The sequence below is a fragment of the Helianthus annuus genome, chromosome 2 (assembly GCF_002127325.2).
Source record: "Helianthus annuus cultivar XRQ/B chromosome 2, HanXRQr2.0-SUNRISE, whole genome shotgun sequence".
NCBI classification, from domain to species: domain Eukaryota; kingdom Viridiplantae; phylum Streptophyta; class Magnoliopsida; order Asterales; family Asteraceae; genus Helianthus; species Helianthus annuus.
In genome coordinates, this window is record NC_035434.2 from 173,487,318 (window position 1) to 173,620,565 (window position 133,248).

The 133,248-nt window shown below is 35.3% G+C and overlaps 10 protein-coding genes across 11 annotated transcripts; 6 read left to right on the top strand and 4 right to left on the bottom strand.

The window, feature by feature from the left end:
• Nucleotides 1–6,553: 6,553 nt before the first annotated feature.
• LOC110927308 (cyclin-dependent kinase inhibitor 4) lies at nucleotides 6,554–10,623 on the top strand. The gene is made up of 3 exons (XM_022170970.2): nucleotides 6,554–7,108; nucleotides 9,205–9,411; nucleotides 10,289–10,623. The coding sequence occupies exons 1-3, from the start codon at nucleotides 6,711–6,713 to the stop codon at nucleotides 10,368–10,370; spliced, it is 687 nt and encodes a 228-aa protein (XP_022026662.1). The 5' UTR covers nucleotides 6,554–6,710; the 3' UTR covers nucleotides 10,371–10,623.
• A 6,011-nt stretch (nucleotides 10,624–16,634) lies between these two features.
• LOC110927309 (26S proteasome non-ATPase regulatory subunit 1 homolog A) lies at nucleotides 16,635–28,531 on the top strand. The gene is made up of 13 exons (XM_022170972.2): nucleotides 16,635–16,895; nucleotides 18,691–18,754; nucleotides 18,915–19,020; nucleotides 19,181–19,292; nucleotides 19,488–19,656; nucleotides 20,051–20,511; nucleotides 21,156–21,291; nucleotides 21,852–22,097; nucleotides 23,319–23,539; nucleotides 24,439–24,697; nucleotides 25,002–25,234; nucleotides 26,406–26,916; nucleotides 27,945–28,531. The coding sequence occupies exons 1-13, from the start codon at nucleotides 16,750–16,752 to the stop codon at nucleotides 28,269–28,271; spliced, it is 2,991 nt and encodes a 996-aa protein (XP_022026664.1). The 5' UTR covers nucleotides 16,635–16,749; the 3' UTR covers nucleotides 28,272–28,531.
• Nucleotides 28,532–30,987: 2,456 nt separating this feature from the next.
• Nucleotides 30,988–34,916, top strand: LOC110927310 (probable pectinesterase 29). The gene is made up of 5 exons (XM_022170973.2): nucleotides 30,988–31,348; nucleotides 33,513–33,672; nucleotides 33,762–33,977; nucleotides 34,116–34,363; nucleotides 34,514–34,916. Exons 1-5 carry the CDS (start codon nucleotides 31,089–31,091, stop codon nucleotides 34,683–34,685), a joined length of 1,056 nt encoding a protein of 351 aa, XP_022026665.1. The 5' UTR covers nucleotides 30,988–31,088; the 3' UTR covers nucleotides 34,686–34,916.
• A 9,092-nt stretch (nucleotides 34,917–44,008) lies between these two features.
• On the top strand, nucleotides 44,009–52,397 carry LOC110927311 (protein PHR1-LIKE 2). 2 transcript variants are annotated; one of them, XM_035986032.1, is made up of 7 exons: nucleotides 44,009–44,275; nucleotides 44,369–44,590; nucleotides 47,564–47,640; nucleotides 48,231–48,285; nucleotides 49,630–49,708; nucleotides 49,810–49,879; nucleotides 51,837–52,397. In XM_035986032.1, the coding sequence occupies exons 2-7, from the start codon at nucleotides 44,392–44,394 to the stop codon at nucleotides 52,221–52,223; spliced, it is 867 nt and encodes a 288-aa protein (XP_035841925.1). In that variant the 5' UTR covers nucleotides 44,009–44,275; nucleotides 44,369–44,391; the 3' UTR covers nucleotides 52,224–52,397. The 2 variants fall into 2 exon arrangements, with proteins under 2 accessions (XP_035841925.1, XP_022026666.1); XM_022170974.2 differs by having other exon boundaries at nucleotides 44,010–44,590.
• A 510-nt stretch (nucleotides 52,398–52,907) lies between these two features.
• LOC110927312 (probable calcium-binding protein CML22) lies at nucleotides 52,908–56,469 on the top strand. Its single transcript, XM_022170976.2, has 5 exons — nucleotides 52,908–53,038; nucleotides 53,546–53,788; nucleotides 54,372–54,574; nucleotides 55,529–55,703; nucleotides 56,188–56,469. Exons 1-5 carry the CDS (start codon nucleotides 53,035–53,037, stop codon nucleotides 56,277–56,279), a joined length of 717 nt encoding a protein of 238 aa, XP_022026668.1. The 5' UTR covers nucleotides 52,908–53,034; the 3' UTR covers nucleotides 56,280–56,469.
• An 11,180-nt stretch (nucleotides 56,470–67,649) lies between these two features.
• On the bottom strand, nucleotides 67,650–69,029 carry LOC110927313 (ethylene-responsive transcription factor ERF062). The gene has a single exon (XM_022170977.2). It carries the CDS (start codon nucleotides 69,020–69,022, stop codon nucleotides 68,144–68,146), a length of 879 nt encoding a protein of 292 aa, XP_022026669.1. The 5' UTR covers nucleotides 69,023–69,029; the 3' UTR covers nucleotides 67,650–68,143.
• Nucleotides 69,030–74,537: 5,508 nt separating this feature from the next.
• On the top strand, nucleotides 74,538–75,619 carry LOC110908051. The gene is made up of 4 exons (XM_022152956.2): nucleotides 74,538–74,664; nucleotides 74,833–74,897; nucleotides 74,986–75,077; nucleotides 75,479–75,619. Exons 1-4 carry the CDS (start codon nucleotides 74,585–74,587, stop codon nucleotides 75,611–75,613), a joined length of 372 nt encoding a protein of 123 aa, XP_022008648.2. The 5' UTR covers nucleotides 74,538–74,584; the 3' UTR covers nucleotides 75,614–75,619.
• Nucleotides 75,620–89,341: 13,722 nt separating this feature from the next.
• On the bottom strand, nucleotides 89,342–93,439 carry LOC110927314 (small EDRK-rich factor 2). Its single transcript, XM_022170978.2, has 3 exons — nucleotides 93,288–93,439; nucleotides 93,028–93,130; nucleotides 89,342–89,598 (listed from the first exon to the last, which is right to left on the bottom strand). Exons 1-3 carry the CDS (start codon nucleotides 93,292–93,294, stop codon nucleotides 89,502–89,504), a joined length of 207 nt encoding a protein of 68 aa, XP_022026670.1. The 5' UTR covers nucleotides 93,295–93,439; the 3' UTR covers nucleotides 89,342–89,501.
• A 3,996-nt stretch (nucleotides 93,440–97,435) lies between these two features.
• LOC110927315 lies at nucleotides 97,436–106,151 on the bottom strand. The gene is made up of 7 exons (XM_022170979.2): nucleotides 106,073–106,151; nucleotides 103,094–103,628; nucleotides 102,705–102,854; nucleotides 101,883–101,950; nucleotides 101,042–101,078; nucleotides 100,129–100,565; nucleotides 97,436–98,166 (listed from the first exon to the last, which is right to left on the bottom strand). Exons 2-7 carry the CDS (start codon nucleotides 103,605–103,607, stop codon nucleotides 97,555–97,557), a joined length of 1,818 nt encoding a protein of 605 aa, XP_022026671.1. The 5' UTR covers nucleotides 103,608–103,628; nucleotides 106,073–106,151; the 3' UTR covers nucleotides 97,436–97,554.
• Nucleotides 106,152–116,222: 10,071 nt separating this feature from the next.
• On the bottom strand, nucleotides 116,223–121,199 carry LOC110927316. Its single transcript, XM_022170981.2, has 6 exons — nucleotides 120,629–121,199; nucleotides 119,764–119,913; nucleotides 119,039–119,094; nucleotides 118,161–118,197; nucleotides 117,627–118,063; nucleotides 116,223–116,834 (listed from the first exon to the last, which is right to left on the bottom strand). Exons 1-6 carry the CDS (start codon nucleotides 121,140–121,142, stop codon nucleotides 116,232–116,234), a joined length of 1,797 nt encoding a protein of 598 aa, XP_022026673.1. The 5' UTR covers nucleotides 121,143–121,199; the 3' UTR covers nucleotides 116,223–116,231.
• Between the last annotated feature and the right edge of the window lie 12,049 nt (nucleotides 121,200–133,248).

Sequence of the window (133,248 nt, forward strand, 5' to 3'; positions counted from 1 at the left end):
ATGAGTCGATATTGACAGTTTAAACCTATTTTCTTTTTAAAAATTCTCAAAATTATTAGTTTTTTTTTTTCATTATATTTTCTGAAATCATATTGGGCTTTAACAATATAACACACACATATAGCTTAATATTTATAAAATAAAAACTAATGATAAAATTAAGGTTTAATAGCCGGTATGCTTTACCAGCCGTTCAATGTTCTAATCAGACCGAATCACTAAACTGTCAAACCATAAAAACCAGATCGTGAACTAAGTTGTTTAAACTTTAAACTGGCCAAGCTTGTTCTAACGTGCACACTTGTCGTAGCGCGATTGAAATTAAAAAAAAAAAAAAAAAGACAAATGTGAGCAAGATCGAAGGCATGATTGGATGATTGTGGTGGGGTGCCCGATTGTTGAGGGGTCTTCGTTTGGTGGAGGGTCTCCGGTCAAAACCCCTCCCTCACTTTCATTTCACTTAAATCATTTAGGGGCTGTTTGTTTGCCACTGAATGGTTCCATTCAGAGGAAACATCTGAACCAGTCAGAGGCATAAGTGTTTGGTTCGGTAAAAAGCCCACCTCTGAATGGTTCTATTCAGATCTGATTCATTCAGATTTTATTAGTCGCTGAATGGAAGTTCTCTCAAAAATACCCTTTGCCCTAAAAAAAAGAAACCTGTACATCGACGCCTCCATCACGCCTCCATCTCCATCTCCGCCTCCTCCCTCCACCGGCCTCCTCCACCACGTCGCACCTGCTCCACCTCGTCGGCCTCCTCCACCACATCGCACCTGCTCCACCTCATCGGCCTTCTCCACCACATCGCACCTCTCATCTGCCGCTGTTGTCTACCAGGTATGTTCCGATCTTCAGCCAATGTTCCGATCTTGATTGTTTTTGTTTCATAAAAATGGGTTCTAAATTTGTGGGTTTGATTTCTTGTTTTGACTTTGCTCCCCTTATTTGAAGATATAATATATTAATGTAGTGAAAACAGACCACTAAACAAAAACAGCTATATTTCATTCATCACAAATTAGTTTAGAGGGGTAAAAATGTCATTTTACACAGTCATTCAGAGGTGCAACCAAACAGCATTTTACTGGTTCAACACTTACTAGTTCAGAGCCTCTTACCCATTCAGACCTCTTATTCATTCAACACTTATTGGTTCAGATGTTGCCAAACAGCCCCTTAATAGATTTATAATAAATCACATTTTAACTTTAAAACATTTAAACTAATTAAATCCCCTTCTACAAAACATTAAATACAAAATACATTGTTTTATATATAAGTTTCTTCCAAATTGATTATAATGTTACGTTTGATACATTTTCATACATTTACTCAATATGATTACAAACTAATGGCAGGTAGACCAGCAACAAGCTGCGCCGCTACCCCTTTCCGAATAGCAAACCCTACCCTATTAAACACAAAATTCTGCCCCTTAACATGTGCGGTGTTACTGCTTACCACCTGTTGAACCCGCTCTAGGAACCGCACCGGTCAGGGGCGAGAGCGCCAATTGTATCGAAAGCGAACTGGACGAACACGTGTTGATTCTCGATGCAAGCTTTTTCGTGTTTAGCTACTTTGCCCGCCTTTGCCTTGGTTATTGCCTGTCCCGCCACAAACCCGTGGTCCCTTAGCCCAACGAGTGGGGACACACCTGTCAAATCGACACACGCGTGTTTCCCTCCTTCCCATCCAAAAACAAGAATGTCAGCGGGCCGTAGCGTAGATCTCCCTTCTAATGGATCAGTCAAGAAGTTCACCGGAGCTTCCTTTTTTGCCGAGATCCCTGCTCGCTTAAGAACATCGTACAACACATCTCGAACTAAATCATGTCGATACTTAAAGCCCGGTAATCATGTCGATACTTATAATGTTTAAAACTAATGAAGCTAGTCAGCTAGAAAACGTGACTTTTATTCATTCTGAATCCCATGCATGCAAGTTATGAAACTCACAAAAAGGTTATTCTAAAAAGTTTTTAAGTTAAACAAATGTTATTTAAATGTTTCTAATTTTAATAAATTATTGTGAAAATATCCTGCAATTTTATGTTATTTTATTTTCTATGTTATTTCCAAGAATATTCACAACATTATTATTATTGTCATTATGAAAACTAGGTGTCCAATACATTATTTTCGTCTTCTGGTTACGAGAGCTTCAAAAGTTTTCATATAATATCTATGTTCATCGTTCATTTATGACTGCTAACATGTCTCCTATGCATAATTATATTATCCTGTGGTTCTTTTTCTTTTCCTTTAAATAATTTATAACTTATTTCTCTCTCACACTTTACGTAAATAATTACTTGTTCAATTTTCTACTATTGTATCGAATGATTTGAATTTGTTAGCTTGCCAAATAATAAACTTTTAAAAACGAACAAACATATCTTTAAAATCTCACTTGTATCAATTTTAATGATGGGTAGGTAGTACGTAGATAATGAAATGAGGCCAAATTTTTATTTGTCTCTAAAGAGATAGAGAGCGAGCGATACGCCTACAACTTTAAAGTTGATGTAATAAGAGTACAACTTTAAAGTTGATACCAAATTGTAACAAAATTTATTTAATAACTTTTTTTTTTATCAAATTGGATTTTTTTTTTCATTCCAATTATCAGGGCAAATTACATAAGGATAGCAGGTAGACGAGCAACAAACTGCGCCGCCATCCATTTCTGAATAGAAAACCCTAATCAACTAAAAACAAAGCCTCGCCTCTGAGGGGTCGAAAAGTTGTTTTGGACCACACGCTGAACTCTGGACAAGAAAACGAACTGTCTCTGGCGCCAAATAGCCAAACGTGTCAAACGCTAGGGGGACAAAGGCATGCTGATTATCCTCACAAGCTTTCGCGTGCTTTTCCACCTTATTCAACTTTGCTTTTAGTACCACTTGCCCCGCCACAAACCCATTTTCCCGGAACCCGGCTAGGGGGGATACACCTGTGGGATCGACACAAGCATGTTTCTCGCCCTCCCAGCCAAAAACTAGCACGTCAGCCGGGCATAGGGTGGATCTCCCCTCCGACGGGTTTGTAAGAAAATTAACCGGTGCCTCTTTCTTTGCCGAGATCCCTGCTCGTCTGAGAATATCCATTAACGCGTCTCGAACAAAGTCATGGCGATACTTAAACCCCGGCAACTCTCTACAGTGTAACGCATGCTCCCCGTATTTATCCAGGCATGCTTTACGACAGACTGGGTAAGTTTCATCATTCGGGAACATAGGGATCATCAAACGGTACTTAAGGATTGACCGGTACTCCACCGCTGACATACGTTGACCCAAACCTTCAATAGGAATAACAGTTAAGAAATCTTGAGCGTGAGGCCTCTGTAGGCATTCAATGACGGCTTTCTGGCGGGGGGACAAATGGAAATCTTCCCCCAAACTTTGTGCGATTCGACAACAAAGGGCATTCGCCAAAGTTTTCTGTGGCTTTTTGGGGGCGGTGTCCTTGTTAAAGAAACCGCCGAGATCAAAGTCAGGTAGAGATTCATGCAAGCATTCCAAGGCGCTGTCATAATCCGGATCAATGTTAGCAACCCCGCTGTTACGTAATATGTGGTCCTGCAACTCCCAAGATTGAGACCTGGAAGCTACAAAGGTATAGGCAGCCACATCCCGGGCCGAGAAAAGGCCCAACCCACCAAGCCGCATTGGCAATGTCGCGATCCGCCACTGTAGTTCACCAAAAAAAGGACCCCCACATACGACAATGTCTTCTATTGCCTCCCAAAGGCCTTTATCAAAACATGAAACAACATCATCCACAAAGGGGGGACTGGCAAGTTCGCAAACCAAAAAGCAACTTTGCAACCCCCATACAAGATCTAAGCGAAAGAAATTCGCTTTGAGGATCCCGCAACAAGGAAAGGTGCCCCGTAAGAGTTTCAAAATTTTAAGGCTTGTTTTGAAAAGATCATAAGAGTCAATTCCAGGTCCTTTCAAAATTTTAAGGCTTGTTTTGAAAAGATCATAAGAGTCAATTCCAGGTCCTTTTATCATTTAAAATAGAAATCATAAGTCAAATACAAGGAGCAAATTCAAATTTCTAGGTTTATTTTGAAAAGATCATAAGAGTCAATTTTAGGTTCTTTTATCATTTAAAATAGAAAGAATAACGTCAAAGACAAGGAGCAAATAACAAAAATAAATACCTTTCTTTTAAAATTAGTATTTTTATAAACTTTTTTTTAATACAACTATTGAGTTAATTGTAATGTTTTTACAAAGTAGAATACATTCATACATAATGAAATTATAATATATTTAGTGAAAAAAACACTTTAGCAATTGTAAGACAATTTTTTTAGATATTGAAATAATTGCAATACATTTTTGTAGATAATGAAATAAAAAAGATATCTATAAAATATTTTTGAAAAATTAGATAAAGATTATTGTTTCGATCCAAATTAAACAAAAAAGATGTTTCTTACCAAGAAATCATTTTTAATAATTTTTATTATTAGAATCTGAATAATATCTGATGGTAACAACTAACAATATATTTATACAACTAATAATATTTGAAAAAAAAAGAATAACAGCAATATAATTAATTATACAACTAATAATATTTGCAAAAAATAAATAATAACATATTATAAAAAAACATTAATTTGAATGGCTAGAAGGATACTTATCAATATTTATGGATGATAATATGCATTTAAGATCACCACACAAATAAATACACTTAGAAATAGTGTATGTTTTAATCTAATGAAGGTGTGTAGAGTAACTGTAAATCATATGTGATCCTAAAAAAAGTAATGTTAATGAACAAGTTATAAAGTTCATAAGAATTGATTTAATCATTTTTTTTATTCTTTCCTTTTAAATAACACAAGTGATGTTTTTTTTATTCTTTTCTTTTACATAACACAAGTGTTACATGTAGTTTTAACAATATCTTCGTATAAACATTAATGTCAAATATTAAATCACTTTTTTTTAACATTCACTTTCATAAATATTAAATCACTTACAATATCCATTTAGTTTATTGATTTTTACTAACCAACTTTGTTTGTTTTTATCTTTTGCGATATTTATTATTGTTAATGTTAATTGTTAATACGCCTTTATTAAATGTAAACAAATGTACAGGCATAGATAGGTAATAAAAAGAAAAAAACACACAAACTTTTTGCATTTATGTTCATTTTAGTATTATTATATTATTTTTAAAAGTTATAAAGAATAATTAGAAAAAAACTATTAATATGATATCTTGCCAAGCTAATTTTAATAATTATTTTTTTATATGCCAAATTATCACCAATCATTACATGCTATTTTTTTCTAAACAAATATCGTTTATGTAAATATTTTTGGTTATGATCTATATAATATTAAGGAGCAAAAAGGTTAAGAACATGTTTGATGTTTCCTTTTAAAGGGTGATTTAATACCATAACTCCAAAAGGATAAACTCTCTCACACACGAAAACCCTATAAGGTCATGTGTAGTCATAAAGCTTCTTGTGGGGCGTTATGCGAGACGTGTCGTGCCACGTCATACGAGGGCTTTATGGGGCGTTATATCATTAGAGCCCGTAGTCATAAAGCCCCTACCCATCATTACCTATTTAATAGTTTTCAATTTTAATAATTAATTATAAAAAGCCCTGTTTAAATTTGATTGGTCCAAATTTTGAAAACTTCCCCCATACCAGCGCTATATAGATCGCGCTCCCCCACTTTTTTTGCCTCATAACGCTGCCCGTAGTGGTGTGCCAGGCGTTATGAGGGCGTTATAAGAGAAAAGGGCGCCATATAAAGCCCCACTACGCATTACCTAAAAGATAACTAAAACACACACAAAAACCCTATAAAAGTTAACTATAACACATTTATTTATTTAAACAACGTCTTAAAAAACTGAAACGAATAACTAAAAAACAAATTTTTTAAAATAAAGTAAAAAAACTGATTAACTGAAAAACATTTTTTAAAATAAAGTAAAAAAAAATCTGATTTTGATAAATTTAAAAAAAAAGTGTAGATCAAAATGTGGACTTAAAAAAATATGTTTAAAGTAGAAACCTTTCTTATCCAAAACCTAAAAATAATTTTTTTTCTAAAAACTATACTTTCAGATACAAGACTGATTTGTTGTAAAAGAAAACAATAAAAGAACAATAATACGATACCATTTCTATCGATAACAAATTAACTAAATAAATATATATCATAAAAAACCTTGTCATCAAAATTTAGAAATGGGTAGCAACGCAGCTTGTTGCTCGTCTACCTGCCATTAGTTTGTAATCGTATTGAGTTTGTTTATTATTTAATGGCTAAAGTTACACAAAAACAATTAGAATTTAAAAAACCATACTCTCAAAAACAAGACTGTTTTGATGTAAAAAAAAAAAAAACATATATTATATTATTTTAAGTATAAAATAACAATAACACAATCCCATTTCCATCAATAACAATTAAATTTAAAAATAAAAACCTCAAATAAATACCCTTTTAAATAGTTAAAACCCCATATATATATATTCAACACACGACACAAGCTAAAAAAAAGTCATTTCAATTTTTCAACTTTCAAACGGCTCCTCTCTCCGCTCCAAACCACCACCACCGGAAACCAAACTCTCCGACAACTTTCCGATCATAAAACCACCGGAAAACTCACCGGAGTTCACAAACCGTCACCAACTGGACCCAAAACATGGGCAAATACATGAGGAGGAAGAATAAAACGTCAGGTAAAGTGTCGCTAATGGAAGTTCCGTCACTAAACGGCGTTCTCACTCGTGCGAAAACCCTAGCTCTTCAAAACGCCGCCGTTTCGTCCGTTGGAGCTGGCTCGTATATCCAGCTACGCAGCCGCCGGCTCGTTAAGCCGAATTTGGTGAAGAAACAGAAGGTGACGTGTGTTGATTCGGTAAACCCTAGAAAATTAGGAGTTGTTGATTCCGTGAAATTAGAGGTTGATTCGTCAAATGTGAAGGTTAATTTGGTTAATTCTGTTGAGAAATTGGGTGAAAAAGAGGACATTTGTAGAGAATTTGGTGATGAAGAAGGTTCAATTGGGGAAAATATGGTGGAGATTGAAGGAAGAGAAAGGTATTTTTTTTTATATATTTTTTTCTTTGTTTTTTTTTTTTTTTTTTTTGTGTGTGATTATGTGTTTTAATTAATTTGAATTTGAATTTGATGATTTGTTTTTTTGTTTTTTAAATAGGAAATTAGGATTTTTTTTTTAATCCTTTTTTATGCTGTGAAATTCTATGATCAGAGGCAGGTGGTGTTTACTGATTCAGTTTTTTAAATCAGATATTTTCACCAATGGAGTTTCTTTAAATCTTTAATAATCATAAAAGAATTTTTTATTAACTGCCTGTATTTTTTTTTTTTAGCTCAGTGGAAGGCATAAAATAGGGTTTGATCATAATTTTTTTTATTTGCTTGTTATGAATTTAATTTTTGCTCAGCTGAATGCATAAATCAGGGTTTCTTGATTAAAGGAGCAAAAAAAAATAAAAATTAAATCATGTTATGTTTGGTTAAATTTAAAGCTTATTAGGCCTATAACCTTAAAATATTATTCATTTTTTTGAAAACAAATTGGCAATCTTTGTAGATATGAAGTGATAAACAATTAAATATTTAAACATGCATGAAAAGTGATTTATAAAAGGGCTTTTCAGTTGTCTGTCATTCTCTGTTTGTATCCGGAGTATGCTAAGAAAGTGAAGTTTAAAAGTGTTTAAAAGTTATCTTTTTTATCTTTTTTTTTCTGTATTATTTTCCCCCATGTCTGTAAAAAGCTCTGAGTTTTCATGGTAGAAATGACTTATGGTTTCTGGGTACATCAACTCTGTTTTATATAATTATATGTTCATTGAGTGCCTCAATCATTGCTTCATTATTTAGGGTAAAAAACTATTCAATGTGAATTTAGGATTCTTGTAGGTACAAGTCTCTGACTTTGCTGATATTTGATTGTTTCTTGATTTCTGAATTTAGTGTTAAAACTTAAAAAATCATGTTCTTGCTTACTTGGTTTGCTAGTTTTATCGAAACCGAAAAGTTTCGTGTTTTTTTTTTTTTTTAATCTTTTGATTAACAGAAAGTGTTGTTAACTGTTAAGATTGGATGCAGAAACAGTATTAGTCTTGATTTATGTTTCTTTATAACCATTGAACTTTCTAATTTGTCTGTTTGCATTGTTTGCACTTTAAGCACTTATGTGAATGGTCTAACAACATTAGATTATTAGTTTTCATACATCAAGTAATTGTTCTTCTCTTTTGGTTCTATTCATCGGTTTCTTTTGGAAAAATTACAAGTTTTGTCCTTTATCTTAATACTACTTATCAAGCGGTGTCCTTTTTAACAAATTTTGACAAGTTTTGCCCTTTACAAGGAATTTTGTTGCACGTTTTGTCCTTTATGCTTAACCCAGTTAGATTTTCTTGTTAAATCTTGTCACCCAAAGGTGTTTTAGTCTTTTTACCCATTTATTTCAAGAGTCAACCCTAAAATATTTTGTTTTATTCTTGTAAATAATATTAAATAAATGGGTAAAAAGACTAATATACCCTTTGGTGACAAGATTTAACAAGAAAATCTAACTGGGTTAAGCCTGAAAGACAAAACGTGCAACAAAATTTCTTGTAAAGGGCAAAACTTGTCAAAATTCGTTAAAAAGGACACCGCCTGATAAGTGGTAATAAGATAAAGGACAAAACTTGTAATTTTTCCGTTTCTTTTTGTATATTATAAACATAATAGCGCTGGAATCGGTTTCTTTAAACATGCAGATAATTCTCTTAAATGAAATATATTTTTGGTTATAGCTTGAATATACTTGACCCCTTATATCTAGTGAATATTATTACTGTGGTGTCTGTAATGTTTACAAAAACCTCTTTGGAACTTGTTATTCTCAGAATTTTATTCCATTCTTGTGATGCTTGTTTGTCTCTAAAGGAAACAAACATTGTATCGACTATTTACGCAACGATTGTGCTACTGCTATTGTCTGCATGTGCTATCCTTGTTGTGTCATTACAAGTTAAATTAACTTTGTCTTTAACTGTTCTGAGGATCTTGTGTTAGTTTTTTCCGTCTTTTTAATTGCCCCTTTTAGCCGTTTTATTCTATGAATTCGTTAAATTTCCGAACTTTATATAATGTTGGCTGCATTGTGATAATAGGACTACACGAGAGAGCACACCATGCAGTTTGATTAGAGATCCTGATGCCATAAAGATTCCCGGTTCGTCCACAAAGTCAACGAGACCTACCGAAGCCAAATACAGAGTACAAGAAGATACGTCACCTAGGCAAATCCCGTCAACTAGTGAAATGGAAGAGTTCTTCACGGGCCCAGAAAAGCAACAGCAACAGTTATTTATTGAAAAGTACGTCTACTTGTTAATCTTAGAGGTGCCAAAATGGACTCTTTGGGTGTAGACATGTACAAAAAAAAAAAACGGCTCGAAAAAAAAGCGATCCGGTTTGTAAAAAGACCGGTTTTTGAAAAACCGGTTTCAAACCGACTTGACCCGATGGTTCGGATACCAATTTATTATCTCGATCTTTGAAACCGGTTAAAGACTGGTTCGTTTGTAAAAAAACGGTGTTTTTAATCCCAAACCGGTTGTTACCAGTTCAGGTTCACATCTCCTTAAACCGGTTTACAGTCCAAACCGGGTTTTTTGCCCAAAAAAAAACAGCTCGGTTAAAAAACCGGACCGGTTTTTAAAAAAAAAAGCGATTTGTCCACCTCTAGTTGGGCCGGGATTGGGCAACAGGTGAAAAAACGGGTTCAGGTCAAGACGGGTATTTTAGTGTGTGTTGAAATGGACCGATCGGATATGGCAGCTGGAAATACTTTTGGTCCAAATTCTTTTTATTTTTTTTATTTTTGTAAACAATCAGTGTTTTATGAATTTAAAAGCAAGATTTTGTATTTGTTGACCAAAAATACACTTTGTGCGACTTCGAACGCGTTTATTTTTTATCTTAAATTCAGCGTTTTTTGTTTTTTCAAAATATTACCAATGTACATCCGCTCCTGTCCCCTTTGGTCAGTTTTTTGTACATCCTAGGCATTAATACATGGGGTTTTTTTGTCATGTGTGGGTCACTATGTAGACTTTTTGTATCGTTCGGGTCATTATCAACTGTAAAAAAAAAAAAATTGTTCCGCTTGTAAATTGTAATATCATTAGATACGTGGTTGACCCATTCATAAGTAAACGGGTCGTCATTGATTAATTAATTTATGTTTTGTAGGTACAACTTTGATCCGGTGAACGACAAACCACTACCTGGGCGATACGAATGGGTGAAACTTGATGATGCGAAGAAGCGTTAAAGTTAATTAACCGCTCGAGATTAGCACAACTGAAGATATGGGTAGGGTTAGATTTAATTTAGATTTTAATCTTTATGTGAGGACAGTAGAGTAATTAATTCTTAAACTCCCCTATTCTTGTTTTGTTTGTAAAGAAAGAAGCGTAGCGGGTCCCGTCGAAAACCCGAGTGCAAAATGTAGATTAGAAGATCTGTAACATAAGAAAAAAAAGAGCTTCTAAGTTCTAACAGTAACAGAAGTAACAGATTATCTACTAAAAGGGAAGTAGAAGAAGAAGATGATGATAATAATAAATAATGATAAATAATAATAAATGATAATGATAATGATGGTTATCTTTATTAAAGGGGATCCAATGACTTTAGAATAATTTGTTTTGTCCTAGTGATTGTTTATATTTTGTAGTGAGTGAATTTTAAGGATTGTCCTTTATTTTTATACCTATATTCAGGCGTTGTCCTTTATGTTCAAAATTGACGAGTTTCGTCCTTTTTTGTTTTCATATTATACACGTTTTGTCCTTTAAGCCTAACGCAGTTAGTTTTTTTTTCAGTTAAATTATGTCATGTGCTTTGCACATGAGGGCATTTTTGTCAATTCAAAGGTTGCAGAAGCTTTGAGCTGTAAATCTGCCGTTGAACTTACCTTTGAATTGACAAAAGTGCTCTCATGTACAAAGCATATGACCAAATTTAACTGAAAAAACTAACTGGGTTAGGCCTAAAGGACAAAACGTGTATGATATGAAAACATAAAGGACAAAACTCGTCAAGTTTGAACATAAAGGACAACGCCTAAAAATAGGTATAAAGATAAAGGACAATGCTTGAAATTCACTCTATTTTGTACTGTTGGAAACATTGAAAGATCCCTTTTCTTCTGATAAAAAATGACCTTTTTACCAATGTTTTTATCTTGTTATGGTGGATTTATATCATTAAATTCATGTGCATACAAAAACACAGAACACAATGAATCTTGAAACACTGTTTGTGTTTGTATGTGACCTACCAGGCCTTTTTAGCAGCTTGTGAGAAATGGTTGGTAATTGTGGGGATGGTGTGGGGTGACTCTCCTGATGAGAAGAATCTTGTTTTCTCAATTATTGTGTCAGACTGTACTTTTATTTTTATTTTTATTATTATTATTATTATTATTATTATTATTATCATTATTATTATATCTATTTTCATTTTATCTTCTCAAGTTTATCCACCAAATGCATGTTTGTTTGCACATTACTTCATGTATTCAATTTTTTTGTTCCTTTTTGAGCAATAATATGGATTCAAAAGTGGTATGGTGAGATAATATGTACAAATAAAAATGTGTAAACATGTCATTTTGTGTGTTAGGGTTGAGGGTGAATTTGTATTCAAGTTGGCCGATAATACCAACTTTAAAAATTCCATCCAATAATCCCAACGTGTAAAAGTTTGGCCGCCATTGATCCTTTTCAAACATATAAGAATTTGGTCTCCTCAATAGATTCAATTACAGCTAGAGACTCCTTAATTGATTTAGGTGCACCTATGTTAGAAAATGATCAGTGGCGGCCAAACTTTTACAAGTTGGGATTATTGGAGGGAATTTTTAAAGTTGAGATTATTATCGGCCAACAAGTGAAACTTAGAATTATTAAAATCCAATATCCCTAATTTTTACTCTTTTGAGTGATAATATGAATTCAAAATACTAAGCTGAAATAAATGTGTAAACATGTCATCTTTGTGTAGGGGTAGGGGTCCTTTGTTATGTTAGGGTTGAGGGTATATTTGTTTTTAATGAATATTTACTTTTTTGAGTGGTAATATGAATTCAAAAGTAGTATGGTGAAATAAATAAGCAAACATGTCATTTTTGTGTAGGGGTCCTTTGTTATGTTAGGGTAGAGGATGAATTTGTATTCAATTTTTTTTTCTTTTTTGAGTGATAATATGAGTTCAAAAGTAGAATGGTTAAATATGTGTAAACATGTCATTTTTTTTGTGTAGGGGGTCCTTTGTTATGTTAGGGTTAAGGATGAATTTGTTTTTTTTTTTTTTTCTTTTTTGAGCAAAAGATATGGATTCCAAAGTAATATGGTGAGATAATAAGTACAACTAAATATGTAAACATGACATATTTTGTGTAGGGGTCCTTTGTTATGTTAGGGTAGGGGTCCTTTGTTAAGTTAGGGTTAAGGGTTGAGGATGAATTGTCCTATTTATTTGTCATTATTATGAATTTGAAATCCCTTTTGACATATTATAGGAAATTAATGGGTTTCTTGATTGTGTATTTCACTAATTTTAAGATGCTAGTGGGAATTTAACCATGATCTATTGCCTCCCACTATTGGTGTAATTTTGACATTACTCTCCCCATTCCAAGAAGCCGCTCATCAACTCACCATATCATGCAAAAGGGTATGATGGTCAATTTGATTGTGGTGCTTTTGCCATTTTCTTCATGTTGGTAGTCATAAACTCATAATGCCCATTTTTGTGTCTTGTTATTATTATTATTATTATTATTATTATTATTATTATTATTATTATTATTATTTTATGTATTATAAGGTTATTATTATTATTATTATTATTATTATTATTATTATTATTTTATGTATTACAAGGTTATTATTTTAGGTGTGCGAGATAAGTCCAGTGCAAGTTTGAATCTTGGATAATGGCTTAATATTATTTGGTCTAGATAAACACAAAAATTATTCTATGTAAAAAAAGTGATATTTTCAAATCATGTGTACGAACACAAACCAATAACAACATCCGATATAGTGGATTCATCATTAATTAGATTCATTTGGGTTTAAAAAAAAATTGTATCCAGGTCAATTAGAGACTACTTAAAGTAACTAATTTACTCTTATAAAATAGGCATGTGTTGAAATATATTCAGTTTCAATTCAATCAATCAAACATATAGTTTATAAACTTTTTTACTAGTCTGTTCTGTTTTTTTATATGTACGTAGACTCGTAGAGGATTAATTTGGATATTGAGTTGGGCTTAGTATGTTGGGCTAGGAATTTTTGGGCTTGGTTGTTGAACACAACACAAGAGATGCTGGTTGGAGGCTTGGGCTTAGCTTATGGGTTGCTCTGTTTATTTGGTCCCTGCTCCGAGTAGAGGTGAACAAATCAGGTTATTTTAATACCCGGTTCCGGATATGATCGGGTATTAAGAGAAACCGGGTAGGGTTCGGGTACGAGTATGAAGGAGAAAATCTATACCCTATGTACCTAGGTAGGGTATGATTGGGTTCGGGTATAAGTTATAATATTATTTAAATAAATTACGATAACATAAATTCACTCAAGTATAAATTATTTGATTTATAATATGCATTTCTAAAAAATATAAAAGTTGTAAGTAAGCATGCAAATATACTTTAAAAATTCGGGTATAACCGGGTAGTGGAACTGAGTATGGGTCCGGGTATTAATGCCCGGTTTTAAAAATAAGCTTTTTTATTATTTTACACAAAGGTAAATTCATTGATAATTAAATTTGGTTTACAATTTGTAAAGATAAATTTCTAAATATTATTTAAATAAATTACGATAACATAAATTCACTCAAGTACAAATTATTTGCTTTATAATATGTAGATTTAATTACATAGTTAGTCCTTGTGGTTTGCACAAAATAACATACTTAGGTACTAATAGTTTAAAATCACCTTCTAGAGTATTAACTTTTCATTTTGTAACGTTTGGAGGTATTAACTTCTAGGGTATTAACATAGTTAGTCCCTGTGACTTACACAAAATAACATACATAGGTACTAATAGAATGTGATTTTAAACCTACAAATAACGTTAATACCTCCAAACGTTACAAAATGAAAAGTTAATACCCTAGAATGTGATTTTAAACTATTAGTACCTAAGTATGTTACTTTGTCCAAACCACATGGACTAACTATGTAATTAACTCTAATATGTATTTCTAAAAAATATAAAAGTTTTAAGTAAGCATACAAATATACTTTAAAAATCCGGGTATTAAAAATATCGGGGTTGGGTAGGGTATAGGGTATAATCGTTGTGGGTATTTTTGGGTATAAATCATGTACGGTTTCGAGTATGGGTATTAAGCTTAAAATGTATATCCATCCATACCCTACGGGTAGGGTCGGTTTCGGTTACGTGTATAATATACACGGGTACAAAAATAATTGGTTTCGGTTTTTTTCTCAGGTCCGGTTCGGGGGAACGGTTTTTTTGTGCCCCTATAACTCCGAGTATAGTGTATGTCTTTATTTGTTTTGGGATTTGCACTTTGTCATCTCCTAAATCGTTTTAGTTTATTTTTATGGTTTGTATTTGTGTTGTATCTATCTTGATGTTGAGCAAATAAATTTGCGTTAAAAGTCTTGGTGTGATGAACAAAGGAGTACCGGTACAAAATGTGCGTTAGAAGGAAAAATACCAACATCACTGGCTCTGATGAACAAAGGAGTACCGGTACAAAATGTGTTCTGTGCATTTTGCGGAAACACGGAGGAATCGGCCGACCACCTTCTCGTACGATGCATGATTCGGTATGGCAACAAATTTTTACTTGGGTGAAAGCTCCAGTTGGATTTAGACATCAAAATATGGAGGAGTTAATGCAGAGTATAAATGGTTTGAGTAGCTCAGCAAGCAGAAGAAAATTGATCCACTCAATATATCTAGTAACACTTTGGAAGTTGTGGTCGTAATATTTCCACCTACAAATTGGTGGAAGAGATAAAGGAGACAACTTTTGACTTGGTCACACATAGAGCAAAAAGAACCGATATAAGCTGGATGGATTGGAGAATTTTTAGAATAAGGGAGTAACTTGTCGTTTGATGTAAATCTGTACCGTATTGTTACCTTTTTTCTTTCTTTCTTCTTGTTGTTCGTTCCTATGTAGCTCCTTGCTATGTTGAGGTTTTTTTTTTCGTATTAATAACATGTCTCCGTTGCCATTCAAAAAAAAAAAAAAAAGTCTTGGTGTGATATTGTGCTTTTCAAAAATCATTTACATTAAATGTATGTTACATATTCCTACATGTTATTACACTATACTATTTTTTTTTAATTTTAATTTTTGTTTTTGTTTTTGTCTTGGGCTCTCCAAAAAGGTTGACTTTGCTCTGTAATTACATTTGTTCACGTGGATATCAACTTAGTTGGTAATTTGAGGCTTTTCAATGTTTAGATCGCCAGTTCGCCTATAGCAAATGACTTTTTTTACATTCTCCACAAATTTACTGGTCATTATTATTATTAAACAACATAGTGGGTTGGTTATTAGTTTCTACTCGATTCCCACGCCAAACAATTTCTGCCTTTCGGGGGGACGGTGTGATATCGGGGAGTGGATGGGGGAGTGGGGTTGCCGTGGGGGGAATGATACCAGGTGTTTGAATGGGGAGTGGGGAGTAGGGAGTAGGAGAGAGGGTTTTTTTTCGGTGAGTATACAGTTATACACCGAAGACGAAGAAGAACAAAGGGATGAGATAGAGGAGAGAGGAGAGAGAGAGAGCCAATGAAATTTTTTATTTTTTAATTGAGTGGGTGTTTGAATCACTCCTAGTGCTTGAGTAGAAAACGAGGAGTGAAGGGAGGGAATTGACATGACTTTATATCATTGGGTAGAGAAAACTCATAAACACTAAAGTGTTTGAATCATCCCCTCCACCTTTAGTTTCAATTTTTACCTTTAATTTCGATAATTCTTTTGGCTTTAACTCCAATAGTTCCCTTTATGAATATCATAAACTTTTTGATTAGTATATTTGCTTTAATTCCAATAATTCCCTATATGAATCTCATAAACTTTTTGATTATTATATCGAGTGTCACAAACGTAGGGATAACACACAAGACGAAGCGACATCGATCGAATTCTCGCCTAGTTTTTCTTTTTTTTGAACGACAAAGAATCGTACGTTTAAACCCATTCTACTTAGGGTTGTGTCCAAGGTCGACTCCTCAACAGCCGTGAGACTGTACCCCCTGATGCGCGGGAACAGAATGGAATCCGTAAACCCTACCCCCGTCAGGTTCGAACCCATGATTAAATCCCGGATTCGTCCTTTCACCAAGACGTCCGTCAAAAATGGCCGAGAATCAATCAAATATGTGTCTCCACCTGGGAGGACACACCTCTTACCAAACAAAACTTAAGGGACAAAAATGTCAAAATCAAAAGTTAAGGGACAAAAATGTCAAAAACAAAAGTTAAAGGTGAACACACACCTTACCCCTCCCCAAAGAAACCGAACAAAAAACTCATCTTCAAAAACTCACATTCAGCAATCAAAACTCAAAACTCAAACCCTAACCCTCAATTCGAACTGAAATCGCCATTGTTTCCGTGATCTCGTTGCAATCGGAGATATGACAGCGACTACGGTGAGCTCCGCCGGTGGTCTATTGGCCATGCTTAACGAGCCGCATCCGTCTCTCAAACTTCACGCTCTCTCGAATCTTAACGCGTTTGTTGATCACTTTTGGCCGGAGATCTCCACCAGCGTCCCTATCATGTAATTGTTAATTACTGATTTTGTTGTTCTGTTGTTGGTTATGCAGTTTTGGTACTGTTGAGTTTGTTATTCAGTCGTTGGAGTGAGATTTGTTCATGATTAGGCTTCTTAGCGTGTTAGGATAGGGATAATTGTTATAATCATGTAATTGTCATTGTTGTTTTTGTTGTTCTGTTGTTGATTATGTAGTTTTGGTGATACGGAGTGTGTTATTATGCTGTTGGAGTGAGATTTGTTGGTGATCAGTTGCCTCATTGTATTAGGGATTGAATAACTGGAATTTGTGTTGTGTTAGGTGCTTGTAGGTTGTTAAAAATAGAATATGAGCTCAATTATGCACGTAGTTTCTTCGATTATTGGATGTTTTGGTACTATTGATTCTGTTATTATTGATCTTGTTATTTCGTTGTTGATTATGTTGTCCTGGTGCTATTGAGTGTGTTGTTCAGCTGTTGGAGTGAGATTTGTTGGTGATTAGTTGCCTTATTGTGTTAGGGTTAGAATAATAATTGGAATTTGTGTTGTGTTATGTCCGTGTATGTAATGTGTTAAAGTTAGAATATTAGGTTAATTCTGCAAGTAGGTTCATCGAATTTTGGAAAAGAATTCGGTTAAGAAGAGATCATGTAATTGTTATTGTTGATTTTGTTGTTCTGTTGTTGATTATGTAGTTTTGGTGATATTGAGTTTGTTATTCTGCTATTGGAGTGAGATTTGTTGGTGATTAGTTGCGTTGTTGTGTTAGGGCAGTGACAAGTGGATTTTGTGTTGTATTATGTGGTTGTAGATTGTTAAAGTTAGAATATTAGGTTAATTCATATTTTATGCAAGTAGTTTTATGACTTTATCTATTTTTGAATTTTTTTTTTAATTTTTATTTTTTATGTTAAGAAGGGATCAGGTTTGCAATTTTTTATGGATTATAGATATCAGGGCTTGGTTAGGAATAAGAGAAGAGGAGTAGTTTTATAGTCGATTGCATGTTTTTGAGGCATGAGTTTTTAGAAGGATATGGTGTTTGTGTGAGAGGACATATGTTTGGTAAACATTTAGCTTTAGAGTATTGTATGTGATGGAAGTTGGGATGTAGTTGCCAAAAACGGTCTTCTAGGGGACATTCTGGTGGTTAAGTCGCGTGCTCCACAACCAAATGGATGGGATTTCAAATCCCGCAGAGTGCATGTTGTGGTGTATTTATCTTAAAAAATATAGGAATTGCTCTTTAAAAAATAAAATGCCAAAAGGGCCTCTTTCAGGTGTATGTGTTTTGAGCTGCAGTATATAGGCAAGGCAAACAAAGGGGGTTTCAGACTATATTAAAAATGTCATTTTGATTTAGGAAAACTTCAATATGACAAAAAACTGAATTTTGAATCTACATGGAAGCTAAACGGGTAAATTGTCAATTTGGGTATGCTCTTATCAAAACAGTTTTAACTTGCTGAACATGTATTAAGAAATCATAGACACAAGATGATATTGGTTAAAAAGGAAGCTTTGAAATAATTATAGACCAAGTGGTCAAAGCTCAAAGGCCCAAAAGCGTATGACTGTGATAAGAAAAACACAATAATAAAGATAAAAATGTATAACAGGCATAGAAATTTAACAATTTAATACTATACTAGTTCATATGACATACTATCATGTTTATCTCATCTCTTTTTAACCTTCTGTTGTTTCCATTGAAATATATTAACATATCTATATTTTTGTTGAGCTTTTGTGGTTAATGAATTATGAAGTTTTCTCCAATGGATTCACTGACAATTTTGGCTTTTCTCTTTTAATCCAGAGAGAGTTTATACGAAGACGAAGAGTTTGATCAACGCCAGTTGGCTGCTTTACTTGTTTCAAAGGTACATGTTTCTAAAGAACTGATTGATTTAAAGATTACTTGCAAACTGTAGAGTTAGCAGGAGCTGATTAACAGAACTGATTAAGCGACTATGCCTGCAGGATGTGTGTTTCTCGTATGTTTATAACATGTCAAAACAGCTCATTTTTTCTTTCGTGTAGGTTTTCTATTACTTGAGTGAGCTTAACGACTCGTTATCTTATGCCCTTGGAGCTGGCAATTTATTTGATGTTTCTGAGCAATCTTATTACGTTGATACTCTTCTTGGTTAGTCATGCTTCTCAAATGAAGTTTCTATGAAATGCTCATGTTTGCGTTTGTTTATATCATAAATGCTTGTGACTTTATATCAGTGTCAGTTATCAGACTTATATTTTCTGTGTTGTGGGCTCATAAAGTCATAAACTTTTCATTCGTCTTTTGTTAGCCAAAGCTATCGATGAATATGCAACTCTGAGAACAAAGGCAGCAGAATCAAAGGAAGCGTCTGCTGATGTGGACCTTAGGCTGGAAGCAATAGTTGAGAGAATGCTTGATAAGTATGCATGCTTTTCCTTTTTCTTATGTTTCGAGGATTTATTAGTCTTTAATATAACGTAGTATTGTAGTAAGGTTATTGAACAAAAATAAACATTAGCAAAAGATAGTGGTTAACCAACTTTCGGGAAAGTATTTTTTTGAAGGTGTATAACTTTTCTCGGTTTATTCCTTCTTTTTAATATTTTTTTTTGAAGGTGTATAACCGATGGAAAGTATCAACAAGCAATAGGAATGTCAATTGAATGCCGAAGGTTGGATAAACTTAGGGAAGCGATTACAAAGAGTGATAATGTTCATGCAACTCTGTCATATTGCACGGATGTATCTCATGCTTTTGTCAATAGGAGAGAATATCGCCGTGAGGTAATATTAATTTTATTTTGTACTTCGCGTAGTATACACTCATTGCTTAACATATTCTCTTGTACATTTGAGATACGAATCAATATGACGAATGGTCCGAATGAAAGAAAACACGTTTTTTTTAAAGAGTTGGTTTAATAAATTGTAAGTTTTTCAAAACGAACAAAGTAATGTATATTTTGTATATGATCTTTTTTTATAGTTGTCTTAATCCCTTTTCATGCTTATCTATTTGTTTTTGCAAATATAAGTATTTGAATTGTTTTAAATTATTTAGTTACTAGAAGTAAGATGTATGACTAGATGACTAGATTTGTACATATCATCACAAAATGGACATATAAGCTCAGTTATCTATTAAAATGAAAAAATACAATTTTTTTTTTGTGGGTAGGTACTTCTTCTTCTTGTCAAAGTATACCAAGATCTTGCATCCCCCGACTACTTAAACATTTGCCAGTGCCTTATGTTCCTCGATCAACCTGATGGTGTTGCAAGCATACTCGAGAAACTTTTAAGATCCGAAAACAAAGATGATGCGATGATGGCATTTCAAATCGCTTTTGATTTAATTGAAAATGAGCACCAAGCTTTTCTACTGAGTGTCAGAGACCAGTTGTCAAGTCCCAAGTTGAAACCTGAAACGCCAGCTGTCACGGAGCGAAATCCCTCTGTGTCAGAGGACACTCAAATGGCTGATGAAACACAACCACTTATTGCTACAGAGGTTATAGTGCCTGAATCTGATGATCCAACTGAAGTGACATATGCTGAGAGGTTGACTAAATTGAAGGGGATATTGTCTGGTGAAACTTCGATTCAGTTGACTCTCCAGTTTTTATACAGTCATAACAAGTGAGCAACCTTTTCATTTTTGTGATGTTATCTAGACCTATTTGTTTTTCTTAGTGGTGCAAATGAGCTGAGTTACTCGCGAGCTGCTTGAGATCGGCTCGAGAAAAAGCTTGAAACGAGCCGAGTCGAGCCAAGCTTGAGCCTAAAATAAAGCTCGTTTATCAAGCCCGAGCTCGAGCTTGGCATGTGAAGCTCTCCAGGCTCATCGAGCCTTAGTGTAATATTAGTCTATTATTTGTATTATTTTTATTTATATGAGTTAATTAGAAGATAATAAACAAGCCGAGCTCGAGCTTGAGAACTACCAATGAGCCGAGCTCGAGCTTGAGAACTACCAATGAGCCGAGCTCGAGCCTGGTCGGGCTCGGCTCGGCTCGTTTGCTAAATGGGTGGGTTGGGCAACATGCCAATTGGGGATATTTTTTGGTAGGGGTTTTGTTGATCACTTGATCCTCAAACACCTTTCTGTTCAAATTTATTGAGTAAATTACAGTGTATTAGATATTATTACTAAGATCATGTTATTAGATTCCTGATCACCCATTTGAAATTGCCATCTCTTATCTTTTGGTTTCTTGTCTCTTCTGTTTTTGGTCTTTATTCCTAATTGTTGAAAGATTCTTATAATATTCTGTATTATATAGGTCGGATCTGCTTATTCTCAAGACAATAAAGCAATCAATCGAGATGAGAAACAGCGTTTGCCACAGTGCAACAATATATGCTAACGCCCTTATGCACGCTGGAACAACCGTAGACACATTTTTAAGAGAAAATCTGGTAGATATGTTTCTATTTTTCTATTTATGTTTTCTTCCATCTATAATATCAAGTTTTAGAGTAAAATGCCATTTTCCTCCTTGAGGTTTGGCCAGTTTTGCGATTTTTGTCCAAAGGTTTGTTTTTTCCGCATCTGGATCCAAAAGGTTTGAAATCTTGCCATTTTCATCCAGCTCGTTAACTCCATCCATTTTTTTTTGTTAAGTCGGGTATTTTCGTCATTTTTGTTAACCTTAAGTGCGGTTCGGTCTTTTTCAATTTATCACTTTATGTACAAGCATTTAGCATAATGTGAAAAAGACCGATTTTGGCGAATTGCCCTTAAAGTTAATAAAAAAGACGGACGTACTCCCGACTTAACGGAGAAAAATGGATGGAGTCAACGAGCCTGATGAAAATAGCAAGATTTCAAGCCTTTTGGATCCAGATGCGGAGAAACAAACCTTTGGATGAAAGTTGCAAAACTAGCCAAACCTCAGGGACGAAAATGGCATTTTACTCCAAGTTTTATTAGCAGTTCTAAGTCTTATCTTTATCTTCTACTTTGCTTATGATTATAGGATTGGTTGAGCAGAGCCACAAACTGGGCTAAATTCAGTGCAACAGCCGGGTTAGGTGTTATTCATCGAGGCCATCTTCAACAAGGAAGATCGCTCATGGCTCCTTATCTTCCTCAAAGTGGGTCCGGTGGTGGTAGTCCCTATTCTGAAGGTGGGGCCCTCTATGCTTTGGGTTTAATTCATGCAAACCACGGAGAAGGCATCAAACAGTTCTTGAGGGATAGCTTACGCAGTACCAATGTGGAGGTAATTGTCTACTAACATTTTTTATACCATAAACTTCTTCACACACATTTATATATTTGTATATTCAGGGCTCTTTGCTTTTCTGAAAAACTTTTTTAGAAAAAAAGTTATTTATATGTGATGCACAATTTCAATGTTAAGCCCTTTCGTGCATATCACAATTTGGAAAAAAATGATGCACAAAACTTACTTTACCCGATGCTCTACTATTTTTTTTCAAAAATCTCAGCGATTTTCAAGAGGCATCTAATCATGATTCACATAAAATTTCAGGATTAAATGAGGATTTAAGCAGAGTAGAAAACTGATCCACTAATTTCTAACTTCAATCCATAATTTTGAAAATGTGCTAATATGTGGAATTCTGGATCAAATTAACAAAGTTAATGAGTCGTTTTGCTTTTCATGATTATTTAGATTCTCATAGGATCCTAAGCGAGCCCACACATATGTACATATATATGTAATTATGTATGTATACACATACACATATATAAGAGTGAATTTCAAGTTTTGTCCTTTATCTTTAGGTCACTTTGCAAGTTTTGTCCTTTATGTTTAAATTTGACGAGTTTTGTCCTTTATGTTTAAAAATCAAGCACGTTTTACCCTTTATGTTTAAAAATCAAACACGTTTTGTCCTTTATGTTTAAAAAATCAAGCACGTTTTGTCCTTAAAAATCAAGCATAAAGGACAAAACGTGCTTGATTTTTAAACATAAAGGACAAAACTCGTCAAATTTAAACATAAAGGACAAAACTTGCAAAGTGGCCTAAAGATAAAGGACAAAACTTGAAATTCACTCCATATATAATTATATAGGTGTGTATTTAACATACACATACATGCACACATGCATGTAGTGTATGTGTGTGTAAAGAACCAATTCTAAGTAGAGAACTGCATAAGCATACGTACATAGTGATGGCCAGATAAGACTTGAGAGAGGGGATTATGCGGTTAATGCGGCTCTTGCAGTTCTCTACCCAAGTTTAATTTTGTTATGAAAGACTCTCTCTGTATTACTAATGTTGTAACTTTGATTCACAATTTTACGTATTTGAGCGCATTCATAAATCATAACATTGTAAATAGTGCTAAAAGATAATGGATTTGTTTGGCTCACATCTTATAAGTTTTCAGATTCTCAAATGATTCTGACTGGTATATGCTTGTGTATATATATTTGTTATGTTTATTCTGTATGTTGGTTGGTTCAGGTGGTACAGCATGGTGCTTGCTTAGGTCTTGGCTTGGCAGCTTTAGGGACCGCTGATGAAGATATATACGAAGAGATAAAAAGTGTCCTCTACACTGACAGTGCTGTTGCAGGTGAAGCTGCGGGCATTAGCATAGGCTTACTAATGGTGGGGACTGCAAGTGAGAAGGCATCAGAGATGCTGGTGTATGCTCATGAGACGCAACATGAAAAAATCATAAGGTAAGGTGTTTCGTATAACATGTCGCTTCATTAAGGAGGTGGCAACTTTGACCCATTTATTTCAAAGAGATTAATAGTTTAATTTGAGTTATGCTTTATTAATGGGTACAACAGAAATAATTAGCTAAGAAGGAAACGGGTCGAATGAGTCGAAAATCGCCTGAAGTGTAACTTATATCCATAAAACATCCAAATCTTTTATTTTTGACAAAACAGATAGATTCTTACCGAGATAAGTTAACTATTGGAGGGGCATGTATTAGCTACATCGGCCTTTGGCCTTTTTTTCCTTTCTAAACCATCGTTCCGTACACGTCTCTTTTTATGTAGTGATTATGTATAGCATTATAATGATTCTTGTTTTTAGTTCTGAAGATCACTCTATTTGATCTGAAATCAATACAAGACTTTTTGAGTTTAAGTTAAATTATGTGTTCTTTAGTTAATAATGTAGTCGGTTAGCTAATCTTCCTCTACCCTAAATATTAGGGGTGCTAAACGGGTCGTGTTTGTGGGTTGGCGGGTTCACCCCGGACCCGAAAAATTTTAAACCAACCCGAACATGACCCGAACCCAAAAATCGTGTCTACATATGAACCTGAACACAAATATTCTTGAGTTGACCTGAACACAGCCCGGTCAACCCGATTTTTTTTTTTTGTAAAATAGCATATGAAAGTTAAAGTTTTACTAAAAAACACAAATGTATATAATACAATTGCATGTTCTAATTATGGCATAGAACACGCACCCAATATAATTGATGACATAAATCATATTGTAAAAAGTAAAATATAATATAATTGGGTTAAACGGGTCAACCCACCAACCCGACCCCTTTAGTTCAACTCAATCATTGTGATTTATTATTGTTGTCGATACAAAATTTTGTTATGCAGGGGGTTAGCTTTAGGTATTGCTTTGACGGTTTATGGAAGAGAAGAAGAAGCAGACACTCTAATTGAACAGATGACTCTGGATCAAGATGCCATTATACGTTACGGGGGGATGTATGCGTTAGCATTAGCTTACAGTGGAACTGGAAATAACAAGGCAATCCGCCAATTACTCCACTTTGCTGTGTCTGATGTCAGCGATGATGTCAGGCGCACTGCTGTTTTAGCCCTTGGATTTGTCCTGTACTCTGACCCAGAACAGGTTAAAACTGTGTTCTCTAAACCTTTTTCATTAGTTTGATTGCTCTTATATGGCTTACAAGAAGGGCAAAAACGTGAAATAGTCGAATAGAAACAGACATTAGCAACCAACTGTAAATTTGTTGCAAAATATGAACTAATTTATCTAGCCTATTCGCACAGTGGCAGACATACAAAATATGCACCTCTATATATAGATTAGCATTGCACTCATATATGATATACCTTCTAGATATGAATCATATGATGGTTATATAGCTAGTCTAATGACTAATATTGACCCATTTTTGTCATGTTTACTGTAGACACCACGAACTGTGGCACTACTGGCGGAGTCGTACAACCCGCATGTGCGGTATGGTGCAGCCATGGCTGTAGGCATTTCATGCGCTGGTACTGGGCTAAGTGAAGCCATATCTTTGTTAGAACCTCTGACATCCGACGTAACCGATTTTGTTCGACAAGGCGCGTTAATCGCAATGGCCATGGTCATGATCCAAACCAGTGAAGCTAGTGACTCTCGTGTCGGGACCTTCAGGTATATATTTTTTTTCTCATCATACAAGTCCGAGTTGCAATTTTTTGGAGGCACTGAATGGGTAGGCCTGTAAATGAACCAAACGAACACGAATAGATAATCGAACAACCTTTTGTGTTCATGTTTGTTCATTAAGAAAATGGGTATGTTCGTGTTCGTTCGTTTAAAACTAAATTAACAGTTCACGAACGTAAACGGACATTAACAAATAGACTTAAACGAAAATAAATGAAGACAAATGAACCAAAACTAGTTTTTTTTATTTAAATTAGTGATTAAATACGATAAGTTCCACTGTAAAGCTTATTTTTATTACTAGAAAGCCTAACTACTAATTATTTATATTTATATAAGTATAACTACTTATGTATATATTAAAATTTAAACGAACTTCGTTTAATTAAATGGACAAAAAAAATTGTTCATGTTTGTTCGTTTATTAATTAAAGAAACGAACTTCCTGCCGAAAAAGTTCACAGTTTCATTATTACCAAAAGAATAGAACAAACATGAACTTATGTTGAAATAATCCACTAAAAGGGGGGGGGGGGTGTTCCATTAATGTTTTATACTTGGTTTTAAAAAGCGAGAGGCGCACAAAAGCGACGAGGTCTAAAATTGAGGCGCAAAGCGCAAAGTGGTGGGCTTTTCGTACCCGAGGCGCAAGATGTTTTTATAATTTGCAAAGTGGTGGGCTTTTCGTACCCGAGGCGCAAGATGTTTTTATAATTTTTTTTATATATATCCTATACATATCCCATAGGTTTTTAGCTTCCTTTAACCAAAATATAGCTATAAGTAAGGCTTTTATACCATTTTAATTACATGTACAAGTCAAAAAACCCAAGGTACAACATTTTATGCAGTAAAACACCTAAGTTACATGAGGCGCGCGCCTCAGGCCAAAAAGCCCACAAAAAAAATCAAAAAATGCACCTTTTGGTCACTTCCTGTAGTTACACAGGCGAGAAGCAAAAAAGCCCCAGGCCCTGCACCTTGTTGCGCCTAGGCGCGCTTTTTAAAACCAAGGTTTTATATTAAAATGGTTAGGTTTTGTGCATAAAGTGTACACTTTTAGCAACTTTATTTAGTTTCCTTGGTTATTTTTTTTAAACTTATTATATAACCTTCTGACACTTGTCTTTTTGTCACATGCTATAAATTTTACCAGACGACAATTGGAAAAAATAATTCTGGACAAACACGAAGATACAATGAGCAAAATGGGAGCTATTTTAGCTTCAGGAATTCTCGATGCTGGTGGAAGAAATGTTACAATTAAATTATTATCCAAAACCAAACACGACAAAATGACCGCAGTTATCGGTCTCGCTGTCTTCAGTCAGTTTTGGTACTGGTACCCACTGATATACTTCATTAGTTTATCATTCTCTCCCACCGCTTTAATCGGACTCAACTACGACTTAAAAGTACCAAAGTTTGAATTTTTATCACACGCCAAACCGTCATTGTTTGAGTACCCTCGACCAACAACCGTCCCCACCGCTGCTTCAGCTGTGAAACTCCCAACAGCTGTTTTGTCCACGTCAGCAAGAGCCAAGGCTAGAGCTACCAAAAAGGAAGCTGAAAAAGCAAATGCTGAAAAGTTGACCGGTGCTGCTGACTCATCCAGTTCCGGCAAAGGGAAAGCTTCCGGTGAAAAGGACGATGACTCGATGCAGGTATGGATATTAAAATTGAGTAAAATTAGGGGTGCTAAACGGGCCATTTTCACGGGTTGGCGGGTCGACCCGAACTGAACCGAACCGAACCCGAAAAGCATGTTATGCTACACATATGAACCCGAACACAACCTGAATATTTGCAGGTTGACCAAAACATGACCCGTCCAACCCGAATTTTTTTTATTTTTTTCCCACAAATAATATATTAAAGTTAAAATTAAAAATTACTACAAAAAAACACAAATGTATATAATAAATTTACCTTTAAGTTATAAAATCTTATGTCAATTTTTCTAATTAAGTTATAATTATGTCATAAAATACACACCTAATTTAATTTATGACATAAAACATATTATAAAAAATATAATCTAATATATATGGGTTAAACGGGTCAACCCGACCGGGTTGACCGATACTTAACCTGTTTAGCTAAACGGGCTCACGGGTTCAACCTGAAACTGACCCGAACTCATTTAGACTAAACCCAAATCCGCGATATTCGTGTTAGGTTCGTGTCGTGTTTTCAGGTCGTGTCAGAAATTCACACCCCCAAGTAAATGCCATTTTCGTCTTTGAGGTTTGGCCAGTTTTCCGACTTTCGTCCAAAGGTTTGTTTTTCCGCATATTGTCATTTTCATCCGGTTCATCAACTCCATCTATTTTTCTTTGTTAAGCGAGGGGTATTTTCGTCCTTTCGTCTTTTTCACTTTATGTAAAAAGTCCGAGAACCAATGAAAAATACCGAATTGCCCTTTAAGTTAACCAAATGGATGGAAATACCCCTGAATTAACGGAGAAAAATGGATGGAGTTAACGAGACGGATGAAAACGACAAGATTTCAAACCTTTTGAATCCAGATGCGGAAAAACAAACCTTTGGACGATAGTCACAAAACTGACCAAACCTCAGATGAAATTGGCATTTTACTCGTTAAAATTCATATCAACCGCGTTTTGCAAGTGAATCGGTCAAAATTGCACTCCTAAACAAAATGTAAAATCTTTTACTATGCATCCAACAGGTGGATGGTGCTGCTACCGAGAAGGAGAAAAAGGCTGAACCCGAACCAACATTTGAGATCTTAACAAACCCCGCAAGAGTGGTCCCCGCGCAAGAGAAATTCATCAAGTTTCTAGAAGACAGTAGATACGCACCAGTAAAACCAGCTACATCTGGTTTTGTTCTCTTGAAAGACCTTCGCCCAACCGAACCAGAGGTTTTGGCTCTAACCGATGCGCCCACATCAACCGCCACGGGTGCGACCGCCACTGCACAATCAGGATCTGCTGCCGCCATGGCTGTGGATGATGAGCCTCAACCACCCCAGCCGTTTGAATACAGCTCATGATCACTGTTCTAGTCCGTTTGGTTTAGTTTGCCGGCTATCGAGTATTGGTCCGGTCTATGCGTGGCTGATTTGATCTCAGTCGACACAGTTGCATCTGGTGAGTTAGCTGGTTACATTCATGGGGTTTATGTGGTGCGCTGGAGAACGTTGTAACCGAGTCAAGTGTAGGTATTTCCCATTGATGTTTTGTCAAGACAGATTGTGTTTGTTTAGTTACTCTTTTATCTCTTTACATTTCATGTGAAAGCTTTTTACCAACATGATCACTTTTTCGGCCGCCATTTGAGTAAATACCCATCAGGTATGCCCACTGGGTATACTCGGGCTATACCTGTCAGGTATCTATCGGGTAACTACTAATCAATTACGTTTAGCATTATCACTACAAAATTACATCAAATAACTACAATGCATGTAAAATAAAATACCTAAATGTATATAAAAAATGCTAGATGTTATCATATACATACATATTTAAAAAAAATAAAAGAAATTATATCGGATATATGATCGGGTTGGTGAAGATGTGGCGGGTAAACAAGTGTGTCACCAAATTTCAAACCCGTCGCAAAACTTGCAAAAATAAATAAATAAATAAATAAAAAATAATCTCAAACCCGATTACAATAACACAAACCAGACTTATATATTTCGGGTTTATCTATCGTGTTTGATTGTCATCCCTATGAATGCCATAGTGTCTACGAAGAGAAGCGAGGTGGAAAACCTGTCGCCCCATTTCTAGTTTATACAAGAACAGAAATTAAAAAATAATAAGCAAAATCTATTAAAAGTTCAATGTTACCTTTTGTTTTTTTAAAAAATATATTACCTTTTACATCCGTTACATGCTTTTTTTACCTTATATATTTACATCAACCGTGTTTAAAAATAATAATGAAAAAGGACTTTGAATCTAAAAAGTTAATACACTTTTGTTTTAAGCAAATGAAAAAGAACTTTGAATCTAAAAAGTTGATACGCTTTAGTTTTAACCAAAAACACACTTCAAAGAAACAACTTCCTTCAATAACCATCGGTGACCGCCTCCCTCACCACCTGCGAAAGAACTAAAGAGGAGTTACCTTACATGTTCGTCACATATTTGATAAGAATATAAGATAGGGTTAGGCAAAATGTACTTATTATTATACTTCATATATGTCCTGTGAGTAAAAGTAAAGAGATGATATGACTGATTTAACAATGTGAGGCCGAGGGATACATTTAGCAAAAAAAGAAAAAGTTTTTATCGTATTCCGTCTAGGAACTTGCTACATCACCTGTCCATTTGAACTGGTGGGTTACAAATCTCACCGACTAATTTACAGTTTCATGCTAGATATTTTGTTTATTTCAACATTCAAATAAATAGCTATAAAATTTATGTAGAAATATCCCATTGATAATGTGACAATTAATAAACATACAAATAAATGGCTATAAAGTTTTGTGTAGAAATATGAAATATCCCATTGATTATGTGACAATTTCTTCTGATTTTAATTTTAGAAACAAATCCCATTTTACCGTCGTAGATTTAGCAAATAGGCAGGTATTTAGTTTTTTTTCCATGTATATATATTGAAAACATTAATTAATATCGAGTAACTTTTTTTTCCAATCATAATATTAATAATATTATTCTTTTTGCCATGTATATCTCCATAATTTATTCCTAAATCACACATTATACAATTACAGCTTTTCTTATGGTTTATAATAAGCTATGATCAAGACGATACTATTTTTAACTATTCTTTGACTTCGTCCAATAATTATTAAATTCCAATTTTATTTTCTTAAATATATTACTTTTTATAAAATCACTAAAGTAACTTTTTTTATTTTTTCTTTATGTATCTGTTAGTTTTCATGTCGGATAAGATTTTATGTTTAAAATACTCTAGACATAGTTCTTTAATAAACATTGAGCATATAATAAAAATAATAAAAGTGAGTCAAATTTGTGTTTATAAGATATTTAAGCTATAATCGCGAATATAAAGAAGATATATAAAATAGTTTCATGTATTTGATGATTATAGAATATTATACATGACAAATAAAATATGAAAATATCATATAATTATTTATAATGATTTTTGCTATCTCGGTTTTTCCTTACCTGGTAATTGACTGAATACAGACGCTCTTTCTATATATAGTAATTATTCTTTTCTAGTAACGTAAGAGAAAGTAATAATTTTGTTGAAAATAAGCATATTTATAAAACATCCAACGAAATATCATTTTTTATTTGATTTATACTTTAAAAGGTTGAAAATAAAAAGTAATGTTAAATTTGATGCAACATAAAATGGTATTTGTTGGCTCATGTTAGTGTTAACAATACAACTTTTGTTTATTTTTTTTATTCAAGTTTATAATTATATTTACAACATACAATTTTCTCATTGACCTTCGCCAACATACCTCACTTTAACATAGATATATTGTTTAACTTTTAAATGTATCATTTATTACATCAAAATAGTGTTACTAAAACAAAAGTAAATATTCAATGTTACACTTACGTATAATATAAAAATAAAATAAAAATATAAATAAAAATAACAAACTCTCCATTTTAAGAAAAACAATTATTTAAAGAAACTTAATAAGTTTCCATTGACATCTCCTCTAAATAAAATCTTCATTAAATAATTTTAAAACAAGAATTCGTTTATTATTCACTTGACATTTATAAAAACCTTTCAATCTTCCAACCATACATACAATCCATAAACAACACCTTCTTCTCCTTGTCCAAACACATGTTCATAAACCTTTTTAACAACTAAACATTTAAATCCCATGAACATGTCAATTCTTGCAAGATTTGCACTTGTTCTAGTTTTGTTCATCTGTTTGAGAAGTTCAGAAGGTGGTGGACAAACACCACCGTCGTGGGTTAGCGGCGGAGCAGCGGCAGCCGCAGCGGCGACAAAGTATCAAACCATCACCGTTGATCAATCCGGTGGGGGGAACTACACCACTATTCAGTCTGCCATTGATGCCATTCCTTATGATAATATGCAATGGATTTGTGTTTATGTCAAGACTGGCATTTACAAGTATGCTTTTTTCTTCTCGTCTTTTTACGTGATATATGATTTGGCTTTTATATGACCAGGATGTGATATCACTAGTACAAAAGTGATCAAATGATGCGGTTAAATTGCCTATGAGATGCGGTTCTAGACCCGCATCTTTTGGTCTTAATCTTGGCAACCAACATGTTCAAAAGATGTGGTTTTTTTTTTCGATTTCCTGGTAATTTCAATAAAAATTCCCAATATACACAAATATGTATACCTAAAAATAAAATATACAAAAAAAAAAAATAAAACCAAAAACATCACGGTCTAGGTCTCTTTCTGGGATGGATTAATAAGATGGTATTCCTTACTTTATCGGAACAGCTTAACATCAAGTCATCAAATCGTGTACTTTGCCTGTATCCCCAAGACAATAAAGCTAGTTCAAGTCTTGGGCAAAATTTAAAAAAATAAAGAATAAATAGCAATAAGCATGATTTTTTTTTATTTGTGTACCTGAATGATATCCATATTAATAACAAAAAAATTGGTTCTGTGGAGCTTGGGGAATAAATTCAGTAGCCACTAGTACAGAACCAAATGTCCCTGCAACATTTTTTTCGGTTGATAAACTATAAACTAAGAAACTTTTCATATCGAAATCAGTGGCGGATCTAGAAAAAACGTCAAGGGGCAACGTTTCAAAAATTTCTTTTCTATAGGGGCAGCGAAATCGAAAAAACGTCAAATTTTTTCCGAAATTTACAGTACCACCGAAGCGTCAAGGGGTAGCGGAGGCTACCCCTTGTTATATGCTATGTCCGTCCGCCACTGATCGAAATACACTTTTTACTTTTAGGAATCTATCTACTCAATGAGATTGAGATAAATAAGAAAAGAGTAGTTAAAATTTCATAACCATTAGTGAGGGAAAATAGATAAATAAACTATTCGTTAAGGGAGATCAAGATTTAGAAAAAAAAATCATTTACATGTAAATTAATAATATACTCACCTGATTTTGGATAGTCTTTTCCAGTAATGCATTTCTGCCTAAGTTGTTACAATATTTTAGATTATAAGATTCATATATCGACTTACGGAGGGAATTGATTTTTTTTTAAATGTTTTCCAAATGTATAAGATACGGTTGCTGCGGGAGAACCGCATCTTTTTGGTGCAGTTTACTTTTTTTTTAAACATAAAATGCGGTTTATGAGATTCAACCGCATCTTTTGCTTTTGCCATCACATCTTTTGCTCATTTGTGTACTAGTGTATATTGTGTCTGTATAACATGTTAGTGGTGTCTGTATAGCGTCGTAGTGATTTTCGTGAAGCACTTTACATTCAGTTTTATATTTTGTGGTTTACCTAAATTTATTGATTTGTTTTGGTTTTTGATTTTTTTTTCAATATTTTTGTAGTGAACACGTTAAAATCCCATATGTTAAACCCATGATTATATTTTATGGTTTTCCTAAATTTGTTGATTTTTTATAATAACTTTCAATTATTTTTGTAGTGAACATTTTAAAATCCCATATGTTAAACCCATGATTATATTTTAATTGTTTGATTGGTTATTATGAGTGTGAGGTAGTTTTATATTTCTTTGTAAAGCCTATGTTTAATGTTTTGTTTATAAATGAAAAGTTAAAAAAGTTTATCTCAAAGTCTTGGTCCTACTGTTTTCTTTTGAGCTTAATCCACTCAACGGATTCTTTATCACAAATCTGACCGGTACATATCATTTTTCGCAATATTTTTGTAGTGAACATGTGAAAATCCCATATGTTAAACCTACGATTATATTTTATGGACTTACCTAAATTTGTTGATTTTTTTGTTTATAATATTTTAACATATTATTGTAGTGAACAGATTAAAATCCCATATGATAAACCCATGATATATCTAAAAGCACATGTCGTCTGAATATGAATAGTGTGACAATGGTTTTTGTTTGGTGTTAAGCACTCAATTAAAGGATTTACAAACATTTGTTTTTTTAAGATTTTTTAAATATTATTTTAGTTAAAAGATTATAATCCCATATGATAACACATGATTTATCTTTAAGGACACTCGACACGTTAGTTGTAATAGTGTGTTGTTGCGGTATTATCTTTTTACGGTTTTACATAAACTTAATGATTTATAAATTATTTTTTAATGATTTTGTTTTAATATTTGTGTAGTGAACAAGTTAAAATCCCATATGATAAACCAATGATTTATCTAAAAGGAGGTGGAAAAAGAAAAACATATGTTGTTTGGAATGGACATAACTCCATTGAAGCCGATGCCACTTTTATTTCGGAAGCTGACAATGTTGTTGTCAAGAGTATCACTTTCATCGTACGTACACAACACTTTTGTCCTACATTAATTTATGTTTTAAACATATTTATTTTAATATTAACTAATTATTATTGTTGTTTGATCAGAATTCTTACAACTACCCTTTGGCAAGCAATGGCCACAACCCCATTATGCCTGCGGTGGCGGCAAAGATCTCCGGTGACAAATCAGCTTTTTATCGTTGCGGTTTCATGGGTGTTCAAGATACTTTGTGGGATGATGCCGGTAGACATTACTTTAAGTTGTGTTCGATACGTGGTGCGGTTGATTTCATCATGGGGTCCGGTCAATCTATATACGAGGTGATTAAAGTACAAAGATTATTATTATTATTATTATTATTATTTTATGAAATTGTTTGTGTCGCTAAAAGTCCTCTGTTTTATAGTGTGTCATTATAATTTTATAACTATTTTTTTGTCTTTTTTTATTATTGTTAGAGGAGTACGATTTCGGTAATCGCAGGATTCTTAAGTCCCCAACCGGGATTTATCACCGCTCAATCGAGGGATGCTGCTAGTGACCTAAATGGTTTCGTGTTTAAGGATTGCAATGTGGTTGGAAACGGCACAACTTATTTGGGAAGACCATGGCGCGGACATGCTCGAGTTCTTTTCCATAACTCGAGATTGTCGAACATTGTTGTTCCTCAAGGATGGCTTGATGGCGACTTCATCGGCACCACAATGTATGGTTTCATTCTCTATATTATTCATAGAATTTTAAAAATTGTATGTATCATTTCGCGGGGTGAGCCCCACCCGTGACACAATTGGCCCACCTCACCATATGATCACATTTATCTTTTTTTTTTTAAATTTTGGGTTGGTTGAAACAGGAAAGATTTGGTGTTCGCCGAGGATGAATGTAGGGGCGATGGATCGGATACATCGAGAAGAGTATGGTGGAAAAGCAAGCTAAGCAAGGAGGAGATACGACGGTTAACGAGCATGTCTTACATTGATGAAGAAGGTTGGATTAAAAATCAAGCTTTCAATATGTTATCTTGAACTCCAACAACTGTTTTAATCTTGTTTTTGAGATGTTATTTTGGAAATTGTTAGGTTTGTAGTTTGGTTGTAAGGTTGAAAGGATTGTTAGATGATATCGATCATTGTCTTCGAGAATCGGATTGTTACAATGATTCTGGTTGTAAATGGTAATCACTTTGAATTGAAATACTATGATTCGATGAATTGTGAGTTGCAACTCAATTTCCGTTAATTAAAGTTTGAATGTTACTTATTATTGGCATTAGTTGATTAGTTTTATTGTTTTTTTTAATTGTAATCTCACGAATACACAACTATTTTAAGTTCTTTTAAGCTTAACCTTTCAGACTCAATATAATGTTTACGAATTTAGAGGCAAATGTTTGAAGTTGACATGTTCATATTTTCCTATCCGTATATTAAACCAACCAATATATTTTATTCATGAATTATCACAAAAGATATTTCATTTTGTAATATAAAATCTTTCTTTTGAGAAATAAAAAGTTAAGATAACAGCCGCCACTCATTATTCCACTTTATTATTATTATTATTCAACGTATACGAATTCAATGGGCGATAATAGTGGTTTTCACCTATTGGGTGAAATGGGCGGTGGTGGCCATCTATTGGTTCACATGGGCGGCAAAGAGAATAGTGTCAGGTAGCGCTGCCTGGCACTCTCCTATTAGCCCAACAAATTTACGATGTTATCCCGCTTTAAATTTATGATTTTGCCACGAGTTCATAATTATGATTTTACCCCCTACTTAAAAATAAATTTACGCTTTTGCTCCTAGTTAAAAATTTCAATTTTGCCCGCGATTCAAAATTACGATTTTGCCACGTTTAAATTTACATTTTTGCCATTAGTTTTTTTCCATTAAAATTACAATTTTGTCATCAGTTCAAAATTATGTTTTTACCCCCACTTAAAAATAAATTTGCGCTTTTGCTCCCAGCTAAAAATTCAAATTTTGTCGCGGTTCAAAATTACGACTTTGCGCCGTTTAAATTTACAGTTTTGCCATTAGTTTTTTCCCTCACAGCCAAGTTATGATTTTGTCATCAACTTAAATTTACATTTTTTCGATCATTTTTGTTTGTTTTCCTGGTTAAACTACAATTTTGCCCTTAGTGTAAAATTACAGTCATGCCGGCAGCTGCCTGGCACTCCCCCATTTGTCCATTTAATTTACGATTTTATCCCTTAAATAAAATTATGATTTGCCTTTAGTTCAAAATTATGTTTTTACCCTCACTTAAAAATAAATTTACGCTTTTGCACCCAGCTAAAAATTCAAATTTTTTTCGTCGGTTCAAATTTACGATTTTGTGTCGTTTAAATTTACAGTTTTGCCATTGGTTTTTTTCACTCTCAACCAAGTTACGATTTTGCCCTCAACTTAAATTTACATTTTCTCGATCATTTTTGTTTGTTTTCCTGGTTAAATTACAATTTCGCCCCCAGTGTAAAATTACAGTCATGCTAGCAGCTGCCTGTCACTCCCCCATTGGTCCTATGAATTTACGATTTTATCCCTGAAATAAAATTATGATTTCGCTCTCAGTTCAAAAATTACGTTTTTCTCATCGTTTTAGTTTTTTTAGCAAAACTATAAAAGTTTTTGTTTTAATTGGTTGACTCGTTTTAATCAAGGTCCTATGAATTTCGATTTTACCGCTGAAATAAAATTACGATTTCGCTGTCAGTTGAAAATTACGTTTTTCTCATCATTTTAGTTTTTTTTAGCAAAACTATAAAAGTTTTTTTGTTTTAATTGGTTGACTCGATTTAATCAAGGAGCTGCCTAACACTCGCTCATTAGTCCTGAAAAATTATAGTTTTGCCCTGAGCCCAAAATTACGGTCTTATCTTCTTTTTAATTTTTTTCCTAGCAAAATTATAGTAGTGTTTTTTAATTGATTGAGAATTATTCGGCCATCATCCCGGACGCGGGCGAGGCATCAACTAGTTATAATATACTATAAATACAGAAGACAATAAATAGTGTTTTAAATATTATAATAATATATATAGTTTTTTATACTTTTATTATTTTCTTTATTTTTTAAGTTGGATAAGCTTGTGTAAACCGATACTGGTATCGAAAATACCGGTACGGTTATCGATACATGAAGGTCATTAGCATGGTACAAAAAACCCCAAAAGTCGGTATCAAATTGATTTTGAAAATCTTTTAGTTCGAGATTTCGGTACCGCTACCCGGTACCATTTACCCATCCCTGATCACGGGTACCATACGAACAACAACGGTATCATGCAACTTTTTTTTGTTGATTTTCTTCAACTTTTAATAATTTCTTTTTTTAGTTTCAGGGGTAGGGATGAGCTCGGTGGCAACCAATTCCGAATCGGTACTGGTACTGAAAATACCAGTTATGGTACCGGTACGTGAAGGTAAAATCCGGTAGCGAACCGGTACCAGGAACGGCAAAAGTCGTACCGAATTGGTACTTAAGATCTTTCGGTTCGGAAAATTCGGTATCAGTAGCCAGTACCATTTGCTTATCTCTGATCACATGTTTAATACGAACAACATCATTACCATACAACTTTTTTGGTTGATTTTCTTTTGGTTGTCTTTTTGTGTTTTTTTTCTATATTTTTTTATTTCTGTTAGCGGTTCCGTGCGCAATACACTCGTAGTGATTTCGAAACACATGTAAATATAGACTAAACAACAAAATACGTTCGCCACAACGCGGCGATAGTAAAAAACTAGTTAACTTGTAATAAAATAGCAATCCATAAAACTCACATGCTAGTATTTCTTATTTATAGTTTACTATGTAATAATTGATTTGCACCAAGCAAACTCTCAAAACAATACTACACAATTATCTCCCTTCCAAGATGGTACTCTCATCCCGTATCATTGTTTTCGTTAAAGGGAAAGGATCAAAATAAGGTGTCTTCGTAGATGGTTTAAATTTTATAAGATGCGTGCATATTAGTATTTTAGAAATAAATTAGTTTGTTGTCAAGGGCTAACTAATGGATAATGAAAAGATAAAACCTACAAATTTATTTTAATGTGTGTTTTGAAAATGGAGTTAATATTTATATATCCCTTTCCTCTATCTTTATCTATACATACAAAAATAAAACCTACAAATTCATTTTAATGTATGTTTTGAAAAATGAGTTAATATTCATACATCCCTTTTCTCTATATCTTTCTATACATACATAGATATATATATATATATATATATATATTGAGAGAGACAGAGTGAAAAAAGAGTATGTTTCCTCCATCTCTTTCTATACATACATACATAGATATATATAGAGATAGAGTGAAAAAGAGTATGAGAATAAGATATAGAGATATGAGAATAGTAAGTCTTTATAAAAAAAATTACTATATTTGGAGAAAAATGTTTTGACTTGGTAGAGGACCACCACTAGGTATGAGAAACAGAAACATGACATATGTGATATGACATGTCCAAGGGAATGCGCCAAGGAAGAATGATAGTATACCATTGTAGTAAACTTGGTTTATGTCCGTGCTCCACGACAGGTATGCATCGTGGGAATTTCATTGGTATCGTTTGGTTCATAGGAAGTTAAAACTCAGTATAACAACCCAAAGAGAAAACCCAAATACGTTAGCGTTAGCAATCAAAAGAAAACAAAAAATAAAATAAAGTGGTAGTGTAACAAAAGTGTTATCAACACGTGCTCGGCTCAACTGGATCAAGATAATAAAAACGATTGTTTCGGGTTGGTTAAAACCTAACCGCGTCAACGCACGAACATAACCTAATCATAAGCTTTAATATTAAACATAATACATAACCACATTTCATCTGATAACATAAAAATAAATAAATAAATAAAACATGGGCCAATTGTAGAGTGTCGTATGACCTAATCATACGAAAGTACTATTCACGTTTGGAAATGTTATATAGTGGAATGGAATGGAATGGTAGGCGACTAGATAATAAAATATAAAGTTTTTGCATTTTGTATGTAGATTTATCATGTGGTATGTCTTGAAGTTTATCCTTTATGAAGTAAGTGGACAATTTGTCAAGTAATGATGGTGATATGTGTGAAAGATAACTACTACTTGCTAGTACTTTGTACGCAAGTATTTCAAAATGGTGGTATATTTTCGTTTATGCTTGGTATAGTAATTTGTTTAAGTGAAACTACGGACTCAACCGTCAGCACGCGGATCTTAATTCTCAAGAGAGAATAAGGTTACGAGCTCAACTTAAAATGAGAAACTATAAGAGGTTTTAAACGCCTTAATGAACTTTTGTTATTTCATATAGCATTCAAGTGGAACATCCTCAACCTTGGAAATTTTTTTTAGCAATTCTCCTCACGAGACATTGAGGCGTGACCCTAGGAGGATGGCTACTATACACTAGATAGAGTGAAACGTCGCACGCCGCTGCTTCTTTGTCAATAGTGGAGATAATAAACGAGGTTTTCACACAATTCTCACATATAGTGGTTGCTGATTGGAGTGTTAGGCTTTGATATGAGAGATCAATGTTAGTGCTTCATAGGAAAAAATAACATACATTAGAGGAACGTGACAAAAGTGCACAAGTCTCGTTTTGTCACCAAGGTGATCGAGTAGGTGCAAGAGATGCGAGATAGAACTCGTTCCAAGGGAGGGTTCAATTGGGTTTCTAATAATGGTCTACATTGAGCATGAAATGGACTTATAAGAATAGTGTATATATGGAATATGATGATTGTGTATGTAAGAGGACCCCTTTTAAAAAGAAGTTAAGGTAGCGTTCGTTTTACAGAATGGAATTAAATCTTGAGGGAATTGGAATTTTGATTCCACTCCTTATTTTGTTGGTTTCAACAAGAAAATAAATTGGAATTGAACAACAACATAAGGAAGAGAATCTACATTCTAATTTCATCCACATTTCATTCCATTTTACAAAACAAACACACCTAAATTACAAATCAAATTTCAATTTCTACGCGAATTCCCATTCCAATTCCATTACAATCCATGAAACGAGCACTACCTAAGTGTTTAGAAAGAAAGTATCATAGACTATTCCTTTAGCTTTAGAAAGAGAAAGAGAGACCAGTGGCACACCTCAATCGCGGATCTAGAAGTAAAGTTGAGGGGTTGTACAGGCTAATTTTTTTAGGAGTAGCCGATACATAAAGCGACAAAGAAAAAAAACAAACTTTTGCACTATAAATGTACTTCACCAAGACACTTAAGGGTAGCCTCCCCTATGTTAGTTAGATTCACCCTTGACATACCTTGTAAGTCTATGTGACATACATATACATATTATGTACATCGCTACCCCTCCTCCTATGCTAGATCTGCCCCTGACACACCTTATAAGTCTACGTGACATACATATATGTATTAGGTACATTCTCCACGACTGTAGTAGTGTTGTATTATTAACATATAGATACACATTGACTAATGTCCAAATATTCTTTGTTCAAGAACAAGTCTCCTCGTTCCCCAACACTATACAAACTTTACTATTTTAATATTTAAAAAGATGTATTTTTACAACTAATAAATAATGCCCCTTAGTCCTCCCACTTGGATTAATTTGTATGCATCTCTTTAATATATTTGTACATCAATCATCAACTCCACCCACCGTTTGAGATGGACGTTTGGACATTTACCAAAAACGGCTCTTAATTATTATTAAATAATATTTCAAATTGTCAAGGTTTTATATCAAATTATCAATACGACAACCTTATAAGTTATATAATAATCATATAAGATTAACTTAAATTGTTTTTTCACATCTCTTTGTTTTTTTTGTTCTTAGTAAAAACATTTTATATAAGTGAAATACAATCAAAGTGATTTGTTAAAGGAGCATCAATATATTATACTAATTTATAGAAAAATTGACCCCAGCCAGGGGCTCTGCCCCTTTGACTCCGCCAGAGGCTGTCGCCTCTTGAACCCTGCTTCTAAGGGCGTTGTCCCCGGACCCCCGCCAAGGGGGTGTTGCCCTCTTGGAACCCCGTCTTCGCCCGTACACTTGAATTATAATAATTCAAACAAGTGTGTACTCCCGCACCTCCTAACTTGCTTGATGTGTATTATCATTCGCTTTGATCAAAAAGTCAATCCCGATTACACTAAATATCTAACACTATTTATGAATGTTTCTACAATTCTTAAAGGGCAAATGAATGTATGAATGTTCCTGCAAATCTTAAAGGACAAACATTTTTATGAATTGAACAACATACAATATCATTCGTTACAATCTGTCAACAAACTACAAACTTGGTAATTGTATACATGTTATTTGATTAATGATTGTTTATAGTAATTCAACAACTGTTTATTTATAATTCATTTTCAATTAAACCTTAAAAAATGTATCGTGATTCATTGTTTAATAAAATTTGGTATGTAAAATTTATAAAGACTACCCGTGTTTTTACACGGTTTTTACATCTAGTCATTGTAAAATTGTTTAATAAAATTTGGTATGTAAAATTTATAAAGACTACCCGTGTTTTTACATCTAGTCATTGTTAAAGGGACGTCATTTTTGCCCTAAAACCTAAATGTTACTTATCTCACATCATATACAACCTTAAATCCTTACAACACAGTCTTATTGCACTTTTATGTATGATTATAACCAACCTCAGTTAGTCTAAATCTAAATGATTAGATTAAAATAATTGCACTAATAGAAATAAACAGATTCGATGGCTTTCTGGGCTAAAAGAAAAACTAAGAACATGTGTAGTGGTGGAATAAAATAATGTCCTTACCATGGGGCATTATTCGACACGTGTCATCCCAGTCAGCATGGGACATTATTACAAAAGTGGCGTAGTGGGGCATTATTCCAATAACGCCCATTCCAATCAATAAACAATTATTTTTTATAGAGAAAAGAAAAAAAAATGGCACCTTACACTTGGTTAACTCCCATTGGCCACATCCAATTGCATTTGACCACTTTAGCGTTGTTTTTAAAACGCCGGCTTGCAACAAATTCAATTATAACGCCGGATAACGCCCGGTGTAGTGGGGGGGGGGCGTTTTTTTTTTCAATTTTTTTTTTAAAACCACGCCCCACTACGGATGGTCTAAGTAGATTATCAATATAAATAATTGTTTTGGGTCAGCAATTTCCTGAGGAAAAAGGAATAAAGAGGTTGGCTCGGGGGAATAAAACAAGACAAAAATTGTAATCAAAAGAGAAAAAAGGTTTAGAAAACAAAAACAAAAAGGGGATTTATAAAGATTTGAGTAGTGCTGAAAATTTTGACAAGAACATGATAACACGAGACGAACCTATACGAAGTTAACAGGTTTCGTGTCTATAACAGGTCGATATGCTAAGACCTGTTTAATTTCGTGTCGTGTTCGTGTTTACCTATTTCGTGTTCGTGCGCTATGATGTTCGTGTCTTAACATGTCGTGTTCATATCTTAACAGGTCATCACCTGTTAAGACTTAAGACCATTAGACAATACCTGTTAGGACGTGTTAATGGCTAAATATCAAACATGTAGTAACAGATCGTGTTCATGTCTTAACATGTCGTGTTCGTGTCTTAACAGGTTGTATGATACGTGGGTAATTTTTTCGTGTCTTAACAGGTCGTTTCGTGTAACCTGTTTATTATCAGGTTCGTGTTCGTGTTTGAAAGATCTGACACGATAAGATTTCGTGTCGTGTTCGTGCTTACTTGTTTCGGGTTCCTGTCTTATTGTGTTCGGGTCTTAACAGGTCGGATTGACATGATATGCTAGCCTTAGATTTGAGGATGGATATTCAAATAGTAACTACGATTAGAGGTGTATAAAATTACCGTACCCAAAATCTGATCCGGTAAAAAAACACAGAATAAATAAATAAACAAATAATTAAAAAATCCCTAATGAACAAAGATCATTTTAACAGTATTAAAAAATCCCTAATGAATAAAGATCATTTTAACAGTTTATCATGAAGTTTTATATACATCTTACCCAACTCATAAGTCATAACTACCTATCTCAAAAAATAAAAACACAAATGAATAAAGATCATTTTACCGGTTTATCATCAAGTTTTATTTACTTGTACAAACTTATAAACTATCCTAAATATAAAAGGAAAAGTAAAAAAAAACTAAAAAAACACTAAGGCTGATGAGTATGGTTTAAAGCCCTTAGAGGCTTTGTCATGTCACGTAAGCGCCACGTAGGTGACATAAAAGCATAAGACTTTATTGCTCATTTTCACGATGTGAAATAACGCACTCTATAAAGCCCCTTTTTAGTTGTATTAAAAAAAGAAAAAAAGTTAAGTAAAAAAATCTGATTGGTTGATGAAGGTGGACCCCATTAGTTTCTTCCTCTCACGTCCACTATTCCTTTGGCAGAGAATAAAGATAGCGCCCCCAATGGCGGAGACGGAGTGGTTCTAAAATTGATGAGGTGGTGGGGGCACGAAATCATCAAGGTTTATATATGCTTGTATAGAAAACATTTCATCTCATTTAACTTGAATGTTTAACATGTGGAAGGGACCAAAAGGCTTTTAAATTCATTTTTAATATATTGTATTATTTAATATTTAATATTTTGATTTTTTAATTTTATTGGCAAAGGAGACATTTCGTATTCATTTGTCTTAAATATTTAACGTTCATCCATGTCAGTGAGCATTAATGTTACAAAATATATATATAATAACAATCTATGTAATTTTCTAAACTCAAGGACCAAAGTCGCAATATATATAAATCACAAAGACTATCAATGTAATTAACTCAATATAAAAAAAACATTCATAGCTTGACAATACACGTTAAACTTTTACACGTGTAACATAAAACAATCTAAAATGTATGATAAAAACATTCACGATTTATGTTAGATCATGATTTTTTACACGTATCAATATTACCCTCATTAAAGTTGACATCAATATCAAGTTGACATCAATATCTAAGGGTGTCACCAATGGTCCCGTCAACCGTCACAAACACAAACGTGAAAGACAAATTATAAAGAGACGACCAACATGAAAGAGCAATATCACTCTCTGTGTTCACAAACTGTCCATGAGTTCTGTTTACAGATTTCCCAAAAACATTTCTATATTTTATTTGTACACAATATCGAAATCTATAAACAACCCTCAAAATATCATAAAAAAACATATAAAAGCAAAGAAAAAGTCTTCAACATTATTTTATAAAAATCAAAATATTTTAACAAGACATAGAAAGTGACAGGACTCCTCATACCATGCTGTCCATGACTAATCTTTCTTCACTCCAAATTAATTCCAAAAAAATATTGCAAAAAAGCCCTAACACAAAAGCGACAGACTAAGACAACTGAAGAACACGACATCTCTCTCTCTCCTCTTTCTCTCTCTAAAAATTCAATCTTTTTTCATTCACCTGGCTCGTCTTTTCATTCACATTTCAGGACCCTTTTCGATCTTCTTCACTCTACACCATTCAAAATCCAAACTTGATTTCATCTGGGTTTTCTTGATTTTCGCAAATTCAAACCCTAATTTTCAAGATTTCATCTGGGTTTTCTTGATTTTTGCGAAATCAAGCCCTAATTTTCAAGATTTGAACTGGGTTTTTGCAAATTCAAACCCTAATTTTCAAGATTTCATCTGGGATTTCTTGATTTTTGCGAAATCAAGCCCTAATTTTCAAGATTTGAACTGGGTTTTTGTTGAAATGTATTCTGGGATTCATACGATTTCGTTGGATGGAAGTAATTTAGGGCATGGTGAGTTTCCGGGTCAGTTGGATGGAACCGGGTTCGTTGGGGATCCGTGTTTGGTGTTGACTACGGATCCGAAGCCCCGGCTCCGGTGGACTTCGGAGCTCCATGAGAGATTTGTGGATGCGGTTACTCAGCTTGGTGGACCTGACAGTTAGTTTTTCTTTAATCTTTGGTTTTGGATTTGCTTATATGATTTGTAATAGGTTGTGTTTGTTTGGGATTTTTAGGGTTTTTAGTGAGTTTTAAAAGTGCTGAGTTTTTTTTTTTTTTTTTTTTTTTTTTTTTTTTTTAACCTATTTTTAGGATAGGTAGTTATAGCTTATAAGTTTGGTACAAGTATATGTTACTTGATGATAAAATGTTAAAAATGATCTTTATCCTTTGCTTTTTTTTTTTTTTAATAATTTTTAGGATAGGTAGTTTATATATAAAACTTGATGATAAACTTGTAAAATGATCTTCATCCATTTTTTTTTTTTTAATAATTTTTAGGATAGGTAGTTTATATATAAAACTTGATGATAAACTTGTAAAATGATCTTCATCCATTAGATTTTTTTTTTTTTTTTTTTTTAATTTTTAGGATAAGTAGTTATAAGTTTGGTATAAGTATGTAAAACTTCTTGATGAAATAGTAAAATGATCTTCATCCTTTAGGTTTTTTTTTTTTTAATTTATTTATTATTTTTTTAGGATTAATGATGAAATAGTAAAATGATCTTCATCCTTTAGGTTTTTTTTTTTAATTTATTTATTATTTTTTTAGGATTAATGATGAAATAGTAAAATGATCTTCATCCTTTAGGTTTTTTTTTAATTTATTTATTATTATTTTAGGACTAAGTTTGGTACAAGTATATAAAACTTGATGATAAACTAGTAAAATAATCTTTATTCATTAGGTTTTTTTTTTTATGTTTTTGTTTTTAGGATAGGTAGTTATAAGTTTGGTACAAGTATATAAAACCTGATGATAAACAGGTAATATTATATTTATCCAAGTTTTTTATTTTGGAAAAAAATAGGGGTGACATCAGAAGTAGTAATTATGTGTTTGGATGCTAGTTTTCAAGGTGATTATTGTGACTAGAAAAAGAAGACTCAGAATTAGATGAATAGTTAATTAGATAGTTAGGTGCTTAAAGTTAGGTATAAGGTAGGGGTGCAAACGAGCCGAGCCGAGCCCGAGCTCGACCAGGCTCGAGCTCGAGCTCGTTTAACATATGAAAGCTCGAGCTCGAGCTCAGCTCGATTCGAGCTTTATTTCTGAAGCTCGAGCTCGGCTCGAAGGTAATTTTTCAAGCTCGAGCTCGGCTCGGGCTCGACTCGTTTAGTATTTTTTAATTAATTTATATTAATTATAATTATTATTATACATATAATTTAGTTATTTTTTATATTTATATAAATGGTAATTATTATTATATAAATATATGTTTAATATATTAATAAAAAAATATATAAATAGAAAGCTCAGTTAGGCTCGCGAGCCGGCTCGAGCTCGATAAGCGAAGCTCGGGCTCAGGCTCGTTTACTAAACGAGCTTGTTTTTAGGCTCGGGCTCGAGCTCGTTCGAGCTTTTTTTCGAGCCGAGCTCGAGTAGCTCGCGAGTAGCTCGGCTCGTTTGCACCCCTAGTATAAGGTAATTATTATATAAACATACAAAAACCAATTCTTTTACAAAAATCACTAAATCAGATTATTTTGGCCTCTAATAATTGTGTTGGGAGGGTATTTGCCGCCAGGGATCCTTGTCGGGTGGTGAACTGGGAGGGGGGATCCCCTCCGCGGTCAGGGGTACCGTGCACCTACCCTTTCTTTTAATAATTAGAAAGTCAAAAAAATGATAACCAGGTTTGGTCAACACTATGTATTGATTATTGCTATGTTTTAACCGCATTAATACGTTTAAACGTGTATCCAAACGCCCCCTTACATGCGATTATTCGGGTTGCTCTTTTGAAACTCTTTTATGAGTTTTATCAAAACAGGCGTTTTGAAAGTTTTATGAACAAAAGTGTAAAACCGGAACTACTTGGTGTCTTTTTTGGTCTATTAAGTGTTGTCCTTGTTGTAGACAAATTTAAGAATTGTTTTTAGTTTGTCATTGCATGAAGAGAAGATTATGCTCTTATTTGGATGTATATTATCATATTAGAAGTAGATGTATAATGAGTTTTTTGGACGGCCAAGATTAAATGGAGATGTTTAAAATAGTATTTGAAGGCCAAAATTAGGACTCGTTCTAAGATATCTTAATTAATGTTTTATAACAAAGTATATATATAGAAATAGAATGTGGCTTTATGGAACTTAGTCACTTACCATGCAGACAGTGGCGGAAGCAGAACGATTTAGTTAGGGGGTCATCATAAGCTTATATTCTATACTGGTTCAAATTAGGGGGTCCATCTCTAAGTTTGTTCTTCAAAAACTCAAAATTTATAAATAAAAATTCAAAAAGTTCCGGTGACCGGAGGGTCAACGGACCCTCTTGACCCCCCTCTGGTTCCACCCCTGCATGCAGATGTGGTTTCGTTACTAAAAACGCACAATGCATGTTGACTTTATTATCCACGTGGAGTTTGTTAAATGTTGACTTATTTGTATAATTCATAACATAATTAACATTTAATATCTTCTACTTGATTGTTAAATGATGATGTCGTTGTGTTTGTTAGTATCTTCTGTTTCATTTAGACACCGCGGAGAAACAAATTTATATTTTTGAGTAAACTTCCGTTTTGCTCCCTGTGGTTTGGTCACTTTAACGGTTTTGCCCCAAACCTTTAAAAATAGCCATTTTCCTCCAATAGTTTGCTATGGTTTTTCCATTTTACTCCCTGCAGGGAGCAAAATGGAAAAACAGACAATTTGGATGGAGTTAGAGGCGGGGAGCAAAATGGAAAAATCATAGCAAACTATTGGAGGAAAATGGCTTTTTTTAAAGGTTTGGGGCAAAACCGTTAAAGTGACCAAACCGCAGGGAGCAAAACGGAAGTTTACTCTATATTTTTTTCATACAAAGAATTTATTGGAATGATATTATGCGTTAGTTGTTGAACGTCGATGCGATATATTGTCTTTTAACACATAATAAAGGTATGTTTTATGCTATTTCAGAAGCAACGCCAAAGACGATTATGAGGACAATGGGGGTGAAAGGGCTCACACTTTATCATTTGAAGTCACATCTTCAGGTTAGTCATTTGTATTTGAGTAAAGTACACGAATGGTCCTTGTGGTTTATCAAAGTTTTTGATTTGGTTTCTATCTTTTCAAAAGTACATAAATGGTCCTTGTAGTTTACACTTTGTAATGCATTTAGTCCCCAACTTTGCCAAAAGTACGTGGATGGTCCCTATGGTTTGCACTTTGTAACGCGTTTAGCCCTTAACTTGGACCTATTGAAACCTTTAGATTTGTTAGTCGTGGACTAATTGTGTTACAAAGTGAAAACCACAGGGACCATCCGTGTACTTTTGGAAAGCTAGGGATCAAATCCAAAATTTTGGTAAACCACAGGGATCATCCGCGTACTTTATTCAAGTGATTAGGTGATATTCAATAATCCGAATAACTGAATAAGATAATCGGCTATAATAAAACGAGGTCCATGATATAGTGTATGGATGTGCTCTTGCTGCTTGAAGTTGTAATAATAACGTTTGATGCGTTGAGTAGTTAACAAATTTGGAACATTTAAGGAAATAATCGATGAACAAAGGTATAACGTTTGATGTGTTGAGTAATTCTTGTTTGTAATCATATTGTGTTTATATTTTTGTAGAAATATCGGTTGGGGAAGCAATCTTGCAAAGAGTTAACGGAGAATTCCAAAGATGGTAAAATGACTTTACTATTTTTAAAATTCGCCACTTCGGTACCCGTACCCATTTTTGGCGAAATATCGGTTCAGTATGGTATTTGAAGGTAAAAAGTCGGTAAATACCGTACTGTACTGTACCGAACCGAAAGTACTGCTCGTGCGAGAAACGCCAAAATATGGGTACCGGAATATATGGTACGGTACCGGTATTTTTCGGTACATGTACTAAATTGCTCATCCCTACTTTCATATATCATATGATACCCCTTAAAACTTGCATAATACCATATTTGCCAATGAAAAAATGTAATATTTAATATATCTATTTTCATATATATGCCATATATATCTTTCTTCCCTTCTATACGGATTTAGGTTACGAGAGTTTAAAGTGTAAGGAGAAGGAGAAGGGTATAATGAAAAAGTAAATTCTAAAACGAGTAAAATGTACAAATAATCCCTGTGGTTTGGCGAAATTTCACCTTTAGTCCCTAACTTTTCAGAATTACACTATTAGTCCCTGTGGTTTGACAAGTTGTTACTTGGATAGTCCTTGTCATTTCACACCCACTTAACCAGAAAAACTAACCTCCATCCGCTTTGGGGACTATCCGAGTAACAACTTGTCAAACCACAAGGACTAAGAGTGTAATTTTGAAAAATTGGGGACTAAAGGTGAAATTTCACCAAACCACAGGGACTATCCGTGCATTTTACTCTTCTAAAACAGTTTTTATAAAAGGAAACAAGTCAAAAAGATCAAAAGTCATCCAAAAGTGTATTTTTACCTCTCTAAAGTATTGTATTAAAAAAAAATAGATTATTGTTGAAGTAATATGATATTTACAATCCTAACGTTTTTGAATTCGCTAATTTATTTTCGTCATTTGAGAATGATGCGTAAAGTTGGAAAATTTTGCAACATATAAGAATAAGAGTTAATTGCCCGGATGGTCCCTGTGGTTTTACGTTTTTTCACGTTTAGTCCCCACCTTTTGAAAATAGCAGGTATGCTCCCTATGGTTTGTTATTTTGTTACTCGGATAGTCCCCTGAGTAGATGTCGGTTAGTTTGGAAATAGCAGGTATGCTCCCTATGGTTTGCATTTTGTTACTCGGATAGTCCCCTGAGTAAATGCCAGGGGACTATCCGAGTAACAAAATAACAAACCATAGGGAGCATACCTGCTATTTCGGAAAGGTGGGGACTAAACGTGAAAAAACGTGAAACCACAGGGACCATCCGGGCAATTAACTCTAAGAATAATGCATAAAGATGGAATTTAATACTTTGATGACAATTTTTTTTTCACTACTAATTCACGGTCCAATTTTTTTTTTTTTTTTTTTTTTTTTTTTAGCATCTTGCATTGCTGAGAGCCAAGACACAGGTTCATCGACGACATCATCAACAAGAATGATGCCACAAGATTCAAACGAGTATGTTCATTTATGGCGTTCTTAAAATAAAAATAAAATAAAATAAATGTGTCATTTAAGATCGTGTACGCTAACCTTGTTTTAATTGTTTCTTCCGACAGTGGCTTCCAAGTTACCGAAGCTTTGCGAGCGCAGATGGAAATCCAAAGAAGACTGCATGAGCAGTTAGAGGTTAGTTCATTAACGTGACCCGCTTCTTGTGTCTAGCAAAAGGAGTAAAGTACACGAATGGTCCCTGTGATTTACCAAACTTTTGGATTTGGTCCCTAGCTTTTTGAAAGTACACGGATGGTCCCTGTGGTTTGCACTTTGTAACACATTTAGTCCCCAACAGGGGCTAAATGTGTGAAAGTGAAAACCCCAGGGACCATCCATGTACTTTTGGCAAAAGTTGGGGACTAAATATGTTACGAAGTGCAAACCACATGTGGACCATCTATGTACTTGTGAAAAGCTAGGGACCAAATTTAAAATTTTGGTAAATCATAAGGACCATCCGTGTACTTTACCTAAAGTTCAAAAATTTTCGGATTTTCATTACAGGTGGTAATTTTGACCCATTTACATATGATATGTTTGATTCGGGTTATGTTGTGCAAACGAGCCGAGCCCGAGCTCGACCAGGCTCGAGCTCGTTTAACATATTAAAGCTCGAGCTCAAGCTCGGCTCGATTCGAGCTTTATTTCTAAAGTTCGAGCTCGGCTCGAAGGTAATTTTTCAAGCTCGAACTCGGCTCGGGCTCGACTCGTTTAGTATTTATTAATTATTTTTTATTAATTATAATTATTGTTATACATATAATTTAGTTATTTTTTTATATTTATATAAATGTTAAATATTATTATTTAAATATATGTTTAATACATTAATAAAAATATATATAAAAAGAAAGCTCGTTAAGGCTCGCGAGCCGGCTCGAGCTCGATAAGCGAAGCTCGGGCTCGGGCTCGTTTACTAAACGAGCTTGTTTTTAGGCTCGGGCTCGAGCTCGTTTAAGCTCGGCTCGTTCGAGCTTTTTTTCGAGCCGAGCTCGAGTAGCTCGTGAGTAGCTCGGCTCGTTTGCACCCAGTAATCAAGTGGGTCATATGGGCGAAAGCGAAAGGTTCAGTTTAAAAAGGAAACAAGCCAAATGGGCCGAATGTTTGAACCGGGCCCCACAAGTTGAAAGTTTTCAAAATTGTACTTTTTTTTATCCATATGACCTACTAAATCTTGTTATTGAAAAAGGTACATGATTATTGTAGTTTTCTTTTATCACATTTAAAATTAATTTTTTATAAAAAAGAAAGATGGGGCCTATAAGTTTTTTTACAAGACAAAACAAAAGGAACCAATTGGATTTTTCGGCCAATTTTTTATTTCTTTTATTCTATTTGTCTAAAAGAAAAAAGAAAAGTTATTAAATACTTGAAAACATAAAAAAACATTGGATACTTTTTTCCCGTCTCCCGCAACACACACTTCTTCTTTTTTTTTTTTTTTTTTTTTTTTTTTATTATTCCATCTCAATTTGAAATTTTTGGCAAAATATTATTAGTCTATTACAGGTCGGAATTTAGACACGTTTATGTATAAATGGGACGCGTTGGGTTACATTTTATTTCTAACGTGTCGGTAAAAAAATAGCTTATAAGAAAACATGCAAAACGAGTCAAAAGTCACCCAAATTATTATTTTAATGCATAAAACCTTCTAAAGTTCTAATAGTTTTTAGAGTAAAGTACACAGATGGTCCCTATGGTTAACCAAAATTTTGGATTTGGTCCCTGGCTTTTCAAAAGGTACATAGATGGTCCCTATGGTTTGCACTTTGCACTTTGTAACACATTTAGTCCCCAGCTAACAAATCTAAAGGTTTTAGCACGTCCAAGTTAGGGACCAAATGTGTTAAAAAGCGTAAACCACAAGGACCATCCATGTACTTTTGGCAAAAGTTGGGGACTAGATGCGTTTCAAAGTGCAAACCACAGGGACCATCTGTGTACTTTTTAAAAGCTGGGGACGAAATCCAAAATTTTGATCAACTATAGGGACCATCCGTGTATCTTACTCTCGTTTTTATCGAGAACATATATATTCGACACTAATTGTTTATTAAGTATTTATTAACAACCCACTAATTTTCAGGTTCAACGTCGTCTCCAGCTTCGAATCGAAGCACAAAGCAAATACCTTCAATCAATCTTGGAAAAAGCATGTAAAGCTCTAAACGATCAAGCCGTCGCAACCGCAGGGTTAGACGCAGCTAGGGAAGAGCTTTCCGAACTCGCTATCAAGGTAGCCAACGACTGCCCGCCATCTGGCATCCCCATCCCATCACTTCCTGACGTCGCAGCTTATCTCGAAAACGGGTTCGCACCCAGCGTCGACAGTTGTTTAACATCAAACAATAGCCCGGTGAATTCACCCGCGGGCCTGAGCCCACAAGCGGCTGTTCTTAAGAAGAGACAACGGGACGTGTTTAGCAACCCTGCGGGCCAGGCGAGCCGAATGGATGATGTTTGGATTTCTTGATGCGAAATTGTATCGCGGAAATGTCATTTTTATTCCTTTTTTTTTTTTTAATTTATTGTTAATCTGTGATCAACTGATCATTCTCAACCAACTGTAACCTTTTAGTGTTGTGAAATGTGAATTGCAAAACAACAAACAGATTATCTTTAATCAATTTGTGTTGTTAAATTGTTATTTACTTTTAAATTTTTTCGGTTAACAGAAACGAGAAACGAGTACAGCGTTGTAAATTGTTGTTGCCGCAGCATCGTGTGGGATTCCTACTAGTGAGATGAAATGGTCTAATGGGTGTAGAATATTATAATCTAATAATGATAACTTTCTTTTTTGAAAGAAGAGTAAACTTCAGTTTTGCTCCCTGTGGTTTGGTCACTTTAACGGTTTTGCCTAAAACCTTTAAAAATAGTCATTTTACTCCCTGATGTTTTGATTTTGTTGCCAGTTTGCTCCTTGCGGGGAGCAAAATGGAAAAACAAACAATTTGAACGGAGTTAGAGACGGGGAGCAAACTGGCAAAAAAACCGAAACATCAGGGAGTAAAATGGCTATTTTTAAAGGTTTGGAGCAAAACCGTTAAAGTGGCCAAACCACAGGGAGCAAAACGGAAGTTTACTCTTGAAAGAATGATCAAGTTTTATTGGTGGAGCCCTTTGTAACATCTATCATTGAGCCATCCACCTTCAAGATTAAGAAGAAAAAAGGAACAATCTTTATTGCTACTCTCTCTTAAGTATGCATTTCTTCACTCAAAACTAACACATACCCCCCCCCCCCCCCCTCTTCATTTCTGCTTGAAATAATCAAAGCTTCAATGGGTAAGTTTTTGTTTAATTGTTCTCACTTTTATTCTTAGTTGTTTTTTTGCTTGTTATTAGTTGTTCATGAAGCTTCAATAATCCAGGATTCTAAACTTATCAATTATCTACCATGTGTATGATCTTTCATATGAAAGAATATCCCTAGATTAGTTAAGATTCGGGGTTGAAGGACACAGGTCTCAAGTTCGAATCTGATCCCAACCGGGTTTTACCGCAGTGGGCCTTCGGACGGCAGGTTTTCCCTGGAAGAGGAGATGGTGGGCCTTGGCTCCCCATCGCTGTCTGCGATCGCAGGCGTATGAGGTCGCCTTTTGCCATTGGGTTAGGTTACCCTAGGTAGCTGGGCTTTTATTCGTTGGCCGTTCATAAAAACACTGAATCATAGGGTGGTTTCTTAGCTATCATCGATCGAACGAATATGTGCTACTATTCAAGTCAATATTTCAAGATTTTACACATATTTTTATAATCTAACATGGTGATCTATGAACATGTCTTTTGTAGATACATCTCACACATGTCCTTCTTTCAAGTCATTGTCCAACAAAATTGGAGGAATACTATGTTGTACCAATTCATCAAATCGATACGAAAGGTTAGACAGTCGACTCGAAAGAAAAATGGTGGAGGCCAAGAACAACAACATACAAACACACAACACTTTCCGATCTATGGATAGCATAATACTAAGGTTTCCTCGGTTCAAAGAGGGACTAAAGGAGATCCAAAGCGTTTTTGAATTATACGGTACGTTTAACAAGATTATCTATTTATTACTTTACTAAAGTACTACCTTATTTTGCTTTCTTTCATGTGTTATCATGGGCGGACCTAGCCTTTGGCCAGGGTGGGCGGTCGCACCCCTTGAAAAAAAAAATTTAGCGTATATTTTAGGCAAAAAACCCGACCGCACCCCTTGAAAATATGGTTGAACACCTCATTCGCACCCTCAGCCAGGGGCGGACCCACATTGGTGCCACCGGGGTCCCCGGACCCCAATCTTTTAAAAAAAAATAGTAGATTCGGTATATTAAATTGTATATGGACCCCATAAATACAATTAGGTGGACACCATAAAAATAAAAAGAAAGCTGGTGTAGTGGTAAATCTTCCTCTTTTCCACCAAGAGGTCATGGGTTCAATCCTTGATAAGCCCATTTTTCTTATTTTTTTTAAAAATCTAGTTCAAACCTCACTTTAACTCGACCCGAACGAGGACCGACCCGAAAATGGACCCCATTGAAATAAAATCCTGGGTCCGCCACTGTCCTCAGCAAATAATTTCTGGGCCCGTCACTGTGTGTTAGAAAGTTGTTTGACACTTTTGTAGATGAAGATTCAAATGGAACCATTGATAATGAGGAACTAAAGAAATGCTTACAAAAGTTGCAATTCGAATGTACCGCGGAGGAAATTAGAGATCTTTTTGTGTCTTGTGACATTGATGGGAGCAATGGGATACAATATAATGAGTTCATTGTTCTATTGTGCCTTATTTATCTTCTAGCCGGTCCTACTTCCTCGTCTAATGCGGTAAGTTATCGAACTTTTTTTATACATCTTTGGTTTCTTGATAATTAGAGGTGGCGATTTTGACTTATTTACGTGTGAATTGGTTGAGTCGGGTTGTTTGTTATCTGTAACAGGTCAAATGGGTAAAGAAAGTACCTAAAAGGAAAAGGGGAATTGGCCTGTAATAATCTCATCTAGACCTTATTGGCCATTAATAATCCCACCTCAGAATATTCTCCCCACTAGTCGCACCTTTCACCTATTTTTCCTACAATGGTCCCCCGTTAAAAAAACTTAACGGAGTTAAGTTTTTTTCCAAATTACAAACAGATTTTTTAGGGCTTTTGATCAGAACGATGATACGAGTCCATTGATGTAAAACTTGCCTCGAAACGGTGCTCCAAGTGACTTGATTTTGGTTAATTGGAAATTTAAACACCCGAATTGAAGCGTCGTTTTCATCGTTTGGAGCACTGTTTCGAGGCAAGTTTTACATCAATGGACTCGTATCGTCATTCTAATCAAAAGCCCTAAAAAATCTGTTTGTAATTTGGAAAAAAACTTAACTCCGTTAAGTTTTTTTAACGGGGGACCATTGTAGAAAAAATAGGTGAAAGGTGGGACTGGTGGGGCAAATATTCTGAGGTGGGATTATTAATGGCCAATAAGGTCGGGATTATTACAGGCCAATTTTCCAAAGGAAAAAGGGCGGAAAGCCGTTTAGATTATACATTTAATGCATATATTTCTTAAATCAATATATAGAAAAGAAAATATATTACTATTGAAATTACATAAATCTTGTAATTATATGTCACACTAGTCATTTAGTAGTTAAATTATTTTTTTATAGAAAAAAAATGTTTCGGGTCAACTCAACTCATACTAGAATCACCCATTTTGACGCGAACCACTTTCCATCTCAATTGATAAAATCTGTGAACAAAAACAAACGAAAACGGATTGTTGTTGCAGACACCAACAGTGGGGTCTTCCGAGCTCAAAGCAACATTCGATACCATAATCGAAGCTTTCTTATTTCTCGATAAAAACGGTGATGGAAAGCTAAACAAGAAGGATGTGATCAAGGCTATGAATGAAGACTTCCCAATGGAGAAATCGCCGACACATATCACCAAAACCCGATTTAGTAATTTTCTTGATTTATATTTTAACATTTTAATAAGAGTAAATTGCCATTTTAGTCCCTGTGGTTTTGGCCCATTTTGCCAGTTTAGTCCAAAGGTTTCATTTTTAACATCTGGATTCAAAAAGGTTTCATCGTTGCCATTTTGGTCCAACTGACTTAACTCCATCCATATCTGTTAAAGCTGCAAGGGCATTTTTGTCATTTCATTTTTCCTTTTATTAACCCTTTTTTCTTAATGAAATGACAAAAATGCCCTTGGTAGCTTTAACAGATATGGATGGAGTTAAGTCAAATGGACCAAAATGGCAACGATGAAACCTTTTTGGATCTAGATGTTAAAAATGAAAGCTTTGGACGAAACTGGCAAAATGGGCCAAACCACAGGGACTAAAATGGCAATTAACTCTTTTAATAAATTAAAAGAACCAAAACAGTTGTAATCTTTTTTTTTTTTTTTTTTTTTTTTTTTTTTTTGTAAATGCAGAAGAAATGGATTGGAACAAGGATGGTAAGGTGAGCTTTAGAGAGTTCATGTTCTCTTTGATTGATTGGGTTGGATTTGATCATGATATATAAACCAAGGGTGATCATGAGTGAGATTAATGTGAATATGTGATATATGCAAAGTTTAGCTTTGTGAAATTATTAGTTCTGAGCTTGGTATCTTTCTGTTATTTTGTGAAGTTTGTTATGTATTAAAGAATTTCTACATTTTTTTTTTCATGAAACAATTAATGATTTTAATGTATATGTGCATGTTTGTTTACATCCCTGATAATTCACTTGGTTGGACCGCAACGCAACGATGTTAGGGTATACACACACGGAAGCAACACAAACAATTAACGATAATCTATGGAAAAATAACGAGCACAAGGATTTACATGGTTTGGTTTCAATGTAAAATCTACGTCCATAGGCTGTAACCAGGAATTTTTATTGCTTTCTGCCTCTTATCACTCGTGATGAGGAATTACAAGTACAGGACGCCTATTTATAATTATAGATTTGGGTTATGAAACTTGTTCAAAAAAAAAAAAAAAAACTATTAAATGGGATAGAATTAAATGAAACGAGTCAGGTCTTCAAATTAATTATCAAACTCGAGATCAACATGTATGTTAAAAAACTTGAAGCTAAGAGTATGTGTATGGTCCATGAAATAGGAAGCATATATACAAGAGATCATTTATGGTACTTTAGAATAATGAATAATTCTTGAAAAAAAACCATTAAAATAAATAGCCTCATTAGTGGCCTTACTTTAGTAATCATTATTGATAGTGGCCAGAAGTACATTGTCACTAAGTTTAGTGTGAACCATGGCCCATGTAGTCCTTTAAAAACACCAAACTTCGTTAAACACTTAAACCCATCAAGATTTTATTGAGAAACTAACTCTGAATCAGTTAGCATTAAATGTGTTTGGTTTACTAACAGGATACCTTTGAATTAGTCAGTAAACCAATGCTAAATGAAAATTTTACCACTTTATCCATTCACATGTGTTCATAACTTTCAATCGGTCACTCACATACCACCACCACGTCCTCCACCACCAACCAATCAGGCTGAGACAAGTCAGTCCTCTTACTCGTTGAGAGTCTCTTAACCAGACATATTAAAAGCTCAGCACTTATTGGCGCAGAGCTGTCAAACAGCTCGCTAGCCTTCTATATAAAAGAGGCCATACATGTAAAAAATAGAAGAGTAGGTTAACAGGATACATGTTGACCAAGTCAAAAGATGCCCGAAATGCATTTTTATTGCATAAAACAACTTCTATCATTTTGTGTTAGTTGTTAATCATGAAGAAAGTTTTAAGGGGTGCAACCGTGCAACGTAAAAGAGTCCACTTTATTAGTATTTTATTTGGTATGAATTTAAAACCCCGAGTATTACACAGGTTGCATGTGTCAAATTTGGTTTCATATTTTGTAATTTTGACGCGTACCCTCGGTGCGCGAAGTTACACCATATGAAGATCGGGCGATATTCCGGAGTACGTTAGAGACGTTAGGGGACGATGCAAGGGTGCATGACATCATCAGGCACGATACGCCTTGGAATTGATTGTTTGAGCTCGCCTTTCAGCCCTCGCTTCGGGAGATGATGGTGAAGTTTCTCTCCACGTTTACCTTTTCGTCCACGCCTAGCCGGAGAGTCAGAGCCGATGGACGACCCAGATGAGCTGCCGTCTCCAGAGGTTTTGTTTTACCTTTTTGCACTGGCGGATTTAGAATTTTTTTTCACCGGTTCCTTTTGGTAGATTCTTACAAGTTCTCACTAATTTTTTCCAAATCATACAAGGTTTCTACTAATTTTTTCCACTTTTTCTAAACATGGGGGGGGGGGGGGGGTTCCTGGGAACCCCCAAAAACCCCCTGGATCCGCCCCTGCCTTTTTGGGTAGCGGTAAGATATGTCACTAGCCCAGTTTGCGGTGGTTTCTGGCTTATACACAGAGTCAAAGACAATTATGCCGCTTTACACTGAGGCACTTATAGAGACCCCAGGCAACAAGTTGAGGGCTTGGTGGCCCACGATTAGTGATGGTGCCTTCGGGAAGACGAAGGCGCGGGTCTCAGCTATATGAGACCCCCTGTACTGATATATTCACCGCTGCATGGCCACATCCATCGTTGCACGTGGCGAGAACTACAAGTGGTGCATGTTGCCTCACATGTTCTACATGTATTGTCTATTCACTTGCAGGTCATGCACACTCACTATGTTGTTTGGTACAGGACTTCGCCACACACTATCGCAGGCGTTGGGCGCTATCATCCCCATATATTGGATTTATTACCATCGTTGGACCGAAGTTTGATGGATTGGAGGATAGTCTAAGGGAGGTTTCCAAGTGTCAGCTTTCGTTTTATTGGCATGACAGCCGAATTAAATCAACTTATTAACTCCGTATGATGCAAGTTCATTTTGTTGGATATGATGTTCAATTGTCGATTATAATTCAACGTTGCTGTCAAGGTACGAACCAAAGAGTTACACTTTGGGCAACGAACATTTAGTGGTGTTTTAATCGTTAATCACCGGATCACGAAATTATAAGCGTAATGAAGGAAACGGGTAATTATTTGGAATAATTACGGAGAGCCGATTAATATTATAATTAACTTGTTAATTATAATAAATCGTATATATATTGTTAATTATATAGATAATTAAAAGGAGAGTTTTAATTATGAGATGATTATGGAGGAGTTGTGATTAGATTACAACTCATAATCCTTGTATATCTTTAAATTAAATACTTCCATAAAAATCTCAATTATGACCTATCAAATGTTTTGATATACGGAAGTTAAAAAAAATAGGATGACTAACTAGTCTCATAAGAACTCTCAAATCAAATATATATTGAACTTTAAATAGTTAAAGTTTGGTGGCTTCGAAAAGGGTTCATAAAGAAACAGAAAGGAGAAAAAGGTATAGGAACTTCATTGACCTCATTGTTCTTGTTCGTCCAAAAAGAAAAAGAGAAAGAGGAGTAATTCTTTAAGTTCGTGTTTCTTCAATTACGCAAAAAGGTAAGTAAAGTTTATGAACTTTATTTTTCTTTAGTTTAAAGGTTTCGTTTGAAATCGTTTCAAACGAACAAATTCGATTTCGTGGTCAACGATCATCTAGCGAGATCGTTCGTTGAACCAAGGTGTCTTTCTTGGATGTCACGATTCTTTATTTTATTTTAACCTATTTTGATTGTAATGAGATCACTGGTGGAAACGGTTTAGAACCGAACCTCGTGTACATGTTTTCCGCTGCGTTCAGTTTGTTTGACAAATTGATAAAATTATTTTCCAAAAGTTACACGGAAATTCCAACAGTGGTATCAGAGCCACCTTACAAATCAAAGTAGGTTATTTTATAGATGTGTTTGTAGATCTATAAAATAGTTATAGGATTGCATGCTTAAAATCGAGTAGATTTGGCATAGGATCCTGTCACGTATAATAGTTATAGGCAAGTTTTATTAAGGCCAAACATGAACACTTGTCAAAGTACCTTTTGACAAAATATTTGGCCTTAACCTATTTCGTTTAGCTTAATGATCGTAGTATGCAAATCCGGGTCTAGAATCGTTTTTCATAACACGTGTACTAAATTAGTTTTTGGAGCTACACGCGTTAAATTAGTTTAAAGAAAAACGAATATATTAAAATAATTATTTTTAATATATACCAAACTAAAATATTAAAAAAAAAAAACGTAACTAAACACTTTATTTTAAAATAAAGTTAAAATTTTGTTAAGTCTTTTCGTTACAATATCTAAAGGAAATTTAATTTTTCTTTATATTAAAGTTTTTCTTTTGGATTGGATCTAAGATTAAGTGGGAGCACAAAAGGGTTTGTGCTACACTTAATGGGCTCGGTTCACGTTCTTGGGCTCGAACGAACCGAACATATTATGAACCCGGAATTGCATATTTATTTATTTATTTTGTGTTTTGCCATGAGATGTTTATTACGCCATAAAATTAATAACTAATACACGATCATTAAAACGACAATTTTAATAAAAGGTTTATTAAGTATTGGATAGGTAATTAAAATAAACAGTTTATTTTAAAATACAAAAATCAAAATTGGTTTTACAAAATTAAAAGTTAATTTGAAAACCGTAATTAATAAAAGTTATTAATTAAAATAAATTTGCGACACGACCAACTTAGATTAAATATGGTATTTAAAATTAATCGGTCGAGTGATTGAAAGGTGTTTCAAGTCGTCACAAATTAAAACGTAAAAATGATTTTTACAAAGGAATTGTATAGCCTATGTTCATGCCATAGGCCGTACAAGTATTTTAAAACGACCCGAACTGGTAATTTTAAAATATAACCCAAATTAAAATCGATATTCTACGCCACCCTAAATTAAGAACACCCGAACTGATCTATCCGAACCCCTGGTGCTAGTGTTTACCCTGCATCCAGGCCTACGGTTTTGGTTAGGGGTAGTTCCGCGATTTCCATGCTTACATGGGCTGGGCTACAGTTCTGATTTGAGGACAAATATCACTTTTGCGACACGAGAGCGAATGTTAGTGTTTACCCTGCATTCGTCTTCTACGGTTGTGAAAGTGGGTGTAGTTGGGGTTAACGTACCAATGCTTGACAACACTCGTCATGCGACCCCAAACCGAGAATTGTGTAGTTGACACAATTGGTGATCGTCACCTACCCTTCAATCTATGCCAGTGAAGAGTGCTAAGTCCATTCACTGAGTTATGGGGAGATGGGATCTCATCCTAATTCCTAAAATTTTGTATATCTTGGGTCAAAATTGAATTAGGTTAATGCATGAAAATTACTGATAAAATTTTCTTCTAAATTCTACAGATGTCTACAAACAATTCTGATAACACCAAATTCTCGCTTAAGTCCATCCTTGAAAATGCTAAACTTGATAATTCTAACTTCATGGATTGGTACCGCAACCTGAAAATTGTTCTCAGGGCGGAGAAAAAGGCTTATGTCCTTGAAGGACCAATTCCCGAAGCACCTGCTGCTAATACGGGTCCAGCCCGCAGGACATGGGAAAAACATGTTGATGATTCCCAAGATGTGACATGTCTTATGCTTGCTATGATGATTCCAGAACTTCAGAAGAATCTGGAAAACTTAGGCGCGTATGAGATGAGTGAGCAGCTGAAAAACATGTTTCAGCAGCAAGCTCGTCATGAGCGTTTTGAGGTGATGAGATCTCTCATTACATGTCGCATGCAGGAAGGTACTTCGGTCAGTACTCACGTACTGAAAATGAAGTCTTTCGTTGATCAACTGGAGCGTCTGAACGCACCCCTTAGTAATGAGTTAGCTACGGATGTGATCCTTAACTCGCTACCCAATTCATATCATCAGTTCGTAATGAACTATAACATGAATGGGTGGGAAAGAACGATCCCAGAGTTGCATCAGATGCTAAAAACTGCTGAGACAAACATCCCAACTAAGGGCAATCCAGTGCTGGCGATCAGGGAAGGAAGAATTACCAAGAAGAAGCAATCCAAGGGAAAAGGCAAGGCGAGTAAGCAAGACAAGGGCAAAGGCAAAAAGGTTGCCACTCCGAAGGCAAAGCCTCATAAAGATGCCAAGTGTTTTCACTGTGATGAGATCGGGCATTGGAAGAGGAATTGTCCCAAGTACCTGGCTGAGTTGAAGCTTAAGAAGCTGCAGATTGGAGAATCCTCAGGTATACATGTTATTGATCTATTTTCCTTTTCGAGCAAATCTTGGGTGTTTGACACTGGATGTGGTTTTCACATTTGTAACGATTTGCAGGGACTAAAAAGGATTAGGAAGCTGAAGCAGGGTGACTTAGAGCTGCACGTTGGGAATGGGCAGAATGTTGCTGTGAAGGCAGTTGGAGAATTTATTCTTGAATTACCTTCTGGATTGTTTATTACTTTAGACAATGTTTTTTATGTTCCTAGTTTGACTAAGAATATTATTTCTGTTTCTGCTTTAAGAGAACAAGGTTTATTTATGCTTTTGATATTGTTAATGGTAGCATTTCTGCATTTTTAAATTGTGTGTTCTATTTTGAGGCTAAGCCTCACAATGGTGTCTATGAAATAGATACTTCTAACAATAGATCAAATAATATGGTCTAAACGTGTTAAAACTAGTTTTAATCAAACATATCGTTGGCATTGTCGTCTTGGCCATATTAACATTAATCGCATGAGGAAGCTCCAGACCGCAGGGATTCTAGAATCCACGGGTCAGGAGACTTATGATTTATGCGAATGTTGTCTAAGTGGCAAGATGACTAAGGCCCCTTTTACTGGAACTAGTGAAAGGGCCAAAGACCTGTTAGGACTCATACATACTGATGTATGTGGTCCATTCAGGACTATGTCAAGGAACGGGGAAAGATACTTCGTTACATTTACTGATGATTATAGTAGATATGGATATGTTTATCTTATGAAGTTTAAACATGAAACCTTTGAAAAGTTCAAAGAATTCCAAAATGAAGTACAAAATCAACTAGGGAAAACGATTAAGGCACTTCGATCCGATCGAGGTGGTGAATACATTAATCAAGAGTTTGATGAACATCTCAAGAAGTGTGGGATTATATCCCAACTAACTCCACCTGGAACACCACAACTCAATGGTGTATCTGAGAGGAGAAATCGAACCTTATTAGATATGGTTCGATCAATGATGTGTCGTACAAACTTACCACACTCCTTTTGGAGTTATGCTCTTGAAACTGCTACACGTCTTGTAAATATTGCTCCTACTAAAAAGGTAGAAAAGACACCATATGAGATGTGGCATGGTAAACGACCTAAAGTCTCTTACCTTCGCATATGGGGATGTAACGCTTATGTTACCAGTGAGTCTTCGGACAAACTTGATCCTCGGGGTGAAAAAGTTGTTTTCATTGGATATGCATATCCGGTTGGTTATTATTTCTATAATCCTGCTGAAAATAGAGTTTTCACTAAGCGTCGAGGAACATTCCTAGAGGATGAGCTTATGGCGCGAGAAATTGGAGATAATCTTGTGGATCTTGAGGAAATTCGAGAACCACAAATTAATCAACCAATAGTCGAATCTGCCTCTCAACAAAATATTGTTGAACCTGAACCTGAGAGGATTCAGGAATCTGATGTAACACTAGGCGTCCGCAGAAGTACGAGGGATCGTCATGAACCTAATCGGTATTCACCTGATAGGTACGTCTTGATAATAGATCAAGAAGAGCCCTCAACCTACAAAGCTGCGATTTCAGGTAACGAATCTGAAAAATGGCTCGAAGCCATGGGCGTCGAGATGCAATCCATGTATGACAACCAAGTCTGGGATTTGGTTGAACTTCCTCCCGAATGTCGGACTGTAGGAAGTAAATGGGTTTTCAAGTTGAAAACAGACATGGATGGAAATGTGCAAACCTATAAGGCTCGGTTGGTTGCTAAAGGATTTACTCAGACTCAAGGAGTTGATTATGAGGAAACCTTCTCGCCAGTAGCCATGCTTAAGTCTATTAGGATTCTACTTGCCATAGCCGCGTATTATGACTACGAGATATGGCAAATGGATGTCAAAACCGCGTTCCTAAATGGACACCTTACCGAAGATGTCTATATGGAGCAACCTGAAGGTTTTGTAGATCCTAAGAATCCTAAGAAAGTTTGCAAGTTAAATAAATCCATTTATGGATTGAAACAAGCATCTCGAACCTGGAATCTTCGTTTTGATCTGAAAATCAAACAATTTGGTTTTATCAAAAACGAAGATGAGCCGTGTGTTTACAAGAAGGCAAGTGGGAGTTCTATTACTTTTCTAATCCTGTATGTAGATGACATACTTCTCATTGGAAACAATATCCCGATGCTGCAGGACGTTAAATCCTGGCTTGGTAAATGTTTCTCAATGAAGGATCTTGGAGAAGCTGCTTATATTCTAGGAATAAAGATTTATAGAGATAGATCTAAGCGGCTACTTGGACTTAGTCAAAGTACGTATATCGATAAGGTCATTCGGCGTTTTTCGATGCAAGATTCCAAGAAAGGTCTCTTGCCAATGGCAAGTGGAACCATACTGAATAGTCATCAGTGTCCCAAATTGGACAAAGATAAAGAGGATATGAAAAAGGTTCCATATGCCTCTGCTATCGGTTCCATCATGTATGCCATGTTATGTACTAGACCGGACGTATCGTTTGCTCTGAGCTTGACTAGCAGATATCAACAGAATCCTGGTAAAAGTCACTGGATTGCTGTGAAAAATATCCTAAAGTACTTAAAAAGAACTAAGGATATGTTTCTGATATTTGGCGGTTTGGAAGAAGAGCTGAAAGTAAAATGTTACACTGACGCAAGCTTCCAAACGGATCGTGACGATTCACGATCTCAGACAGGCTATGTTTTTACTTAAAATGGTGGTGCTATAACTTGGAAGAGTTCTAAGCAAAGCGTGGTGGCCCAGTCGACCACTGAATCAGAATATATAGCGGCTTCAGAAGCTGCTAAGGAGGCTGTTTGGATGAAAAAGTTCATTGCTGATCTCGAAGTTATACCAAGCATACAGAAGCCTATCGAGATATTTTGCGACAATACAGGTGCAATTGCTCAGGCAAAGGAACCAAGGTCGCATCACAGCACGAAACATATTCTCAGAAAATTCCACTACATACGGGAAGTTTTGGAAAGAGGAGACATCGTAGTAGAGAAAATTGATACTGATCAGAATCTAGCGGACCCGTTTACTAAGCCTATACCTCAAGTGAAACACGAGAAGCATGCAAATAGTATAGGTCTTAGATATGCTAGACAGTGGGTCTGATTTTGTAATTTAGTAATTTGGTGCATTTTGAACTGTAAACAGTATTTTATGTTTATTTGAATTTAATGGTTGAATGTCTTTTAAACTATTATATTTGTGTTCAAATATTAGTACGTTAAGTATCTATGAATATTGTATTCTAAAATGTTCGTAGTCTATCAGATTCGTGAGAACCAATCTGGTAAAAGACTATTGTGAATTAGATGGTTGATCCATATCATGGATACTCAAAGTGTTGAGAACCATATTCACTGATATGATTAGTTGAATCATATTGGGCGTAACTCGTTTCAAAATGATCTTCATGGATCTTAGTCATAAGACATTTTGAATAGGTATGATCATTGTATCCTTAGACCTGCGGTGCATACTAGAACTAACTTAAATGAATGGTTGCTCTTTGATTCTATCTAACGCTGTACGTAACTGGCAGTAATAAGGATAGTTTTGGGAATGATCTGAAGTTTAGTGGATGTTGTTTGTAGCCAAAGGGATCTGTACTTCTATACTTAGAAGAAAAACACTCTGGCGCCTTTCGTTGGTTTGAACTGGTGTTAACGCGTGGCCACGCTCGAACTAGTAGTAGTTGGATAAACCACTTCAAATCAGGTACGAAATTAGAAATGGTTGAATAATATATGAGAATGAATTGGATCCATGTCTCATGTTCAACAAGTGTTCAATACAGAGGGATAAATGAGTCGATAACCAGGGCTATAATATTTGCATAACCAAAGGGTTGATTAGTGCAAAGAATTAGTTGACATAAATTTGTCATACCTTGTCGGGGGCAATATGATGCAGCTAGGCACCCACTATTGTCTACATTGAAACTTAATCGGCCAATCGACCAAGTGGGAGATTGTTGGATATGATGTTCAATTGTCGATTATAATTCAACGTTGCTGTCAAGGTACGACCCAAAGAGTTACACTTTGGGCAACGAACATTTAGTGGTGTTTTAATCGTTAATCACCGGATCACGAAATTATAAGCGTAATGAAGGAAACGGGTAATTATTTGGAATAATTACGGAGAGCCGATTAATATTATAATTAACTTGTTAATTATAATAAATCGTATATATATTGTTAATTATATAGATAATTAAAAGGAGAGTTTTAATTATGAGATGATTATGGAGGAGTTGTGATTAGATTACAACTCATAATCCTTGTATATCTTTAAATTAAATACTTCCATAAAAATCTCAATTATGACCTATCAAATGTTTTGATATACGGAAGTTAAAAAAAATAGGATGACTAACTAGTCTCATAAGAACTCTCAAATCAAATATATATTGAACTTTAAATAGTTAAAGTTTGGTGGCTTCGAAAAGGGTTCATAAAGAAACAGAAAGGAGAAAAAGGTATAGGAACTTCATTGACCTCATTGTTCTTGTTCGTCCAAAAAGAAAAAGAGAAAGAGGAGTAATTCTTTAAGTTCGTGTTTCTTCAATTACGCAAAAAGGTAAGTAAAGTTTATGAACTTTATTTTTCTTTAGTTTAAAGGTTTCGTTTGAAATCGTTTCAAACGAACAAATTCAATTTCGTGGTCAACGATCATCTAGCGAGATCGTTCGTTGAACCAAGGTGTCTTTCTTGGATGTCACGATTCTTTATTTTATTTTAACCTATTTTGATTGTAATGAGATCACTGGTGGAAACGGTTTAGAACCGAACCTCGTGTACATGTTTTCCGCTGCGTTCAGTTTGTTTGACAAATTGATAAAATTATTTTCCAAAAGTTACACGGAAATTCCAACACATTTGTTCAATAAACTTAACAAAATTTATAAATGTCAGGTCAAAGTTCAATTTTTAGAAACATACTTTGATGACCGTATGTGTTAATAGATGAAGTTATAGTTTATTCAACTCGTATAATACAAGGTTTTATTAAACCTGTGCAATACACTATTTTTTAAAAATATAATTTCTTTTTATTACTAAGTATATAACATTATATTTATTTAATTCGTATAATACACGGGATTCTAACATGTTATCCAATATAACTATTTAAGCCCAGAAGCTGTGGTGTTATAAGTTAATAATTAAATGGTTCAAGCCCAATTGCTCAAAATATGTGGATGTTAAAACTTTAGCCCATAACTATGTTAAAAGTTTAGCCTTTTCCGACTTCATCTTAACCTTCAACATATTCTCATGCTTTTAGATCATGTGTAGTGGTTTACACCCCACCTTTGGGCGTTTTGCGCCATGTGACAGCCCAGTCAGCAATGGGGCATTATGGGGCGTTTTCTAAAATGGGTGTAGTGGGATGCGGGACATTATGTTAAAAGGGGTGTAAATAGAATTGAAATAAAAAAAACCATGAAAAATTGTTATTGGCCAAACAAAGAAAAGGAGCACACTCATTGGCCACCACTTTCTTCTCCGGCGTGATTAAAAACACGCTCCCCAAATTTTTTTACAAGAAAACACCGTAACACGCCCAGGGGGCGGCCTTGCCGGCATGATTGGACCGGCGGAGGGCAAAAAAACACCCCCTATACATGATCTTAGAAACAAATATTTGGTTGTGTCAGTATGATGTGATGATGATACTAAATCATTGTCCTTACTCTACAAAATAAAAAAATAAAGAAACATAAACAAATTAATGATATGACATGTTCACTGCAAGAATATTTCACATAAAGAATACATCTTTAACAATTTTCAGCTACAGATTCACAAGCAAAGGCTGGATGGATTCTCTGGATCAAAGGTGGGACTAAATCAAATGAGTAAATTATATAAACTTTTATTCTAAAAAAAAATAAAAAAAACCTGAAGAAATAAAAAAAATAAAAATAAACCAAACCCGGTCCGACCCCTTAACCTTGGCTATTGGTTCAACCGAAATTCGACAAACCCGGTCCAAAGCAGTTGTGTATCCGGGTTCCGGTCTAGTAAAAAACCTTGAAGTCATATTTTTAGCTTAAGTCGAACCCAACTTGTTTTTTTTTTTTTTTTTTTTTTTTTTAAACCTACCCATATACACATCATTTACCAAACTCTTCCAATCTGTCCATCATGCCACTTTAAATCAAATGTATATCTTTATTTATGGAATATATTCATTCATTCATTCATTCATATATGTAACATTTATGAATCACCAACAAGAAGAGCATCCCAAATTATGTCCATATCCAATGAAGGCATTCTACTGAGTTGCACCCCTTCCCCGGCCTCTGGCGACACCACCTCGGATCCGCCTTCATTCGATGGGCTTTCCGATAAACCAACCTCGGGTAACGCGGGTGCTAACTCATCAGCCTTCATGTCCACCACCCGTTTCGACATTGCTTGCATTTTTGCTTCTAGCAAAGCCGCGGTTGTCCCATTAACCGAGTTAGCTTTCAACTGGCTCTTTAGATTCGGGAAATTTAAGTGCGCGCAATCGCCTCGTAGGATATACGCGGCCGTGTCATACGCAAATGCGGCTTCTTCGGCCGTGTTAAATGTCCCGAGCCATACACGTGTTCGGTTCCTCGGTAACCGGATTTCCGCTACCCATTTTCCCCAATGCCTTTGTCTTACTCCTCTAAATAGTTTCCTTGGGGAACATATTTGATTCCTTTCATATTCTGTATTCAGAACCCGCCCAGTGTATTTCATCGGGCGAGTTCTGGTACAAAAGTTTAGCCGGAAACCATCACTGGTGTAGTGAGTTATTGGTTTCCGGCTGATGTTTAGCCAATCTGCCACTGGCTGCAGATTGGCTACCAGTTTGGGTTCGTTCACCAACGGACTCAGAGTTGGTAACAATGTTGACATGTTGGTGAACGAACCCAAATATGGTTTACAGGCCGACACTAAACAACTGTCGCCGCCGTTGTCTTGTGTCAAAAGAGACGACATTAAACAACTGTTGCCGCCGCCACCACTACCGCTGCCGCGATGACCTGAAAAAGGTTGTGAGTGTTTGGATGTATGATGAAAACTAGAAGAAAATATTGGGTGTAGATGATCATGATTCTCCATTGGAATATGAAAGAAATGGTGCAAAAGAATAAAGGCTTTTAAGGTTTATATATAATATGAAAGAAAGATAAAGGCTTTAAGGTTTATATATTGTTCCCAGAGATCTACTTAACAGGGGGAGGGGAGGGGAGGGAAAATGGTGTTCCAGAGATCCACTTAACAGGGGGAGGGGAGGGAAAATGGGGTTTTTTTTGCATGAAAATAGTCTTTCCAATTTGGAAAGACATGGAGGGGAGGGGAGGGGAGGGGAGGGGAGGGAAGGGAAGGGGAGGGATTTTTAACTCGGGAACACACCGTAAAAGTTATGCTGATTATTATATTTATAAATAATACTAATTTCGTTGTAAAACGTTTAGGTATCGGTTGTTTGTCTTATGTCATGATGTTTACATATTTCTTTTGTTATGTGATTTCGGGTTAAAAAATATTACAAGAATCAATATAAGAAGACGAAGACTAATTTTTATTTAGAGTAAATTACAAAAATCGTCCTTTATGTATGTCACTTGTTGTAGACTGTGTCCTTTGTCTTTAAATTACAGAAACGTACTTTATGTTTGCAAATCCTTTCAAGTTATGTCTTTTAGCCCTAACTTATTTAATTTTTGTTGTTAAATCTGATCAAATGAACCCCCACATGAGAGAATTTTTGTGGTTAAATATGACCAAATGGACTCCACATGAGAGTAAAATGACCAAAATACCCTCATGTGGGGGTTCATTTGGTCAGATTTAAACACAAAAAAATTAACTGAGTTAGGGCTAAAGGAGATAACTTCCAAGGGTTTGCAAATATCGAGTACGTTTTCTGTAATTATTAAAGACAAATGACACAGTTTACAATAAATAACATACATAAAGGACGATTTTTGTAATTTACTCTTTTATTTATTAAAGAGATTATTACACATAAACTCAATGGTTTGACATACTTACATATTTATAGTTTAATATTACTTTTTAAGTTTTTTTTTGTTAAACCAATGTAAATTTATTAATATACCGTTTTGACAAACTTATTAGGCTACTTATGTAATTTACAAAAATTTAATAAAAATTACAAAATACATAACCAACACCCCGTACGAATTCGCCTCCCTTAAAATCATATGCTTGGTCGATATTAGTGTTTGCGTTGTTCTTACAAGTACTCAAGTGTAGAATTTAGTGTTAGAACCTGTTACAAATTAATGAATACGACATAACCTAAACATACAAAATGTTAAACTTGGATCCTAAGACCACCCGTAGTGGTAAACAAGAATAATGCCCCCAACATGGGGTATTATACGACACGTGGCATCCCAGTCAGCATGGGGCATTATAGCATAAAGTGGTGTAGTGGGGCATTATTCCAATAACGCCCATGCAATCATTTCCCAATTATTTTTTTTAAACTTTAAATACTTCATTAAATAAAAAAAAATACAATACTAGAAATAAAAAAATTAAAATCCGGTTAAATAAAAAAAATACAATACTAGAAATAAAAAAAATAAAATCTGAATTAAAAAAAAAAAAAAACACTAGTTTTCATCTTCGCTTTCTTCACCCTCGTCCTCCGTTTCTTCCTCTCCCTCAGGTGGTACATACCGAACCGACCATGCGTGGTGTAGCAAATCAACCATTAACTGGGAATGGTACGGTTCGTAACGCAACTCTCGCGCATTATTCACTCTTTCTTCCATTGACGCCTGTGGATGCTCCTCTTGAACGGCTTCTGGCACATAATTCTGGCATATTGCCTTTCCTTCGTCTTCCAAAATCATGTTGTGCATGATTATACACGCGTACATAGCATCTCTCATTTTTTGCTTGCTCCATGCACGATAAGGATTTCTCAAATAATGCCAGCGTTGTTTAAGAACCCCAAAGCATCTCTCAATGTCTTTTCGTGAAGACTCTTGAACCTTTTTAAAGTATGCTCTTTTTTCATCAAAAGGATCACTATACGTCTTCACGAAAATCGAATACCTAGGATATATTCCATCGCTCAAATAATATTCCGTCGCTCAAAGAATATCCATGAGGGTAGTAGTTTCCATTTGCGTAAAACGACGCTTTTGGAGCTTTGCCAGAAATTCACTCCTCTAACAGCGGAGATTGTTCAAAAACATTGATATCATTGCATGACCCGACCACGCCAAAGTAAGCCGACCAAACCCAAAGGTCCTATGAAGCAACCGCCTGAAGAATGATAGTGGGTCCTTTTTGGTCACCCCGTGTGTGTTGGCCTCGCCATGCAGTCGGGCAGTTACTCCAACGCCAATGCATGCAATCTATGCTCCCGATCATACCAGGCAAACCATGCTCAGCATTATGTACCTTGTAGATCTTTTGAAGGTCGTCCCATGTGGGCGTTCTAAGATAACGCGCACCGTACACATCAATTATACCTTTATAAAAAAACATAGACAAAAAAAGTAAATTATAGGAATTATTGGACTTAAAAAAATAAATTGTAAACATACTCGAGGTTTAAAAAAAAGTAAAGTATAGGAATTTTACCGCGACAAAAATGCTCCAAGCTATCTCTCGTTGTTTTCTCCGCCATTTTTAGATACTCGTCATTGATGTCGGTAGTGTTTCCATAAGCAAGGATTCGTAACGCCGACGTACACTTTTGGATACCGGTAAATCCAAATTCCCCTCTCGCATCCGCTTTTTGTTTAAAATAATCGTAGTTGGCTTCCAAGTCGTCGACTATGCGTAGAAATAACCGCTTACTCATTCGGAAACGACGCCTAAACATTTCGTTCGAATATGTCGGCTCCTCATCAAAATAATCTTTCATCAAACGATCGTGTGCCCCGCGTCGGTCTCGTTCAATATAACCTATTTTACCTTTTTTTGCTTGGGGGCGACGACAATGCTCGACATATCTCATCGCTAGTTGACAAGCACCCGTAACCGCCTCTTGCTCAACCTCCTCATCGGTTGACCCATCACCATCCGCAAAAAACTCGTGGTAGCAATAGTTTACCATGGATGAAGAACTAGGAGAATCCATCAAGTTTTTTATAAAATGGTTGTATTTTTTAGAGGGTTTTTGTGATTTTTTGGTTGAAAATGAATGAGTTTATATATATAGGGGGGAAATGAAATTAAAAAAAAAAAATAAATAAAACTAGCCGTTTAAAAAAACTAGCCGTTTGAGTTGGGATTGGGCATTCAAACATGGTTCAGCGTTTTAATAAACACGCCGGGTTAATTTTTTTCAAAAAAAAGCCCGGAAACGCCCTATGTAGTGGGGATCTCGGCGTTATCCGGCGTTTTTTTTTTCTTTTTTTGAATTTTTTTTTAAAAAAAACGCCCCACTATGGGGGGACTAAGTGTGACACTAGGGTCTAACTATAAACTATTGGGACTTTTTATGTAATTAAAGTTTTTATCATGTTGTGTGATATAAATATAAGATTAAACTCGTGTATTTTTATAAAGAATTTAAATTTACTACGATTTATTATTAAACATTCAAAAACCACACAAGTTTGTTAAGATCGGTTGTTCTATACCGAAAACCTGGTATAAAAAAGGACAATTTTCTAATTAGGTATTTTCTTTATAAGAAGGACTAGAAAAAAATAGATGACTTTCGGACACTAGTAATTTAAACATAAGCAAAATCAGTTTAATTAGGTAAAAAGTTTAAAAATTAATTATTCAAATATGAAACCTGTTAAAAAACGGGTTAGCAGGTCAGCTCAACCGAACTAGATAAAACTGAATAGTTCAACCTTTGATATCGAATCGTATCGTTGAGGTGAATAATTTCCTATCCAATTCGATTTGATTTCCATAACATTGATATTTGGACATAATATTTATGTTCCTTCTTTCATTATTTTAGCTTTAATGTTATACCATTAAATTAAATTGTTTTAAAAATCAAATGAGACCACGTCAACTTTTTTTATTTCGGTATTAAATCAAGAATAATTTCACCTGTCTTATAATTAAATAGAAAAAGAAAATTAAACACCAAGGAAAAAGGGCCCTAATTGCAATAATGAGTTACTAGATACGATATCTAATTTGGACCCTTAAACAAGATTGCGGCTTTACGATATCTAATTAAATATTATTTGTTTTCTACAAATAAATTGTAAAAATGTGTTGGTGCGAATTCAAGATGAAACCTTTAACAAAATGTATTATTTTCTTAAATACATTACCAATAAATAGGTTAAACAACATAACATATTTAAACCAGTTAAATATAACCGGTTTATATACATCACGGTTTAGTATGATTAAATACAATCATATTAATAATACAAATAAAAGGATAAATTTAACAGGATTATGTCATCACTCACTAAACATGATTAAAATCAAATAAGAAATAACTACCATGTTAATATAATTACGCCGCTTGTAGTATACTCATATCTATTATCTATATTAAAACAATACATTTTGGTGCCACTTGGCACATTCTTATCTCACTTATTGCCACCTGGCACTCTAAAACCATTCCCTCAAACTCTTTGAGCGCCAATCTCTTACACGTCGTTTCTCCTTTTTTTCTCAATTCGTCATTACATCTCTCCAATCTAGAGCTAATCACAGCCATTTTTCCTCTCCTCTTCAATCATGTGCTCTTTTTCCTCTCACAGCTCTCAATCAAATTCATAGTTTCCATAATGAATACAAGCTTTCCTTTGTATCTTATTTTGCAAATCAAGAACCCTAAATCTAAGTCGATCTTCCATTTTAGCGATTAGTCTTTGATGCATTCATCAGCTAGAACGATTTCTTCTTCGATCGGTATGTTCCTCCTTCCATTGTTACATGTGTGTTATTCAAGTGTTATTTACGATTTTTACACGGTGGCCTTCTCCTTTCGTTTGATTTGTAGCTTAGGGTTATGTATTTTTGTTATTTATGTTTTAAAAATTGTCTATTCCTTCGTCCAATCTGATCTAATCGGAAAAGTTATAACGATTTCGAACTGCTACTTCCGCTTAAACAACTGATTAGGGTCATGTATTGTTTTCGATTAGATCTGATTTGAAGAAAAATATATATGATTTATGTTTATCGATTGATAGATTAGGTTTGGGTATGTTTGTCATTTGAAGAAATATATATATGATTCATAAACAACTGATTTAGGGTCATATTAGATCTAATTAGAATATATATATATGATTTATGGTTATTTTTTGGTTTGAAAGGTATATCATCTTTTAAAAGGTATATCATCTTTTAAAATTTCGGATTTCTATTAAGAAAAAGTATTTGATGGTTAGTATTATGTTTTAGTCATGTTTACTTACCGGAATGTTGATGAGCAGAGATCATGGAGATGCTTTTTTAACAATTAGTGGAATGTTAATGGGTATGATTTCCTCTATTCAATCTTTTGTTTTCTTTCACGGATTTCGTTTACTTATAACGATTCTTTGTTGTCGTGTTTTTGTTTGCTTTGTCCATTCATCTAATTGACTCCGATTGTGACCTAATTTGGGGTTTTTTTTATGATATATGAAACCATAAAAGTAAATTTTATTCAAAGTCTCAAATTAATCTTGGTGCATTTTGCAGCACATAAATGGAATGGCACATATAAAACAAGCTAAATTTGGCGTTGTTGATATGGATTTTGTGTTGGGAGTGGGAGGCTACGATCTTGACAGGTGATAGTCATATGATATTTTCTCCATATGTATGTAAACACCATGTCCTTTTTTTGTTAAATAACCTTTTAGATATATAATTTCTACATAGTTAATGAAGCTTATGTCGTTGATAAATAAAAACATAATATTTGTTGTTTATGTGTATCTCGCCTTTCGGTTATGCAGAATTGATTCTGAAGATCCATCAGAGGATTCTCATTGTGAGAATCACACTCACGAGCATGGCCATGGTATTTATCACTTTTCTTTTTTCTGTATAATTTATTCAGGTTTATTTTAGTATTTAATCATATATATATATTTATATTTTTTAAACAGAATGCCACCAAGGGCATCATCATGATCACAAGCATGATTCTGCTGTATCCAGTGTGAGCATTGTTTCTGAAGGAACTTTGGACCTTGATGAGGTAAAAAATCATTTTCTCCCTCTTTGGATAAAATTATTTCACTTCTACTCATTTTTTATAGGGGTACATGGTTTTGTTAATAGAAAGTTCTGATTTTTGGCAATGTATTATGTTTCAGTTTGGTTAATTTCGGTTTCAGTTAAAAATATAGGAAATGGTTTGGTTATTGATGAGCTTCATTTTGGGCTTTGACAAAAATAAAATCTATCAACAAATAAATACTTATTTGGGCCCGAGTCTCTGGGCCTTGACAAAAACAAAAGATTACAACTGATTCCCTCCCTTGGTTGTCAAAATTTTTATATAGACAATGTTCGGTTCGGTTAATTCTGTTTTGGTGATGCTTGGTTTATCAGTTATTATGAATTTTTTTTAACCTTAAATGCACATGATCCATCCAGCTTGATGACTGGCTTGAAAGACTGGTTGAGGAAAAGGGGGATGATCTTTATAGGATGAAAGGCGTCTTATCAGTGAGTGATTCCGAGACACGTTATGTTTTTCAGGTTCTATCTTTATTCATTTTTCAACTTTAGTTATTTCACTTATATGTGTTCTTTAACAATAAATCTTGAGGTGGTTATGTTTGATTCGTTAGGGTGTGCATTCGACACTAGACGGGTGCCCAGGCAAACCATGGGGACTACACCTCTGTCTATTCCATTGTGTGTGTTAATGTTTATGTGCCAAAAAATTGATTGTAGTTGCTAACCCCTCTATTAATGTTTTGTGCTGATGATTACTTTTTTCTTAAGAAATGGTTTTATAATAGCGGTGTTTAATAACCTTGAAACATGTCTTTTGAAGGTGTTAAAGAAACTTACAACTTCGAATTTTCTTTGAAATCCCATATAATATCTGATTTATAACTTCTTCTTTGTTGTTCACTAAACTCTTTTTCACTAAGTTTGCCTAATTTGGTCATATTTATTTTACCTTAACATGTAAAGCAGCAACTTTTGACTTTAACATATGTTTATGTTTTTTAAAAGAATGTTCGAGGTTTATATCAGATTGAAAGTTGACTAAATAACATTATTCCCTTTTTCTAGAGCAATTGTTCAAGGCTTTGCGAAGATTATATCTGGTAATATTGGATTAAAATGTATTTTTAGTTGTGTTATACGTTACACAATTATTAGTATACAGTATTGTAACTCTTATTTGGAAAACTAATTCTTTCAATCAATATTACAGCTATTATGCCCCCTTTTTACAATAACGGAGATGGATTAAAACCTTTAATTTTATCATTAAAGGGTTGACCATTTTGATATAACTAACCCGAACAGGTTAAAACCCGAGTGGAACCGAAACCCGAGCAAGTGAAATATAAAAGACCGAGGACTGGAACTTGGAGTTTATTTTGGGTATCGGTTACTTGGGTCTTTTTCTTTGGGTATTGGTTTGAAACCGAGACCGATGATACATAACAACCCAACCAATCATGCATTTCAATTCTTAATCACTAGCTGCTGCAACCCAAGCCAACGAATCCGATGATATAATTACAATCCAGCTTCACCATGGCTGCCTTGCAGAGGAACACCAATATGATGTTCAAGTTGCGTGAGGTAAATATTTTATATCTTTAACCAATATACTTAAAGTTACTGATTTGTTTAAACATGTGATTACGAAGCTTCATTGAATCAAATTTGACATCTTTATAATTTTTTTGATTGATGCATGCCAATTGCTCGATGAAATGCTTGTGTGAGACTTGCCTTTGACTAAATAGAGTTAGATCATCGGTACGTATTGAACAGAGACCAAGAGTTGGGGAGGGGGTAATGAATGATTTCAACATAAATTTTAATATTGCTGCTCATGTTCATGTACTGCTATTAGCCTAAAGTTGGGAATTTTAGTGTGAATTTAATAGATTGAATTGAATGTGGACAATATCATACTTTTTAGCATTACTAATCACATATCTAAGCTTCATATTAGAACTGTGATTATATTTGGATTGTTTTAGAACCATAATTATTAAGTTCTAAGTTTGTAAAAGTCAATTGATGTTTCATTGGGTCGTATATTGTTGACCACATAATTGAATTAATTGTATTGCATCGCAAATATGTTATATTATAGGTTCTGCAATTTATCTTTCAGTTTTAGTTGGTCCTGGCTTGAGGACCGACCCGAACCTGATAATGCATATATTTGGGAATCGAAGAATAACCCTATCCAACATATAGGTCTTGGTTTCGGTTATTTTTTGGTCTGGTTTTTGGTTAATTTCGGGTCAACCCAAAATCTGCTCACCGATTGTTTGTTATTGTATCAGATGCATGGTACATCATACTACACTTGGGATCATAAGTGTTTCAACCATTTCTCCAATTGGAAACAACAAAATTGCCAGGTTCTTATAGTCTTATTTCATGTTCTTAAGTTTCAAGATTGTATGTTATTAAGCCTTTTTGGTAGTAATACTTAATTAAGTGTGTTTTTTTGCATGGATATATGGATGGTAAATTCCTATAACTGCAGTCAGTGCAAGGATGGAGCTGTGATGGGATATTGAACATGGGGAGAAGTCAAGGTGTTTATTTACATTTTCTAATGGTAAAGATCATGGTAGTTGAAAGTTATACACATAAATTAGCAATCTTTATGTGTTGGTTCTGTAATCTAAATTGACTTGATATTTGTTTCTTTACTTTTATAATTGTCCACCATCACTGCTAAGGGTCGTCAACGGCCAGTGCACCAGGTTAGTTCTTTTTTTCCTTTTCCAACATTAACTTTTTTGTTTTAGTTCAAATTCTAAAAGCATTAACTTAGGTAAGGGTTTGTAACCAATGGTTTTGAAGGAGGTACAAGGATGTGTGGGATTTAACGATTATGGTCAAATGTTAATGAAACTTGATCTTTTATTAGACTTAATTAAACGGGTGATTAGCCTCGCTATATTGCACTAGGTGATTTTTGAATATTTAATTTTAGTTGGTAAATGTTGTAAAAATGTTGGTTTTCTTGATGTAATCAAGATAATTTGTAAGCTTTCATGTGAATTAGTGCTAATACGCAAGTTAATTTATGATTATTCAATGATTTAAATAGAGTCCATATGATCAACTATTCCGGTAAATGTTGTTTTTTCCTTTTTTTTGGTCAAACATTATTTTTGCATATTTGTTTAGTTTCTACGTAGCTATAAATTGGTTCATTTGGAACCTAAAATGAAAAAAAAATATTCATTCGGGTTATGATTGATCTCAATGGATTTCAACCAAACTAGATATGGTCAAACGCGTTACTTCGCGCCTCGGTTTTAGACCATGTCACCTCGGTGCGCTTCTCGCTTTTTAAAACCAAGGTTATTGATTATTAGTTTCTTGATATCAACATTTTTAGTCGGCGGGTCATATAAATATTGTTAAGAGGGTGATACTATTAGGTATCGTTGTGTTTGCATTTCTAATTAAATTTAATTAAAAAATCAGTTGCCGACCATAAAGTGCGGGTGAACCCACTAGAGGATTTATATAGGTACTTTTACAAACTGTCTTTCATTTTCATCATGGGTATTATACTAATTTGGGTAAGAAAGTTCGTGATGTTATGCGAACAAATTTTGATGAGTTTTCAGTTTTCATTTCATATACAAAACTATTCATAGTGTTTACCATTATATCATGTAGGCAGTGGTTCTAACTTATTCATGTACTTTTACAAATTGTCTTTCATTTTCATCATGAGTATTTTAGTAAATTGACTAAGAAAATTCCTAGATGTTATGCTAATTCAAAAACGGGTGGTTTAATAGAATGGGGTCATTGATAATTTATATATAAAATATCATAAATAACAATTAACTTTTGAACTAAAGTTATACATTTGTTTCAACTTATATGCACTCTATGTATATGGTCTTTCTACCTCTTGATGCGAGTTAAATGAAAAATTTTAACGAACTTAGTGGGTTTGACCAAAATGGCAAAAAAATAGAAAACTCGAGAACTTTGAGGAGAAAAAAAAACTATTTGAATTAAAGTGGCAATTTGATAAAAACCTCAGGGACTAAAATGATAATTTACTCTAAAAGGTTATGTGTTTAGTTGGTGTTTAGCCACCCGCGAAGCTCGCGGGGTCTTAGGCTAGTAATTTATATATGTGTGGGCGCTCGGGGGGACAAAATTGAAAGTACACTAATTTTAACGTTATTTTACTAATTTTGTGAAAATAACGTTAAAAGAGGGTGATGATTAATCATGAATCATGTGGTGGCGTTGATAGCCGAAAGACAAGGTGGTACATGCACTAATCGGCATTTGTTTCAAATGCCGAGTGTTATGTGCCTTATGTCCAAGGCTTGATGCAAAAACTACTATCGAACCGGGGGTCTCATTGGAAGCAGCCTCTCTATTCCTATGGGGTAGAGGTAAGGTTATCCACATCTCACCCTCCTCAGACCCTACCTTAGCTTTGCTATTGATGGAATATACTGAGTATGATGATGATGATGATGTTGATACCATGTTAAAATTACGTTACAAATATAACAACCCAAATTTAAGTGTAAAGTACTTGATTAATTTCAAAACGAAAAAACTATGTTGTTTTGATAAACGAGTTACAAATGTGTCGTATCGACATATTAATCTATTTACACAACAAATAGATTGTACATGCAGGTCATAAACAGGTTAGCAGAGTTGAACCCGTTTAGGCACCTTTTTAAATGTATGATCACGTGTTGACACATTTTTAGTCCGGACCATTCACCCAAACAACTCAATAAATGTGCATCAGACGCATTGTATTAACGAGCCGTTTCACATATTTCGTGCTAATAATGCTCTATGTTTCTACTATGAAATTATTATAATTAAATTAAATAGTCCATATTGGGTGTCATTATCTGTAATTATCTTTAAGCTTATTGGCTAGATGGCTTTTGAGATGAGTTTGGGGACATTCATTAGCGTTGATTGCCAATTTTGGGAGGTTGTTGACATCCACAAACGCCTCCACTTCAACCATTTTATAATAATATAAGTTTGATATACATTAATATCAAAATAAATTGAACAATTCTCAATTTTTGTATAATATATTATAGAGTTAAATGTCCTTTTAGTCCCTATGGTTTAAGTCATTTTATCAGTTTAGTTCATTAGGTTAACTTTATCCATTTTTTTGTTAACAAGAAGGGCAATTCGGTCATTTTGTATGGCCGAATTACTCTTCTAATTAACAGAATTACACATAAAATAACCGAATTGCCTTTCTCGTTAACAGAAAAAATGAATGAAGTTAACCCGGTGGACTAAAATGGAAATAGTGAAACATTTTTGGACCCACAGGCGAAAAATGAAATCTTTGGACTAAACAGGCAAAATAGCCAAAACCACAAGAACTAAAATGACATTTAACTTTATATTATATTAAAAAGAAAAGGCACGCAAATAAAGAATTAACAAAGATATAGAATATAAAAAGGATATTAACTATTCTTGCTATACAAGCAACGTGACCATATAATGAGTTCCTAATCTACCATTAAATTTTATAAGTTTGATAAACTATAAAGGAAACAACTTTTTACAACTTTTTGCCACAAGTCTTGCACAATCAAGCATTGGAACATAGATTTCCTTCAAAACAATGGTTTGAAAATCTTATAGAGGGGGATTCATTAGTGACACTTGAGAAAACTCTCTTATTGATGTTCTCTCACAAAAAAATATTATGAGCCATAATGTATGTTCCGCATCATATATAAACGTGTTTTAGGCTTATTGGTTGTGGATTAGAAAAAAAGTGCACAGATAAACATACTTGAGTGAGAGCCATGATGGTTGACCTCGTGGGAAATTATCACTCGGACAACCAAATAACAATTACATGAACTCCTTGTAGGTAATACACACAATTTTGATTTGTATGAGAGATCGGATGTTACAACTTGGCTCGTTTTCTTTTTTTTTTTTTTTTTGATTGATTGGTTTTTGAGACACCTGTTAAAGTTGTCAAATAAACTACACCACCAATAGGTGGGCAAATTACTAATATTGAAAGGCATGAGAAAGGAAATTGCATATTTACATTTACACAAATTTAATTAGACCAACTTTATAAACCCATTCATAAACTATGAACATATAGTTACATATACCTAATAGCTTTTCTTGTAATCAATCTTCTTTGTTTTTCCTTTTGAAGCTAACTCGACCCTACCATACTTATCAACACGACCCGTACATCATAATATTATACAATAATTTATCTAATTCGTAGAGGTATCATTTTTAAAAGCAGATCAGACCAATTGGGACGAAAACTTGCTCTCTCGCCGACCTGTTTCAAGTTTAGAGTGTTACGCTTTTGAACTTAGTTACGTTTTGACGACCAATGTTTAAAATTATTCTATTTTATAGATTCTTTTGCGCTCTGTATCGTTAAACCTTATTCGATATCATTATAATATTCGGTTTTTGAAACTAAGCTAATAGGGAAACAATTAACAAGTCAACTAAATAATACATGTTTGTATGTGAACATGAAACTTTAGAAAACATATTTATGCCAAATACGACATAGTTTTGAGCTAGCATGACTTACATGAATACTACATAATACCTAACCATCATTGACATCATGTTGTGTCCACTAAACGTGACTTAAAATAGTAGTAAGTGCGCTTTTTGGTTAATTAAAGACATTATCCTCTAATAAAATATTATTATGATTTTTATATTATTTTCAAGACAGAAGTTAAATTTTGTGGCCCAAAACCACGAGGATTAGGTATACAAAAAGCAAAAGTGACCGTAAAATATTAGAACATTGGACGAATGCACCACTGCCACGTGTCAAAGCGTTTGCGGCCATAGGTTATCAAGTATGGGAATATAAGCACATCGGTTTATACTTTATAACTAGGTTAGAGCCCACGTGTACACGTGGTTTAACAAATGAAAATACTTTGAATTTGTTTGGTTTTAATTAAAATAATAAAAATAATTTTAATATAAATAAAATAAACTTAAAAACCCATATGATAGGTAAAAAAAATACAACGAATAATTCAGATTTCAATAAAAAAAATTTAGTACACCATATTGGTTGTCTTATTTGTAATATTCTCATTGTTATCTAATTTGAATGTTTAATGGTCTTGATTGAAACTAAAATTAAACGTGCATAAAAGAAAGTTGCATATACATACTACATAAGTCTAATGACAAAGTGAAAGTATCTCAGCTCGTTTGTCGCTCGGTTGTCGCATCCCCTTACCATATGGAAGTATACGATCTCGCCTATAAAAGCAACTAATTAAAAATGATTAATTTGTAAAAATAACTAACAATAAAAAAATTCAAAAAAATTCTAAACAAAATAATCTCATATGGATTACGCCTACCAACTTTAGTTCTTATATATTTATTTTATTATTACTTATATTTTATTGATATTTTTACATTAAAAGTCTAAAACGTTAGTAAAGCCATTAGTTATTTACATGTTTATTTTATTATAATTGAATTTTATTAATCTCTACTATAAAGCAAAGATATGATAAATATAAATGGAAAATAAAATGGTAAAAGATAAAGTTTATGGATTAAAATAATATATTTTTTATTTGAGATATAATCTATATCTATTTATTTAGGGTAAAGGATAAAAAGATAAAATTCATGTATTAAAATAATATTTCTTTTATTTGAATCTTATTAAAAAAATATTATCTATATCTATTTATTTAGGAGGGAAAAAATAATTGAGATCAGCTCATAAAATGCCATGTGTCCTCATGTGATTTACTTTATTATATGTATAGATTAGAAAACAAAAATATAAAGAATTAAAAAAATATATAAGAAATATAAAATGTGAGTTTTATAAACCTTCTATGTGTATTCTTTCTCTCATTTTTTTTTAAAATCTAAACTTGCAAAACAAATAGGTCACCCATGTATTTAACTTTTTATCACACAACCAGTTTTAATAAAAAAAAGTATGTGAATACAATATACATTTTTACATGGTTCTTTGTAGGTAGGTATACGAGAGTTGGACAAGAGTGGTGTAAGCAGTTATATAATCACTTTATGTAACATTAGGGCTAATAGTTAGATATGATCATTACATGGCATCACTCGCCACAAAATAAAACATCATAAGTGTTTAGAGGTAAACGGGTCAAGGTCATAAATGGGTGGACAGTGGACACGTTGCTGACATAATAAAATCATGTGTAAGCGGGTTCAATCGGTTAATCCCTTTTGTTACATGCATAACACTTTTAACTAATCGTGTTAAATAAGTTAATAGGTCAAAACTATTAGAAATTAAATACATTACTATTAAGTATGGATTCTAATTTTTGGTAATTTTTATTTTATCGTGCTTTTTATGTCTTATTATAGAAATTAAATGCATTACTATTACATATGTATTCTAATTTTTGGTAATTTTTATTTTATGGTGCTTATCATGTCTTATTATAAAAATTAAATACATTACTATTAAGTATGGATTCTAATTTTTAGTAATTTTTATTTTATCGTGCTCATTATGTCTTATTAGTTTTCATTAACCATGTGTGTAAAACATGTTATGTCATTCGTGTTATCGAACTCTTTATATTTAGTTGTGTTAAATGTGTTTTGTCGTGTTATTAAATTGGTTAACTTTACTTGTGGCGTAATGTGTAACTTGCTTGTTAAACATATCCGTATTAGTATCTACAAAAATGACACGTTTAGTTTTACGTGACGTTCATTAGTCCTGTCATGTTGAACCTGTTTAATAGTAAGGAGCACAATTGTCAACTCTATATTTGATGAATGAAGCAAAAGATGCAGCTTGTTTCTACATTAGTATACTAACATTTCTTTTTTCTATAGTAACTTTATTTTCTATTTTTATTTTCCGTTTTTTTAAGTTTCCATTTTACCTCTTATACAATAAATAATATATACATTTAACCCAATAGTTTTAGTTCTCTTAAGTTTCAATCTCAACACTTATACTATAAAATATAAATTCTTAACCCAATAGTCATATTATTATCTTATAACTTTCATTCGTTACAAACATTAAATACATAACCGTGTTTAATTATTCTTCTAAATGAATACCATATAAATTTATTCAAACTGAAGTTGTATTAAAAAATATAGCCACGGTGACGAACCGAGCCGGTACTCACTGAACACCATCAGTACCAGAATTGGTATTCACTTTTATTGTTTTCGTTCAATTTAAAAAGCATGTATTTACTTATGTTAAAAAGTTTATGAGATATTTTATGGTTTTGTACATATAATTGATTATTATAACGACTATTTTGAACCACACCATCTAAATGCTGTAACTTTTTTTTTTTTATCAATTTACTTGTATATAAAAAGAGAAAGGTTATTATACAAAAGAAATGAAGGGCGCAAAAAGCGTAGGAGAGAAGTTGGTCCCAAATATAAATTCACATAACAAAAAACAAACGAAACAAGTGGGAAAATGGCAACAGGAAAATCCAATATGGTTGACTCATAAACTCACTTCCACTTTGATTTTCAAACGGATATAACTTTTTCATACGTTAATATCTTTTTATAAAAATTACACCGTATTAACGAGCATTAACTTATGAAAAAGTTATAGTCGTTTGAAAATCATAGAGGAAACTAGTTCAAGGGAGAAAAGACCAACATACTCTTTCCTTCTTAAATTGAGAAAAACAAATGTGTGATTATGATTATCTCCTACACTTCGTATGAATTTCCTCTCTTCTACATGATCTCTTAGGGTGCAAGGGGTGCGGCAAGCCCCTTTGCCGCTCGGCAAACACCACCGCCACCATTGTATGCCGCCGGGGAGGGGAGGATTCGGGGAATGGTTGCCGCTTGCGGAGAAGGGAAAAGGTGAACGTTGGACATGATGTTTGGGTGAGGCCCACTAGTATTCAACCAATGATGTATTTTTTTTGTTTAAAAAAATAGTTTGGGGAACATCACCCCTACGTTTTTTGGGTAAGAGGGGCGAATGAGAGAGGAGATGACATAGTATAATATGATTGGGTGAGTGAAAATTCCCCCTAGTTTATTTTAAATCTGACATAAACATTGTATAAATAATATTGTGATATTAATAGCACTAGTTTATTTTAAATCTGACATAAACATTGTATAAATAATATTGTAATATGAATAGCACTTTTTAGAAATATTTGACATACATATTTATAAAAAGAAAACAAAAACAAAATCGGTACTTGAGTCTATGTATGTGGTAGTGGACTAACAGTTTTCATATTGTTTATGTTAAGACTAACAGTTTTCATATTGTTTATGTTAAGATAACATACTTAATAAGTTGGATTGTTTTCTTAAATATTGTCTTTTTGGTTAATGTTTGAAATATAGCGTATTATATATAAATGAGTTGTAGAGATAATCTTGTTTAGTTGACCATAAGATTAAGAAAACACATAACAACTTCATCAATTTTGCAATTAAATACACTCCATTATTTCGGCAATTGTGGCTGCTAATTTGCTTTTTCTTAATTAATAAATTATATTTAATAAGTTTCTTTTTTATATTATTTAGAGCACCTCTAGGCTCTGACGCAATGAATCGGATGCTGACATGTCCAGACAGCCGTAATGAGTGTTTGGCCGGAATTTTAAACTATGAAAAGACATCTTATCTCCACATCATGTCTCTCAAGACATGTTTAGTTTGTTTTAATTTTATTATCATGTGGAATGAGTTTAAGATTTGTACCATGTGCATTAATAAGGTGTACGCCATATTTATTTTCACATTTAAATTATTTTAAGGCAATATTTAGGCAGAATAATAAAATATATACGTTGTAATTCTGAAAGCAACTAGCATTTAGGATCTGTGAGTCGCGACGGAGCTGTTAAACCATAAAAAATAAATGTAAAAACGTTTAATGATACACGCGCGTTGCAGCGTGTTAAGTTGTTAACTCACAAAAATTAAATCGACGCGTAAAACGAAAAAATTTGTAAAAGCTGAAAAAGTATAGAAGACAAAGTTTAAAGTGAAACCAAATGATGAAAACTAGAGGGGTTGAAAGTAAAAAAATAAATAGTAATTTTCTGAGCGAGATGAAGTTGATAATCTATATAAAAAATTTTGCAATATTTTTATTTTTCTTATAAATTTAATTTATGTAACTTAGTATACTAACAAAGTATTGTTTATAACTATCATGAGTTGATTTAAACTTTTATAAATATTTTGATTAGAAATTTATTTGGTCAATAATAAAAAAAATATACTATGTTTAAACAATAAAAATCACATAAATTTGAAGCATAACAATTAAACACTACATTAGTTTTATTGATTTTTTTTTACATAATTTAAACATCAAGTAAAATACTTTATGTTACGTCTAGCTTTAATATATCGACAATGTTTTCTTGTGCCTTGCTCGATTTTCAGGTTCCATGTGTGATTTATCCATGAAGAGCAGTGCGATGGCTTGGTTAAAGAGAAACGTATCCATCTGGGTTCGAAATGCATTCATGACAGAAGCTTTGGCTTAGCGAGTCACGATCACCATCGCAATTAACTCGTCGTTATCTTTGGATGAGCCTGCCCTCGCTCCCGGCTTGCCGTTTGTTTCCTCCCGGTTGGAGGGGTACTTTAACCTCATATGGAAAATGAACCCATAAGTATCAACCAATATAGAATCATCATCATTGAGGTTGAATGTTGTAGTGTGCGCATCCGAAGTTGATATGGTATATAGTCAACTGATGTTGACGTATTCTTGTGGGGTAGATGTAAGGCTGTCTACATCTTACCCTCCTCGGACCCTACCTTAGCTTTGCTATTGATGGGATTTACTGAGTATGATGACGATGACGATGTTGACGTATTCTTCCTCTTTGATTGGGTGTCATTTAGTTGATGCCACTTCGGCTTGTCTCTGACAATCCAAAACACATCTAGTGGCTCTAATACCATTTGTAACATCTGGCCCCTTATACCACCAATATTGTCTGTTTAGCCCCCGATGGATTGCTCATCCAAGAACTCACAGATTTATTTCTGGTTGCCTCGGTGGAGGCTTCCTCAGAGGTCACCCATCCTGGTACTACTCTCACCTGAACATGCCTAACTGGCAAGTTGATCTCCCATCCACTAACATTAACTCCAATTGTGTGAAAGTTTGTACAAAATAGTTGTCTTAGATGACTAGACATGTTTTAAAGGTTTCCAACCAAAACAAGAGGGGTCACTTCCTAAAAGACATAAAAGGCAATATTTGACCCTCATGCCTTGACTTAATGTAAGAGCGTCTCTAATGGGGAGATGCGGATGAAGGTAGACGCCCAGATGGCAGATGCAAACCAATGAAAGACTCGTTTGGGCGTTAGTTTGTGGCCATCCAGATTTTCAGACGCATGCAGATAGATGGCGGCAAGCCACTCTTATCACACAATCATTATATGAATATTCTTTGTAAATAAAAAATTAGTAATAAAATAGATGTTCAAACAAAGCTTACCCTTCCTTATCAAGGGTAAGCTTACCCTGGGAAAAACTACTAGTTCCTAGAGACACAAGCGGTTATGGGATTCAGGAGTATCAAGGTGGCAAACACCGTCGTTCTTACTAATAAGTGGCGATGGCGCTTCAAGGCATAAAGTCAAAATTTATGGGTCAAAGTTATTAAAGCTATCCACAGCAGCAAAAAATAAACCTATGTATGTACTCTTTTCTCTATCGCGTTGCTAGTTTTTCTAATGCATTGATATCGCCGTTAAGAAAAAAAAAATTAAACCTAGCCAAGAGTTAGAAACTGAAGCTGTGACATTTTTATATGTTCAATAGCAATTTTCACATAAGCAAACTAGTTGTTTCGGCTATATATAAAACTAACAGTTTCATTCGTTTACTAGCTTAAGTTAAAACTTGATTCTTTAACACTGTATATAAACTGAGATTATATTTCCTCACAACATGATGCACCAAAAATAACAACATTACTGAAATTGTTAGCTTTGGCGACAAAATACAATGATAAGCACGTGTAAGAGTAAATTACAAAAATCGTCCTTTATGTATGTCACTTATTGCAAACTATGTCATTTATCTTCAATAATTACAGAAAACGTACTCGATGTTTGTAAACCCTTGCAAGTTATGTCCTTTAGCCATAACTGAGTTAAGTTTTTATGGTTAAATCTGACCAAATGGACCCCACATGAGGGTATTTGGGTCATTTTACTCTCATGTGAGGTCCATTTGGTCAGATTTAACCACAAAAATACCCTCAGGTGGGGTCCATTTGGTCAAATTTAACCACAAAAATTAACTGAGTTAGGGCTAAAGGACATAACTTGCAAGGGTTTGCAAACATCGAGTACGTTTTCTGTAATTATTGAAGACAAAGGACACAGTTTGCAACAAGTGACATACATAAAGGACAATTTTTGTAATTTACTCCACGTGTAATAACTACGTATAAAATTAGTTAAAATAATAAACAAATAACATGATTTCGCCAAGCCACCGTCGAGGACGTCACTCGTTAATTATAAAAACACATAGTTTTGGTAGTTTAACATACATTAGCCATTCGACTGCAAAGTGCAAACATATCAGATACTTACAAGTTCAATCTACCAAACACTAGCACAAGAATCATGGTATCTGATAGGGGTGCAAATGAGCTAGGCGGTTCGCAAGCTACTCGAGATCGGCTGGAGAAAAACCTTGAAATGAGCCGAGCCTTATCGAGCCCGAGCCGAGCCGAGCTTGAGCCTAAAATAAAGCTCGTTTGTTTATCGAGCCCTAGCTCGAGCCTCGCATGTGAAGCTCGTTAGGCTCGTCGAGCCTTAGTGTAAACGAGCCGAGTCGAGCCGAGCTTATATAAACTTGTTTACAAGCCAACCTCGAACCTAAAAATAAGCTTTTTTAGTAAACGAGCCCGAGCTTCACTTATCGAGCTCGCGAGCCTAAAAAGTCTATCATTTATATTATTTTTACATAATATATTAACTAATAGATAATAAACGAGCCGAGCTCGAGCTTGAGAAAATACCAACGAGCCGAGCCCGAGCTTTAAAAGCAAAGCTCGAATCAAGCCGAGCTCGGGCCCGAGCTTTCATAAGTTAATCGAGCTCGAGCTCGAGCCTGGTCGAGCTCGGGCTCGGCTCGGCTCGTTTGCACCCCTAGTATCTGAGATTGTTTGGCATACTATATTGCAGAACAACAATAAATAAAGCTTATATGAACGCATATGCATGATACACAAAACCAAAAGATTGTTTCTTAAATAAATAGAGCACAGTATAGTTAGAGTACAAACCAAATGTATGATATCTTTATAGATCTTTTGATAATCTCAAAGCAATGTGAAACTCGAACTTACCCATACGATTCAGTCGCTCAAATAAACCATTAAGAAGTTGTGTTATTTCTTGGTGCTTTTATTACCTCCGGCATTACCGCCACTCGCTGCCGCCTGTGCTGCTTTCTTGGCGGCCTTCTCTTGAAGGGCCTTTCCATCCCTGCAAATCGTTTGTGGATTAATATCTTATTAAAAATAATAAATATGAACTAATTATGTTTGTAAATTGTAATACAGGTTTAGGTTAAACCCAAGTAGTTAATGCAGTAAAAAACAGATATCGGTCAAGGACCGATATTTGAGATATTGGTTATCACGGTGGAATATCGGTAATTTTAATATCATGTTGAATTTATATATATCAATTTAACACAGTTCAGTATATTTTCCGGCCACTAACAAATTAACCTTTTGCAACTTGCAAAACACTACAATCGCGATATTAACTACATAGGGTTAAACTGAAATTTTATTAGATAATCGGTTCTATTTCAGTTTAGGGTTTTTTTCAAGCCTCACCTGAAACCTATATTAGAAGCTTAAAAAAAGGAAAAATTACAAGTTTTGTCCTTTATCTTTATACCACTTTTCAGGCGGTGTCTTTTTTAACGAATATTAACAGTCGGTGTCCTTTACTAGGTATTTTGTTGCAAGTTTAGTCCTTTACACCCAACCCAGTTAAAAAACCCTGTTAATTGTTGACAGGCGGTGTCCTTTACTAGGTATTTTGTTGCAAGTTTAGTTCTTTACCTAGGTATTTTGTTGCAAGTTTAGTCCTTTACACCCAACAATTAACAGGGTTTTTAAACTGGGTTGAGTGTAAAGGACTAAACTTGCAACAAAAAACCTAGTAAAGGACACCGCCTGTCAACATTCGTTAAAAAGGACACCGCCTGAAAAGTGGTATAAAGATAAAGGACAAAACTTGTAATTTTTCCTAATAATAATAGTGGTAGTAGTAGTAGTAATAATAATAATAATAATAATAATAATAATAATAATAATAATAATAAGACTAAAATTATATTGTTTTATTTTTTAATAATACTAAGTAAACAGGGTAAAAAGACTAAAATACCCCTGGGTGATCAGATTTAACAAAAAAATTAATTGGGTTTGCCTTAAAGGACATAACGTGCAGGATTTTGAAACGTTAAGGACAAAACTCGTCAATTTTAAAGGTAAAGGATAGCACCTGAAATTTGGGACAAACATAAAGGACAAAACTTGTAATTTACTCTTTTAATAAAGTACGACGGTTCGGTCAAAGTTCAAAATAAAGATCAAGAATTTGGTCTAATTTTTAGACAGTGCAAGAATACGGTTAAATCAAAGTATCAAACTATTAACTCAGCAAAAAGTCACGAGACGCAAGCAAAAACTTTTGAACATTTAATTTCTCTGATAATAAGTATCCCATTGTTAATTTAAGAACTATTGCATTCTCTCTTATCAATCAATCGGTCACACTTTCAAGAAGGGCGAGAGTAACAATAATATAAAGCCCTTTCTCAAAGTATATTAGCCCAAAAGCCCATCATATAACTGTAAATCGACAATCGCTAAATACATGATAAGTCAATAATTCTTGATCATAATTACCGTTTGTCCAATTAACTACTATATATGCAACAATTAACTCCATAGCACAAAAGCACCAAATCTAACTTAAACTAAAACACTAGATAATTAAACAAACCACCAAAAAATCAACACACATGAAACATAAACCCTAAATAAAAAAAAACTAGGGCAAAGGTCAAACCTTTCACGGCGTTGTTCGGGACAATAAAATTCACAAGATTTGATTTAAAAAAAAAAACTATAGCAACAGTAAATCAGTGATCCTAAATACACAATAAAACTGTACTGAATTCTTGTTCCTACAATAAATACTGTTTGTCCAACTAACTCCTACAAATCCAAAAAGTACTCGCAAAAAAACTCATATTCACAAATCTAGCCATACTAAACGATAGATTCATTGCACAAAAGCACCAAGTTAAGTTAGATTAAAACACAAAACAATAAAACTCACACGATATGAATAAGATATAAACTCTAGCAACTGTGAACCGATGACTCGCCGATAACACAACAATATTGTACTTAATTCTTGTTTCCTACACTATTAATCTAACTAACTCCTATGAATACAACCTAAGTAGTTAATGTGGTAATATAGATATCGGTTATCGTAGTGGGATATCGGTGGCATAGTTGTTAATAGCGAATAGCGACAAGTAGCGATAAGGTACCTATATGCTACATAGCGAATAGCGATAAATAGCGGGCGCTATTTTATAAATAGCGATACACTAGAAAAAAAATTAAAAATTTTATATGTATATTATAATTTATATCAACATACCCTAATATATATGCTATTTTACATGTATATATAACAAAAACCTAAAATCCAGCTATTTTATAGCTATATTTAATTGCTATTCGTATTACAAAAAACAATAAATAAATAAAATAAAATATCGGTATCTACCACTACAACCCTAATAGTGAGCCTAGACCTACATGCTACTAGCGCACTATAGTGATAGCCTATGTTGTCAAAGACGCAAGGCGCAGGGGAGGCGCATCGGCCTCGCCCGGAGCCTAGGCGCAAGGCGCAAAAAAGCGTGGGCTTTTTTAAGAAAAGCGCACATAGAGAAAAAAAAACCAAAAATGAGTTTCTGAGTTGGGATTTGGTTGAACTCATGTGTGCCCGCACCTGCGGACACGAATGCAGCTCCGAAAAACCCGGTTTCGTTTTTTTTCCTGCTTATGCCGCTGCGCCTCAGACCATTTTTGCGCGCCTTAGTTGCGCCTCAGGCCGTTTTTTTTCAAAAAAACCCATTTTTGCGCCTAGGCTGCCACCAGGCGCTACAGGTGCGCCCGGGCGCGCGCTTTTTGCGCTTTTGACAACATAGGTGATAGCTACATTTGCTATTGACAACTATGATCGGTGGGATATGGGTAAAATTAATATCATGTTAAATTTATATATATATATAGCAATCTAACAATAAGAATTCGGTATGCTCAACAATAAAAAGAAAGACGAATGGTAAAACTTAGAAGAAACAATTAAGACTTAAAACACTAATAGCAGCAATAAGAAGAAAGACGAATGGTAACACTAAGAAGAAACAATTAAGACTTGAAACACTAATAGCAGCAATAAGAAGAAAGACGAATGGTAAAACTGAGAAGAAAGGTTATGATATCGGGAAAATCGGTGATATATTGGTCAACATCGCCGATATTATCGGTACCGATATTCTGACCGATATATTTTGCACTATATCTCGGCTCGGGCCCCGATAACCGATGTATCACTGATATATTGCACAAAAACACCAAATCTAACTTAAATCAAAACACCAAACAATTAAAACAAATCAAGATCAACAAATCCAAACACAACAAACATAAACCCTAGGTTAACAAAATTAGGGCAAAAAGTCAACACATAAAGAACCAAATCTAACTTCAACTAAAACACAAAACAATTAAACAAATCAAGATCTAACAGATATCAACAAACGGAACATAAACCCTAGATTGTTAAAATTAGGGCAAAAAAGTCAACCTTTCACGGCGTTGTTCAGGAGTCAACCCATCATCTTTGTTCTTGGCTTTACCACCGGTACGAGCCTGAGCTCTTTCGCGATCTTTCTCCCTTTGATTACCGCGTTCGATTCTTTGCTAAGGAAAAATAAAATATATATATGTATAGATAAGAAGATCGAAAATTGATGAAAAAGTGTTGATAAATAGTGATAAAATAACATGAAATTGAGTGAAATTAACAGCAGATTGTTGTGTGAATTGATAATTTGAAAAGGATATGAGTCATTGTTGTTGAAGAAGATGAAGATGGAGAATCTGTGTTGCGTGAATTTGCAGTTGAGCCGACGGAATAGGGTTGAATCAAGAGAGCTATATATAACCACTCTCAGCCAATCAATATAAATAATGATAATATACTCTTTTGACTTTTGATCAAAGCTATGTATTAATTAAAAAACTAGGGTCCCGCGGTGCGTGACAGAGGACGTTCGATTGGTATTGGTTCAGTTCGCTAGGGTGGACGGGTACGTATTTGGGTAGGGGTAGCGGATACCCTAAGTGGCTAAGCAGGTTCACTGTCGTCAGTCGTCACCCCCTTCGGGTTGCATTCAAGGGTAGGATTCACAGGTTCATATATTTCTCCATTTTTTGACCGTTACCAACGATTATAAGACCGTTTGACCTACTCATATGACCGTTTGGCCCAAAAAAAGTTATGGTAGATGAAAAAATTGTTCATGTGATTTTGTGGTATTATGGTAGTTTAGGGTAAAAAATACTAGGCATTGCAGAATTGAATGAGGCTAGGAAAGACGAAAGGAGTGCCCCCTCCACACTTACGATGCTGATACGATACATGTAAATAAGTTTAGTATAATGGTAATAGCAAGTTTGATGTGAAAATTATTGACATGTATAAATGATATATGATATTAAAATTGTGAGTAGAGAGTTGATGCTCACATGTGATATTCTTTATAATTTTATTTTATTATAATAATATAGATTTTTCACATTATTACTCTTTTTTATATATATTCTTATAAACTATTTAGTTTTTAATATAGCAAATATAATAAATTACATTGAGATAAGTTACATAATTAAAATAAAAAGATATAAAGTTAAATTTTACATGCATTCTTAAATTATTAATAAGTTTATTATAGACTTTTTTTTAAATATATAATGTTTGTGTATTATCTTTTGTAAAAAGAAACTTTTTTACTCCTACACATATTCCACAACACTTGCATAATTATACTTTTACCTATCATCTGGCACCTAATTACTTTGACCAACACATAGCATAATGCAACCAAAATAAATGTACAAAGGTTACCTGCACTTAAATAATCACTACCAACACAATGTAAATACAAAGGTTGCCTACACATAACATAACAAATCACCTACACATTCTTTCACACAACATTAACTACCTAATCCAATTTCATATCTCGATGTAAATTCATATCACTGAAAAAGTATTTGCGTATTGTATTAGACATAATCCAAGTTCAATGTAAAATGATTTACTACCTTTCATTGGCGTAGCTTTCAAGGGGCCGGGAGGGGCGCCCTACCCCCCCCCCCCCCCAACTTTTCGCTCAGTAGTATTATGTATGTCCGTTTCGTGTAGAATGTTTCAGGTATTTACGTTTTCGACCCCCGATTTTATAAAATTTTCTTTTACTTATATAGAAGAGTAAACTTCCGTTTTACTCCCTGTGGTTTGGTCACTTTAACGGTTTTGCCCCAACCTTTAAAAATAGTCATTTTACTCCCTGATGTTTTGGTTTTGTTGCCAGTTTGCTCCCTGCGGGGAGCAAAATGGAAACACAAACAATTTGGATTGAGTTAGAGGCGGGGAGCAAACTGGCAAAAAAAACGAAACATCAGGGAGCAAAATGGCTATTTTTAAAGGTTTGGAGTAAAACTGTTAAAGTGACCAAACCACAGGGAGCAAAACGAAAGTTTACTCTCTATAGAATTTTTAGGTTCGGTGACTTCCGACTCCCCGGTGGAAATTTTCAAAATTCGCCACTGCTACCTTTCTTACCTTTCTCAACAGCAAACTGCCACTCTCTTAGTTACAATATCATACGCTTGTCCTGATTCTTTAACCTCGTTCGCCCATCTCACATATTTCTTACCAAATTTTGATGAAAAATGTTTAAAAGCCACAAGTTCTCCTCCTGTCTGCCTGGTTATAACTTGTTGCGACACGATCGTACCCAAATTTAGCTTATCTTTTTCAATTAGATTAGATGCACTCATGTATATGGTCCATAGGGGTGCAAACGAGCCGAGCGGCTCGCGAGCTACTCGAGATCGGCTCGAGAAAAAGCTCAAAACGAGCCGAGCCTTAACGAGCCCAAGCCGAGCTTGAGCCTTAAAACAAAGCTCGTTTGTTTATCGAGCCTGAGCTCGAGCCTCACATGTGAAGCTCGTTAGGCTCGTCGAGCCTTATCGAGCCTTAGTGTAAACGAGCCGAGTTGAGCTGAGCTTATTTAAACTTGTTTACAAGCCGACCTCGAACCTAAAAATAAGTTTATTTAGTAAACGAGCCCGAGCCCGAGCTTTACTTATCGAGCTCGCAAGCCTAAAAGTCTATTATTTATATTATTTTTATTTAATATACTAATTAATAGATAACTAGGATTGCGACCCGCCGCAATGCGGCGGGGATTCTTTAGTTATAACTAAGTCAATCTAGGACCCGCACGTTATGTTAAACCTGTCAAACGGGGAAAAAACAGACGATGTAAAAATGTTCACCCACACACGCACGTTGCGTCGTGTTAACTCGCAAAATTTAGAACAAAACGTATAAACGTTAAACCAAAGACGCACGTTGCGATGTGTTAAGTCACAAAATTTAGAACCAAGCATAAAGCAAAAAAATTGCGGAAAATGAAAACTATAAAGGATCAAAGTTGAAAGTACAAAAAGTTACGAGAATAGATTACAAAAGATAAAAAATTTTGGGTTAAAAGTAAAAAAAAAAACAAATAGTTTTGGGTTAAAAGTAAAAAAAAAACAAATAGTTTTGGGTTAAAAGTAATTTATGAAATACTTTTGGGTGAAAAGTAAAAAAAATCAATTTTTTGGAAAACCCCCAAACAACGTTACGACAACCATATGCATAACCATTTTTTCTTTGAAAACCCCCAAAAGCACGCCGCGAGTTGCGGCGGGGCGTAAAACGGTGTGTCAAATAGTACTAATGTCACACAACCGTCATCGACCACCAACACTGACTCGGCCTAGGATATGCGTGTTGCGACGAACTTGTCAAACATGGAAAAATAGAGGTAAAAACATTGAACCACACATGCACGTTGCGTCATATTAACTCGAAAAATTCAGAACTATACGTAAAACAAAAATTTGCGAAAGATGAAAAGTATAAGTGACAAAAGTTGCGAAGTTAAATTGCAAATAATGAAAAGTTTTAGGTTAAAGTTAAAAAAACAAATTATGTAGGGTTAAAATTGAAAAAGGTAAAAACATTTTGGTTAAAAGTAAAAAATTCAACTTTTTTTTTGAAAACTCACAAAGCACAATGTACAAGTTGTTATACACAAAAAGCTTGCAAACTTATATATGGAATAATAAACGAGCCGAACCCGAGCCGAGCTCGAGCTTGATAAAATACAAACGAGCCGAGCTCGAGCTTTGAAAACAAAGCTCAAATCGAGCCGAGCTTGAGCCCGAACTCTCATGAGAAGAAACTGTATTCTTTGTATAAAGTCAACATTCATATTGGTTCTGGGATCTGATTGGTCTATTAAAGCTTCATGTTCTTCCAATGAAGTTTTAAAACTACTATATCTGGAACCGTAGTATATTGCTTCACGAGTCACAACCTGCAGAAATACAGTTTTTTTTAATGAGTAAAATGTCATTTTCGTCCCTGAGGTTTGACCAGTTTGGCGACTTTCGTCCAAGGTTTGTTTTTCTGCATCTGGATCCAAAAGGTTTGAAATTCTACCATTTTCATCCGGCTCATTAACTCCATCCATTTTTCTTCGTTAAGTCAGGTGTATTTCCGTCTTTTTTGTTAACTTAAAGAGCAATTCGGTCTATTTTAAGGTCGAGTTGACCGAAATTCAAGCACTTCAAAAAGTGAACCCAGTGAAAAAAAATTACGAATCCGCCACTCCGTAAGTCTAAGTGTAACACTTGTGGTGTCGGATTAGGCAATGCCCTAATATGTCGTTACAACCAGCAGAGCAACATGATGCTTCAAACCTCTTCGACGATTTGTTAACTTTGTATTCATCCAAACATTATTCAAAACACATTCTTCCCGGTTCCAACTTTATCGAAATTTTATCTTTAAAATTGGGGGGGGGGGGGGGGGATAGTGCACGGTCCGCCCAACCACCGGAGTGATCAAAGACTAAAGTTACACCAAACCAAGGAAAAGAGAGAATGTGTCACTAAAAGTTAGCCGCATCCTCAATGGTTAAATAATACAAACATGTATCCATACAAACAGTTATCTAACGAATCCTTCTGCCGGTTACAATGCAACGAGTTAGTGAATCAACCGATCATTCTGCTGGTGAAAAATGCTTCTTCCATATGTGGACTTAACTAGCTCCACAAGTAAAGGAAACTGCAACAAGCCAAACAAACACACCGGAATACTCGTCGCTATAACAAGTGGAGCCGCAATCCATGTAACCTTATCTTTAAGCACGAGTGCAAGAGCCGAACTAAATGCAATCATAGTTGCTGCTATCGACGTGAATAACGAAAGAAGTCCAATCGTCAGTCTTTTTGGTAAGGCGTAAAGGAAGTCATCTTCTGCGTATCGGGAAGTAAGAATACTTAAAAACATCAACACTGAAGTTGACGAAGAGAATAATGCAACAGCAACTGATACGATAAAAAGCATAAACGTGTTGGAGGTTAGGAAAATCGGTTTGCCATCGTCTTGATTTCCGCCTGGGAGAGTGAACGCGGCTGCAAATGCCATTGTTACTATGAGAGCTGCTACCACAGTACATGAAGATGCGGTGTCTTTCATCCATTGTTGACCTGCTGCAAGTAAATCTTTATGGGCTTCGGTGAAAACCATTCTTGGCGTTTGTCCATGTATGTTCAAAGCTTCTATATAGGAAGGTTTAATTGATTTTTCGACTTCCTGCCAAAATCCATGGTATATGTTACGAACAAAATGATGCAACGATGCACGATCTTTTGAGTTAAAAATAAGTTTAGCATAAAGCTTTGGTCCGATTCGTATTTTAGGTAACCAACATATTCTACTCGAAAGAACAATCAGAGTTTAAAGAACTGAGAATATGCAACCCAGCTTCCAAAAGTTTTAATCTTAATGCTATCTAATCTACTACTGGTCATGGCGGACCTACCCTTTGGCCAGGGTGGGCGGCCGCACCCCTTGAAAAAAAAATTTAGTGTATATTTTAGGCAAAAAACCCGACCGCACCCCTTGAAAATATGGTTAACACCTCATCCGCACCCCCAGCAAATAATTTCTGGGTCCGCCACTGCTGGTCAAAATGATGACATGACACCTATCACGTATTTAGTTTTGACCATGTTGAGCTTTTTTGATGTGTTAGCTACAACCCAAATGTAGAGCATATTGATGAACATAAAGGATCAAGAAAGTGGAAGAAAGTGGTGGAGACTATTTTGTTCGGAGAGGCGTGGAGAATATGGAAGGTGTGGGTCGTGGATGGCATTAAGGAAGATGCGTTCCTATGGTTGAAGAATCGATCCACATATAGCGGCTTAGACAGGGAGAGATGGTGCGATTTCAATGTGAGAGATATTATGATGTAAATTTTTTTTGCTTGGACTTCCAGTTTCTTACTGGCCCTTTGTTCTATTTTATTATCTATATAATAGCCGTTGTTCAAAAAAAAAAAAAAAAAAAAACAACCCAAATGTAGACCTTTGAGCTGACAATTTTGGGATTTTTCTGGGCTTTTTTGCCTGAGGCACGCGCCTCTTGTACCCGAGGCGTTTTTATGCATCTAACTGTTGTACCTTGGTTTTTTTGGCTTGTACATGCAGCTAAAATCATACAAAAACCTTACTTGTAGCTATATTCTGGGTAGGGAAAGCTAAAAACGTATGGGATATATAAAAAATATATATATAATTAGCTTGCGCCTTGGGTACGAAAAGCTCGCCGCTTTTGCGCTTTATGCTACGCGCCTTATTTTTAGACCTCGTCGCTTTTGTGCGCCTCTAGCTTTTTAAAACCAAGGTTTATACTTGAGCAAGTATGAATCTGTTCCAAGGTCTTTGAAATTCTAGGTAGATTCTTAAATCTTGGTCATGTAATGCAGGGCCGTTCCAACATTTTTGTAGACCCTAATCAGACTACGAAGTGGAGGCCCTTTTGCAAAACATATAGAGATTAATAGAAAAATTAGCTGCTAAAGTTAACCTACATTTAGTAATTAGCCCTAATTTTGCTCATAAATTCTCCTTCAATCCCGACAGACCTGATGCCATGAGTGATTACCGTTAGTGATAGCCGATAACCTAGAAAATCGAAAGAGTAGGTTGCGATAGGAGGTAAGAACGATGACTGCGGCTCAATTTTAGGGATTTTTGGTGCTGATTCACGGAATTCGGATGAGGTCGAGTGGTAGATGGTTGCTACAGACAACAGTTATGTTTGTGGTTTAATTTCGAAACTGGGTCTTGAATGTGGGCCTTTTTTCCTAAACAATTTTTATCTGTGTAACTTTATTAAAAAAACATGGTTTAGTTTTGCTTTTTATTTGAGTCTGATACATATGCAATATATAAAGCTTTACTAAAAATTGAAGGCCCTTGATTTTTGGTGGCCCTAGGCCCGTGCCTAGATTGGTAAGCCTAACGGGCCGGCCCTGATGTAATGAATCATAGTCTGAATGAAATATGTTTATTTAGTTTATGTTTTTATTATTAGCTCATCCTAACCCGACCCATCCTGACCTTTTCTTAATATACCCTTCCTAACCTAAACCCATCTTGACCCGTGACCCAAACCCGCCCAACTTGTCCACTTTGCCAGGCCTTCTTAGGTAATGACCTTAAATAAAAAAAAAAAAAGTTGAATTATGATTCTAACATGATCGATCACCTGAAACCATTGAAGCTCACGCTGCATCTGTAAAGCTGAACCCGTCACAACACCAAGTCGATGTGGTGGAGCTAACTGGGCAACTTTATGTAACGCATTCTCTTTAACATATCCATCAACTTGTACCGTTGTCCATACTTTGAAGCGAGACATTTGGTACACAAGATTGTACACCCGTTCTTGGCGATGTTTGATGGCTAAAATGAACAAATAGTACCCGTCAACGTTGTACCAGATGATGCCTGGGTAAGTTAGTATGCATTCCTCAACAAGCTCGTGAATCCCATATGTGACCGCACTAGCTATTGCCGATCCGAATATGTTCCAGGCTATGTCATGATCGACCTGTTCTATAACGATTTTGCAAATACGTTCTACGAGTAAGCTGCTCAGATTATTGTTTACTTTGATATCGTGGATATACTTGATTGTTGGAGCTACAATATTTACAAAAAGTATGTCAAGAACTCAAGATTCAGAGACTCAAGGTTGGAGAACTCGCTAGTCGCTAGCGGGTCGGTGAGGTAGGGACTAGTGACTACTCGGGATTAATCGGATCGGACTTTTTATGTATAATTTTAAGTTTTTATACATATATACATATATTTTTATACGTAATTTTTTAAGTGGACAAGTTTTGACCGGGATCTGGGAGGTTTTGGCTGGAATATGTGTTTTTTTCCGATTTTTTTTGTTTTTTCCCGATTTTTTCCGATTTTTCCCGACCGACTAGTCGCGATTAGGGCCGACTAGCAATTTTTTTACTGATTAGCTGAAAATTACTCAGTTGATGGGCGACTAGCGGCTAGTCAGCGATTAATCGCTGGCTAGTCGCGATTTTTCCCACGTATAATCGTATATTAATCTCTGAGAGACTGATACATTACCATAAACAGTTATAATCGTATATTACCCACGTATTGAAGGGCGCTCCAAAATCCAGCAGTAAACTGTTGAAAAGAAAATGTCCAAATGGTTTAATAATTATAAGTTGGAAATCTCAGGGGGTCCAGGATAATTTTCTTAGAGTTAATTACTCTTTTCGTCCCTATGGTTTGTCAAAAATCACTATTTCAGTCCATTAGTTTAAAATTTGTGATTTCAGTCCATGTGGTTTCACTTTCGTAACCATTTCAGTCCACCTCGTAACCGTTTCAGTCCCTGTACTTACAGAATAAATTGATTGAAATTGTTACGAAAGTGAAACCACAGGGACTGAAATGGTTACAAAAGTGAAACCACAGGGACTGAAATAGCAATTTTTAAACAAATAGACTGAAACAGTGATTTTTGACAAACCACAGGGACGAAAACAGTAATTAACTCATTTTCTTATAACATGAGTGCCATCTATCAATCTATCCATCTTTCTAATAAATAAATAAATAAATAAATAAATAAATAAATAAGTAACCGACTACGTTAGGTGTCATGATTCTACGAGCCCAAAATTCTTTTTCCCATTTCTCTCATTTCACCCATTCGCATTCTATTTCTTAAATTAAAAACAAGTTGATGAAAAAGGCAATAGTAATAAATATAACATTTCCTAAAATTTCATTACTAAGTATATAATATTTTCTTATAGGTAATTTTAGTCATACTTTATCTTAAAATATCGTTATATAATTCCTAAATCTCTAATACTAGCTATTTAATATTTCTTTTATTCAACCCGTGTAATACATGGGTTTTAAGCTACTTTTGTGATATATGTATTATAAAGTGATCGAGAGTTCGATATAATAGCTTACCTTGTCAAAAGTTCTTAACAAGATGTTGATTTCATTAGTGTGTCTACCTCTCTTCTTCACAGGTATCACTTGCACCAAACAAACACAAGAAAACTATTAAATTCAATTTGTACATTGTAACATATACATATATAGGGTGCGGATCACAAGAGAACCACGAAATTACTTGAGAACTTGAGGCAACCACTATCAACCAAGCAAATTTAAAAAAAAAAAAAAATCATGTGTAGCTCGTGAAGGTACATATGTAGCTCATACGGTGTGATATATATGTAGTTCACGAGCTACGTATACAACCAAGGGCGGACCTACATACATAGGTCCGGGCTCAGTTCACCTGAACCCAACCCACTGAGATTTAAATGAGATATCTATATAGGGGAAGGTTTAAATGAGAACGCTAAATATCGCCAGAACCGTGAGAACGAAGGAAAAAAACGCAAAAACTTGGTTAAAAACATTTCAAATTCGAAATTTCTTTTTACACTTATCATTATTATTCAAATAGAATATTAGAAATGAATTTTACACTATTAAATTTCCATGTATTCGGAAATAATGAAAATTTACACGTGTAAGTTTACCATTTACACACGTGTAAATTTGTTGTATTTACACATGTGTAAAGACTTTATTAAGAGTGAATTTGAGAGGAAAGGTGAATTATTTAAAGAGTAAATTCTTTTTTTAATGTTACATTTTAACTATAATGAAGTTTGTATTAAAAAAATTTATTTTGATTAGTTTTTTTCATTCGTTCTCACGGTTCTCGCAGTATTTAGCGATAACCATATATATATATAGAGAGAGAGAGAGATTTACATGAATATATGAATCGTGTCCAAAATCCAAGCTTGCTTCCACTTGGAAATATTTCAGGTTTTTGAGCCAATATTTGCAAAGCCGTTCTGCCGTCGCGGTCCTTTTCCAACACGACGTTTGGGTGCAGATCGATTATTTCTAACGCCACATCTGCATCAACAAAGTCAACCCAACTTGATTATGTGTGACCATGGGCGGACCTACCCTTTGGCCAGGGTGGGCGGCCGCACCCCTTGAAAAAAATATTAGTGTATATTTTAGGCAAAAACCCAACCGCACCCCTTGAAAATATGGTTGAACACCTTATCCGCACCCCCAGCAAATAATTTCTGGGTCCGCCACTGTGTGTGACAGAATTTGTGTTCATCTCGTGGGAAAATCGGTCTTACCGTAGAATCCACTCATAATAGTGAGAGTAATGAGATCTCCGCCAGCAACTCCGGCATAAAGACTACTCCCTCCCTCCTCCGGAAGTAAATCTTGAGTCACCGTCAGCAAGTATTCCAGCGTCTCCTTGTTTCCATGCAAGGCGGCCATATTCAATGGATTATTACCATCAAAATTCGGAACATGTGTCATATCCGCCGCATGTTCCACCAAAAGCCTTGCAGCAGTCGTGTTTCCAACCATAGCAGCATAATGGAGTGGGTTAGTTCCATCTTGATTCCCCATAATTAACTTATCCTTGGCACCAACATCTATGAGCCGTTTCACAAGCTTCTCCACAAAACGATGGGAGCGATCTGTCCCAATGGCGATGAGTAACGGCGTCTCCCCCCACATTGTTATCGGTTTGGTCATTAGGCCTGGATCGTTTTTGAACATTTCACTTACAGAATCCCAATCGTCGTGTAATGCAGCTTTGTATATCGGTAGATGGGTGATTATATGATTGTTACCCATTCTGGATCTCGGGTCGAAGATCTGCAACTTGATAAACATACTGAGTTAACTCGGATACTTATATAGTGACGAGTTAATTACTGTTTCCGTCCCTGTGGTTTGTCAAAAATCACTATTTCAGTCCATTAGTTTAAAAATTGCGATTTTAGTCCCCGTGGTTTCACTTCCATAACCATTTCAGTCCACCTCGTAACCATTTCAGTCCTTGTACTTAACAGAATATTGGATTGAAATGGTTATAAAAGTGAAACCACATGGACTGAAATGGTTACGAAAGTGAAACCACAGGGAGTGAAATCGTAATTTTTAAACTAATGGACTGAAATAGTGATTTTTGACAAACAACAGGGACGAAAATAGTAATTAACTCTATAGTGACCAAAATTACAAGCACAACAGAAACATATCATTGACCGATTAACCAAGTTCGGTTACAAGATGGTGTTACTGGTAAGATTTTCGGATTTAATGTATCTGAGATTTTTGGGTCCTGCGCCGATTGTGAGACCGAGCAGGACGTAAGTGGTGTGGTGGTATAATCAGGGGCGGATATATAGTTAAACAAGGGGTAGCCTCCGCTACCGCTTGGTCGGAAAATTTTTGACGTTTTTAGTGTAAATTTTGGAAAAATTTGAAGTTTTTTTGATTTCGTTACTGCCTATTTATAAAACGTTCCCGCTTGGTCGGAATCCTAGATCCGCCACTGGGTATAATGCTTGTCCCGTATAAAAGTGGTGTGTGTTCAAACATTGGTATTTAGGTGTGGAAAAATTGGTCTTAAAACAAAGAGTTAAATGTCATTTTAGTCGCTGTGGTTTGGGCCATTTTGCCAGTTTAGTCAAAAGGTTTGAAACGTTGCCATTTTAGTCCACTGAGGTTAACTCCATCCCTATATTCTGGTAACTAGAAGGGTATTTCAATCATTTTATATGTAATTCTGTTAACTAGAAGGGCAATTCGACCATATAAAATGATCGAATTACCCTTCTAGCTAACATAAAAAATGGACGGAGTTAACCTAGTGAACTAAAATGGCAACGATTGAAACTATTTGGACTAAAATGGCAACGTTTCAAACCTTTGGACTAAACTGGCAAAATGACCCAAACCATATGGATTAAAATGACATTTAACTCTAAAACAAAATTAGTGATTTGGCTAAACTTTTTATAAGTATCCATTAATCAATTGTATAATGTATACATTCTACTCTCCTAAAACCCATATAAAATTTCATAAATCTATGAACATAAAAAAAACATGGTCATTTCCACAGGATGTTTAGATTAATTAATTAGTACTCGATACCTATAAAGTAAAAAATAAAAAGAAAATAATTTTGGGTATGTTATCGAATAAACAGGTATATATTTTTAGGTAAACAGGTATATCACATAATCATGGGATTAAATGGATTGAGATTTTTATATGTAAGAATCGCTAGACGCTAGTCGGCCGCTGGGGTACCGACAAGCGATTAATCGGATTGAGATTTTTATATGTAAGTTTCAGTTTTATCTATACACACACATTTTTATATGTAGTTTTTTTAGAGTTAATTACTGTTTTCGTCCTGTGGTTAGTCAAAAATCACTGTTTCAGTCCATTAATTTAAAAATTGCAATTTCAGTCCTTGTGGTTTTACTTTCGTAACCATTTCAATCCATTTATTCTGTTAGTACAGGGACTAAAATGGTTACAAGGTGGACTGAAATGGTTACGAAAGTGAAACCACAGAGACTGAAATTGCAATTTTTAAACTAATGGACTGAAACAGTGATTTTTGACAAACCACAGGGACAAAAACAATAATTAACTCTTTTTAAAAATAATCGCATACCTGTCCCAAATATATCGGGTTTGATTGCATTGCAATCCCTACTTGTATGTTTAACATAGCCTTGTGTTAGAGCAATTTATCAACAGTGTTATTGTGAAGTTGGTGTAAAAAGCAGAGAGTTAATTACTGTTTTCGTGTCCATGTGGTTTGTCAAAAATCACTATTTCAGTCCATTAGTTTAAAATTTGCGATTTCAGTCCCTGTGGTTTCACTTTCGTAACCCTTTCAGTCCCTGTGGTTTCACTTTCGTAACTATTTCAATCCATTTATTTTGTAAGTAGAAGGACTGAAATGGTTACGAGGTGGACTGGAATGGTTACGAAAGTAAAATCACAGGGACTAAAATCGCAATTTTTAAACTAATGGACTGAAATAGTGATTTTTGACAAACCACAAGGACCAAAACAGTAATTAACTCAAAAAGCAGAAGATTTGATCAGCTTTTATGAGAAACGATAAAGAGCAAAAGAAAAAAGACTTTTGTTTTTAACTACATTATTTATGATCCAAGCAAGATACCCCACTTTAAGCAAAAGGTAAGTCAGAACATTAACAAAAAGAGCACAAACAAAATTGATATTAACAGAAAATCTAAGTGAGTGACATATGAACACAGTTGACTTACAGGGTCTGATGAAGAAGAAGATGCTGATTGCTATGATCTGACTTAGGTAAGGCTGCCAAGCGAGATCTATGTAAACCGGTTGAATTTACTAAAAGAGCCCGATTTAATCCCAATATAAAATGTTCAACTATATATAATTAATTAATTAATTAATTAAATACATATAGAAAATACAAAATCAATGCTGATGTAGTAAAGGCATATGCCTTTTTTCTGGCACAATGGCTGAAAAGTGAGAGTTGGTGGTTTGGTTTCTCGAGTGAACGTTTAAGTCAAACTCTGAAGTCAGCTCTGGCCGGACTGAGCAAACGACACTCTCCAATTTAGGGAGTCGGGTAGGCTAATACAAGAAATTTGCCGTTTTAAAAAAATAGAAGTAATAGTTTAAAATTACTAATATAAAAAGTAATAGTTAAAATTATTAGTGTAAAAACTCTGTTCAAAAACGATATAAGAGTATAAATTAGGGATGAGCAAAATGGACCCGGTACCGAACCGGTACCGAATTTACCGAACCGGGTACCTTTTCGGTACCGATTCGGTACCGACTTTTAACATTTTCGGTACCGGTTCGGTACCGGTCCGGTACGGTACCGGTTCGGTACCGGTATTTACCGAATTTTAGCCTCAAATACCGGTACCGTACCGGTACCGAACCGGGTATATTCGGTACCGGTACCGGTACCCACTTTTGAGGATTTTCGGTACCGATAACGGTTCGGTACCGGACGGTACCGAGCTCATCCCTAGTATAAATGCATTGAAATTATTATTAATACATTGTTTTGTCTAGCATTTGTATTTTATGAGTTAAGATGAAAATATAATAAAACACTTTAATACCCTTAACTAAACTTAGTTTTTTTTTTTTTGATAGAGTTAATGGGTTGGACTAAAATGACAACAAATTTTAAATGTTAAGGACCCAAAGGAGAAAAAAAACTATTTAGACTAAAGTGGCATTTTGAGCTAAACCTCAGGGACCGAAATGACAATTTACTCTTTATTAAATTTTCTTCATTTTATGTATGCCGGTTCACTCGAGTTGGAGAAAGACTCTTTAAGATTCTTTATATATTGTGTCATTAGACTTGTTGACTATTTATAGTTTCTATAATCTATGTTTTTAAGTTTTAACTTTGTGGTGATGTATACGACTATTTTATGGATGTGTTTGTTTTATCGTTATATTTATATTGTGTTATTATGGACTTAATTTATTGAGTAAATTATAAAACTAAATGAACTAAAAAGAATTTGTCGTAGTTGACATATGAACTAGTGCACTATTGGTTAATGACCTGTAGGCTTCAAAGTCAAATAGTAAACGAAAAATGGGCTAACATACATTATGTTAATTTATTTGTTCAAGTGATAGCCCACAAAGTTTGTTTGCTGACCGTGGATGAGAGAGAATGGGCTTTAGTAGTACAATTTAAAGTGGGCATCGCAGAAAAGGAGGACGCAGCTTCTAGGCGGTTCGCATACAAGGCACGACATAAGACGATCAAAGGGAGGCATGCATCATGTGGGTGCCTATTTTTCTAGAGTTCGATAATTGTGAAGATTTGGTGACTAGCATGCGAGGCTAAATCTCTCGTGGATCGGGTAAATGATTATTGTGAGATACTTTTAATTCTAATTTATGTTTTGTATTGAGATTTGGATTTGTAGTCGGGTGACAGCCACTACTAGAAAACTGCTACTATTCCTACCAAAATTTCCTACACATTTCCTACGAACAAAAATGCCGACAATTTTCCCACGAAATTCCGACGAACAAGAAAGGGTCTTAGTTTTGTGACAAAAAAAAGTGACAAAAAAGCCACAAATTGTTATGCGTAGGAAAATTGTAAAAAATTTCCCACGGATTTCCTACGGAATTTGTTTTCATTTTAACTGTTAGTCGGAAATTCGTAGGAATCGATATGCGTAATAAATGTGTCGGAAATTTTCGACGGAATTCTGACGGAATTCGTTTTTATTTGAACAATTTGTAGGGTTAGGGATTTGTACGGCCGAGGATGCCTCTTCATATGCTTTCGTGGCTTCAAGGGCCCAATCTTGGGGTTTACAAGACCACATACTCCGAGAATGTGGTGGGGATGTTTTAGACTCCGATTACAGGAGTGCGTTGGACCTTTTGCATAGTTCTCTTCCCGACCTTGATATTGGCGGTTTCTACATTAAAGACACCGCCCCTCCTAAATCCCAGAAAATTCTGTCGAATGCCTTATATGGCGAAATTGTCAAGAGGTTTGAAGAGAAGTTTGGTTTATCCCCTCAGCAAAGAGCTGTGTTTGAATGTCTACGTGCCCCACATGCTCAGGATTTTCTGTCTGTCGCACCTATTCATGTCGGCTTTGGAATATCGTGCTATCCTTAGATACCGACTGATGATTCCTTTGTTCCCAGTTGACGAGCCATGTCCGGTATGCCGCAAAGCGTGTTTGGATTCTTTCGGCGAGCACGCGATCCACTGTAAAGAGCTACCGGGGTTTAAATATCGGCATGATTGGGTGAGAGATGTGTTATGTGATGTTCTTAAGCGGGCCGGGATCTCTGCCAAAAAGGAGGCTCCAGTAAATTTTCTGACTGACCCCTTAGAGGGGAGGTCCACTTTACGCCCGGCGGACATCCTTGTGTTTGGATGGGAAGGGGGGAAACATGCTTGTGTAGATCTAATTGGAGTCTCCCCCCTTGTCGGGCTCAAGGACAAGGGCTTTGTCGTAGAGCAGAGAAATGTGTAAGAAATTTTCAGAATTCATAGGAATCGGTATGCGTAAGAAATGTGTCAGAAATTTTCGACGGAATTCTGACGGAATTCGTTTTTATTTGAACAATTTGTAGGGTTAGGGATTTGTACGGCCGAGGATGCCTCTTCATATGCTTTCGTGGCTTCAAGGGCCCAATCTTGGGGTTTACAAGACCACATACTCCGAGAATGTGGTGGGGATGTTTTAGACTCCGATTACAGGAGTGCGTTGGACCTTTTGCATAGTTCTCTTCCCGACCTTGATATTGGCGGTTTCTACATTAAAGACACCGCCCCTCCTAAATCCCAGAAAATTCTGGCGAATGCCTTATATGGCGAAATAGTCAAGAGGTTTGAAGAGAAGTTTGGTTTATCCCCTCAGCAAAGAGCTGTGTTTGAATGTCTACGTGCCCCACATGCTCAGGATTTTCTGTCTGTCGCACCTATTCATGTCGGCTGTGGAATATCGTGCTATCCTTAGATACCGACTGATGATTCCTTTGTTCCCAGTTGACGAGCCATGTCCGGTATGCCGCAAAGCGTGTTTGGATTCTTTCGGCGAGCACGCGATCCACTGTAAAGAGCTACCGGGGTTTAAATATCGGCATGATTGGGTGAGAGATGTGTTATGTGATGTTCTTAAGCGGGTCGGGATCTCTGCCAAAAAGGAGGCTCCAGTAAATTTTCTGACTGACCCCTTAGAGGGGAGGTCCACTTTACGCCCGGCGGACATCCTTGTGTTTGGATGGGAAGGGGGGAAACATGCTTGTGTAGATCTAATTGGAGTCTCCCCCCTTGTCGGGCTCAAGGACAAGGGCTTTGTCGTAGGGCAAGCGGTGCTCAAGGCAGAGGCAAGCAAAGTGCAAAACATGAGAAAGCCTGCCTGGAGAATCATCATGTGTTTGTCCCGTTTGCGTTTGATACCTTTGGTGGTCTCGCTCCTGATGCTGTGCGCCTTTTGAATCGGGTTCAAAAAGTCGTTAATAGTAATTCTTCGTCGCTAAATGTTTCAAACTTTGTATTTAGTAGAATTGGTTTTTCTATTCAAAAGAGGGTGGCGGCGCAACTTGTTGCCCGACTACCTGCCATTGCTTTGTAATTGCCCTTTTTCGTGTGGAATGAAAAGAATAATTTTCAACAAAAAAATTTTTGTAGGAAATGCGTAGAAATCCAATTTATCGTAAAAAAATATTCATAATAAACAAAATTAATGATATCAAAATATAAATTTTATTATTTAAAAAATATATGTTATTTCTAAATTGATTCCGTAGGATGTGTGTTAGAAATTCCGACAGATTACCCACGGAATGGATTTTTTTTTTGTAATACACATATATGTTATTTTTAAAACACATTTATATATATATATATATATATATATATATATCCGTAGGAAATGTGTAGAAAAATACTGACGCAATTCGTAGCTCATTAACTTTGATCATCACATAAGGTATGTATATCTTTGCATTAGATGAATGATTTTTGTATGGTTTGATAAATGTTTTTGTATGGTTTGTGATCTATGATTTTCTAGATTTATTGGTTGATTGTAGCATTGGCAGACTTGTAGGTCGTGGATTTTGATCTTCTTGTCTTATGAAGGGTAGATTTGGAACTACTTGCGTTCTTTGTATGCATGTATGATAGGATTTTAATATTTAAATATAAAGATTGCATTTTATTCATATGTACATTGTATTTATGTAACCTTATGTTTTGTTAGGCAATTTCTACGGTTCCGCTTGCAAGTATGAATTGAAGACGTCTGTTTTGGGTCGCAAGTATGAAGTTTTTGTAATTTAGATGTGCTTCGAATTTATGTTATTTGCTTTTGTTAAATTTATGTTCCAAATCATATTTATCATTATGCATTTTTCAGTAAGAAAAAGCTGGTATTTTTTTTTGTTTTTTTTTATTTTTTAAATGTATCCATAGGAAACATGTAGGAAAAAGAATAAACAAGTTTCGTCACATTCCATTGGAGTGTGTAGGAAACAAAGACAAATTCGTAGGAAATGTGTGAGAAAAAATAATACGTTCTGTTGGAATTGTGTAGGAAAAAAACTAATTTTGTAGAAATTGTGTAGGAATCAAGAACACATTTTGTTGGAACTGTGTAGGAAAAAATATTTCCGTAGGAACTATGTAGGAAAAAAACGAATACATTCTGTTGGAATTGTATAGGAAGAAAAAAAATCCGTAGGAATTGTGTAAGAAAATTAAAATATATAAAATATATCTAATAAAAATAAATATAATTGATTTAAACACAAAATTTAAAAAAAGTAATGTTTCGTGGGAAATGCGTCGGAAAATTAAGAAAATTAATTCCGTGAGAAATGTGTAGGAGAATTCTAACGAAACATTTGTGTGGGAAATAAGTAGGAGAATTTGTAGGAAATGCGTCAGAAAAAAATTACCCACGAGCAAAATTCCTACAACCTATTTTCGTGGGAAATCCGTGGGTAAACGCAGTTACCCACGGATTTCCCACAGAAATTGACGTGGGAATAGTAGCAGTTTTCTAGTAGTGAGCTGATCTATTTGCGTGATTATATAATTTGCGTGACAGATAAATTCTGAGTGACAATTAGAATTATAATTATGTTTTGAATCCAATTATGCTTTTGCTGATTGAATGATTGCTATGTACGCTTGTTTTAATATTTATATGATCAATTGATATTAAGATTTTGAATTGCATAGGTAATTGGTAGATGTGTCAGATTTAATATTTGATCAATAGCATCTAATAAATCAGAACTAGGTTATTAGTAATTACAGAATCAAAATCTCAGAGTGATCACGTTTTCTTATCATTATTTTTACAAACCTAAAGTTATTGTTAACGGTTTTATAGTAAGTTATCAAAGCAATCCTAAAATTTACAAACAAATAATAATTAGTATTAGCCACAGACTCCTTAGTGGAATACGATGCTTACTTACCATTGTACTAGTTTTAGTGTTTTTTGTAGGTTTTTGTACAGACCCCGACGACAGTCTGTCAATGGACCAACAATTACCACACAAACCATCTCTACTCCCATCCTCAATCCAAAAGAACCAGAAGGGTATCTCTGGAGAATGAGATGCCAGAGAGACTTGCTGTAACACAAATACAACTAACATATGTTGTTACTTCCTCACAATAAATGCAGACTTCTCCACCCAATCCAAACTCCACTAATATCCCCACAAAAGGATAGTGTTGTAAACACAGGGGAACCAAATAATGAGTTAGATGATTCACTTGAACATCTATTCTCAAGGCCTTCTCCCGGGGCTAATTCTCTTTCCACACCACCACCCACAAATATACTTCCATCCATTAAACCACTGCTTTATATAATAGAAGCGTATGAGTGTAGTTCCTCTCAATAACTCATCACTGAGAGTATACTCCAACAAGTGACTAGTGCAAGTTTAGAGCTCTTTGCTATCCCACAAGTAGAGGAGGATACAACTCTTATGTCACAAGTGACACTTGCAGTTTTTTAAGTGAAGCAGTCACTACAACTGTAGGGACGACAAGACATTGGTTACATTGCTAAGACTTCCTTGAAGGCAACAACTATGTCTACAATAGTACATTCTAAAACAGTTGGAAGTCCCCAGTACCAAAAATAAGGAGAATTTGGTTCAATACCAAATATAACTACCTCTGGTAGAAATTTAGATGATCCTATTAATTTAGGTGATGGATTAAGATACCAACAATCGATGGATAGAGTCACCAAGATAGAGTCTTCCATTGATGAAATCAAAGATATGCTGAAACCCTTGGTTCAAAACTTAAGAACTCCACCAATAAATGTAGAGATTGCCAAAGAGATATGGACCCATGATAAATGTACCTCCAACTCCAAAAGCAAATTGCTGATGCCACTTACAACATGTATATGGAGTTGATCAGGAATATGGTTGATGTAATATATAAAGATACACAAGCAGAGATCAAAGCCATGAAAGATGACTTTCTTCAATCAACATGCACTGCTCCAAAACCCAAGTATCGTGAAGATGATGCCAAAGGGAGAGTGTAGAAGGCATGAGAAAACTTCCTCCTCAAGTAAAAATAGCTCAGAAAAAGCTCGAGACATCTACAGCCAAAACGGCTAAAGAAGATGCTCTTGAAAAGGAAAAAAAGGAGAAATAAAAAAGAAGCTAAAGATGCACTTACAGTACAAGAAATAATTGGAAGGCAGAGACTTGAACAAAACTTAGGTTCTTCCACAGAGGTTCCGACAAGAAATAGCCTATAAGACAAGTCAAAAGTACTGTTACATCTGTATATGCAACAAGCTTTGTCCCTACAACTACTGCTCCTTCAAGGCAAACATTTGTTGGCATTGCAAAAATGAAACCGATGTTACATCCACAACATCACTTATAATTATCCTAGAACCAGTCAAGCCTATTTCCCAAAAGACCCCTATTGGTTATCTTAATAGAAAACCACCAACACACACTCCATCACCACCACCAAAAGCACAAACATCATACACTAGGGGAAGGAGATCAAAATTCATTATATAAGATGATAAAAAAAACTCCCAAGCCTCACCCATCAGAACCACATCATCACTACCACCAACCAACTCACCATCACTTCCACATCCATTCCTACATCATTATCGACATCAATCCCATCAACCACAACTATCATAATTACCTCTACACACCCACTCGAGTTAAAAACTGTATCACAAGAAATACATTCTTTCTACTCCACATCAGATGCAAATCAACTCACCTTTCCTTCCCTCCAAAACTTTCCAAAGCCCACAAATGTCAAAGAATATTTGGAGCTAAAGTCAAAACAAGTAGAGAAAATATCTGCAAAAAAAAAAAAAAAAAACCAAGGAAAGGATGACAAACAGGCACAACTAATCTTAGTTGAAGAATTCCAAAAAAGTGAATACTCTTGAAGGTTATGCAAAAGATGTCTGCAATAATCTATCTCATGCTCTAGTCAATAATCAAGATCTCAGAAGAGCATTAAAAGAAGATTGTTTTGATCATATCATGAAGAAAAAGCCATATAAAACAAGTAGAGCACAATTTACAGGATGGCAACTGAATCCCTGCTTGATGAAATTCTAAGGATTAAGAAGTTGCTCCTTGATCCTAAACTAAACCCTTCACCTCCAAACTGAAAAGCAGGAAAAAGGCCTAATGATAAAAAGGCTTTACAGTTGAAGAGGATGAAAGAAGATATGGTTGCTTCTAGATTTGGCTCAATGAGGTCAATAGCTAAATGGGATGAACCAACAATCACTGAAAAGTAATAAAAGTTAGAGGTACTAGGACAGAAAGATCCTATAATCCCTCAAAAGCCAAAATATGAACAAGTACACTTCCCCATCAAAACATTAGTTAATCCTACAAAACTTCCATCTGAAAAGAACATCTCCTCAGCTATCAGAAGCCACCTCAAAAGGCAAAAGGAGATGTTAGCAGAAGATTTAAAGATGTATTAAGATGAATTCAGAAAGGAAGGGATTAGAAATGAGCTAATGTATACGCATCCAGATAAAAAATTCCTAAAGATCTACTTGGTCAAATATTGGGAAGACCCGTTTCCCCAAACTCATCACAAATGACTTTTGGCCCGAGAAATCCATGTAGCCTCAAAATTCTAAAGTGGAAGTCTGACAAGACAAGACAAGTCATGAATTGGCATTGCTCAGGGCTAATGAAGAAGTTGAAAAGATCTCCATGAATAGTGCATATGAGCTAAAAAAAAATGAAGACCTACTGGGTCTTGAACTCGAAAGGGACCCAGAAGATAACTTCCCTCTTACAATGCAAAGGACAAATTAGAGAGAAGTTGATGAGAAATAAAAGTCGATCTAATAAATATTAAGTTTTGGCATCATCTATTCTAGGAGGAGATTGTTGGACCTACAAAAGCATAGATGATTGCAAAAGCCAAAACATGCTACTTTGATCAAGAAATAAACAAGTTATGATATGCTAGAACATGACGAAGAACAGGGGTTCACCGATTTCTCTCTCTACGCCACCGTCACCTCCGTAACCACCTCCGTAACCACCTCTCCGTCGCCACCGCCGTCGTCGTCATTGTTCTTTAATTCTCCTGACGGCAAGCCTCTTCTTTAATTCAGATGGAAGGGTTTGGAGTTGGGTTGAAGAAAACAAATTAGAGAATTTTGATGAAGGTGTTTAGGGTTAAATGAGACGTTAATTGGGTTTTAATAGGGGTAGATATTTTTATGTGGGTGAAATGACATAAATGCCCCTCATGTGAGGGGACATGACCAACATTTTACCATTTAATTGGATGATGTTAGTGATGAGGGTCAAAATTGTTAGAAAAATAACGTTGGGGACACAAATGTTAAAATATTCTTTTTCCATTCGGTTAACCCTTATTTCAGCTCACATTTACAATAAGAAATGAATAAAAAACTCCAAACATATACACACTTAGGTAGTGTTTGTTATGCAGGAATGAGAGTGGGAATGGAATAGCTCATTACGAGGGAATGAAGTCAAGGGTGTTTGGTTGGTCAAGGGAATGGAATCACTCATTCCATAAGGCATTCCATTCCATCAAAATCATTCCATCCGGACCCCATGTTTTTTTTTTCATTCCATCCCCTCTTGCACCCTTCGCTAACAATATCACAACCCACCACCTTCGCCACCACGCAATACCACTACCATCACCACCACCGACGCCTATCGCCGCCGCCATCCACCCGCCACCCCACCACCGCCACCAACCACCGTCGCCGCCACCCACCGCCGCCGTCACCAACCATCACAGCCACCAACCACCGCTGCCAACAACCACCGCCGCCAACAACCACCGTCGTCGTGAACGTTGCTCGCCGCCACCAACCACTACTACCGTCACCGCCACCACCAACCACTGCCGCTACCAACCACCATCAACGACTGCCGCCGCCACCCCCCGTCACTGCCATCTATCATCGTCGCCGCCACCACCGATCGCCGCCACCACCTACAATCACTACCATCGACCACCACCACTCACCGCTGATTTTATTCCTTAATTTTCTTGCCTAGCAAACAATACACGATAATAATTCATTTCATTCCCACATGGTAACCAAACGAGACATGGAATGGTAAAGATCCATTGCATTCCCTTGTCCATTCCATTACCTCGTCCATTCCATTCCCTCGTCCATTCCATTATTTCAACATCTGTTTGTGCATCCACCTTTTATACACAAATACAAATGCAACCTTGTATCCAAACACTCACTCATTTTTCTTTTGTCTATTTATACACAAATATACACACATACAAATAACCTTATATCCAAACAATCACTCATTTTTCTTCTGTCTATTTATACACAAATACACACACACATACAAATGCAACCTTGTATCCAAACAATCACTCATTTTTCTTCTGTCTAAAAATGCTTGGTCCATATGTCGAGTACACCAACTCTATCAGCAACGGAAATTGCAACCACCCAAACAAAGCCACAGGCACACATGACACTACAACTAGTGGAGCTGCAATCCATGTCACTTTATCTTTCAACACAAGTGCAAGAGTCGCACTGAACGCTATCATAGTCGCTGCTAATGACATGAACAAGAACACAAGTCCTATAGTCATCCGTTTTGGAAGCGCATAAAGGAAATCGTCTGGTGCAAAACGCGCGGTAAGTATTCCTAGAAACATAACCACAGAAGCGGTTGAAGAGAATAACGCAATGGCGTCTGATATGATGAAAAGCATGAATGTCCCTTTGTTTAAAAACAAAGGGTTGCCGTCGTCTTGGTTTCCACCTGGGAGAGTGAAGGCACCTGCAAATGCCATTGTGATTATGAGGGCTGCTACCACTGTAGATGATGCTGATACATCTTTCATCCATTGTTGTGCTTCATCAAATAAGTCCTTGTGTTCCTCCATGAACATCATTTTTGGTGTTTTCTTGTTTTTGTTTTGAGCTTTTTTAAATGAGGGCTCTACGAAGTTCTCTACTTCCTGTGCACATATATTACCACTACAAATCAGAGGAAATTTAGCGACAAACAAAGCCGTCGGTATGAAAGTGGTAATCGCTGTTGAAAATAAGAGGGAAAAGGGTGTATTATGGTTTGGTATATCGTCGGTGATCAGCCGCTAAAACCCTAATCGCGATAAAACACGGGCCCTTGAATCGTATCTCTAATCAACGGTCAAAAAAAGTTCATGCTCGGATCAGGCCCTAGTTGTTGCTATTGCTTTTGTCGCCCCTAATTCCGTCGCCCCTAACAGTGACATTTCTTGTAGTGCCAGTGATATAAAAATGTAGTCTTTATTATTTTTTTGTTTGGATTTTCGGTTGATGATCATTGATTAATTACTAACAGATATCATAAAAACAATGTTTTTGCTTCTTTTTTTATGGTTTGGACTGTATGCACCATCGGTGATGTTTTCGTTGCAAAAAGTCTACTTTCTAGTAGTGCATACAACATACAAGTGGTGTTTTGAGAAAAAAGTGCAATGATTTGTCCATGTTTTTAAAAAATGGGAAAAATTGAGAAGATAAAATGGTTTTTGATAAGGCTTAAAGTCAAATTTGTCACTGATAGAGGTGGTGTATATGTTTTATGCAGAAAAGTATAAGGGAACATATTTGAACCTCTTTTTTCTAAGCAAGTTGGTCATATAAATAAAACTATAAACACCTACTCCACCTTAATAGTTGTCAATTTAAATATGATATAGTGATTAAAATATTTTATTCTCCAAAAAAAAAAAAAAAAAAAAATTCTAGTAATCTTTGATTACCTTGTACCATTGAAGCTCTCGTTGCATTTGCAAAGCTGCACCCGTCATAACATTTATTCGATGGGGCGGGGCTAACTTTGCAGCCTTGTGTAATGAATTCTCATTCTCTTCTTTGTCCATCAAATTGGCTTGGGCTGCCTTGTGAACATCCGATTGAAATAAAATATTGTACACTTGTTCTTGGCGTTGAGTAATGGCTTCAAGAGACAAGTGAAACCCTTTTTCAGTGTACCAAATTATATCGGGATAAGTTGAAATGCACTCTTCGATAACCTCTGGAGTCCCATGTTGAACCGCTGCAGATGTTGCCGATCCTAAAATCTTCCATGTTAAGTTGTGATCGCGCTTTCTTAAGATGGTTGCGCATATTTCTTTTGTGAGTCGCTTGCTTTGGTAATGTGTTAATTTGATATCATGAATACCCTTGATTGATGGAGCTATAGTAATAGATATAGTTAAATGATACAACGTTAGATATATAAACATTAAACAACATAACAGCTATAGTATTGAGGAATTTAATATTAATCATACCTAGGTAGTGAAGGATACTCCAAAATCCAGTGGTACACTATTCATGGGGTAGAAAGTGAAAAAGGATGAAACAAATTTACAATTAGACCTCTTATGGTTTTAAGAATATATTAGTGACAGTAAAGAGTATTGAACTATTAATAGTGACACTTTAGTAACAATAGTAAAACTTCTTATTTTGCAAATGTTCTTATAGCAATATATACTTGTTGAGAAAACAAACAAACAACATGACTTGTTAATTAAGCCTTGTATATTACAAAATGACTTGTTAATTAAGCCTTGTATATTACAAAATTTATTGGTGGACTTAAGAGAGTGAATTAAGCCTTGTATATTACAAAATTTATTGGTGGACTTAAGAGAGTGTTTCGAACATGATCATTTTGGTTGGTTAAAATAACATTAATAAAAGATGAAGGGGAGTTTTCTAATATAGGAATGGTTGTAAAACAAGGTCTTCAAGGCCGAGTAGTCGCTCCAAGGTAGGCTGCCGATGCGACTTTCTTCAACTCCGCCTAATTACTCGGAATTGATTAAACGCGGTCAACCTCGGCCAAAATCAAATTTAGTATGCCAACTGGGGCCAAGTTTGACTTAAAAAAATAAAACAAAATTTCTATGCATATTATAGCAAAGAATAAATATCATTTTCATGTATTTTAGTATATATATTAGTAAGTTTATGTTATTTGACATATATTTAATTTACTAAAACTAATTTATTTTGAATTTAACATGTCCGAGTACTCCCCGAGTACTCTCCGCCTAGACCGAGTACTCTTAACTCCCCGGTCGAACGACTAGGGAGCGCCTAGCGAATTTTGCAACCATGAATATAGGCATCGTTAAAGCCTTTAATGCAAAGAGGGTCATACCTTTGAGAAAAGGTTGGGTTGAGCACCTTCTTGACTCCTTTTGTTGATGGGTATAACTTGTATCAAGCAAACACAATGAATCAAACCTTATATCATTAATAGGCAGCCATCATATGCAAGTTATAACAACTTATAATTATAATAGACTTATATACGGATCGGAGTAAAGGTTGTACCATATATATACATGTTAGTGTAAAATATTTATGGTTTCAGTTTTATAAGAGTCGTAAAAAATCAAGTTTAAGAAGAGAAAGAGAAATACGAAAACAGATATATGAAAAATAAAAAAATAAGGTCGGAGATAAAAACGAAGAAAATACTATTAGAAAGCATGTTTAAAATTGTAATTTGTTTCAAACATTTTTAAAAAGTTTTATGAAAAAAGGATGCTAAGATTTGTAAAAAAAAGTTAGTTTTGCTAAAAATAACACCAACTTCTGACGGCCATCAATTTCCTAGTTGCATATTTCAAACTTCATTTAAATAATAAATAATAAAGGACCAATTTGTATATTTCTGACTTCAAATTAATAAAAAAAGGGACCATCATTTGTCCAGTTCAAACTTTAGTTTAATACTAGGAAAGACCTTTGTCTTATTTATATAACATGATATCATGTTATACAATACAATCATACAATCATGGAATATAATTTAGACAAAGATGACCTAAATATCCAGACATCTGAAGTCCTGTTAAAGATAGAAGTAGAGAGATTTACACAAATAGATGAGACGACTCCAAAATCCAAGCGTGCTTCCACTTGGAAATAGCTCCGGTTTAGAACCTAATACTTCCAAAGCAGTTACATACTTCGCACCTTCTTCTATCACGATGTCCGGGTGCTTAGCTATTATTTGTAACGCTATGTCTGCATAATAAAAAGATAAAGTTTTCTTACTTATATTTGATGATAAGTAATAAAACTCAACTTATGTTACAAAAATATAGGTTGAGTTTAATTGAAAAAAGAATGCTACAACTAAAACAAATAAACTACTTGCATAAAAATGAAATTTATGCTGTTAGGAACATATATCATGTATAAAAGGTGATGTTGTGACGTGTATGTAAAAAAAGAGTTGCAACTATTATTCAACAGTTTTGTGTTGGGTGAACTCGCTAGCTGGCAGCCGTTGGTGCATCGATTCGCTCATGATCTATAGAACTTCTTTATTAGAGTGTCATTATAAGATTTTCTTCTCTACCGCCTACAACTAAGGGATCAATGTATGTTTTTGTTAAAAAAATCTAAGATTTATACATAAGAATCCACGTTGTCAGGGTTCAACTGACCCTCTTGGCTCATTTAGTTCCGCCCTGGGAGACACAAATAAATTAGTTGGTCTTGAGTGAAACAAATCATTGAAAATAGGTGAAAACAAAAACAAAACATATGAGAAAACATCTATAGTTGTCTTGATTATTATGTCGTTGAACCGATAAACCACTATAGCAAGTTAGCAACCGATTCGAGCTTTTGAAAATAAATAATATTTTTTAAATTCTATTTATCGCTTACGATATCACATCACATCATATCATGTCTCTCTATAAGTGTATGTTTAACCGCAACTTCTACATACCGAGGAATCCAGCATGAATACTAAGAGTAATGAGATCCCCACCAGCAACTCCAGAGTACAAACTACTCCCTTCCTCCTCGTGTCCTAAATCCGCGGTCTCCTTCAACAAAAACCGAAGAATACCCTTGTTTCGATGCCAAGCAGCCAATATCACCGGCGTATAACCATCCGAATTTGGAATCTGGATCATATCCCGGCTCCTCTCCACCAAAACCCTTGCATCAACTGTGTTCCCGACCATAGCAGCACGGTGGAGCGGGTTATCTCCACGAGAACTCGCAAGAAACAGCTTATCAACCGCGTTAACCGCAACTATACGGTCCACCAACTGTTTGACAAAGTTATGGGACTTATTTGTTCCCACAGCCATCATTAACGGTGTCTCACCTAAGTAACTGATCGGTGTGGTCATTAGTTCCGGATCTTTGTCGAATATTTGGCTTACGGATTCCCAATCATCGGATAATGCTGCTTTGTGAATTGGAAGATGGTTGATTACATGGTTGTAGTTCATTTTGGTTGAGTTTGTGTGTGCAAAAAATATGTGTTTTGATGGTGGTGGTATTCCTGGTTCAAAGTGTATATATTTGTAGATTTTAAAAAAGCAGGCATTGGTTTGTTGACCAAAACTTAAAGTCAAGGTAAGATGTTAACCATGGCTGCTATTTATAAAAAAAACTATTTTAAAGACAAAACTGAATGAGTTTTACTTTACTAATTGATATAGTTTACAAGTAAAGTTTTATTGACGGATTACCGATAGTTGTTATGTATTTACTGATGAATATTCTCGATGGATAAAGTCATCTCATTTGTAGCTCTCACTTTTGAAAAAGACAAATTGAATGAGTTTTACTTTACTAATTGGTAAAGTTTACTCGTGAAGTTTTAGTGACGGATTATCGATAGTTGCTATATCTTTACTGACGAATATTCTCGACGGTTAAAGTCATCTCATTTGTAGCTCTCACTTTTGAAAAAGACAAAACTGAATAAATTTTACTTTACTAATTGGTAAAGTTTACTCGTGAAGTTTTACTGACGAATTACCGATTCTCGATAGTTAAAGTCATCTCATTTGTAACTCTCACTTTTGAAATTTACAAAGGCTAAATATTTTACTTTCTATGTAATAAATAAAAACTTGTTTATTATAATAGAAAATGATATATGTTAAAAATAGGTATATATAAAGATAGTTTTAATATAAAATTGAGATAGGCATTAAATTTTAATAAAAATATATAAATAGAGAGAAAATAATTAAAATGATAAAAATAAGTATATATAAAGATAGTTTTAATATAAATTGAGATAGGTATTCACTTTTAATAAAAATATATAAATAGAGAGAAAATATCTAAATCACGCTTTACGTCTTTAAGGTAATGTTTTGGACCTACCCAAAAACGTGTCATTTCTCATATTAATAATTACAAGACGACTGATATTGATATTGATTACGTCTTTAAGGTAATGTTTTCGACCTACCAAAAAACGTATCATTTCTCATATTAATAATTACAAGGTGATTGATATTGATATTAGTGGATTTCATTTTGAAATATCTAACACATTATGACATCAAAATCAAAATAATGTTGCTTTCATTTCATGTATTGATTAGCCGATTATTATAGTTGTTATATTTATTATTTGATTTAGAGTAAATTATAAAACTCATCCTTTATGTTCACATCATATTGCAAAGTGTTTCCTTTGTTTTCAAAAATTACAAAAAACGTACTCGATGTTTGCAAACCCTTGCACATTATGTCATTTAGTCGTAACTCTATTATTTTTCATGGTTAAATCAGACCAAGTGTGCCCCACATGAGGGTATTTTGGTCATTTTACCATTTATTTATATAAAACAATTTACTCTCTCACTCTAACACAAACAGAATTACAGTCTCTTTATCCTCTCCGACCACAAGACTCTGGTCACCACTACCACCTAGCTCCGGCGACATCATCCATAAGAACCTCCTCAGGGGAGTCCTGTACCTCAACTTCTTCTTCTTGTTTACCAAATATCTGGGCCTTCGACTGAGCTTCGATCACATCTACCCATCTCGTTGAGCCTTGCTTTGACTCGGCTGTGATACGCTGGGTTTCTTCCACGTTTGACACGAAGTTCAGAGAGTATCGGACTGTATTTGACGACTGGTTTGGATCGAGTATTGCTCCGAAATCCTTTGATTTTAACATCAGTTTTCTTAGGGTTCGCACTTTTGAACCCTCCAGGAGGTAACCCAGCTTCTTGCATAAGTTAGTGGTCATGAGCAACCATTTCAGCCCGAATTCTATCCAGTTCTTCATCCCCAGATCTCGTGGCTTGTCTGGGGAAACGATTCACCACTTTAGCAGGGCTAGAGGGGCCAAGGGAAGCTTTAATCGATTCAAGGGGAGTACGTGCACCTTCAATGGAGCCTAGATTCTGATTACCCTGAAATTTTGAGGGGACGGCGCATGGAATTTCCACTGCCGATTTCTCAGAATGGGGAGAAATTGGGGAAGCTACGGTACCAGGAGCAGATTTTGATGCTAAATCAGGCGGTATGGGGGGGTTTAGGAGGGATTTGAGGTGGATTTAGACCACCAATTGATGAATTTTCAGCCATAGATGAGAGGATCCAGCCGATTTTAAGAGAGAATTTTAGAGAGAGAAAAAAATGTGCAAATGAAGATCCATCTTTTGTCATATTTAGTGCCAGGTGGTGTGTGGAGGGTGGAGGTGGTGGCAGGTGGGTGGTTCTTGGTCGCCGGAGCTAGGTGGTAGTGGTGACCGGAGTCTTGTGGTCGAAGAGGATAAAGAGATTGTAATTGTGTTTGTGTTTAGAGTGAGAGTAAATACTTTTGTATAAATAAATGGTAAAATGACCAAAATACCCTCATGTGAGACACATTTGGTCTGATTTAACCATGAAAAATAACAGAGTTAGGGCTAAAGGATATAATGTGCAAGGGTTTCCAAACATCGAGTACGTTTTTGGTAATTTTTGAAGACAAAGGACACACTTTGCAATATGATGTAAACATAAAGGACGAGTTTTGTAATTTACTCTTTGATTTATATATACTCAGCTATTATTAGGGCTGTTCATTTTCATCCAAAACGCGAAACCCGACCCGAATTCAAAGCCACCCGAACCCGAATTAATGAATACCCGAAAAACCCAAACCCGAGAACCTGAACCTGACCAACCCGAACTTTAAATGGTCGTTATCGGGTCACTTTTTTACGGCCAAAAACCTGGACAACCCGACCTGAAAAACCCGATACACGAATCCCAAAAAAAACCCAAACATTTATTGTTTTTTTCTTATAGAAGTGTTTTGGTTTGGAGTCTTGAATATATTGAACATTAAGTTTTGGGACTTTTAGATATTATAATAGAATATTGTCAAATAATGTTTGAGCTTTAATGATATTTTAAAGAGTTGATTACTGTTTTCGTCCCCGTGGTTTGTCAAAAATCACTATTTCAGTCCATTAGTTTAAAAATTGCGATTTCAGTCCATGTGGTTTCACTTTCGTAACCATTTCAGTCCCTGTGGTTTCACTTTCGTAACCATTTCAATCCATTATTCTGTTAAGTATAGGGACTGAAATGGTTACGAGGTGGACTAAAATGGTTACGAAAGTGAAACCACAGGGACTCAAATCGCAATTTTTAAACTAATGGACTGAAATAGTGATTTTTGACAAACCACAGGGACGAAAACAGTAATTAACTCTATTTTAAAAGTAGGAATATGAATTTTGATGATATTTTGTAAAAAAAACATTTATTTTCATTCTACATCTAAACCCGAAAACCGATCAACCCAACCCGAATTAACCCGAATCCGAATAACCCAAACCCGACTAACCCGACCTTTAAATGGGTCGGGGGCCAATTTTTCGGAGACAAAAATCCGAACAACCCAACCCAGAAAACCCGAAAATAGAAGAAAAAACCGAATGAACACCCCTAGTTATTATTCTATTATTATCTTTAGTTGAATACTATTAACGTTCTATCACTATCTTAAACTATTTCTACCCAAGAAGACGGTGAATCACTATACGAAGCATGGGAGTGTTTCAAGGTCTTGATACACTTTGTGGATACGGCTCGTTCGGTTCGCCCGCATTACGAATGAAGGCCGAGGTCAAGATGTCCTCCTATCTTGACCCGGTACGGTGTTTTCGATATAAAACAATTTGTTATGTGCAAACTGTTTGCTGCTGTGTTTGTATCTGCATGACTGGAAGTTGTGCATGTGTGTTTGTCACGAAGAACCTCAAGGACTGAAGAACCTACCTTAGCCAAACAACCTGCATGGCTAAGAACCAGTCAAATGTGTTGGTGCATTCATCTGTCGACTTCGTCTTATATCGAGTCTCGGTTTACTATATTTGAACATGAAAGTTTGAAAGGGTTTAGTTTGAAAGGGTTTAGTTTGAAAGGGTTTAGTTTGAAGAGGGTTTAGTTTGAAAAGTACCCTGTCCGTTTGAAAGTGTCATGCCACTTTCAAACTAAAGGGTCCCTCCTATAAATACCCTTCAAACTTTCATCATTTGTAACTTTCCGGTCAGTGTAACGAAGGGCTGCCGAAGTGTTGTCAGGTGTTACAGGTGTCTTACGAGGTGAACCAGTTCGTTTGAAAGCTTGTTTGAGAAATTCTTCAATACCGAAACATAGATTCTGAATTCTATAATGCGTTTGCTACAACCCCGACTAGTCCATCCGACATTACTAAGACCATGACAATGGAGATTGAAACCGGAACAATGCAAAAACCTCCGAAACTTATGGGAATTGAGGATTATCATGGATGGAAGAAACGGTTTGAAAATTGGGTTCAGGCGAATCATCTAAAAGCTTGGGAGAGCATCGAAACTGAATATGAGAGGCCAAAGAATTCTATGGGAGTCGGTAAAATCATTTCAGAATTCACTGAGCAAGAAAGAGAGAGTTACGAAGCTGAAAAAATGATGATCAATTTGTTACAACAAGCTGTTAAAGAGGATATATTTGTGTTGCTTCAACATGATGAAAGTGCTTATTCTATCTGGGAAGCTCTCAAAAAGAAATTCGAAGGAAGTATTGAGATGCTATAGAGTAAAGCAGCATTGCTGAAAAAGGAGTTTGAATTGTTTACTTGCATGCCTGGTGAGACAACCAAGACTCTCATTGAGAGATATTGTCATCTTGTTCGCACCATGTCACAGTTGAAGATTACAAAAACTCCAGCAGAATGGGTAGAAAAGCTTGCTGATGCTTTACCACAAAAAGAATGGGGTACATATCTGATGATTCTGAAAAATTCTGGATAGTTTAGCAGATTATCAATTGCTCAGTTTATTGAGAAGCTGGAGGCACAAGATCTGGAGCAGCAGAAAATTGCTAGAATGAACAGTTCAACTCATCAACAAGATATTAAATTGTATTATAAAGGAAATGTTCAAACTGCTGAAGTCAGTCCAAAGATACAAACTGCATTTAGTGCTGGAAATCAGTCTCCACCTAGCAGTCAAGGATCAGCCAACACTAGTGGGTTCTCAACGGTGAATCCTCCAAGTGTTCAAAGTGCATCTGCTGGAAATGGGCATTTGATTCAGTGTAATGTAGCTTTACATCTTCAAAATGGTCAAAATTATTCTGAAGAAGTTGTTAAGCATCATATGGGATTATTGGTCACTGCATTAGAGTCTTATGAAGGGTTGATTGCCGGAAGAATTGGTAATCCGATGCTCACAAAGGAAGATTATGACCAAATCGATGCAGAGGAGCTGGAACTGATGGATATTAAATGGGCTTTAGCTAGTGTTTTGAGGAGAGCAGAAAAGTTTAGATTGGTTACAGGAAGAAATGATTTCTTGGATGCAAACCTTTTAATCTAGGATTTGATAAATCTAAAGTTGTCTGTTTTCGTTGCAGGGAGAAAGGCCACTTTAAAAGTGAGTGCAAGAATCAGGAGCCGAGAGGAACAAAGGAGTCGTCTGGGAAAGATGATTATTATAGGAAAACCATTTATCAGCAAATCACTTATCAACCGCATCAACAAAAAGAAGCTCAAATGACACATGGAAGAATGATCGAGGATGCAAACAGGAAAGCTTATTATGGTATCATTGATCAAGATGATGAGAAAATGGCTGAAGGCTTTAGCTGGGACAAGTTTATTCCAGCTGATTCAAATATTCAAGCTTTTATTGCACATATTGTTCAAAAGCCAGAAATGTTGAAGGAATGGATGGAAGTGTTATCTGATGAAGAGAAAAGTGAAGATGAAGGATCTGTTTCATCTGAAAACAGTTCATCAGAAACAAGTGATAGTGATGAAGAGATGGAACAGATAAATCTTGGAAAAACTCATTTATCTTCTGACACCTTTAAATTTTATTTTGCAGAAAAATTGAAGAAACTAAAAGAGAGGAAAGCTGCAAAATATTTGAAAGAAATCAAAGTGATTGAGAAAATTGTAGAAGTTGAAAAGAGAGTTGAAGTCGAGAAGTGTAGGATCGTTTGCTGACCCGATGAGTCGTTCAGAAGAGAACTTAGACTAGTTCAGAGGCGGAATTCATTGAATTAGTCTTTGTAAAGCTTGATTTCACACTTTAACGTCTCCTTTATTGATTCACTGACTGATTACAAGCTCGTGGAGACAAATGGACAGGGCTTCGCCTTTACACACACTAACTTCTCTACCTGGATCGCTCATATGGACCCCCTATATATAGAACTTGGGGATCGCTTATAAGACCTGGTCCAATAAGCGACCCATATACTTGTGTCACACCCCGATTTCCACGTGTCTCACCGGTGGGCCCGGTGGGGGATTACCGTGACGATGTTGGCAACAATATAGTCAAACCACACAATTATATAATGCACAGCGGAAGCATAAGATAAATATATAAACTTCAACCTCGGATTGTAATATCAAAATGTATTACAGGGGTTGAATATATCCACAGTGGATCGTAAATAAACATAAAGTATTGTTCCATCAGATACTGCAGTCAAGCTTGCGAGACTTATCCCGACGCTAGGGAGCTAATACCAGCCAATTTACGTTTAGGTACCTGCACTTAATCTTTTTGGGGAAAATACGTCAGTTTACACTGGTAAATACATTCAACTGACACATTTGAAAATGTTTATTAAAATTGATTTGAATGCACAAGGCACAAACTCTTTTATAACTTGGGAAAATTATAATAAAATCTTGTGAACGTTTTACATGTTCTTTTATGCGTTCAGTAGCCCGGGTCGTGCCGGGTTAAAGATTTATAGACACACCACGTTTGCGTAAAACCGTAGTATAAAAACCAACGGCTACGTCTTTTAATTTTAATGTCGACACTTTATACCGGGTGTACGCCTACACCGGGATGTCGATGGTCGTGGCCATTTCGTAAAATGATGCCAAGGATATCCGGGACAACGGTCATTAAACCCCCCAAAGGCTTATAAGCAACAAAACTATTTAAATGAGCCGATCATATTTAATCAATTAACCACCTAAGCGATGGAATTATATAATGCTCAATCAAGCGGTATTAATATACCGTAACCCAAGCCCATATAGGGGAAATAAGTTAAAGTATTTACCTTTGCAAATGTATATTTCCTTAATTGGATTAAATCACCGATAGCTTTTACTGGGGCTCCTAATCTGGAACGAAGGTTTTAATTAACCTCTTAGAATCCTAACGGGTCGTTATAATGGCCGTAGCCTAGACCGGTTGGTTCCGATATATATAGATATGGTTTAATCGCACGGAAAGGCGAAAACCGAGAATGGAGTATGATTTGGACCCAACAAGTTCAGAGACTTGTTTTATATGGGTTTATAGTTCATACTCTGGATTTTGGGGTTCAAATAATATAATTTGACCCATATCGGCTATTGCACGAAAACTAGTTCCATGAGCCGTACCGTGTGCGCAAATAGGCGAAACGGTTAACCATAAGTGTCCTACGCTTATTTCCTAAGTCAATATGCCTTAAAAGTATTTTGGTATCAGTAGGATACCTTCCGTAATGCCCGTAACGAGTTTAAGTTAATATTATGCCCCGTAGGGGCTTTTCGGTCATTTTAAAGACTTTAAAAGGGCTTTTCGAGTTCTACAGGAAATCTGAGTTTCCCGAACAGCTTATAAAGCTTAAAATACTTTATTTATTATTTAAAACCAGTAGCAACTGGAATCGGGTCAAAAGACCTTGTAGAACTCATGTTTTGGCCGAAAAGGGCATATTCGGTATTTACCGAACCGTAGCCATAACCGCAGGTTATGAGCAAGGTAAAAATTATTAAAAATCTTTAAAATTCCCAAAATATTATTTTACCACAGTGGGTAAAAGTTTTGGTGACGAAAACTTGGGTTAGATGGGTGTTATGCTAATTGCGCCGTTAATTACAAAACTTTCTTAAAAGTGCGCCTTTTAGCATAACTCTCATTCTAGACCTCGGATTGACGTGAAACTTTAAGGACCTGCTTATAATTTAATAAGCAAGGTTTTGGTCCGTTCACGTGTCCGAAATACTCGTTTTAATTTTAAAAGGCCGTTACGGTCAACTTTTAGGCGAATGACAGAATTGCGCAAAAGACTCGGATAACTCATGAACCGACCACAGAGGTTTATACCAACATGTGACCTGGTCCTAAGAGAGTCCTAAGGTATATTTATACCTCACTAAAACGGGTCAGAACTGAAGTCAAAGCAAAAGTCAAACTTTTGTGACATTCGGCTCCGAACCGGGTTAATATAGCAAATGATCGATTCAAACGAGCGCAAACAAGTTTATATACTTATTATCATGTTTTATGATTATCAAAACAGGTTCCATAACATATACATTACAGATTATGCATAAATCGCTAAAATAGCTTTCTGTTGACTTTTTAACCGCACGTTTGACTCGATATTTGACATAGTTAGAGTGGTGATCACAGGGAACCATTTTAGAGGTTTATTACCCACATAAATACCAACTCATAACCACTTTTGATTTGTCATAAGACTGAACCATTACTGCTTTATTGTAAAGTCAAACCGTAGTTACGACGGTTTGGTTCTTAGCCATTTACTAAGGAACTGTGAAACCACAAAGGGTTAGATCACTTACAGAGGTTGTGTTCTTGTTTATAGAGCAGAGAAAAGTGCTTGGGAGCTCCTTAGAATGACCAGAGGTGTATGTTTGAGTTGTGTGTATGTTATGTGCAAGAATGTGGCTATTTATAGCAAATGCTAAGCCTCTATGATCATTACAACCACCACAATAGTCCAAAGATGATGGGTAGGTGTCCCAGAGGTGTATGGGTCGAGTAGGGGGCACCCATGCCTCATTTATTGGAGGTTGATCGTTCACAATGCTCAAAAGTCAAGAAAACACCAATTTTCTGCATCTGGGCGTCCAATGCGGCCCGCATGGAGGTTCCATGCGTTTACAATGCGGGCCGCCTGGGATTAAAAGATCAGACGCGTAATTGAGGAGGCTCGCGGCCCGCCTCAACTTAACCCAACATACAATGCGGGCCGCGTGGGGTTAAGATTTCAGAAATTTTAAATCTTTTGTCATGATTACAGAATCTGGTAATTAATAACGAAATCTTTCGTAATGATTTACCTGACCTTTCGGGTTTGAAGGGGTAACTTTGCGGTTTGGCCCTCGGTTATTTACCGTTAGGGGCCTCGTGTTAATTACCCGCGCTATTAAGTCCCCGGTTTATTTATAAATTATTTGGAAAGCCTTAACTTTCACTGTTGACGCTTTTAACCCTTCTCATACGAATTTGAGTATAACTCTTTCGTTTTAAGACGGAACTTCGCGGAATTTTTACAGTATATTCTAGTGAGCGTATAATACTGTTACGAAGCCTTGGGAACGTTAAAGGGTCACTCAGAGGTAATATTAAACATGTTGACACAGTTAACCCCTGTAGTTCGTAATCTCTCACTTTCTTCCGCGTTTCGCTTCCGTACGTTTTATGATTTATTCGTTTGAAGGTACAAGCATTTATTTAGGGTTACTATACAGTATATTTACCCTTGTTGACATTTATAACCCTCGAATTTATATACTTTCAAGGTTTGTCAAAATTTATAGATGCCACGTGTAAACAAATGACACGTGTTAACACATCATTAGACACAAAAATTCGAGGTGTTACATCCTCAACCCCTTAAAATAAATCTCGACCCGAGATTTACTCAAATAAATAAGGGTACTTTTCTTTCATTGTAGCTTCGACTTCCCACGTATATTCAGGACCTCTACGAGCATCCCATTTGACTTTTACAATCGGTACGTGCTTTCTGCGAAGCTTCTTTACCTGTCGATCTTCAATCGACAAAGGTTTTTCTATGAACTTTAAGCTCTCATCTATATGCACATTTGTGTGTGGAATCACCAACGATTCGTCGGCGAAGCACTTTTTGAGATTGCAGATGTGGAACACATTGTGAATTCCATTGAGCTCTTCAGGCAAGTTCAGTTTATAGGCAACTGATCCGACTCGTTCAATGACCTCAAAAGGTCCTATGTATCTCGGACTCAGTTTGCCTTTCTTGCCGAAACGCATCACCCCCTTCCAGGGTGATACCTTAAGTAATACCTTTTCACCTACTTCGAAGTGAAAATCCTTACGCCTTGGATCAGCGTAGCTCTTATGCCTATCGCGGGCAGCCTTGAGACGTTCCCGGATCTGGACAATCTTGTCCGTAGTCTGGAAAACAATCTCTGGTCCCGATAATTGGACCTCTCCTACTTCCGCCCAACAAACAGGCGATCTACATTTCCTACCATATAATGCCTCAAAAGGCGCAGCCTTTATGCTGGTGTGGTAGCTATTATTGTAGGAGAATTCGATCAGGGGTAGGTTTTTATCCCAGTTATCACCTAAATCGATCGCACATGCACGAAGCATGTCTTCTAGCGTTTGAATAGTACGCTCACTTTGACCGTCCGTCTGTGGATGGTAAGCCGTACTAAAGTTTAGACGCGTGCCCAAAGATTGCTGGAAAACTTTTCCAGAAATGAGATGTGTACCTAGTATCCCTGTCGGAGATAATAGACACAGGTATGCCGTGTAAGGCTACAATCTTATCAACATAAAGTTGGGCTAACATATCGGAGCTATATGTCTCCTTGATGGGTAGAAAATGAGCTGATTTAGTCAGCCTATCGACGATGACCCATATTGTATCGTTTCCTTTCCTGGTTTTGGGTAACTTGGTTATGAAGTCCATAGTTACGCATTCCCACTTCCACTTGGGAAGTTCAGGCTGTTGTAGCAAGCCAGATGGCTTTTGGTGCTCGGCCTTGACTTGAGCACAAGTCAAGCACTTCGCTACATGGGTGGCTACAGACTTTTTCAAGCCTATCCACCAATAATTTGCCTTTAAGTCTTGGTACATTTTGTCAGCACCCGGATGGACTGAGTATTTGGAACTATGGGCTTCCTGGAGAACAACATCTCGTAGTCCTCCATAAATCGGAACCCATATACGTCCGTTCATTCTAAGAATTCCATCCTTGCTAAGAGTCAACTGCTCCTCAGTTACTCCCAGCTTTTCATTAGGATAATTAGCTTCCAACACAGCCTCATGCTGCGCAGCTAATATCCTTTCTATCAAATTATTCTTAACCTCAATGCTCTTGGCATTGATTCGAATGGGTTTTACCCTTTCCTTCCTGCTCAAGGCATCGGCGACCACATTCGCCTTGCCGGGATGGTACCTGATTTCACAATCATAATCATTCAGGGTTTCCATCCAACGGCGTTGCCTCATGTTCAACTCTTTCTGGTTGAACAGGTGCTGGAGGCTTTTGTGATCAGAATAAATCACAAATTTAATACCATAAAGGTAATGCCTCCACAACTTCAGTGCAAATACAACGGCACCCAACTCCAAATCATGGGTGGTGTAATTCTTTTCATGCACCTTTAATTGCCTTGAAGCATAGGCAATCACCTTGCCCTTCTGCATAAGCACACACCCCATGCCTGTGTGTGATGCGTCGCAGTAAACCACGAACTCATCAGTACCTTCTGGTAATGTTAGCACAGGAGCGTTGCTTAGCTTCTGCTTCAGGATTTCGAAGGACTCTTGCTGCTTTGGGCCCCAAATGTACTTTTCTTTCTTCTTGGTCAAGGAAGTCAAGGGCGCAGCAATCCTTGAAAAATTTTCAATAAACCTCCGGTAGTATCCTGCTAACCCTAGGAAACTACGAATTTCGGTAGGCGTCTTTGGCTCTTGCCAGTTCATAACCGCCTCTACCTTAGCGGGATCCACTTGGATACCACGCTCACTCACAACGTGTCCTAAAAACTGAACCTCTCTTAGCCAGAATTCACATTTCGAGAATTTGGCGTAGAGTTTCTCACGCTGTAGTAATTCGAGAATGCAACGAAGGTGCTTCTCGTGGTCTGCTTGGTTCTTGGAATATATAAGGATATCGTCGATGAAGACTATGACGAATTTATCCAAGTACGGCTTGCAAACGCGATTCATGAGATCCATGAACGCAGCCGGTGCATTTGTGAGCCCAAAAGGCATCACTAGGAACTCGTAATGACCATAGCGAGTCCTAAATGCTGTCTTGTGTACATCTTCATC

Excerpts from the sequence above, each read along its gene's own strand:
- LOC110927311 (XM_035986032.1), top strand. The coding sequence starts at position 44,392 with ATGTATTCTGGGATTCATACGATTTCGTTGGATGGAAGTAATTTAGGG. Across the intron at positions 48,286-49,629 it reads AACGGAGAATTCCAAAGATG|CATCTTGCATTGCTGAGAGC; the intron begins GTAAAATGACTT and ends TTTTTTTTTTAG. Across the intron at positions 49,880-51,836 it reads GACTGCATGAGCAGTTAGAG|GTTCAACGTCGTCTCCAGCT; the intron begins GTTAGTTCATTA and ends ACTAATTTTCAG.
- LOC110927314 (XM_022170978.2), bottom strand. Across the intron at positions 89,599-93,027 it reads CCTGAACAACGCCGTGAAAG|GGATGGAAAGGCCCTTCAAG; the intron begins GTTGACTTTTTT and ends AACGATTTGCAG.
- LOC110927316 (XM_022170981.2), bottom strand. The coding sequence starts at position 121,142 with ATGAACTACAACCATGTAATCAACCATCTTCCAATTCACAAAGCAGCA. Across the intron at positions 119,095-119,763 it reads GAGTCGTCTCATCTATTTGT|TTATACCCATCAACAAAAGG; the intron begins GTAAATCTCTCT and ends GCTTGATACAAG. Across the intron at positions 118,064-118,160 it reads GAGTATCCTTCACTACCTAG|CTCCATCAATCAAGGGTATT; the intron begins GTATGATTAATA and ends CTATTACTATAG.
- LOC110927309 (XM_022170972.2), top strand. The coding sequence starts at position 16,750 with ATGACAGCGACTACGGTGAGCTCCGCCGGTGGTCTATTGGCCATGCTT. Across the intron at positions 20,512-21,155 it reads TTTTTATACAGTCATAACAA|GTCGGATCTGCTTATTCTCA; the intron begins GTGAGCAACCTT and ends TGTATTATATAG. Across the intron at positions 22,098-23,318 it reads TACGCAGTACCAATGTGGAG|GTGGTACAGCATGGTGCTTG; the intron begins GTAATTGTCTAC and ends TGGTTGGTTCAG.
- LOC110908051 (XM_022152956.2), top strand. The coding sequence starts at position 74,585 with ATGGCACATATAAAACAAGCTAAATTTGGCGTTGTTGATATGGATTTT. Across the intron at positions 74,898-74,985 it reads CACTCACGAGCATGGCCATG|AATGCCACCAAGGGCATCAT; the intron begins GTATTTATCACT and ends TTTTTTAAACAG. Across the intron at positions 75,078-75,478 it reads GAACTTTGGACCTTGATGAG|CTTGATGACTGGCTTGAAAG; the intron begins GTAAAAAATCAT and ends TGATCCATCCAG.
- LOC110927315 (XM_022170979.2), bottom strand. The coding sequence starts at position 103,607 with ATGGGTAACAATCATATAATCACCCATCTACCGATATACAAAGCTGCA. Across the intron at positions 100,566-101,041 it reads GAGCGCCCTTCAATACGTGG|CTCCAACAATCAAGTATATC; the intron begins GTAATATACGAT and ends TAAATATTGTAG. Across the intron at positions 98,167-100,128 it reads GTGAGCTTCAATGGTTTCAG|GAAGTCGAAAAATCAATTAA; the intron begins GTGATCGATCAT and ends GGATTTTGGCAG.
- LOC110927312 (XM_022170976.2), top strand. Across the intron at positions 53,789-54,371 it reads AAGCGTTTTTGAATTATACG|ATGAAGATTCAAATGGAACC; the intron begins GTACGTTTAACA and ends ACACTTTTGTAG. Across the intron at positions 54,575-55,528 it reads CTACTTCCTCGTCTAATGCG|ACACCAACAGTGGGGTCTTC; the intron begins GTAAGTTATCGA and ends TTGTTGTTGCAG.
- LOC110927313 (XM_022170977.2), bottom strand. The coding sequence starts at position 69,022 with ATGGAGAATCATGATCATCTACACCCAATATTTTCTTCTAGTTTTCAT.
- LOC110927310 (XM_022170973.2), top strand. The coding sequence starts at position 31,089 with ATGAACATGTCAATTCTTGCAAGATTTGCACTTGTTCTAGTTTTGTTC. Across the intron at positions 31,349-33,512 it reads GTCAAGACTGGCATTTACAA|TGAACAAGTTAAAATCCCAT; the intron begins GTATGCTTTTTT and ends ATATTTGTGTAG. Across the intron at positions 33,978-34,115 it reads CCGGTCAATCTATATACGAG|AGGAGTACGATTTCGGTAAT; the intron begins GTGATTAAAGTA and ends TATTATTGTTAG.
- LOC110927308 (XM_022170970.2), top strand. The coding sequence starts at position 6,711 with ATGGGCAAATACATGAGGAGGAAGAATAAAACGTCAGGTAAAGTGTCG. Across the intron at positions 7,109-9,204 it reads GAGATTGAAGGAAGAGAAAG|GACTACACGAGAGAGCACAC; the intron begins GTATTTTTTTTT and ends TTGTGATAATAG. Across the intron at positions 9,412-10,288 it reads CAACAGTTATTTATTGAAAA|GTACAACTTTGATCCGGTGA; the intron begins GTACGTCTACTT and ends TATGTTTTGTAG.